The sequence below is a fragment of the Mesoplodon mirus genome (assembly GCF_964341445.2).
Source record: "Mesoplodon mirus genome assembly, chromosome: 1".
NCBI classification, from domain to species: Eukaryota; Metazoa; Chordata; class Mammalia; order Artiodactyla; family Ziphiidae; genus Mesoplodon; species Mesoplodon mirus.
This window is the reverse complement of record NC_138976.1, coordinates 7245870-7366386: the sequence shown is the minus strand read 5'-3', so window position 1 is coordinate 7366386 and position 120517 is coordinate 7245870. Positions and strand designations below refer to the sequence as shown.

The 120517-nt window shown below is 51.7% G+C and overlaps 7 protein-coding genes across 11 annotated transcripts; 4 read left to right on the top strand and 3 right to left on the bottom strand.

Moving 5' to 3' along the window:
• The first annotated feature begins 23117 nt into the window (after positions 1–23117).
• Positions 23118–30031, top strand: SET (SET nuclear proto-oncogene). The gene is made up of 8 exons (XM_082612211.1): positions 23118–23560; positions 25109–25166; positions 25833–25975; positions 26316–26419; positions 26517–26630; positions 27467–27637; positions 27741–27887; positions 29127–30031. The coding sequence occupies exons 1-8, from the start codon at positions 23488–23490 to the stop codon at positions 29148–29150; spliced, it is 834 nt and encodes a 277-aa protein (XP_082468337.1). The 5' UTR covers positions 23118–23487; the 3' UTR covers positions 29151–30031.
• A 3942-nt stretch (positions 30032–33973) lies between these two features.
• Positions 33974–45677, top strand: PKN3 (protein kinase N3). The gene is made up of 22 exons (XM_082629268.1): positions 33974–34354; positions 36355–36595; positions 36792–36937; positions 37584–37695; positions 37769–37896; positions 38102–38285; positions 39727–39873; positions 39957–40066; positions 40176–40319; positions 40739–40814; positions 40898–41066; positions 41248–41350; positions 41467–41534; positions 41863–41926; positions 42072–42163; positions 42729–42905; positions 43609–43671; positions 43811–43887; positions 44327–44469; positions 44558–44665; positions 44974–45054; positions 45164–45677. The coding sequence occupies exons 1-22, from the start codon at positions 34331–34333 to the stop codon at positions 45374–45376; spliced, it is 2670 nt and encodes an 889-aa protein (XP_082485394.1). The 5' UTR covers positions 33974–34330; the 3' UTR covers positions 45377–45677.
• Positions 45678–45796: 119 nt separating this feature from the next.
• On the bottom strand, positions 45797–49016 carry ZDHHC12 (zDHHC palmitoyltransferase 12). 3 transcript variants are annotated; one of them, XM_082629365.1, is made up of 5 exons: positions 48809–49016; positions 47219–47355; positions 46777–46854; positions 46422–46610; positions 45797–46247 (listed from the first exon to the last, which is right to left on the bottom strand). In XM_082629365.1, exons 1-5 carry the CDS (start codon positions 48906–48908, stop codon positions 45960–45962), a joined length of 792 nt encoding a protein of 263 aa, XP_082485491.1. In that variant the 5' UTR covers positions 48909–49016; the 3' UTR covers positions 45797–45959. The 3 variants fall into 3 exon arrangements, with proteins under 3 accessions (XP_082485491.1, XP_082485489.1, XP_082485490.1); XM_082629363.1 differs by having other exon boundaries at positions 46444–46610; positions 48809–48997; XM_082629364.1 differs by having other exon boundaries at positions 46444–46610; positions 47219–47383; positions 48809–48901.
• Positions 49017–51481: 2465 nt separating this feature from the next.
• On the bottom strand, positions 51482–80794 carry ZER1 (zyg-11 related cell cycle regulator). 3 transcript variants are annotated; one of them, XM_082614632.1, is made up of 17 exons: positions 80450–80792; positions 80118–80310; positions 68475–68726; positions 67024–67174; positions 66363–66799; positions 65875–66051; positions 64486–64600; positions 64192–64338; positions 63688–63861; positions 60035–60250; positions 59103–59144; positions 58817–58936; positions 58012–58127; positions 57476–57664; positions 56200–56297; positions 54469–54571; positions 51482–53227 (listed from the first exon to the last, which is right to left on the bottom strand). In XM_082614632.1, the coding sequence occupies exons 3-17, from the start codon at positions 68630–68632 to the stop codon at positions 53170–53172; spliced, it is 2301 nt and encodes a 766-aa protein (XP_082470758.1). In that variant the 5' UTR covers positions 68633–68726; positions 80118–80310; positions 80450–80792; the 3' UTR covers positions 51482–53169. The 3 variants fall into 3 exon arrangements, with proteins under 3 accessions (XP_082470758.1, XP_082470759.1, XP_082470757.1); XM_082614633.1 differs by lacking the exon at positions 80118–80310 and having other exon boundaries at positions 63694–63861; positions 80450–80794; XM_082614631.1 differs by lacking the exon at positions 80118–80310.
• Positions 80795–88027: 7233 nt separating this feature from the next.
• On the top strand, positions 88028–103697 carry TBC1D13 (TBC1 domain family member 13). The gene is made up of 12 exons (XM_082624322.1): positions 88028–88191; positions 89304–89377; positions 90997–91037; positions 91642–91703; positions 91858–91957; positions 92824–92906; positions 94696–94855; positions 97939–98149; positions 98656–98819; positions 99758–99918; positions 100099–100156; positions 101038–103697. The coding sequence occupies exons 1-12, from the start codon at positions 88169–88171 to the stop codon at positions 101101–101103; spliced, it is 1203 nt and encodes a 400-aa protein (XP_082480448.1). The 5' UTR covers positions 88028–88168; the 3' UTR covers positions 101104–103697.
• A 1095-nt stretch (positions 103698–104792) lies between these two features.
• Positions 104793–108294, top strand: ENDOG (endonuclease G; the record flags this gene model as incomplete). Its single annotated transcript, XM_082614706.1, has 3 exons — positions 104793–105485; positions 106676–106785; positions 108012–108294. Exons 1-3 carry the CDS (start codon positions 104973–104975, stop codon positions 108292–108294), a joined length of 906 nt encoding a protein of 301 aa, XP_082470832.1. The 5' UTR covers positions 104793–104972.
• Positions 108295–108409: 115 nt separating this feature from the next.
• Positions 108410–117489, bottom strand: SPOUT1 (SPOUT domain containing methyltransferase 1; the record flags this gene model as incomplete). Its single annotated transcript, XM_082614692.1, is given in 13 exon segments — positions 108410–108460; positions 108462–108518; positions 109451–109598; positions 109760–109862; positions 110348–110446; positions 110544–110616; positions 112065–112195; positions 112410–112459; positions 112561–112650; positions 112885–113044; positions 114521–114646; positions 114962–115007; positions 115623–117489. Coding segments are annotated over 13 exon segments (1170 nt in total). The 5' UTR covers positions 115659–117489.
• Between the last annotated feature and the right edge of the window lie 3028 nt (positions 117490–120517).

The following is a 120517-nucleotide window of genomic DNA, read 5'->3' as shown; positions in this document are numbered from 1 at the left end:
GAGGGCGGGAGGCTGTGGCCGCGGCGGGCTGGAGTTGTGGGGCCTCGGGGTGCAGAGCTGGCGCAGCAGCCGAGAGCTCCAGTTGGCGACCACCTCTAAGCCAAGTGCTCGCCGTCTGATCCTCAGTTTCTGCCACAATAGAATGGCGGTTTTAAATACCCATATGCGGATCCAGTGTGGTTGAGTAGTTGGAAGGCCCAAATGAGGTCGAATGTAGAAAAATGCTTGTTAAACCGAAGTTAAAGGCCCGAACAACTACCAATTACTGAGTATCTACCGTGTGTCAGGTAGAACCCAGAGCTTTCTGTATGTTGATCTTAATAATCCTTAAAATAACTCTATGAGGAATCAGCTGTTACATATCACTTGAGGGTGCTGATTGTCTGAAAAATAACTGCCCCAGATCACCCATAAAGCCTGCATCACATTTGCCCAACACTCCCCGGAAAGCTGCTTGGCCCCAAGGCCCTGTTCTGAGCCTCTTGGCAAGAGTACTCTGGCCAGGTCATCTGGGCCGCTTTCCTCCTATCCCTGAACTCTCAGAGGGATGGAAGCCTGCCCAATCAGAGGCCCCTCTGTACCCACGACTGAGTCCTCATTGGGACCCTGTTCCAGCCAAGGCCATGAGGACGAATTAGATTAGCAACACTGGAAAGAATGGAATGCAATAGAAATTTCTTCCTAGAAAGAAAGTGGAACCAAACAAAATTCTCCTGGTGAGGCCCTCTTAACACTAGAAACATTTGCAAACATCACCAAAGATTCCAAAAATCACATTCAAAAAGAAGCTCAATGGGCCTTTCCTGGTGGTGCAGCGGTTAAGGCTCCACACTCCCAATGCAGGGGGCCCGGGTTCCATCCCTGGCCAGGGAACTAGATCCCACGTGCATGCTGCAACTAAGAGTTTGCATGCCACAACTAAAGAGCCGGTGAGCTGCAACTAAGGAGACGGCCTGCTGCAGCTAAGACCCAGCACAACCAAATAAATAAATAAATAAATGAAAACATCTTCCCAGCAATCAATAAAAAACGTTAAAAAAAAAAAAAAAAAGAAGCTCAAGGCTGTGGGCATCGGGAGGCCTGGATATGAAGCCTGACCAGTGCTATGTCCTCTTTAATAGGCTTGGTACCTCTCTGGGCCTTGGTTTCCTAGCTGTAAAAATGAGGCTAATAAGACCTGCTTCACCTGAGTAAGGAAGGAGACTATTTCAAGAAGAGAAGGGTGGGGCTTCCCTGGTGGCACAGTGGTTAAGAATCCGCCTGCCAATGCAAGGGACACGGGTTCAAGCCCTGGCCCGGGTAGATCCCACATGCCACGGAGCAACTAAGCCCATGCGCCACAACTACTGAGCCCACGTTCCACAACTACTGAAGCCTGCACGCCTAGAGCCCATGCTCCGCAACAAAGAGAAGCCACGACAATGAGAAGCCTGCACACTGCAATGAAGAGAAGCCCCGGCTCACCGCAACTAGAGAAGGCCCGTGCACAGCAACGGAGAACCAACACAGCCAAAAATAAAATAAATTTAAAAAAAAATTTTTAAAGAAGAAGAGAAGGGTGGCCCACGGTATTAAATGTCCCAAACAATTGCACGAGAGTAGTGGGAACAAAAGCCAGCCTGAAGAGGGTTTAGGAGGGAAAGGAGGAAGTAGAGAAAGTAATGGATAGTATTGGGAAGCTCAACATAGGAAGTAAGTGTGAGTGTAAATTGGTAAAACTTAATTGGAGGGTAATTTTACCTTAAAGTGTGCCTCCTCTTTAATCCAGAAATCCTACTTCTGGGAATTTTTCCTGAATCAACATCTGATTCACACAGACATTGAGACCCAAGGATATTCAGCAGCTATTCATTTATGATAGTATTACTATGATAATAGCAAGATCCTGCAGTCAGCCTAAATTTCCAAGCAAAGTCATGGCACACAACAGGTATTCACTAAATATTTGAGAAAGAATGGACAGTAAGCCTTTGGTTGAGTAATTATGGTACATGGTATAGAATCTCAGGTGGCCATTAAGAGTGTTGTTATTTGCTAAAGTTTTTATAAAATGCAATTTATACACATTGTATCCTGTTTTTATAACAATATATGTTTCTAACAAAACCTAGGGGTATAGATCCAAATATGGATAACAGATGCCTCTGGGTAATTTAAGTTTTTCTCTCTTTGTAGGGTTCAAGTTTTATGTGGTTTATTTATGAAAAGAAAGGAGGGAATGAATGAACAGACAAATGCTTAGCGTGCTGGAGAGAGTATTATACCTTGGGTGGACAGGACAGTTGGGGAAACATTTCTAGGGTAGGAGAGTCTTGAGCAGGCATATGTGCCAGAAAGGAGGAGGCTGAAAGGGTGAGCAGGACTCACTAGAGGAGGAAGGGGAGGAGGAGAACGAGCGGTTGGGCAGCAAGTGGCCCTGTGGTGTTGCTCCAGCCCTCTTTTTTCCCATCCTGAAGCCTCAGGCACTCTGGCCATTCCCTGTTACCCTGACAGCAATTCAAACTCCTCCACCTGACCTCTGGCTTCCATGTACTTTCCCTCTACCTGGAGCACTCCTCCCTGCTCTCCTGTTTACTACGAAACCAGATCCCAAGCCCATTGTTGGCTCTCAGGGGACTGAGTTTCTCTTCTCTGGAGCACTCCTCAAAATTGTAATTTAGTAACAAGATAGTATTGCCTGTCTTTGCCCCAGTGGGTCAGCTCCTCCAACATGGGGAACACAGCTGTCCCCAGAGCCCAGCACTGTGCCTGGCACACAGTAAAGACTAATTGAATGAATGTCTAGCCATCAGTAAGAACAGTTTCTAGCCTTATACGTAGGACAGAGCCCCACTCACTTTTTTTTCTGGCTTCGCCATGTGCTTGTGGAATCTTAGTTCCCCAACCAGGGATCAAACCCGGGCCCTCAGCAGCAAAAACCTGGAGTCCTAACCACTGGACTGCCAGGGAATTCCTGAGGACAGAGCCCCTTTTAAATCTCAACTGGGCCTCACCCTGCCTACCTGGTCATTTCCAGGAAGACTCCTGCTTCCTACCTCTACTTCTTGCTGCAAAAAAGTTCAGTCAATATGTGTTCAGAGAATGTTCAAATGCATTCAAGGAGACAAAGAGTCAAAAAAGAAGACATCCCCATTTTAAAACCCTGGTGGCCATTCTTTCAGGAACATTCAGTTCTATTTAGTAAAACAACTCAACTTCTGAATGTCTCTACCATGCTCCAAGGATGAAACAATTATATAAGAATAACACCTCCTAGAGTATGGAGTTCTCAATATGTGCTAAGCACTTTGCATGAATCCTCACAACATCCTGATAGGTCAGGTATTATTACAACTCATTTCACAGATGTGGGAAAGAGCGAAGGCTGAGAGACCTTTGTGACTTGCCCACGCTCATACATAGCTGGTGAGGTGGAGGTTGGACCAAAACCCAGAATTGCCTGATTCCAAAGACCATGCTCCTTTCTTTAAATCATTCCATGCTTCAATTTTCTTACTTATAAAATTAGGTTGCTAGGCCTATCCCATTGGGTTGAAACAGGACTGAATGAGTTAATACTTGGAAAGCAAGCACACAAAGCGGTACATAGTACGTTATCAGTACTTATCAGTACTTCTTAATTATTAACATTATTATTACCTCCAAGCCATAAGGGATCAGCAAGACCACACAAAGGGAGGCTGGGCCTTAAAGGATGGGAAAGATTAATCCTAAGTTACAGGGTAGGTTCTCAGCACGCACACACACACACACACACACACACACACACACACACACACACGACTGGCCATCTAAATAAGTGCAGTCTTCTCCCAGGTTGACACCAATTATGGACTAGGCATTGTGATAGGTTCTGGGAACTATGATGGTTCCCGCCCTCAACAAGCTTACAGTTGCACGAGAGAGTCAGTCACAAAACCCTGCCTCAGCGATGGCCAGGGAGGTGTGGCCAGCAGAGGGCCCTCTGCAGTTGCGGATCGGGCCTCAGGAAGGAGAGGGCTTCTAAGCTGAGGTCTGAAGAAAAAGAAGTCAGCCTGGCAAGGACAACCTGAAGATGAAAAATAGGAGTAGGAAGAGGGGGAGAGTCTTCCAAGTAGAAGGAAGAACTCTGCGAAGAAGTCCCCAAAGCAACAGCGAACCTGGTGCCTTGATGCTGCATGTGAACAGGGGCCAGACCAGGGAGATGCTAAAGGGACATGGAGCTTGGACTTTATCACTAGATCACCAGGAAGCCAGTGATGGGTTTTCAGCAAGGGAGTGACTTGACTGGATTTATGTATTTTAAGAAGATGCCTGGATGTAGAGTGGAGAATGGATTGTGAACAGCTAGATTCCCTTAGCCCAGGACAGCCCCGCTAATTCAGTATCTCTAAGTGGGCTCTGGGATTTCCCTCGTCATTCTTTTGTGCTCTGAGGTTTAAGAGACACTTACTTACTCAAGAGGAATCCCAGAACTATTTAGAGTAAAGGCAGTATCAGTGAAATAAGAGCCGCTCAGAAGAGGAAAATCCCATGGAGTTCTGGGCAGTAGGCATTACCTCAAAGTCACATAGGCAGGCTTCCCAGCTCAGCCCTGGGAGGCCTTTACCAGCCCAGTAATGGCTTCATTCATTCATTCACTCATTCGTTCATTTATTCAGCAAATGATTATCCTACACCCCCTACGTGTCAGACACCGTGCTCAGGAGCAGCCGACACCACCAAGCAGTTCTGTTCTCTTGGAATTTACACTCTGAGCCTTGACACATAAGTAGTTACAGGGTAAAAAGGCTTGGAAGAAGCCTAGGGTCATTACTACTGGGGAGATGGAGAGTGGGGTGGGAAGGCTGTGGCGATAAAAGGCCCAACTCCATGCCTCTCACGTGGAAGAGCACAAATAACTATTTTATTCAACAAATACTAATGGAATGCTTACTATAAGTCAAAGACTAGAAGAAAAACAAAGCAGGGGAAGGGAACAGAGAAGGATAAGGGTACATCTGGGAAAAACTATTTTATCTAGGGCAGACAAGAAAGACCTCTAGGAGGAGGTGACATTTGAGAAGTCAATTCAATCCCTCCAGGCCTCAAGATTCCCTCTTGGCCTGCCCACTTTCTGCCTCGCGGCCTTTGCTTCCACCCAGCACAGGCCCCATCCCTCCCCCACCCGGAAAGGCCCCTGCTCAAAGGTGGACTAAGACAAAGGCTTAATAAACTTATTAAAACAGCTTTGTCAGAGCTGGAGTCTGAGAGCGGGAAGGAAGGGAAGGACAATGGGGTACAACTCCCGCCCCTTCCCCAACCGGGAGCCCAGGATGATAAGTCCTCCCGGCACTCACAAGCATTGCTGTAGCTTCAGCCCCAGCCTTGAGCAGCCATCCGTCCACTCACGGTCAAACAAGGCCTCGGTTTTTCTTCGGACCTCCTGTGTGTGAGTCCCCACACTTAGCCGGGTTACTAGAATGTCATGGAGGGGAGTTTGGCATCTGGCATTAGGGTTTCAAATCTTGGCTTATTCTGTAGTCCTTGTGTGACTTTGTACCCTTCCTGTCCCTCTCTGAGCCTCACTTTCCTTGGCCTGGAATGTTTGTCTCCCAGCCTTGCAAGGTGCTGGCTCCTTTTTTTTTTTAATTTTTTTTTTAAATTTGGCGGTGCCGCATGGCTTGCAGGATCTTAGTTCCCCGACCAGGGATCAAACCCAGGCCCACGGCAGAGAAAGCACTGAGTCCTAACCACTGGACTGCCAGGGAATTCCCTCCTTTTTATTTTTTAAGTCTGAGGCAAGATTTTTCTTCTTAGACCAACCTTCCCTGAAGACTTGATTGAAAGAGGCTTTCCTTGTTATTCTCCATTGCAACCCTGTTTGGCTGCCTTTTTGGCAGCCTTCTTAACTTGGTATTACACACTCACTGCTTGTTTCCTGCTGTGCAGTGTGTGTCTCCTCACTCTACCATGCGCTGGGACCATTGTCTCCTTGGCTTCAAGCTTACCTGTGCCAGGCCAGTGCTCACCCACAGTAGGTAGGTCACCAATAAATATGTGCCCACCTTGAGTGAACACATCAAGTGGGATGATTACAATACTTGCCACACCTGGTCATTGTGAAAATTCAGTGCATCTGGCACCTGAAAGAGCTTAATAAAATGCAGCCATAATTAACGTACCTGTTCTGTGCATGCTCTTGTGTGGCCTCTGTAGGGCCACACCAGGGGCTGGTGTGGCCCTACAGAGGGAGAGTGGAGGTAAAGCAAGTGGATATTCACGATTCCAAGTGTTACAGTCCCCATTATACAGATTACAAACAAACAACTGAGGTTCAGAAAGGGAGAATGATTTGCCACGCAGCTGAGTGTATATATGTCTTTTGTTTTTAGGAAGCAAACTGGCTTAATACACGAAGAGGAACTTCAATCAGTTACCTTGTAAGGTTATGATATATATAATTATTCTGGGGCTATAGTTTATTTATTTGTATCCTTTTAAAAATAAATTTATTTATTTTCTTTATTTATTTTTGGCTGTATTGGGTCTTCATTGCTGCTCATAGGCTTTCTCTAGTTGTGGTGAGCAGGGGCTACTCTTTGTTGCAGCGTGCAGACTTCTCATTGCCGTGACTTCTCTTGTTGCAGAGCACAGGCTCTAGGCGTGCGGGCTTCAGCAGTTGTGGTTCACGGGCTCAGCAGTTGTGGCGCACGGGCTTAGTTGCTCCACGGCATGTGGGATCTTCCTGGACCAGGGCTCGAACCCGTGTCCCCTGCGCTGGCAGGCGGATTCTTAACCACTGTGCCACCAGGGAAGTCCCTATTTGTATTCTTTTTTTTTTTTTTTACATCTTTATTGGAGTATAATTGCTTTACAATGGTGTGTTAGTTTCTGCCCTATTTGTATTCTTTTTAATTTTTTATTTTATTTTATTTTATTTTATTTTATTTATTTATTTGCGGTACGCGGGCCTCTCACTGCTGTGGCCTCTCCCGTTGCGGAGCACAGGCTCCGGACGCGCAGGCTCAGCGGCCATGGCTCACGGGCCCAGCCGCTCCGCGGCATGTGGGATCTTCCCGGACCGGGGCACGAACCCGTGTCCCCTGCATCGGCAGGCAGACTCTCCACCACTGCGCCACCAGGGAAGCCCCTATTTTATTTTATTTTATTGGCAGCGCAGCAAGGTATGCAGGATCTTAGTCCCCTGACCACGGATCGAACCCGCGCCCCCTGCAGTGGAAGCATGGAGTCTTAACCACTGGACAGCCAGGGAAGTCCTGGGGCTATAGTTTAATTCTGTGTGATAACTTCTTCTGGAACAATCATTTTAGTCTGAGAAATGCCCGAGAAATTTCCTAAAACTGAAGAATAATGAAAGAAGTCAGGCTCACTACATATTAAGAAACAGATAAAGTAAAGCCAGATGTAAAAGATGACATATTGTATGATTCCATTTATATGAAATGTCCAGAAAAGACAAATTTATAGAGACACAAAGTAGATTAGTGGTTGCCTGGGGCTGGGGGTGGGAATGAGCATAAAGTTTCTTTTTGGGGTGATGAAAATGTTCTAAAATCAGATTGTGGTGATGGTTATACAGCTTTGTAAATTTACCAAGAATCATTGAACCTTATTCTGCAAATGAGTGAAATATACGGCATGTAAATTACACCTAAATGAAGCTGTTAAAAAAAGAGAGAGAGATGGGCTTCCCTGGTGGCGCAGTGGTTAAGAATCCGCCTGCCAATGCAGGGGACATGGGTTCGAGCCCTGGTCCGGGGAGATACCATATGCCGCAGAGCTACTGAGCCCATGCGCCACAACTACTGAGCCCGCGCACCTAGAGTCCATGCTCTGCAGCAAGAGAAGCCACCGCAATGAGAAGCCTGCACACCACAATGAAGAGTAGCCCCTGCTCTCTGCAACTAGAGAAAGCCCACGTGCAGCAACAAAGACCCAATGCAGCCAAAAATAAATAAAAATAAATAAATTTTTTAAAAAAGTTGAAGTCTTAAAAGAAAGAGAAAATAGTCCAAGTAAAATAATAATATAGGATGTGGAATTGACACTGGGATAATCATAGATATCAATTCAACTGAACAGCAAGTCCAGAAACAGACTTAAGTATATATACATATATTTTTAATAAATTTATTTATTTATTTTTGGCTGAGTTGGGTCTTTCTTGCCGCGCGGGCTTTCTCTAGTTGTGGTGAGCGGGGACTACTCTTCGTTGCGGTGTGTGGGCTTCTCATTACGGTGGCTTCTCTTGTTGCAGAGCGCGGGCTCTAGGTGTGCCAGCTTCAGTAGCTGAGGCTCACGAGCTCTAGAGCACAGGCTCAGTAGTTGTGGCACACAGGCTTAGTTGCTCCGTGGCATGTGGTATCTTCCTGGACCAGGGCTCAAACCCATGTCCCCTGCATTGTCAGGCGGATTCTTCACCGCTGTGCCACCAGGGAAGCCCAAGTATATTCTTTAATGTATATCAAAAGTGACATTTTAGAGCGGAATAGAATACTTAAATTGCTCAATAAACGGTGTTGCCCTCAAAATCCCTGCAAGCACACACACTCCATTAGTCTATGAGATTTGAATGATGGAGCCATATCGTTTTCATTTCTGCAACCGTAAGGCCTAGCTCAGTGCCTGACAACATATGATATCCACTCCACAAAAGGCTGAGCTTTCAATTCCTTGCAATTTTCAAAGTCTCAGACAAGGGAATTATCATCTTTTAAAGGGAAAATCCTGGGACTTCCTTGGTGGTCCAGTGGCTAAGACTCCGCGCTCCCATTGCAGGGGGTGTTCAGTCCCTGGTCAGGGAACTAGATCCCACATGCTGCAACTAAAAGGTCCTACGTGCCGCAACTAAGACCCGGAGCAGCCAAATAAATAAATATATTTTTTTAAAAAAGAAAAGATTGAGAGCCTTGCTTACATCAAAATAAAATACTTTAGTGAGTCTCAAAAACAAATTAAAAACCACTAAAAATACAATGCAAAGCAAATAACCTAGAGAAAATATTTTGCAATATGTAAAAAAGAGGCTTATATGCCTAATATATAAAATACACTTATAAATTAATGAAGAAAAGAGATACATCATAACAGGAAATTGGGCAAATTGATATGAATGGGCTATTTACAAAAGAAGAAATGCCATTGTCAAGAAGCATAAGAAAAATTGTTCTGATGCAAATCAAAACTACAATGAGGGGACTTCCCTTGTGGTCCAATGGTAAAGAATTCACCTTACAATGCAGGGGACACGGGTTCGATCCCTGGTCAGGGAAGTAAGATCCCACATGCTGTGGGGCAACTAAGCCCACATGCCACAACTACTAAGTTCACACGCCACAACTACAAAGCCCACGTGCCCTGGAGCCTGCATGCCACAACTAGAGAGAAGCCCGCATGCTGCAATGAAAAGCCTATGCACTGCAATGAAAGATCCTGCATGCCTCAACAAAGATCCTGCATGCCACAACTAAGACCCGACCCAGCCAAAAATAAAAATAAAATAAATAAATGATAAATAAATCTTAAAAAAAAAAACTGCAATGAGGTACCACCTCACATGAGTCAGAATGGCCATCATTAAAGTCTACAAATAACGGGACTTCTCTGGTGGTCCAGTGGCTAAGACTCGGCGCTCCCAGTGCAGGGGGCCCAGGTTCGATCCCTGGTCAGGGAACTAGATCCCACATGCCGCAACTAAAGATCCCGCACGCCCCACATGCCGCAAATAAGACCTGCGCAGTCAACCCAACTTAAAAAAAAAGTCTACAAATAACAAATACTGGAGAGGGCATGGAGAAAAAGGAACCCTCCCACACTGTTAGCAGGAATGTAGATTGGTGCAGCCACTGTGGAAAGCAGTATGGGGAGTCCTCAAAAAACTAAAAGTAGAGTTGCTATATGATCCAGCAATCCCACTCCTGGTTATGTATCTGGACAAAACTGTAACTTGAAAAGATATATGCACCCCGATGTTCACATCAGCACTATTTACAATAGCCAAGACATGGAAGCAACCTAAATGTCCATCGATAGATGAATGGATAAAGAAGATGTGGTATATATATACAATGGAATACTACCCAACCATAAAAAAAAATGGAATAATGCCATTTGTATCAACCTGGATGGACCTAGAGATTATCATACTAAGTGAAGTAAGTCAGAAAGAGAAAGACAGATATCATATAATATCACTTATATGTGGCATCTAAAATATGACACAGGAAATTTCCTGGTAGTCCCAGTGGTTAGGACTTGGCGATTTCACTGCCAGGGTGTGGGGGGTGTGTGTACAGGGCCAGGTTCGATCCCTGGTCAGGGAAATAAGTTCCTGTAAGCCATTCAGCAAGCCAGAAAGTAAAAACTAGTTAATTAATAATTAAAAATAAATAAAATAAAACATGACACAAATGAACTTATTTATGAAACAGACTCACAGACATAGAGAACAGACTTGTGGTTGCCAAGGGGGAGGGAGGGTGGAGGAGGAATGGATTGGGAATTTGGGATTAGAGATGCAAACTGTTACATACATAATGGATAAACAGCAAGGTCCTACTGCATAACACAGGGAACTATATTCAATATCCTGTAATAAACCATAATAAAAAAGAATATAGGACTTCCCTGGTGGGGCAGTGGTTAAGAATCCGCCTGCCAATGCAGGGGACACGGGTTCGAGCCCTGGTCCGAGAAGATCCCACATGCTGCGGAGCAACTAAGCCCGCGAGCCACAACTACTGAGCCCATGTGCCACAACTACTGAAGCCCACAAGCCTAGAGCCCGTGCTCTGCAACAAGAGCAGCCACTGCAATGAGAAGCCCGCGCACCGCAACAAAGAGTAGCCCCCACTTGCCGCTACTAGAGAAAGCCTGCGCGCAGCAACGAAGACCCAATGCAGCCAAAAATAAAATAAATAAATTTATTTAAAATATATATATATAGGGACTTCTTTGGAGGTCCAGTGGTTAAGACTCCACGCTTCCGCTGAAGGGGGCACAGGTTCGATCCTGATTCCAGGTGCCATGTGATGCGGCCAAAAAAAATCCCCCCCAAACGAGTATATATACATACATATATATGTATGTACATATATATGTATGTATATATATGTATATGTATAACTCAATCACTTTGCTGTATATCAGAAACTAATACAACATTGTAAATCAACTGTACTTCAATAAAGAATAAATCAAAAAAAGAAAAAGAAAAGAAAAACTGTTTTTCTGAGATAAAATTTTCCACCTACTGAATCTGAACTTCAGAGAATAAGGCAGGGTTCAGTGAAATACACACAAACACTGCAGGAGAGCAGCTGGACAATTGGGCAACATGTTACAAACCCTTAATATTTTACATACTTTCCCACTAAACAATTTCAGTTCTAGGAATGTATTCTAAGGAAATAATCATATGTGTCAAGATTTAGTTGTGATTTATCACAACATTGCTTATAATAACAAAATAGTAGGAACATCTTTAATTTCTATTGTCAAGTTTTGGTTAAATAAATTATAGCACATTTACGCAACAGAAAACAGTATAATAATGAAAAATGTTGTCACAGGAGTACATATAATGGCATGAAAAGATGTTAAAGAAAAATCATTAACGGAAAAAATTAGACTAAAAACCAGCTTTGTACAATAATCCTGTTTAAACTGCACACAAATACATATTAAAGGACATATATGTTTTGTTAGTAGTTCCTACCTCTTTTTTTTTTTTTCAGGTACAACTTTTTTATTATTTTTGTTTTGTTTTGTTTTGAAATCAGTAAAAGAAACTGGGTCCTAGAAGCTGCAGTGATCTAAGCAGCAGCAAGTTTGTGCATTCATCCTTTTGTTTTTGTTTAAATACGTTTAAATTATCACACTGCTGGCACACCTCATTTGCATGAAATTCTGTACCAGATATACTAATTGTGGTAAAGTTACCCCCCCATCCCAGGGGGGGAAAAAAACTACCCTGGAAGATAATTTTTACTGAAATCTAACCAAACTTCATTAAGCAGACTGTGACAAGATTATAAATGATATGAAAAATAACATTTGGCCATCAACTTAAAGAATTGGTTTGCCTATACAAATTTTTGTAATTTTTAATATATTCTACCATCATATGGTCCTCAGAATTAAAGCATAATGAACAGAAAAGAAAAGGAAAAAGAATGCAACTGAGTCCTAAGGCAGAACATCTTGCCAGAAGTAATGAAGGTAGAGTACATACTAAGTATCAAGTGCAGAATTTCATGGGGCCAACAAGGTAACCGTCTATATTTTTCACTTACGCAGGCAAAGTGAGTTTTGCAATTACCAGTTGCATTAAATGCACCAAATAAAGCTCCTAAAATTGATACTATAAGGCGCCACCTTAAGTTTTCCAGGCTGCAACTGTGCATAATTTTAAAATGGTTTTCTTTTTTTTTTTTTTTTTTTTGCAGTACGCGGGCCTCACTGCTGTGGCCTCTCTCGTTGCGGAGCACAGGCTCTGGACGCACAGGCTCAGTGGCCATGGCTTATGGGCCCAGCCGCTCCGCGGCACGTGGGATCTTCCCGGACCAGGGCACGAACCCGCGTCCCCTGCATCGGCAGGTGGACTCTCAACCACTGCGCCACCAGGGAAGCCCTAAAGTGGTTTTCTTAAATTTATTTATTTTTTTAAACATAACACGAGGAAGGTGTTAAAACTGGTGTAATAGCTCAATAGAATAAGTATTCCAGATTTTGGGAGGGATGAAGAGGGAGATATTCAGAACCCTTCACCAGAATCCCCCAACTTGATCATAGTGGATTAATGATGTGCTTTGTGGATGTGGTTAGTCAATGACACCAGCTTGACGGATCTTTCTTTCGGCACCAAATCCCACTGAGTTATCTAGTCCCCTTGGCTGACGACGAACCGTTAGGCAAGGAGCACTGGCATCATCCAGGGTGATGTTCTTCAAGCGACTGAACAACCTATCAGGTCGTGGAGCTGCAACAGCCCTGGGGCCCTCGCAGACTCGCCAAACATTACAAGCACTGCACTTGCCAGTGCGCTGATTAAAACTCACTGAGAATTCCACCTCATCTCCTGCCTGTAGCTCAATGCCGTCCTGAACTTCTTTCACATGGGAAAAGAGCTTCTTGCTGTCTCCTACTTCATAGTTAACAAAGCCAAACTGATCTTTCACACACTCCACTGTGGCCCTACACAGAGGTGTGATGTTGTAGGCCATAGTCTGTGCATTTTGGCCCAGGACACACTACTGGAACTTGACGCTCTCCCCTTTCTGCAGGCAATCCCCTTTGTTGGCCATCCCAACTATGCCAAATGGATAGACCTCACCTTTCATATCCACTTCATCCATGATCTCAATCATTCCTTGGTACTCAGTCTGTGTTGGATCGACACTCCTCAAGGGGCGAATAGCAGCTCCTATCTCTTGATGGTGGGATACCGGTGTCACTTTTTTTAAAGACTATTATTAATTTTTTTTTTTTTTTTTTTTTTGGCCATGCCACGCAGCCTGCAGGATCTTAGTTCCCTGACCAGGGATCGAACCGGCCGCCCCCCTTCCCCCTCCCCCACCCCCACCCCATCCTCCCCTTCCCCTAGTCCCCACCCCGGACAGTGAAAGTGCTGAGTCCTAACCATTGGACCACCAGGGAATTCCTTATTATTAACTTTTTAATAAGTACCAAGGAGCCAGAGAACAGTGTGAGGGCAATGAAAGAGGTACCACACGACCCTCAGGCCCTGGCACCCATTTAAGACAAGAAACGCAGAATGTGGGATCTTAGTTCCCTGACCAGGGACTGAGCCCATGCCCCCTGCTTTGGAAGCACAGTCTTAGCCACTGGACACCCAAGGGAGTCCAGAAAGACACCGGTTTGAATCCTGAGTCTTCTATTCCTATCCTTTTGATTTTTGGACAAGATTCTCTGGCTGTCAATTTTTCATTTGGTTTGATTCTCCCATCTGTAAAATAAGGACATAATACTGTCCTGGAAAGGTTGATGGGAGGGTTTAAAAGGATAATGCTATTGAAATCCTCTCATACAGCTACGGGTGTTTGGGATGTTTTGGAAAATTCTGGTTCCCAGAGAGAGCCTGGCCTCAGGGTTATGGAACGTCATGATCCTGTCAACTTTTGGGTGGGGTGGAGGGAGGTCATTTGCCTTGCCTCCACCTTGTCTGCAGCCAGTTCTGGAATGAAGCAGAGTTGCACAGTTGCCTGGTAACACCTCTGGGAATCCAGGAAGTTCAACTTTTGGAAGTTGTGGAGGAAAGGAAAGGTGGGGTCTTGCATGTTTGAATTTAAGCTGACATGTACCAAGTGGGTGGCTGTTCTTATGTGATGTAAGTGATTCTAAGTACTAGAGCTCAGGTAATCTTTGTTTTGTTTTAATGTAATATATACACAGGTTCAAAATTCAAAATGTACAACAGGGTGAAGAGTGAAAGATCTCCCTGTATCCCTGTCCTTTCATTTCTCACCACCCAGTCCCCTCCCCAGGGGTGGCTGGGTTATCACCTTCACAGGAGTCCTTTAAGAGCTGTGTTACAAGTATACAGGCAAATAAGTGAACATGTATTTTTTTTTCTACCCTCCCTTTTACACAAATGGTAACATACTACCTGCTTAATAGGACCTTGCTTATTTCACTTCACCATGGCTCTTGTTCCCTATTTGATTTAATGGTTGCAGCTCATTCTACTGTATAGGTTATACCCTTTGGTTACCCAAAGCCCAAAGAAGTTGTTAGGTTGTTTCCAAGCTTTCACTTTCATGATGTTGCAGTGAATTGCCTTGCATAGGTGCCACCTCATTTATCTGTAGAATAAAAAATAGAAGGAGAATTTCTGGGTCAAGGCTGTGTACTTTTGCACTTTTGATGGTTAAACTGCCCTCCAAAGGGGCTGTATTCATTTAAGGTGCCTTCTCCCAGGTAGGCTGTTTTTAACTTTTGGATCTCAGGTTGGTGGGTAATAAAAGGGAATCTCAAGGTAATTGGAATTTGTATGGGTCTCATGAAGCTCCTTTTGCTACTCCTCACTGACCCCCTTCTCCTTTGTTTCTAGGAACTGAGCTGGTGCAGCATCCTGTCAGTACACTCCCTTCTGGCTGCTACAAGCAAGGGATTTGGGGTTTGCCCCTCAGCTTCCAGAAGTGTCCTTTGCTGATACTCCCAGAAATCTGTAGCTAGGGCGTCTGTCCTCTCTTCCTGCATACATCCTGTTTCTTTTCCACTGCTTTGGCCATCCAGCCACCTATTCTGTGCTTTGGGGTTTAGCTGACTCCCAGTTTCATCAGAAGAGAGTTTTTGTTTTTGTTTTCCATGCTGTTGTTTTGGACAGTTTCTTTGGTAAAAACAGGAGAAAGATGACTCTTTGTCCTTAATTGAAAATCCTGAAACAAAGAGGCAGGTATTATTATCATCCATTTTACAGGTGTAAACACTGACACTTAGGCTGGCTAGAAAGTGCATCCCTGTGATAAAATGACCCCAGAACTGGGGCTCCAGTTTTAACTCAGTTATTCTCCTCATGACCTTAGGTAAATCACTTCTTTCAGGTCTCAGCTTGCCTAGCTGTGAAACCAAAATGTCTTAGAAGAAGCCCAAAGTCCCCCAGAAGCTGTCAGAGAATGGAGGGATGGAAGGGAGTAAGAGATGTTGGTGGTGCTCGGTCTTCCTCCAGAAAGAGCTCAGCTTTTTATCAGTATTGACATCACTGACTTATGCCTTAGATTTATTTTAAGAGGGTAATTAATGGAAAGAAAACAAACAGAAAAAAAAAGGAAAATCATTGCACTATCTCAGAGGTTGTAAACTCATGGTTCATAGGCTGAAAGTGGCCTGATGACATGCTTTACTTGGTCCACAAAGTATGTTTTAAAATGTTTAATTAGGCTTCCCTGGTGGCACAGTGGTTGAGGGTCCACCTGCCGATGCGGGGGACGCGGGTTCGTGCCCTGGTCCAGGAGGATCCCACGTGCCGCGGAGCGGCAAGGCCCGTGGGCCATGGCCGCTGAGCCTGCGCGTCCGGAGCCTGTGCTCCGCAATGGAAGAGGCCACAACAGTGAGGGGCCCGTGTAATGCAAAAAAAAAAAAAGTTTAATTAGTTGCTAACTCTTTTTTTTTTTTGGCTGTGTTGGGTCTTCATTGCTGTGCATGGGCTTTCTCTAGTTGCAGTGAGCGGGGTCTGCTCTTTGTGGCAGTGTGTGAGCTTCTCATTGCAGTGGCTTCTCTTGTTGCAGAGCATGGGCTCTAGGCACACGGGCTTCAGTAGTTATGACATGCGGGCTCTAGAGCACAGGCTCAGTAGTTGTGGCACACGGGCTTAGTTGCTCCGCGGCATGTGGGATCTTCCCGGCCCAGGGCTCAAACCCATGTTTGGCATGCGCAGGCGGATTCTTAACCACTGCGCCACCAGGGAAGCCCTAGTTGCTAACTTTTAAAAATCCAGAGATTTCATATAAAAATGTATATCTCTGGGACTTCCCTGGTGGTCCAGTGTGTAGGACTCCGCGTTCCCAATACAGGGGCTCCGGGTTCAATCCCTTGTCGGGAAAGTAGATCCCGCACGCATGTCACAACTAAGAGTTTGCATGCCGCAGCTAAGAAGTCCACCTGTCACAACTAGCATGCCACAACTAAGACCTGGTGCAGCCAAAAAAAAAGATTGAAAACAAAATGTATATCTCTGGCTGTTCTTTAGAAGAATCAAAGATATGGCAGCTTGGGGTTCACAAACCAAACACACTGGTGTAGCAAACCCCAGATCCAGAAACTGGGCATCACCAGAAAGGATTAAGGCCCTTAATCCCACCTCAGATGATGTCCCTCCCGAGGGCAAAGGTAACCACACTCCAGACTTCTAACAGCATAGATCAGTTTTGTCTGTTTCTGTAATTTAAGTGCAATCACACAGCCTGTCCTATTTTGTGTCTTGTGTCTTTCACTCAACATTATGTTTGTAGGCTGCATTCACATGATGACACATAGCTGTAGTTCATTTGTTTTCATCGTTTTATCATGTTCCGTTGTATAAATATCTCACAACCTATTTATTCGGCTGTTGGTAGACATCTGTATTGTTTCCAGATTTTGGCTAGTATGAATCTCACTGCTATGGACATTCTTGTACACATTTATCACACATATTGGCGCACACAGGTACGCATTTCTGCTGAGCATGTGGGCGGGAGTAGAACTGCTGGGTAAGAGTAACTCAGCCCAGGCTCTGCTTTGATAGAGCCGGCACATGTTTTCCAGAGCGGTTATACCAACCTACCTTCCTCCAGCTGTTGTGAATTCCAGTTGCTTGCCTTACTCATAGTTGTTACCTGACAGGCATTGGGTTTTGGGACCCCCAGACAACATGCCTTCTACAGGTTCTTCAAACTCTTCACCTTCTAATCGTACCTGAAATGAGAGAAGAATGAACGGCTGTCCCAAGTCCTCTCAAGGGTACCTGCTTTTCCTCTTGCTTTCTAATACTTGACTGGGATTCCTTTATTTTATTTTAAAATATTTATTTATTTATTTGGCTGCGCTGGGTCTTAGTTTCAGGATCTTCATTGCAGCACACAGGATCTTTAGTTGTGACATGCAGGATCTTTTAGTTGCGGCATGTGGGATCTAGTTCCCTGACCAGGGATCGAACCCAGGTTCCCTGCATTGGGAGCGTAGAGCCTTAGCCACTGGACCACCAGGGAAGTCCCAGATTCCTGTATTTTAACATTCATTTATCCCTCCAAGCTGAGACGTGGAGGTTGGGAAGGAGTTAGCCAGACAAGGCGGTGGGAGTGGGGAGACTGAAGAATGTTCCAGGCTGAGGTGAGACAAGAGCACGTTTAAATCTTCTAGGAGGCCAGAGGAAAAAAAGAAGAGTACAGTTCTCAATGTGGGCAGTGCTGCCTACAGAGAATATTTGAGACAGGACTGGGGGATGGGCCACTGGTGCTTCAAGTCAAGACCAGGAGGGTCCCGGAAAGCACAGAACTGCTCCCCGCCAAAGGAAAACACCTCCCTCCCCTCCACCCCCACCCCACTGCCGAGAAAGCCCTTAGAGAGAAAAGCAAAGAGCAAGTAAAAGAAGTTGATCTTGATTGGAGGGTGGGTAGGAGGTTGAGGCTGGGGGAGGGGGAATGGGGTGTGTCCCACTGTCACGTAAATATCCCCTCCAGGCGGCTCCAGAGTATATTTAAACGTCTTGTCACCTGGGGCAGCCTTAGTTCTCAGAGCTCTCAGAGCTCCTGGTACGAACTTCTTCCCTTGGGTGGATTCTTGGCTTTTCTCCCAGCATGGCCCCCAAACACCAGTCTTCACTTCCACCTCAAGCAAAGAAACCGAAGAAACCGAGACGGACTCCTGCCTCCAGGCCAGAGGAAACGTCTGCGTCTCCGAACTTGCCAAAGGAAGGTATGTCCGGACACTACGTTTTATTGGAGATTTAAAGGATTTGCAAGGATTGACTTCTAGGTGATTTTTTCTTTTTTTTTTTTTTGCCCCACACTTTTTGAGATGACTGCCAATTCCCCTGAAGGGTTTTAAGCACGGGGTGCATGGATTAGGTGTATGTGAAGGAAGAACCAGAAGGGGTGAAAGTGGGGGGCCTGGAGCACGCGTGAGCTCGATCCTGGCGCCAACCCCACACCTACGCTCCCAGCCCCCAAACTCATTCCTTTTGTCTTGGTCAAGTGACACCAGTAGCCAGCCTGAGGCTGGTGGAAACACGGGTGACCCCTCTCCTCTCCTCCACGTGCCATCAGATCCCGGAGTCCTGGTGGTTCCTCAGCACCTCATATCCGTCCACCCGGAGTTATCCGCCCATAACTCTGGCCCGGATTACTGCCCCCCCCCTCTTGCTTCCGGCTTCCTCCTCCCTTCCAGCCAGAGCAAAGCCAATCATGTGACTCCCTGGCTTAAAACCCTTCCTAGCCTTCCCATTGCCCTCGAGGTACAGACTAAGAGACTTCCTGGGCGCTGCCCACCTGGTCCTTGCTGACATCTCCAGGTTCAGGCTCCCTCCGGCACCTTTAACCTCTCTTCTCCTCCTGGGGCTCCATTCTTTCACCTCGGGGCCTGGAAGCCTGTCTGTCCTCTGCCTGGATCGCTCTCCTCTCCCTACCTGTGCATGCCTACTCGTTCTGCAGCTTCCTGCTGAAAAGTCACTCCTTGCAGGTATTCTCCTTTGAGCGACAGCTGCTGTGTGTTAGGAGCCCCCTTCTGCCCTTGCAGGACCCAGAGTCACCCCAGCCTGGCCTGTACATTCTAATTGTTGGTTTCATGTCTGCTCCACCCCCCTTGGAGGTGAGGGCTGTGTTTTGCACACACACACAGCTTGGAGTTGAGCACAAAGTGCATTGTTCTGGTGATTAGGCCTCCCGGATAGATCGCGGGTGTGGTGGGGCCTTCGCGGCAGGGGGGCAGCTGGAGCGGGTGAGGGTGAGTTTGGATAGGTCCTGGAAGGCAGGACAGCATTGCCCCAGGAAGTGACAGCCAGCTGGCTCAGCATAGAGGGGAGGGGCTTGGAGTCCACGAATCTTCCTAATTTGCTCACTTGGCTGAGGTCCATGTTTGCTTGTGGAAGGAGCACTGGATGAGGAGCTCTCATTGCAGAGCTCCTGTGGGTCTGCTGGGTGATGTGGAAAGTCTAGGTTGAATGGGTCTCAGTCCAACCCCTTCCAAATGAGATGCAAAGACCTCCTGCCCAGCCGATGTCCCGATGTGGTAAAGCTGGACAGGGCTCGAAACCTGGCTGCATCCAGCTGTGTGACCTTTTTGGGAAAGTGACATAACCTGTGCTTCTTTCCTCTTCTGTAAAATGGGCTCAGTAGTATCTGTTGGGCTTCTATGGGCTCAACAGTATCTGTTAGGCTTGCTGTGAGGCTTAAGTGGAAGTGAAACACAAGACAGCAGTTGGCTCATGATCAGTGCTCTTGAAACGGATAGTAAACTCTTTCCCACTTGTGAGCAGCAAAATGTGGATGAGTCCTTCTGGTCGCCTTCTGTTTAGCTTCTTGGGAGAATTAACAGTACCAGAAGGGACTCAGGGTGCAACCACAGTCCCTCCAAGGTGGTTCATCCTGGGACACTGCTGCATTTTAGGGAATGCTAGCATCTCTGTTCCAGTCTTTAAGCTGTGGGATTCTCCTCCTTCAAAGGAAGCTGGGAAGGAGAAGAGAGAGGAATTCTGAGAGTGAGGTGAGAGGCCAAGGAGAGAATGCAGAGCTCCTAATGCAGGAGGGGAGAGAGACCACAGAGAATAATTCAGTGGGTGAATTCTCTCTTAGTGTGTCCATACCACTCCCTTGTTTACTGAAACTTGGCGTTTTTGCTTTCTCTTTCTCTTCCACTTCCTAGTGTGTGCTCCTTGAAGTCATCTTGAGAAGTGCTATGGGAAAGGTCTGGAAGAACAGGATGGTCCTAAGGGCTGGGGTGGGAGCCGTGAAGCCCACTGCCTAATCAGAAGGCATTAGAAAGCTCCCTGGAGCCCCTGCAGATACATGGGAAACACTGGTAGATCGGTCACTTAGGAGATGCTCTGGGTCACTGGTACCAACCGGTGAGCAGGCTTTGTTTTGTGTATGAAAGCAGCCTTCAGCACAGTGTTTTTCAGACCGTTTCATCCCATTTGTGGGTCATGAAATCATTTTAGTGGAGAGTGACCTGCATTTAAAGAAAATAGAAGATTAAGAGTCATCACACTCAGTGAGGGTAAGCATTGTTTTGTGTGTAGGTGTGTACTGGGTCCTAATGTCAAATGTACCCCTTACTGTAATTCATGTCAACAAAATGGAAAAACTCTGTCCTTAGGGCAGGAGCTTTGTTATCCATTAGACTTGGTCCTGCCACCTGTATCAAAAAAAGTTGAGTTTATCTGTGACATGAGGATATTAATACCTGTCTTGTATTTTGTGAGGACTGAAAGAGAAGGAAATGCGTGTATTTATCACAGCCTGTGGCCCATGCTACATGCTTCGGCAGTGCACTGGAGCCTGGTATTTTTGTTTGTTTGTTTTAAAAAAATTTTTTTAAATTTTATTTGTTTATTTTTGGCTGCACTGGATCTTCGTTGCTGCGCACAGGCTTTTCTCTAGTTGTGGCGAGCGGGAGCTACTCCTTGTTGCAGTGCATGGGCTTCTCATTGCGGTGGCTTCTCTTATTGCGCAGCACAGGTTCTAGGCACACGGGCTTCAGTAGTTGTGGCACACAGGCTCAGTAGTTGTGGCTCACGGGCTCTAGAGCACAGGCTCAGTAGTTGTGGTACACAGGCCTAGTTGCTCCGTAACATGTGGGATCTTCCCGGACCAGGGCTGGAACCCGTGTCCCTTAACCACTGCGCCACCAGGGACGTTGGAGCCTGGTATTTCGTTCCATCTCTGTTCAGTGACATCAAAGTGGTAGCAGGATATCTGCCATGGTGGGAGTATTTATACACCACTGAAATCAGCAAATGCTACAAATCAGGGTTTTTGGTGTGTTTTTTTCCCTTCTGGGAGCTGGTTGCCAAACATTTCCCAGCTTCTCATTGGTGCTAATAATTCTTCCCTTAGAAATCCTGTCCAAGGGCTTCCCTGGTGGTGCAGTGGTTGAGAGTCCGCCTGCCGATGCAGGGGACACAGGTTCGTGCCCGGTCCGGGAGGATCCCACGTGCTGCGGAGCGGCTGGGCCCGTGAGCCATGGCCGCTGAGCCTGCGCGTCCGGAGCCTGTGCTCCGCAACGGGAGAGGCCACAACAGTGAGAGGCCCGCGTACCGCCAAAAAAAAAAAAAATCCTGTCCAATTGGGATGGGTATGGATTGAGCTGGACTCAATTGAGAATAATAAGGTTTGGAGGAGAAAGATTAAATTCTGGGTTTTGGGGAAAGCCCCAAGAAGACATTTGTATTCTCTTCCCATGGACTGTCTGCCACTTAACATTTATCGATCACCCACCAATGGATTATCTTGAACATGAAAGACACTGCTTGAGCTTTAAGAACTGATAGTAAAAATGTGAGTCCTGGAAGGCAAATAATCCAACCCCTGGTTTTGGTTATAAACACCCAAGGAGAGATTTCAGACTTTGCGTGTCCATGTCTTGGGGCCCTGCAGGAGGGAATAGAGCAGTGAGTGGTACACTTGCATTACCTGGAAAGCATAGTTCAAACAGAAATGCCTCGGCCTTCCTGTTTCCAGACTTGGCTTCTAAAGCAGGCCTTATTCTCTGACGTAGCGAAATGAAATTAACGCAGCCGACACCATCTCGCAGTTGTGCGATGCAGGCGCAGTTGCTGGGACTGGCGCCTAGCACTCTGTACGGATTCTTGCAAGCTCCTTGAATTAGGCACTGAATTGGGTCAAAAGCACCCGCGGATGAATGTGGCACCTCCTTGCCTTCAGAGGACTTCCACTTTAGCGTGGCCCTGCTTAAACATCACCATTGACACAACGTTCTGTTTGTCAGCCTTTCTTGCATTTTGTAATTTCATAACAAATAGGCCCATAGAGGGAAAATGACTTGCCCAAGTGCACACAGCCTGCTGGGCAGAGCTTGGACTAAGAGGCAGGAAAAGGCCCTCCCTGTGAGTGGACTGGGCAGTTTCGGGCTTTGCAAAACAAGCCTGACTTCGAAGGCAGCTTCCCTCTCTGGGAAATAGGATGGAGGTGCCGCCTTCCTTCCCCCACGAGGAGAGGCGCCCCAGTAGTGTCCCAGAGTGCAGAACCCGGGGTGGATATATTTCTGGCCTCCAGTGTTCTGAAGCCAGGCTACTACGAGGCCTGCGCTTTCGGGGGGCTGCAGACACCCCTCTTCCCCGCGCCACCCGGCAGACAGGGGAAGCCGCTCCGCCACCACGTGACGCACCCGCCTGGGAGCCTGCGCACAGCCTGGCGAGGCCCCGCCCCTCGGGCCGCCGCGCGCCCGTAGCGCGCAAAAGTCCCGGGTCGGGCTGGAGAAGGGGAAAGCGGGGGAGGGGAGCGCGGCGCGGAGGGCAGTCCCAGTACGTCGCGGCGTTCCTTCCTCCCGCCTCTTCGCCAGGCCCTGTGTCTCCTCGCCGCGGCTCCGCCCCCTGGTCCTGGCGCCCCAGCCAATGGTGAGGCGGCGCGAGCCTCTCCGGCCGGAGGCGGGGCGTGCGCGCGGGGCCTGGCGCGCCTGCGCCCTGCCGCCCGCCCCTCGCCGCGAGGAGGAGGTGGAGGAGGAGGCGGCTCGGGGAGATCGAGCAGCGAGCTGGAGCGCGGAGCGTGAGTGAGGGAGCCGAGCTGCCTGCCCGCCCGCCGCCGCCTCCCCTCCGTAAGCAGGAGCCCGGGCCGGGGCCCGGCACGCAGCCCCAGCCCCTCCCTCGTCGTCAGGCCGCGAGGGCAGCGCTCGCGAGCCAGGGGGAGGGAAAGCGAGCGAGCGAGCGCCGGGAGGAGGCGGCCGGACCGAGCGAGCGCCCGCGCGTGTGGCGTGAGGGGAAGCCGCTGCCCGCCCCCTTCGCCTTCCCTTCTCTCCCCCTCCCCGCTCCCCCCCCGACCGCGGAGCAGCACCATGTCGGCGCCGGCGGCCAAAGTCAGTAAAAAGGAGCTCAACTCCAACCACGACGGGGCCGACGAGACCTCAGGTGAGGAGCAGGCGAGGCGGGGGCCGGCCCGCGCCGCCATCTTCGCCGCCCGCCCGGCCGCAGGCCGCCGGCGGGGCCCGGGGCGCGCGGGGGGCGCGGGGCGCCGGGCAGACGGGCCGGCGCGCGCCTCGGCGCCCTTTTTTGTGCGCGCGGGGCCGGGGCCGGGTGGCGCCGCGGCGGCGGACGGCGCTGCGAGGCGGGGGCGCCGCGGCCTGCTCGGCGCGGGCGGAGGAGACCCCCCCTTCCTCTCCCCCCTCCCTCGCTCTCCTCCCCCTCCCTCCCTCCCGAGAAGCCTCTCTTTATTGTGCTCCGCCATGATGCCTCGCTCCCATCAGCCGCCGTCGCCGCCACATGGTGCGGCCGGACGCGGCCCCGCGCCCGGGCCTCCGCGCGGCTCCCCCTTCGCGCCCGGCCCGCGGGCGGCGCCCCCGCACTCCCACCCGGAGGCCGGCCCCGGCGCGGCCCTCTGCCTCGAGCTGGGGCGGGGTGGGGGCGCGGGGAAGCACGCGGCCGCGCCGCGGCCCGGGCTGCTCGGAGGATGCTCTGGCTGGCCCCGGGCAGCCCCCACGTGGGGTGGCCACCTCTTCGCGGCAGCGCGCTGAGAAATCTGGCGCGGCGACCGGGGTGTCGGAGGGTCTTTACAATGGCTCGGAGCAAACCGACTGACCTTTTCCGTGAAGGCTTTCTCGGCAGGGGGGCTGCACCACCCGGGCTGGTTGCCGGAAATGAACCGCGCGATCTGGCCCCTTCACGCCCACTTAGCTTTGTAGGTTTTGCGGTCTTTACCGGACAAAAGGGTACCTTTCCCGTAGCACACCCCCTTTTCCTCCTCTCCGTTCTTTGGCCCATAGTTTCTGACTGCATGCTTGCTCCCTGTAAGTGTGCTCCAAAGTCGTGCGGGGCCGCCTCTGAGATCAGCCCGCCTGAAATTGGGTTGGAGGGGCGAGAAAGGTCGGATTCGAATCCGGGGGTTCATATTCTTAGAAGGTAAAGTCGAGTGTTTACGGTGGTGAGGTAGTTCCCAGGGCCTTCCCTGTCTTTGTAGGCGTGTCTGATGTCTTAATAGTAATCGATACTGAGGAATATTTTCAACTTCGTGTAAAAGGGGATTCCACCATGGAGATAGGTGGTGTCCTAATTTTTGTTATTGTCACGGGTTAGTTTCCGTATTCTAGTTAATAGCTGGTGCTACTCTATTGCAGGCTTATAATGTGATTTTTTTTTTTAGAGAACTTAAGGATCTCTGAATAGCGTTTATTATCATTATAGGAACTTTAATTGGTATTGTAATAGAACTCGTAAAAGCGTGACAGTCAAACATTTTGACTAGTCTAACAGCATGATTTGTGATAGTCTTTTAATTGAAAAGTAATTTGTCAACTATACACATGAACACGTGGAAAGCATGCCTTGTAGTAGTAGGCAAGTTTTTTTTTTTTAACAGCTTTATTGATATAATTCACATCACAGACTGTTAACATCGGGAAGGAAAACCAGTTAAATTTATTTTCAAATTAGTATTGAGTCTCATGCACCTTTTTCTTGCAGAAAAAGAACAGCAAGAAGCAATTGAACATATTGATGAAGTACAAAATGAAATAGACAGGTAAAGTTTTTCTCAATTTGCTTTGAAGTTTTCTGACATTCATCTTATGGTTTGGTAATCATTGAAACTATGGCCAAATACATCTGTATCTACTGGCCAAGTGGAGATGATTATAACTTAGTTGGAAATATCAATATGAGGATTCAGTGTTATTTTTTATTTTTCTGTGAAACATTTTACAGTCACCAAAAAGTTTCTGATTAAAGTACATTGACCTTGTAAAGACAGGGTTTGCTTTCATAGGCTACAAGTTGTCTGAGTTGCATTGTGTGGACTTGGATAGTTTAGTATTATGGCATCAGTGTTGCTCTGACTTGCCTTATAACTTTGTTACTTCATTGGCAGCTTTTTTTTTTCTTTTTCTTGATCTGCCTGAGGGAAACAATTGAAGTTGGCCTGGTACAGAGTAGATAGATATACAGTGTTACCAAAATGCTGTTTGGGCACCTTAAGAACTGTCAGTTATCTAGTACCTGTTGGTAAAGCTGATCGAATTGCCATCTCAATTTTGACTTGGGTCTCTGGCTACAAAAATCTAGGTGATTTGGTTATTATAAGTGTGTACTTTGCATTGTTCTAAAGCTAACAAGAGTAAATATTCTGTAATCTCAGCAATTTTTGTATTTAAGTACCGTCCTTGTCAACGTGTCTTTTCATTTGCTTCAGACTTAATGAACAAGCCAGTGAGGAGATTTTGAAAGTAGAACAGAAATATAACAAACTCCGCCAACCATTTTTTCAGAAGAGGTCGGAATTGATCGCCAAAATCCCAAATTTTTGGGTAACAACATTTGTTAACCATCCACAAGGTATGTTGTGGCAAAGCATTATTAAAAAGGGTGTGGGATGTCCACTTGTTAAAGAGTGGAGGGACCTTGGCTGAGGACCTGGTCCACCATGTTGATTACATGCAGAGGTTGAAACAGGGAGAGGCTTGCAATTCATGCTTTCTGTTTAGAAGAGATCCTATTCCAACTTGGGATTCTGTTTAATTACTTGATAAAAGAAAGTGACAGCTCTGACACTGAGCCATTTGGTTTTCAGTTTATAATGGACTTATGAAACCAAATTTGGGAAATTTTAAAAGGGATTGCTTGAGTTGTTTGTTAATGTTTGTTTAATAATCATTTGGCCTATTTGCTGATCTAGTGTCTGCACTGCTTGGGGAGGAGGATGAAGAGGCGCTGCATTATTTGACAAGAGTCGAAGTGACAGAATTTGAAGATATTAAATCAGGTTACAGAATAGATTTTGTGAGTATCAGTAACTTGTTTGTCACTATGGAAATTAACTTGAGTATTGGTTAGAAGGGCTGTTTTGTATTGATTTCTAATTCTCTGTTTATTGTAGTATTTTGATGAAAACCCTTACTTTGAAAATAAAGTTCTCTCCAAAGAATTTCATCTGAATGAGAGTGGTGATCCATCTTCAAAGTCCACTGAAATCAAATGGAAATCCGGAAAGGTATTTGAGGGATTGTTGGGCATTGATATTTTCTCTAGTTTGATCTAGTTGAACCGTTTAATTAAATATTTGGTGTTTTCGTGATGTGTTAAATGCAGATCCTTAAAATATAAAAATGTCTATTTTGTTAAAGCCAAATACAGTAGCTTGTGGTCTTATAAATTATAGAGCAAGTTTTTGTTGAGATGGACTAAATCATTTTGGTTTCTACATTGGTGACTTGCAGTTTCCCAAAACCTATTTCTGTCTGCGTTGGGTCTTCGTTGCTGCGCGCGGGCTTTCTCTAGTTGCGGCGAGTGGGGGCTACTCTTCGTTGCGGTGCGCGGGCTTCTCATTGCGGTGGCTTCTCGTTGCAGAGCGCGGGCTCCGTAGTTGTGGCACATGGGCTTAGTTGCTCCGCAGCCTGTGGGGTCTTGCCAGCCCAGGGCTCGAACCCGTGTCCCCTGCATTGGCAGGCGGATTCTTAACCACTGTGCCACCAGGGAGGCCCTCTCTGTGTTTAAGTAGTAAATATATTTTAAATTATACTGTGTTAAGATACTGGTTGTTGAAGTGGAACTAATTTTATTAAAAAAAAAAGAAAAAGCCAAGTCTAGATGGTAACTTTCAAGAAAAGCTTGACATACAAATTTGACGGCGTTCTTTGTAGACCTAAAATTCTTGGGCTTCTCTTTCTCTTTATTAGCTGTACTTTTTGTAACTTTTTTAGATAAGAATAACAGTGTAGATAATGTAACATCCATTTTTTGCTCTGCTTTTGGGTTAAAACCTTCTTTAAATTATAGGTATTTAAGATGTAGTGAGCCTATGTCAAAAGTTCTTCCATCTTCATTTAGGATTTGACAAAACGTTCAAGTCAAACTCAGAATAAAGCCAGCAGGAAGAGACAGCATGAGGAACCAGAAAGCTTCTTCACCTGGTTTACTGATCATTCTGATGCAGGTGCAGATGAGTTAGGAGAGGTCATCAAAGATGATATTTGGCCAAATCCATTACAGTACTACTTGGTGAGTTGAGAGTGTTCTTTTATTCAAGGTTGCACTTGTTTCATTTGTTTGAAAATGAGTTCTTGAGGTAACTCTTGTTTTTTGTGTGTGTTTTTTTCCCTAGGTTCCGGACATGGATGATGAGGAAGGGGAGGGAGAAGAAGATGATGATGATGATGAAGAGGAAGAAGGATTGGAAGATATTGATGAAGAAGGGGATGAGGACGAAGGTGAAGAAGATGAAGATGATGATGAGGGGGAGGAAGGAGAGGTAAAAAGATTTGGTTAAATCCAAAAAGAAAATCTTCCAAGAATTCACCACGTTACTTTGGAGATTATTTATATTGTATAGTGGAACGGACTCAACAAATTGTGGGAAGACTTGTAGAAAAGATAGGCTGTTTTGTCCAAGGTTGAAGGAAATTTTGATAAGCTCATTGTATCGATGATTCAATTAGTTCTGCTTTTGTGGTTAGCACTTATAACTGTTCAATTATGTCATTCCCTAGCCAGTACTTAATGAAAGTGCTGTGGACATGCAGCTGCTCAATTTTCTGAGAAATCTCCCAAATAACAAAAATACGCATGCTTTGGACAAACTATAAAATTCTGACAATCATATTGGGATAGAGTGGGTTTTGGTTTGTATTACTTGGTCTGAAAGATGTCTGATTTGGTTACTTCCGAAAAGTTAATTTGTCTGAAACATCACTGGGTCTTTCGATCAAGAATCAGATTGGGATGCAGATTGGGGAGCTCCCTGGTGGTCCAGTGGTTAGGACTCGGGCGCTTTCCCTGCTGGGTCCCAGGTCCTGTCCCTGGTCGGGGAACTAAAATTCTGTAAGCTGCGTTGCCCGGGGTAAAAAAAAAAAAAAAAGGAATTGATGAAGACTGATGTATAGTTTGACTTTCGTATCTGTGGGTTCCCATTCTTCAGATTCAACCAACAGATCTTTTAATTCCAGAAAGTTCCAAAAAGCAGAATTTGAATTTGCCAAGTGCTGGCGACTATTTACATTGTATTCACAACTATTTACATTGTATTGGTTATTATAAGTAATCTGAGGCAATTTTAAAAGTATATGGGAGGATGTGGGTAGGTTGCATGCAAGTACTGTGCTATTTAAGGGACTTGAGCATCCTGAGGATTTTTTTTAATTTTTAAAAATTTATATGTCTTTATCTGTCTATTTATTGGCCATGCTGAGCGGCATGCGGGATCTTAGCTCCCCCACCAGGGATGAAACCTGTACTCCCTATAGTGGGCATGGAGTCTTAACCACTAGACTTGCCAGGGAGGTCACCCCCCCCCCCCAAATGAGGATTTTTGTATGTGGAGGGGGTTCTGAACCATCCTTCGCACATACCAAGGGACCACGGTAGAGGTTCATAAAATTAATTTCCCTTGGCATGTCATGTTCTGTGGAGTCCATCATGGTCCATATGAATATTGGGGACTGACCTTAGAATTAACCCTAAAGATTGACTGCCTGCTTTTTTTTTCTTACAGGAAGATGAAGGAGAAGACGACTAATGGAACACTGATGGATTCCGACCTTCCTTTTTTAATTTTCTCCAGTCCCTGGGAGCAAGTTGCAGTCTTTTTTTTTTTTTTTTTTTTTTTCTCCTTCTCCTCTTGTGCTCAGTTGCCCTGTTTTTGAGGTGTCTTTTCTCCTTTATACCATGGCTCACAACTTATTTTGGGGGGAAATACCTTGAGCAGAATTCAGTGGGAAAAGAATCTCTACCCCTTTCTGTTCCAAATTCATTTTTATCCCTTCCTGTCTCAACAAAAACTTTATGGAATCAACACCACCATGCTCTGTGGGAAAAAAGAAAAACCTTCTGCTCCCTTAGCTCTGCTGGAAGCTGGAGGGTGCTAGGCCCCTGTGTAGTAGTGCATAGAATTCTAGCTTTTTTCCTCCTTTCTCTGTATATTGGGCTCAGAGATTACACTGTGTCTCTATGTGAATATGGACAGTTAGCATTTACCAACATGTATCTGTCTACTTTCTCTTGTTTAAAAAAAGAAAAAAAAAACTTAAAAAAATGGGGTTATAGAAGGTCAGCAAAGGGTGGGTTTGAGATGTTTGGGTGGGTTAAGTGGGCATTTTGACAACATGGCTTCTCCTTTGGCATGTTTAATTGTGATGTTTAACGGACATCCTTGCAGTTTAAGATGACACTTTTAAAATAAATTCTCTCCTAATGATGACTTGAGCCCTGCCACTCGATGGGAGAATCAGCAGAACCTGTAGGGTCTTATTTGCAATTGACATTCTCTATTGTAATTTTGTTCCTGTTTATTTTTAAATTTTTCTTTTTGTTTCACTGGAAAGGAAAGATGATGCTCAGTTTTAAACGTTAAAAGTGTACAAGTTGCTTTGTTACAATAAAACTAAATGTGTACACAAAGGATTTGATGCTTTTCTCTCAGAACAGATATACTTAATAGGACTTTCCAAGTTTGACTTGTATAATGTTACTGTCAAACTTTGTCACCTTAACTTCGTATTTTTTGATATGCACTTTGCAGGATGACCTCAGGGTTATGTTGATTGAGTAAAGGGATTTGAATCAATGTATTAATATCTCCATAGCTGGGAACCCATCATGGGTACAATTTGTCATCAGTTTCTGAAATTTTTCACATCATTTGGGATATCAGATTGCTGAAAACTCAGTTCTGAATATGTTGTACCCTTGATTTGTATCTCAAATTGGCATTTCAAAATATGGGCTTTTCTTTACCTGGATATAATAGTGCCTGCCACCACCATCAGACAGACCTGGTGCCCTACTGCCGAGTTAATACACAGGACGGTTGTTGGCATGTCTTCACTGGCACTGTAAAATGTGGCCGAGAAGACAGGCTTGCAGAGTAAGAAGTCCGTATTGGTGGTAAGAAACTCAGGAGTACTTTCGTCTCAAAGTACCAGCTCTTTTAGCATATAGCTCTCAAATGAGACCTGTCTGTGTGAATCTGGGGGAGATGATGGACTCTGCTCTGTCTGCTAAATGCCATTGTGCATAAATCACATTTTGAGAAGCTACCTAATGCATAAGCTTTTTAATGCTGTAAAATATAGTAGCTAAAATTAAATGCCACTTAGCTTTTTCAGAGATGAATTAATGGACCGCCTGGTCAAATTCAAAGCTTTTTGATGTATAAAAACTTTATAAATGGAACTATTCCATCAATAGGCAAAGTGTAACGAAAACCTGTCTAGATGGATAGTATGTAATTTCTGCACAGGTCTCTGTAGCAAATACATCACTGTATACTGGTCAGGAATCTTGCTCCAATAAAGGAACATAAAGATTTTTTTGGCTGGGGTCATTCTCCTTGTTTTACAGAGAAATGTTACTACTTGCTTTTGGATTTAGATGATAAGCTAGTTTTTTTTTGCTTTGTTTTTGTTTTTTGGTCTTGTTATTTCCGTCCGTAGTGACTGGGAAATGGGGAGAGCTGTGGTTCAGATCATAGTTAATCTACATGGAAAGGTATGTTCGGAAGTCAGGGACAAATTACTGTTACTTGGAATGTAGTAGATTCGTGAGGGGATTCTGTATTTTGGTTTTGAAGTCAGCATTTAAGGGACTTTTCACTACGGAAAAAAAACAAGTCACTTGAAGTAATACTCATGAAGTAAGCCTGTGATTTTTGTTTCACAGAGTGATAGCTTACCAAAACTGGTTTTTAATGTGCTGGTGAGGTCATGCCACTGTTAGGTTATTTAATCAAACTACAATGTTTATTTTGGGGAATGTGGTCAAAAGATAGGAGCCCCTAAAGGTAATTTCTTCCCAGTTATTGAGACAACCCTTTAGCTTCCACTGTGCCCGTAAATCTGAAGGAGTGCTAGGCTGTGAGAAGGCAGAAGGGGCAAACTTAGTGTACTGGAAGATGGCTACAAAGTAGTGTGCTTTGTTTGCAACTGCAAGAGTTATTGGGCTGGCCCTTAGGCGAGTATGTTTTGGGGAGTGCCAGGTGAATGGCTCAAAGCGCCTTTGGTACAAGGACATCTAAAAAGAAAAGAGCAAATAGTGGCTGTTCAGGTCGTTTCTCTCGGGACATCCTCTTCCAAAGCTGTGCCATACTCTGCTTACAAGGGGAACTTAACTGCATGAATTGGGGCAGAGAGGACAGTAGCTTGTAATGTGTCTTTACATTTAATTTAAAAACTTTTATGGAATGCTCCGCAATCGAGGTTGTCTCTCCAGTGATGTACTGATGTTTTAAGACTTGAGTCTGTGCTCTCTGACTTCCATGACAGGCCCTTACTATTTCAACCAATGCTGGCTCTAAAATGTAGAGTTTAAATGTCAGTGGAGTACCTGAATGTCTTGTTGGGCTGACATTTGTTTGACATCTGGCCTGCTTCACCTGCGTTAGCTGTTTGGGTGCTGAAAAGTAGGAGCCTTTTAGTTGATGGATTCTTGGGAGTTTGGGGGCTTCAGAGGACTGTATAATTGTGTTTGTATTAATTTGGTAATCTTTATCATTGTTTTATAACAACTGGTTTCATGGTTTCACTTGGTCCCATAAACACAAATTTGTTTTTTCTGCCTTTTTTGTTATATTTTGCTATAAACCCTTTCTGGCTATTGTAAGAATGGGATTCTGTTGCAAAAAATGAAGACTTTCAGGATTTCATTTAATGAAGACTTAACAGGTTTTATTTTTAATGGGTCTGAGGGGAAAGGGCCTGCAGTTTTGTGATGAGAACAAGAACGGGGAGGACTTTTAAAGTGGAGGGTGTGTTACAACTTGATTAGTGACATTGCATACTCAGATACTACCCAAGGGAGGCAAATCTAAATGTAGATGGATTGATGTCTGCAGTACCAAGAAGGAAAAAAAAAGTATAGAAAGGGGTAAATGTTTCTTTATGTAGCCTGCTGGGGCAGTTCCTTTCAGGTTGATGTTACACAACTTTAATAGCTCGTTAGCCAGAGTTCGTTTGGGCTATTCACTACCCACTGGGTGTTAAATGTGAACTTCAATTTTCCTAAGAATTACAATTTTATGAAGCACCATCACCATCAGACATGTAAGATGCAGCTATCTTGTCAGACTCATCCATCATCCCAGGGCTATAGGTTTGTCCAGCCTGGGGTTCATTAGGAAAGGTGGATGTATTCTATTTCTGAACCCCTTTCCCTTAGTGGCCACTGAGACAGTGAAACACTTCACAGCAAACTTAAAAATCATTGTTCTTCTACATAATTCAGCTTTCTGACTGGAGGATTGGATAAATGAGCCTCAAGATGGGAACTAGATACCCTCCTGAAAGGTAGAGCTTTGCTCGTTTGATGTTTTCTTTCTGAAACCCGTGACCTACAGTCAGAAGCTGGTAGTCTTTTTACCTCAGTTATTTGTTAACATTTGGCTAAGGGCACCTCGATAACCCCTACTTAAAGGAACCTACCATGTGCCTGGCTAGCTTGCTTACTAGCTGTTAAATGTCTAACCTTCGATAATTCTGATTTGTATATATGTAAATGTCGCACTTGGCTCTGATTATGAAGTCGGCATGTCCCCCAGTGAACCAAGTCTCCTTTGCATATGTTCATGTCACTTGGTTGATTTCCCATTGCAGGACAATCCCAGGATTGCCATGTTTTGCCGATTTCACTTTCCAGTCCACTGTGAAGGAGGTGATAGAGCAAAGTGGAACTGACATGGTTTCCTCCAATAAAAGCACTGGAGGGCACCTCTTCCAAGTCAGCAAATAAGCCACCTTCAGTGTTTGAGCCTTACTCACTTCCGACCCCTTGGACAAGGCTCCTTCCAGTAAAGTCCTGGCACAAAATGCTGGTGAGCACAGGATAACAGGAATTGCCTAACCAACCCTAGACTAGGCAGTAAAGAACCAGGGTCCCCTACATACCTAAGCCATTGCAAGAAACGCCTAGCGCAGGCTAGTTTCCTGAAATGGTGGCTTTTTCTCAAGGTTTAAATGTGTATTCTGTTTAGATGAGCCCTTTAGGGCAAAGGCTGAGCAGCTCTGGCTGAACCAGAAAGCACCAGTCTAGTCAAGTGATGGGGCCGGGGTCCTGAGGGATTTTGTATTCGTTTGTAATTTGGGTAAGGCTTTATTGTTTTCCCACGCATACATTCTTACAGTGATTACAGACAGGGCCAAGGCTCCTTGGGGGGCGACAGGTATTTTACACCAGTTACATGGGAGAGGAAGTGACTCCGGGCGGGAGCCAGGTCGCGGCGGGGTTCCGAGGAAGTGGCTGACCCGGCCCAGAGAGGACAGGCCACACAGGCATTGCCCCGCGGCCGGCAGGCGGCGCTGTCCCCACCCGGGCCCGCCCCTCTGGGCGCGCGCCCCGGCAGCTGGAGAACTCCGGCCTGGGAAATGTCCTTTTCTGCCCTTGTATCGCGGGGCGGGGGTCAGTGTCTCAAGGAGCGGGAACCGCGGCCTCAGATGAGGGTCACTGGGCTTCAAATCCCTCAGAACATCGTATCCGGGGGAGGCGCCGCGGCCTCTGGGTCAGGAGCCGGGCTCGATCCCTTGCGGCCGAGAGGCGGCGCTGATCCCAGGTCCCACGAGGGCCAAAGGACCTCGGGAGGGGGCGCCCGATCCCGCGACTCCGGCGCCGCTTCCCGGGAAGTTTCAAGTTTGAAAGCCCTGGCGGAGGGGCCGGGGCTTCCGGAACCGGAGTGGTCGAGAGGAGGGGCCGAGCTGCTCGAGCGGCGCCATGGAAGAGGGGGCGCCGCAGCAGGTGAACGGCGCCCGGAGGGGACGGGCCTCGGGCGCGGGCCGGGGGGTGGGGGGAGCCTCATTCACCGCCCCGGGCTCCGGCCGCGTCCCCAGCCCCTCCCCGTGTCCCCTCCCAGCCCTTGCCCTGCGCCCCCCTACACCTTCGCAGGGCAGACCTGAGCACTGGGGGTAAGTCGTTCCTGCCTCCTGGAAACGTCCCCAAATCGCCTCCAAGTGAATCAGAGCCTCCAGTCAGGCCTGCCCATGAGCACGTTTGAGTCCGCAGTCAGGGCCACCAGGGTGGGCCCCAAAGTTTCCTAAAATCTGTTCTTCCAGGTAGCACTCTAAGGCCGATGTGCATCCGCTGCGAAAGCAAAGGGGGGCCGTGCAGGCACCTAGGGACGGGTCCTGGGAGGGGAGAAGAATGTGTGCGGCAGGCGGAGGGTGCCACTCCCTCGCGGTCGTGGGGTCCTTCCCAGAGCACACAGGCAGGCGGGGAGTGGGGACCCCAGAGGGAGGGGCCTACCCAGTTCCCGGGGGAACCCTCGGTTGCACAGGGTTCCAGACCAAATGGCGAGGGGGCGGGGTTCCTGCCGGAGCTGGCAATAGGTTCGCGTGGGACCGAGGCTGTGTGTCTTATTGGGGGGTGAGGAGAGGTGGGGTACTAGCCCAGAGCAAATGGGTGTGGGGACGTTTGTGTACAAGATAGCGCCCTAGCCGCGGAGCCGAAAGGGAGAGGTGTGTGGTGCGCACTTGGCAGGATTCCAGCCCGGAGCAGGCAAGACCATGGGCTCTGGTCAAGGGTGAAGTGTTCCCCACAAGACTCCTAGAGTGCCCCCATCCCTTGGGCAACTTTCAGGACTGCGTCTGTCCCCTCCCTCCCCCTTCCTCCGGAGGTCCCTCTGCCTGTTCCAGCCGTGGCTTGTACACATTTTCCGATTTCCTGTTAACCTCCGCCCAGCAGCGGCAGCTGGGTGACTCAGGACCCCGGTGCCGGGCCCCCAGCTCCGTGGGATCTTTGTTTGCTCAGGCCTTTGGCTCTGGCCCTCTGGCCTAGGGCCCTCAAAGGATTTCCTGAGCCCCGCCCCTGCCCTCTGACAGACGGGCCAGAGGGCCAGCGGAGGCCTGGGGTGGGGGTCCCTGAGGCTCCACTGGGCTCAGGAGATGGAGAGCCGAGAGGTAAGGTGAGGGCTCTGAGGCAATCCTGGGTTGGGGGCATCATGGGTTACCCTGGGCTGAGGTCAGCAGCGGCACCCGTTGGTTTGAAATGGCCTCTGGGAAGGAGCTTTTCCTCTTTCTTGCTCTCGCTTGGGGTGAAGCCGTGAGAGAGCCTTCTAATTCCTCCCAGGAGCTGAGCTGGGAGTGGGCCCCTGGAGACCTCCTCAACCCCTCTGTGCCTCTGCTTTGCCAGCTGGGGTGTCAGAAGATCAGGGGAACAGCCCTAGGTTCCACTCAGGCCACAGGCTGCCCTGTCTGCGTGACCTTGGTTGGGGGGGCCCTTCTAAGTGCTGAGCTTCTTTTCTGGTCCCCAGACCTTAGCCTGGATCCCAGACTGAGAGCAGCCTGATGTAAGCGTGACCGGCAGGGAGAGGCTGGGGCCCAAGAGATGATGGTGCATCTCCTTCCCTGTGTTGTGGCCTTGGGCAAATTACTTAACCTCTCTGTGTCTCAGTTTCCTCATCTATAAAATGGGGAAAATAACTACACCTACCTCATGGGGTTGCTGTCAGGATCAACAAGTTAATGTCTGCACAGTTCTTAGAACAGAACACCATGTAAACATTAACAATTGTTTTCCCCTTACTCTTCTCTCTGATGGCACAGGACAGGAGCATGGGCTGGATAAATAGCCTTGGGGTTTCCATCTGGCTTAGGGATGCTATCTCTAAACTCATAGATGCTTCCCAAACCGTGTGTGTCAGTCCTGGGTGCCGGCCACACCTGCCTCCCTCCCCCTCCGCCTGTGATGAGCTGAGGCCGTGGAGGTGGGGACTGAGGGGACTAAGGCCTCTGCCTTTCCAGCCCGGGGCGGGCCAGTGGCCCCCAGGGGATGAGAAAGAGGCGATCCGCCGGGCCATCCAGAAGGAGCTGAAAATCAAGGAGGGTGTGGAGAACCTGCGGCGGGTAGCCACCGACCGCCGCCACCTGGGCCACGTGCAGCAGCTGCTGCGGTCCTCCAACCGCCGCCTGGAGCAGCTGCACGGGGAGCTGCGGGAGCTGCATGCCCGCATCCTGCTGCCCGGCCCCGGGCCTGGCCCGGCTGGTGAGTGAGGAATCTGAGCAGGCCCCTCGGGACAGCAGGCGGCAGGCTGACCCAGCTCCTTGGCCTTGGCCCTGACCTCTCTCAGAGCCTCCTCTTGTAGCCCCTGCCCGGGAGGGGTGGGGAGGAGAGAGCTAGGCCATGAGGGGCTCTCGGCTCTGGGGGAGGGGTTCATGAGCCCCACGGTCCTTGCACACAGAACCTGCGGCCTCAGGACCTTGGCCGCTGGCAGAGCAGCCAAGGGCCCGACACCTGGAGGCTCTACAGAAGCAGCTGCAGGTAGAGCTGAAGGTCAAGCAGGGAGCCGAGAATATGACCCACACGTATGCCAGTGGCACCCCCAAGGTAAGGCCCCTGGGATCTGAGGGGAAGAGATTTGGCTCTCAGATTATTAGAGAAGGTGGTGATCCAGACCCTATTCTTTTTTTTTTTTTTTTGAATTTTTGAATTTTTTTATACAGCAGTTTCTTATTAGTTATCTCTTTTATACGTATTAGTGTATATATGTCAATCCCAATCTCCCAATTCATCCCACCACCAGCTCCTATTCTGATATGGAAATGCAACCCAGCCATTGACCCTGTAAGAGAGACAGTCTTACCCTTAGTCTGACGGGGGAGGCAGAACCCTAAATCTCAGCTTGGTGGGAAAGGCATGGCTTGAACCCCTCGTCTAACAGAGAAGGCAAAACGCCAGTCTAATGGGGAATCTCAGCCCAACTCCCAACCTGTCCCAACTCCCAGCATGATGTGGAGGCTCACCCTGATCTAATAAGGCAGGCTTGACCTTAGCCCTCCCTTGTCTAGTCTGATGGGGGAGGTCTGCTCCAGACCTAGTCTAAAAAGGGAGGCTTGGCTGTAGTATCTGGCCTACTGAGAGAGGCTTAGCTTCAATCCTGGACTGATGGGGGAGGCTTGCTCCAGTCCCTGGTCTGACCAGGGAGGCTCTGGCCTAGTCCTGGCCTGAGGGGGCATATGTCACAACCCCATAGGAGAGGAAGCTTCTGGCAGCCGCCCAGCAGATGCTACAGGACAGCCAGCTGAAGGTGGCCCTGCTACGAATGAAGATCAGCAGCCTGGAGGCCAGCGGGTCCCCTGAGCCAGGTGAGGCCTTGAGAAGTGGGGATGGGCAGAACGGAGCAGGACATGGGCCTGAGGGCTGACCCCCTCCTCCCAGGACCGGAGCTGCTGGTGGAGGAGCTGCGGCACCGGCTACGCATCGAGGCTGCCGTGGCCGAGGGTGCCAAGAACGTGGTGAAGCTGCTTGGTAGCCGGCGAACGCAGGACCGCAAGGTGCTAGCCGAGGTCAGATCATGGTCCCCTCCCATTGCTGCTCCTCTCTGAGTGGTATCACCCTCTGCAGTGGCGGAAGACACCGCTGGACTGGCTGTGAGGGGTGGCAGTGAGGAAACAGGAGGCATATTCCTGTCTAGACCTCATCCAGGGTGTCTCCAGGTGGCCTGAGCCACTGCCCCCGCCGTTACCCCATGGCCCTATATCCCTTCTGCAGGCTCAGGCCCAGCTCCAGGAGTCCTCCCAGAAACTGGACCTCCTGCGGCTGGCCTTGGAGCAGCTGCTGGAGGGACTGCCTCCTGCCCACCCTTTGCGTGGCAGAGTGGCCCGGGAGCTGCGGACGGCTGTGTCCGGGAACCCCCAGCCTTCGGGGACACTCGTGAAGCCCACCGCCATGACAGGTACCCGGGAGTCCCTCTTACTTCAGAGCTCTCCTTCCCTTCCAGGAAGGAGCCTGAAACACAGTGGGGAAGAATCTTGGAGAAGACTTCCAATCCTGGCCTCACCATCCCCTAGCTGTGTGACCTTGTGCAACTGACATCCCCTCTCCAGACCTCAGTTTTTCACTCTGTCAAATGGGGGTGATAACAGCACCTATTTCATAGGGTTGCTGCGAAAATTCAGTGAGTTTTTGCATGTGAAGTGCTCAGCACCGTGTGGGCACAGAGATTGCTCAGTTGGTGAAGCTATTATTTAAGTGAGGAACCATGTGAGTGCTTAAAGTGCCAGCGTTAGGGAGCTCATAGCCCTGGAGGCCTTGATACCCAGTCCTGGGCAGTTTGGACTGTTGGAAAGTTCTTCCTTATCCCAAGCTGGATCTGCCTTCAAATAATCTAACAGTGTCAATTCTGGAAGCCCTGAGCTTCCCACCTGGGACACGGTGCCAACTAGAGAGCCCAGCCCCTGCCAACACAGAGCTGATGCAGGGTAGACGGGCCCCATCCCACTGTGAGCAGAGCTGAGAAGGGGACGTACAGCGGCTGGATGGGCCCCCTCACCTGGCCCTTGGGGAATCAAGGAATGCTTCCTGGAGGGGGTGGCATCTGAGCTTGGCCTCGAAGGGCTTATGTGAGTTAGCCAAGTAGACAAGTTGGGGAAGGTGGGGGTAAGGGCTTGTTAAATGGCTTAAATTCAGGTACTTGGGGCCACCCCACATCCTGTCTTCTGGCTGAATACCCATATTCCTCCAATCATTCTTCCTAAGATGATCTTCCCACCCTGGGCACTGCCTTGGTTTATGAGGTCTCTCAGAGTATAAACCCCAGGCCCAGACTCCCTAAATGGTGCTCTTAGGCCCAGTGTATATCCTCAAGGGCGGCCAGAGTCCCACTGCTTCCTCTACCCTTTGAGGGACACATCTCTAATGACCCTAAAATGGATCTGCTTGGTTGGCAAAACACACTTGTACCCATTGCAGGAGGTAGGGCTGAGCTGGCCCTCCTTTCCGCTGTACAGATGGGGAAACAGGCTCAGGGAAGAGGTGGGACAGGTCCGCCAGCCAGGCCTCCTGCTCCTCCCCGGGCTCTCATCCCTACCACGGCGCTGTTCCTAGGCCCTGAGCCCTGAGCAGTGTGTCACCATGCGCTGTGGTCCCGTGCAACCTGGCTGAGGTCTGAGTCTCACTCCTCTGCCTGTGTGTCCCTGCTTCTTCCAACATGCAGAGAGTGTGCAGGAGGGGAGGACCAGTTGGCCGGCCCCAAGGGTGGCAGGTGGCTGCCGAGGCCTAATGTGGGCATGGTCTGGGTTTAGCTATACCTCCAGGAGAAGGTAGCATTCCTGGGGTCCCAGGGGCCCATTGGAGGATGGCACCTGATAATGGCCCCCCACCATGCTCCCTGACAGGGACGCTGCAGGTCCACCTCCTGGGCTGTGAGCAGCTGCTGACAGCTGTGCCTGGACGTTCCCCCGTGGCCGCACTGGCCGGGAGCCCCTCCCAGGGCTGGCTTTGGAGCAGGGCCAAGCAGCAGCGTGGTGGAGGCGAACTGGCCAGTGAGTAGGGGGCATGGGAAGCTGGGGAGCAGCGAAGGACCCCCGCTCCCGGCCTGCCCTGAACCCCGGCTCTGGCCCCACAGGTGAGGTGTTGGCCGTGCTGAAGGTGGACAATCGCATTGTGGGCCAGACGGGCTGGGGGCCTGTGGCCAAGCAGTCCTGGGACCAGACCTTTGTTGTCCCCCTGGAGCGGGTGAGGCTGCCTTGTGTGGACAGGGGTGACCGTGGGCCGCGGGGTGGAAGGCCGGCCAGGCAGTGGCTCGTGCCACGCTCTACCCCTCAACCTGGCCTCCCCGCTGTAGGCCCGAGAGCTGGAGATTGGAGTGCACTGGCGAGACTGGCGGCAGCTGTGCGGCGTGGCCTTCCTGAGGCTGGAGGACTTCCTGGACAATGCCTGTCACCAGCTCTCCCTCAGCCTGGTGCCGCAGGGGCTGCTCTTTGCCCAGGTGCCCACTGGCCCCTGCCCTCTGACCTCGTGGGCCCCTGGCTCCGTTAGAGCAAAGAAGGACCTTTAAGACCATGCTCTGCACCCACACGTAAGAGTGGACATTGAGGCCCCGAGGGAGGAGATCTAGAGGAAGGAAGGATTCCCAGCCCCTCTCTGAGGACTTCATGGGAGCCTAGTGGCCTGCATCCTTGTCCTGACTGCCCTGCCGCGTGTGTGACTCCGGACCACCTCTCTTCTCCGGGCCTCGGTTCCCCCACTGGTACCAATGAGGATGTTGTTGGATCCATCTCTCTGAGTCCTTCTGGCTCTTGCGTCTGTTGACATGGGCTCAGGCTGGGAGCCTGGAGGCTGAGGACGTGCCCGTGGCAGGTGGGGTGGGAGGGGACTGGTCTTCAGCCCTGCCCCCTGCCCCCACAGGTGACCTTCTGTGACCCTGTCATTGAGAGAAGGCCCCGTCTGCAGAGGCAGAAGCGCATTTTCTCAAAACGCAGAGGTGTGGAGTGGAGAAGGCTGGCTGGTAGGCAGCAGGGCTGGGACCCTCAGGAGACCCCGGGACTGAGCCCCCTTTTGCCCCAGGTCAGGACTTCCTGAGGGCTTCCCAGATGAACCTCAGCATGGCGGCCTGGGGGCGCCTGGTCATGAGCCTCCTGCCCCCCTGCAGCTCCCCAAGCACCATCAGCCCCCCGAAAGGGTGCTCCCAGACCCCAGCCACACCCGGGGGGGCCGCCGACCCTGCCTCGCCCAGGTGAGGAGCCTCGCCCCAGGCTGCCTGCTTCTCTGTGGAGTCACCTCACTCCAGGTGCAGACAGCGCCTGGCCCCGTTGCTCGCCCCCTGACCCGTCTCTCTGTCTCACACGGCTGTGGGTCCACCCCCCGCCCCATTCCACCCGCCTGTGCCCGGTTGTGTGTCTGCTTCCTCCCCACAGTAATTTCCCGCCCAAGAAGACCCCTTTGCGAGAAGAGATCCAATCCCCACCCAAGCCACCGCGCCTCTACCTGCCCCAGGAGCCGACCCCCGAGGAGATGCCGGTGAGCTGAGCGGCGGCAGGGCTGGTCATGCTGGGGGCTGTCTGGGTGGGGACGGCAGGGCTGGAGGGAAAAAGGAGAGGAAGCCCCCTCTGCCCTGAGCCCCTCTGCCCTCACAGAGCACCAAACGCCCCCACATGGAGCCCAGGACTCGACTCGAGCCATCTCTGCCAGCCTCCGCCACCAGGTACCCCTGGCAGGCTCACCTTGGCGTTTGAGAGAGACAGCTGTCCACTCACTTGGGCGTTTGCGTGTCAGGTGTTCTCACATCGCCCCGAGCTCTCGGCTTGCTCTCAGGTTCTCACTTGCGGAGCCCACGTTACTGAGCTCCGCCTGCATGCCAGACCCCAGGAAATGGCAGTCCTAGGCGCTCCCACCCGGCCTCTCCAGCCCCTGCCCCTCTTGCCCCACAGGTGGGGACAGCCCAGGACCAGGCGTGGAGGGAGGGTTTGGAGTGGCCCTTGGCGGAGCCCCAGACCTTGTCCCAGGGGCTTCCTGTACCCTCTCTCTTGCAGGAAACCCCCCCGGCTTCAGGACTTCCGCTGCTTGGCCGTGCTGGGCCGGGGCCACTTCGGGAAGGTAGTGGGCTCAGGAGGTGCAGTGGAGGCGGGTGGGCAGGCCCCCACACGTTAGCTAGGGGGACTCTGGAGTCTGTGGGGCAGTGGGTGGGGGAAGTAGACTCCTGTACTGCCCACCTGGAGCCCAATCTCTCTCTGGTCCCCAGGTCCTCCTGGTCCAGTTCAAGGGGACAGGTCAATACTATGCCATCAAAGCGCTGAAGAAGCAGGAGGTGCTGAGCCGGGACGAGATAGAGAGGTGTGTGCTGAGGCCAGGGGGTTCCCGGCATCCGGGCACGTGGAGGGTACCCAGGATGGCAGGCCCGGGCTGGTGGCCCCGGAAGGCAGCCGAATGCTACTGGGGCTTGTAAGAGGTGACCCTGTGGGGCCAGCCAGGCCTGGGCTCTCTTGTTAGCAACTGCAGTTGTTAACTGTGTGCCCTTGGGCAGGTCCCCTCTTTTATGCACCTCAGTTTCCTCATCTGTGAAATGGGAACAGGGTGGTTGTACATGTTCAAGACCTATGTGAGGGACTTCCCTGGTGGTCCAGTGGTTAAGACTCAGCGCTTCCACTGCAGGGGGTGCTGGTTCCATCCCTGGTCGGGGAACTGAGGTCCTGCCTGTCACACAGCATGGCCAAAAAGAAAAAAAAAGACCTATGTGAGCTCCTGATACATATGAACCGTCACTCTAGCTGCCTGGCACTTTGACTTAAGAGCCAGTGACCCAGGGGTGTTGTGTGGGTGACAGGGCATAGTCAGGGGAGGTTTTCATTCCCTTTTGGGTTCCCTCCTTCCCCCTAAAACCCACGCCCTCCTCTTGCAGCCTGTACTGCGAGAAGCGAATCCTGGAGGCTGTGGGCCACGTGGGGCACCCCTTCCTACTCTCCCTCCTTGCCTGCTTCCACACCGCCAGCCACGCCTGCTTCGTGACTGAGTTTGTGCCCGGTGGCGACCTCATGATGCAGATCCATGAGGACGTCTTCCCTGAGCCCCAGGCCCGGTGGGTTCCCATCTCTCCTGTATGCCTCTTCCAGCAAGCCTTCCCTGCTTCCCTGTACCTGGCGACGCCTACATCCTGCTTCCTCCGGGGTGCCCATCAGCAGAAGAGCATGGAGTCAGGGAGGCCTTGGTTCAAATCCTGGTTATTAACCCTCACAGCATTTGTGACCTCAGACCTCAGTTTATATAGCTGTGAATTGGGCTAATGATAACTATTTCATAGGCTTGTTGCATGGATGAACGTAACATTTAGAAATTGCCGAGCACAGGGACTGGTGAGCAGTTGAGTGACCGACAGCTGGTGTTGTTATTTCTTGCCCAGCAGAGTGTGGGCTCTGGAACCTGGATTCACATATCAGCTCGGCCACTAGCTGTGCGACCCTGAGTGGGTCATTTACTGGGAGTCTCAGATCCTCATTTGAAAAATAGGCATGATGGGTATCCACAGCAGGCTGCTGGGAGGATGCCAGGATAGGCGTGAGGATACTCGGTGTCATCCCTGGCACAATCTCAGAGCCCAGAAAGGGCAGGCTGTTATCTGGAGGAGCTCCACGCCTGCTACACATGAGGCTACTCCCAGTCTCTCACCCACACCTGACTCTGGCAGGGACATCTGGGGTCCCCAGGCCATGGGCATCCTGGTGCCTCCCTGCCCTGTCCCCCACATTCCTGGGCCTGAACTCCCCCCTGCACCAACCCTCCAGGTTCTACCTGGCCTGTGTGGTCCTGGGGCTGCAGTTCTTACATGAGCAGAAGATCATTTACAGGTAACTTGCCCCCGAGATGCTGGGGGAGTGGGCGAGGGGGCAGGTGCTACCCTCCTCCTGGGCTGCTCTGGGGTGGGGCCGCTGTTCCCTGGGCCTCAGCGCTTCTTAGCCCCTTTGATCTGCCCCGCCTTGCCCTCAGAGACCTGAAGTTGGATAATCTTCTGCTGGATGCCCAGGGTTTCCTGAAGATCGCAGACTTTGGGCTCTGTAAGGAAGGTGGGTGCCTCCTGTCCAGGATCCCGTGTCTTTCAGCCGTGCTCACTTAGCCCAGGCCAGCAGGGTGGTGGGCAAGTGGCAGCTCCCAGGAAATCTGCCTCCCAGCCCTCATTCCAGGGACTAGCTGGACATATTGGCTCGTCCTTCCCAGCCCTAAAAGCTCTAAAAGAGCCCCTTGCCCTTGGCCAGAGGGAGTTCCTGGGCTGGGAGAGAGCACTGGGTTCTGCTTTCTGCATGACCCTGGCACATGAGCTTGTCTGAGACTCAGATTCCTCATCAATCAAGTGGCATGAAAACCGTTCCCACCTCCAAGGGTATGGGGCAGGGCTCGGCACAGGTTCAGTACCTGGGGTCATAAGGGTGAGTGCTTGATTCTTACAGCTAGAGGTTCTTGTGGATGACACACCATGCTGGCATCAGTGTGGATGTTGGTTTGCAGGGATCGGCTTTGGGGACCGGACGAGCACCTTCTGTGGCACCCCGGAGTTCCTGGCCCCTGAGGTGCTGACCCAGGAGGCCTATACGCGGGCTGTGGACTGGTGGGGGCTGGGCGTGCTGCTCTACGAGATGCTGGTGGGCGAGGTGAGCGCTGGACGGGGTGCTGCTGGGGCCTCCAGGTCAGGTGGGGGTGGGGGTGGCCCACGTACCCTGATGAGCCCCATCCCTGCAGTGCCCGTTTCCAGGGGACACCGAGGAGGAGGTGTTTGATTGCATCGTCAATGCAGAGGCCCCATACCCGCGCTTTCTGTCGGTGCAAGGGCTTGAGCTCATTCAGAAGGTAATCGCAGGGACTTCCCCGGTGGTCCAGTGGTTAAGACTCTGCACTTCCACTGCAGGGGGCGCGGGTTTGACCCCTGGTCGGGGAAACTAAAATCCCGCAAGCTGCGTGGTGCGTCCCCCAAAAAACAAAACAACAAAACAAACTCTTTAAAAAAAAAAAAAAAATGAAGGTAATCACTGCAGGGTTCAGGGCTGGGCCGACAGCTGCTCGTGGCTCGGGGATCCCTACCCCAGAGGCTGGAGACGGGGAGGCGGGCAGTGCCTGGGGCCCGAGCGCCCTGAATGAGCACCTGTCCTCTCCCCCAGCTCCTCCAGAAGTGCCCCGAGAAGCGCCTGGGGGCAGGGGAGCGGGATGCTGAGGAGATCAAGACACAGCCTTTCTTCAGGGTGAGTGGCCAGGGCCGCAGTGGTCCAGGAGCCTGGCACAGTGGGAGGCATCGAGGGCCCGCGGGGCTGCCGCTCCCGTCGTCTGAGGCACCTCTACCCTTGCCCCCAGACCACCGACTGGAAGGCCCTGCTCGCCCGAGCCGTCCAGCCCCCATTTGTGCCCACCCTCTGCGGCCCCACAGACCTGCGCTACTTCGAGGGCGAGTTCACGGGGCTGCCGCCTGCCCTGACGCCACCTGATGCCCGCAGCCCCCTCACTGCCCGCCAACAGGCTGCCTTCCGGGACTTCGACTTTGTGTCCCAGCGATTCCTGGAGCCCTGAGGGCCTCCCGGGCTCTCTACCCCCCGCCCCCCAGACGGTTGGAGCCTCTGCTTGCCCACCTTTCTGCTCGCCTGGGTGCCCTGGTATTGATGAGCCCTTGGGACTCAAGGTGGCGGCCATGGGCTGCTGTCGTGGGCTTTGCTCAGTCACCGGGCAAAGTGCTGCCTCCCCTCCCTTCTCCCGACCACCTCTCCCCTGCCCGCTGCGAGACCTGGACCCGAAAGGGTGGCACAGCGAGCAGTTTGGTTTGTTTTTTGAATACTTGACTTGCTTTATGGATTATTAAATTTATAAAACTGTGCACTGGAGGCAGCCTGGCTTGGGGTGGGGAGGGTGGAAGTCTCCACAACCCAGGTCCTTGGTGCCCGAGCCCCCCATGGGTCCTCTTCCTCCTCTTCTGCCTTTGAGGCAGGGTTCTGTCCTTCAGCTCCACTCTGAGGCCTAGGAAGAGTGGGCAACCGTGAGGAGGTCCAGGCCCTCAGAGGGCTGACGCCCCCGGGTGCAGCCCCTCTGGTTTTCAGGCACAAGATGGTGGCCCGGCCTCTAGCAACCCTAAACATCCTGGCTACTGCCTTCCTCCTCCTCAGCCCAGAGGGTCTCCCAGGATCCCGAGGGCCATCCACAGAAGAAGTGGGCCAGGTTGCGGGTCAGGCCGCGGTCGAAGGGGTTGCCGGGGCTCTGGCGGAGGTAGGCGATGCGGTGCGAGGAGATGAACTCCCAGGTGGTGGTGTTGCTGGCCACCAGGTAGAGGTGCGAGGCCAAGAGCAGGCTGGCCACTAGGGAGAAGAGCGACAGCAGCAGGAAGGTGGCAAACAGGAGCCCACTGGACCGCAGCCAGAGCCCCCAAGGCCGGAAGAAGCGGAGGCCAGACCTGCAGGGAAGGAGGGGGACAGGGACCCAGAGCTGGCGGGTGTGTGTGTGTGTGGCAGCTTTGCCCCAGGGACCCCAGGTGGGCCGGCCATTTGGGAGAGGGTCCGAGGCCCCTGAAGAGGGAGCCTGGCTCTCTCCACACCTGGCGGGTGCCTGCTGCCTGCCCCCCACACACCCAGGGCGCTGGGGGAACCCACCGTGCCAGGTACAGGCCCCACAGAAGCACCACCAGCTGCAGCGCCAGGTAGGCCACGAAGAGTGGGTGGTTGCGCTCCCCCACGCAGTTCCCCATCCAGGGGCAGTGGTGGTCGTATCGGCGGACACAGCGACGGCACTCACGGCAGTGATGGGCCCGCAGGGGTTGCTGTGGGCACACAGGGAGCCAGGCCTCAACACCGGCTCCCTTCTGGACCCAACGATGTGGGTGGGAGGCCAGGGCTGGCATCTGGGAGGCCTTCCTGGAGGAGGGATGAGGCCAAGGAGTCTCAGTCTTGCCCGACCCCTCCCACGGAGGTCCCTGTATCACCCACCAGCACCATGCAGTATCTGCAGCGCCGAAGAGGGATGGCCTGAGGAACCATGGCTGTCTGCTCTTCCTTGGCCTCCTCCTGAAAATGGGGGGGGCACAGTATGAGATGGGGTTCCCTTGGGAGGCAGAGGGCACAGGTGGGTAGCTCCCTTGGGGGCCAGCTTAACTCTGGGTGTGCACATTTGGGGATCCAGCCCCTGTGTAATGGAGGTGGTACAGTGGGGCAGAGTGCCCTGGACTGCGAGGCCGTGTGACCTTTGCCAGTTACTTCCCCTCTCTGGGTCTTGGCAATTTCCTCATTGTAGGATGGGGCTCTAGGTCTGGCAAGACGATTCCCTGGGGTTCCCTAGGAAAGCCCTCAGCACAGGGTATAGCATGAGATTATTAATGGGGCCTTGAGTTCCCTGTTGGGTGGGGAGGAGATGTCTGGGAGCCCTGGTTACCTGGGGCTGGGGCAGGACATTCACGTATCCCGGGTCCATGAGTGACACAGCCAGGTAAAGCAGCAAGGAGCCCAGTACCAAGAGCAGGAAGGTGAGGGGCAGGAGCAGCTCCCCCTGCTCTTCCCACTGCCGCAGCGCTGGAGAGGCCAGAGGGGGAGAGTGAGGCTGCGGTGACAGAATAGGAGGGTGCAGGTGAGGGGTGCAGCTGGAGGTGGGAAGTGTGTCCCTGGCGGAGGGAAGGCCTGGAGATGGAGTTTGATGAATGGTCAGGTGTGGCCACTGCATAGGGTGCAGGAGGGGAAAGTTCACGTTCAGCAAAAAAAAAAAAAAAAAAAAAGAAGCAGTTCATCTACACTCTCTCTGGAGCGCAATAGGGAACCATGGAAGGTTATAGGGTCAGATACGTTTCTGAAAGCCCTCTTACCGCTAGAGAAAAGATGGATCAGAGGGGAGGCTTATCTGGGACACGGAGCGGAGCGTGTTTTGGACAAGGGCACTGGCAGGAAGGGTGGAGAAGAGGGGATGGACAGGGGGGTAAGGAGGCTGATGGGGCCAGACTTGGCTGGATGTGGGGGAGAGGGAGGAGGGGTCTGGCTCTGAGATGTGGAGAGGCTGGCCAGGTCCAAGATGCCCAAGAGACAGAGGAGGGCAGGGTCGGCAGGCTGGCTGGGATGCTGCAGAGGGACAACAGGGGAGCCCAGGCCAGGAAGGGTCCAGCCCATGGAGGTGACTGAAGGATTTTGGGAGGCGGGGGGCTGAAAAGCGAGGGGCAGGAGACAGCCAGATAGCCGAGTGTGGCCAACTCTGGTGCCCCTTGACTGTAAAAGGGAGCGGAGAAGGAAGGGGGGTTGCACTGGGGAGGTTCTTTCTGATGGGGAGACTGAGCAGGTTTTTAGGCTAAGGGGCAGAGGCAGTGGAGGAGACTTGAGGTCCTGGGAGGAAAGTGAGAACGCCCCCGGTCCAGGGGTTTATGCTGGAGCAAGGAGGGATGAGGAGTGGGGGCTGTGATGGTGGTAGTGAGGGAGGGTGAAAACTTGTGCTGGAGGTGGCCACGGAGGTGGCCTGTGGTGGGTAAGGAGGGGGAAGGGTGGAAGGGGGTTGATGGGATGAATGAATGCTACCAGGGCGAGAATCAAGGATGAGGACGTGAGGGACAGGCTGCTCCCCTATGTGGTGTTCTCTTGCCTGAGGCTGGGGAGCCTGGACTTGGGCAGCTAGTGGCCACAGGGCTGGGCGGGATGCCAGTCCTTCATCTAGTTGATCCTCGGAATCTTGGGAGTCAATTCCTGGGAAGGGTCGGGCGGGTCCCAGGATCAGGGGAGATGGGGGCTCGAGTCGGTCGTCGGATCTGGTGGGCACCGGGTGGGTCCTGGGACAGGGTATCTGGCGGGGACCAGGAAGATTCTGGAATTAATTAGGGATCAGCTGGGTATTAGGCAGAAAGCAGGTGGCTCTTGGAATGAGAGATGGGGAGGAGACTGGGTGAATCCCAGGATCTCTTGGGCTTCGGCAAGGGACTCAGTGAGACCCAAACATCTAGGGAATCACGCGGGATCGGGAGGGTCCAGGGTCGCGCGGGGTCCGGCTCACCGGTATCATGCAGGAAGAGCACCAGCGTGATCCCCCAGGTCAGCACGGTGTGCCCGGTCCGCACCAGGACCCCAGGACTGAGGAGCGCCCACGGCGCCATGGCCTCTGCCCGGGGCCCCACCCGGAAGAAGCGCTCAGAGGGGCGGGCCCTCCGAGGGAGAGGGCCCACCGCCACCCGGGGATTGGAGGAGACAGGCTGTGGGCGGGGCCGAATTGGCTCACGGAGACTGCCTATTGGACGGCAGCTGCGGCCGAGTAGGCCCTCGAGCCCACAGGTGCCTGAAGAGGCTGAGGGCGGGGCCGGCGCGCGCGCAGCCGGTAACTCCCCCAACCCCACCCGCCACCAGCCAGGTAACTTTCGAAAGCCGGGGAGCCGTCGGGAGCTTCCACCCAGCCCCACTGGGGTTCCACCACCAGCCCCAGGGCCACAGCCTCACGCATACGTACAGCTTCCTGGACGCTTCAAAGATCCAGGTGTTGTGACTTCAGGTTGCAGAATTGTGCGCGGTTCGGAGATGTGATGACTGAGGCCTCGAGAGGGGCAGGACTCGCCCAAGGTTGCTCCGTGGTGATACCCTTACCTCCTTCTATTCATTTTCAGATATTGCAGATGGGATGAGAGCAGAGTGGAGGTACGTGGTGCAGATTCTGGCTATGAGGGGCCCAACTTGGGTCAGAGTCAGAAATCCCAGCACTGCCTCTTCCTACCTGTATGAGTTCGGGCAAGTTACTGAACCACTGCGAGCTCTGTTTTCTGTCTATGTAATGGAGATGATAACAGTACCCCCCTGCTGAGGTGGTTGGAGGACTGAATAATGGAAATAGAGTGTCTAGCACAGGACTGTGCTGTCTCCCCAGCTCTAAGCCAGCACCTACACCCTTCAGCCTTGCCCAACCCAGGGCTTCAGGCCAGGGAAGTCCCAGGGCAGCTTTGATTTGTACAGAGGTGACTGGGTATTTTAAAGGGAGAATGAGGGAGTTGAGATGGGGAAGGGCAGGGGCTTGAAGAGACTCAGAGCAGTGAAAAATTACAAACAGTGGGTCAGGGTAAATGCTGATGAGGCCAGCTGTGTCTGCTATCTGGCAATAATTGAAGTTCAGCTTCTATCCTCCCACAGAGACTGGGAGACAGAGGCCTGATCCTTCCTGATGATTACATTTTAAAGGGATGGCTATCAGGTCCTTGAGAAAGACACTCCTGAGTTGTAGGAGGTACAAATACACCTCAGAGGGACAGAGAAAGCATTCACAATTGTAAGCCCTTTTTAGTAAATGCTCTAAGAAAGGGTGGTCAGGGGCCTGTGATCAGGTGTTGGTTAAAAACAGTAAATTCTTTTGGCAGCCTGGAGCTTTCTCAGGCAGGCACTTTAAGGGGGGACTAGGGTCATCCTAGGGATGTGACCTTGAGCTGTTAGAAGCTATGTTAGTGTTTAAGTCTTTTAATGTCAGAGGTGGGAGTGAACGAAATCACTTGCGCTGAAGTCTGTAGTTTTTTGGGGTTTTTTTTGCGGTACGCGGGCCTCTCACAGTTGTGGCCTCTCCCGTTGCGGAGCACAGGCTCTGGACGCGCAGGCTCAGCAGCCATGGCTCACGGGCCCAGCCGCTCCGCGGCATGTGGGATCCTCCCGGACCGGGGCATGAACCCGTGTCCCCTGCATTGGCAGGCGGACTCTCAACCACTGCGCCACCAGGGAAGCCCTGAAGTCTGTAGTTTTTATAGGCCAAGGTTGAGGCCTAGCGGAGAAGAGGGCTTGGAGCCTGGCTACAGTTTGGTCTAGGAGAGGACCTTTGTCACTGGGCACTGGGGACACACCACCTGGCACGTTTGGGAATGGTTCCATTTGATCTGGGACCAGCACCTAGACTGTTCTTCGGGGAACAGCTCTCCCTCATTGGTTGCAGCCTCAGTAGTACTTCAGGGGCACGGAAGTCACTGCTGATAGTTACACTAGGACAACGAGTGTAAACCAGGACCATCCTGGGCCAAAGCTGAGTCATCTCAGGATTTGGCCCCGGCTCCTTCATCCCCTCCTGCTGGCGCCCTCGCCCTCCGCTCTGCTGCAGCCACGTGGGCTGCTTCGTGGTTCTCCCTGCGAGGTCTTCTCTTGGCAGGGCCCTCTGCCTAGGACACCTTTTCCCTGGACCCCTACAGCCAGGCCTGGCAGCCCGGTCTTTCTGCTGGATTCAGCTCGCATGTCTCCGCTTGTGAGACGCCTCCCCTGCCCAGGATACCACGCTGTCCCTTATCTGCACGTATGCTCTTCCCTCTCCCTAAAGGGCTGTGGCCCAGCTAACTCCAGTCTGCCCTGCACACTCCCACCGGCCCACAGGAGGGGCCTGCTCTGTGCTCCCTTCTCCCTGCTCCTCACACACTGGGTCCTAATCTCGTATTTAACATCTGTCTCTACCATCAGACAGCCATTCTGGGTGGGGGCCCTGTTGGTCTGTTGCCAGCTGTACCCTCAGTGTCTGGGCACAGGGGTGTGGAGAGACTGCAGAGGAAAAACAGGTGCTCCACCCCGATCTGCCACCTGTCCCCAGTCTGCAGTTGACCTTGACCCTCTGGGCTGGGCACACAAACTGACCCAACGCACCCTCACTCAAGGCCCACTGCCTGAGCCAGCCCAGGGCCCTCTCCAGACCTCATCCCTTCCACAAAAAAAGACACTGCTCCACTTTGCACAAAAATGTATTTCTGTGACATCCCGAAGTACAGACATTTACCCAGGCCCCAGGTGGTAAAGCAATGCAATGTGAGCTCTGCCCGGGGCCTGGCTCAGGCCACGTGAGCATGGAAGGGAGGGGCAGATGTGGGCCATCTGCTAAGCTGAGGGACACAGGGCAGCTGGCCCTTCCCATGGCTGGGAGGGAAAGACCCCAGAGGAGAAAGGCCAGGTGCCTCTCCCCTGGGCTGCTCATCCAGACTGCTCTGTCTGCAGGCAGAAACACCAGGAGAATCCAAAAACAGGCCCAGGGAAGGAGGAGGAAAGAAAAGCCACCCTCCAAGGGCTACCTGCAGAGTCAGCTCTGTTCCCCAGCCCCTCGTTCCAGAGGGGCCTCCTCACCGCCGTCTGTGCCATGAGAAGCAATTCGGAGTGACATCAAGGGAGGACCACAAGATATTTCAAGATAAGTTTGTGTCTCACACTTCTCTGAAACACAGCACGGAGGTTTCCGAGGGAAAGCCTGGGGTCAGAATGGGAGGGGCGCGGGAAGGGCCCCGGAGGGCTGGGCAGGGCCTCTGCAGGACGTGCCAAATGCTGGTCTGGAGGTGTCTGCCTGTTGCCACCCGGAAAGGCTGGCTTGGGGACCTCCTGCCTGTGAGAGAGGTGTGGGGTCCTCTGGGCAGCGGGGCAGGCAGGGGCGAGTGAGGCAGGCTCAGTTCTGCTGGTGGGGTGCCTGGGCACCGTGGGTGCTGCGGGCAGATGAGGGGTAGGGGGTGAGGGGGGAAAAGCCCCTGGCCCCAGGAGGTGCTGGCTTCCAGGGTTGGGAGCAGGTTCTGGATATGTTTGGCAGAAGGGGCAGTGGAATCTGCCCGAATTCTGACCAGCCCTGGGCTGGGGCCTTCGACAGCCTGGGACCTGGTGGGAGACTAGGAGGCAGCCTCCATAGCAGCGTGGCCTCAGGCAGGCCTGGCCAGAGGGCAGCAGAGCCGCTGTGAGCTCCACTCCTCCACGGCCCTCTGGGGCTGGGACTGCCTGGACCTAGGCAGGTACGACTTACTTGCTCGCCCCAGAGGCCCACAGCCGGGAGCACCAAGGCATTTGGGAGACCCAGTGGGGTTAGTTGTAATCTCCAAACCCCATCAGCTGCACCCAGGAACCTAGAGGGCGTTCCCAGGCTTTGGTGGCTGGGTTAGGGTCTTGGAGTGGGCTATCAAAAGCCCATTGCCTCTCCTAACAGGAAGGGAGGCCAAGGTCAGAGATTACAGGGCGAGGGCTGGACACTCACAATGTTAGAGGCATTTAGTCTGGCAGGGGTAGGAGTGAGTGTGGCAGCGATGAAGGCTTTGAGTTGGGGCTTGAGAATGGCCAAGGAAGCTGCGAGGACTCAGGGAGTGTTTCTTTTGTTTTTGTACAGAAATCATACACACAAAACTTCACACTTCCTAACCAAAAAAAAATAACATATATATATATATATTATATATATATATATACATATACATATATATATATATAAAATATATATATATATATCTCACTAATGTTAAGGAAAAGCGTCGGTTGTGCAAAAGTCCCCCTGTGTCCCTTCATCCAGTGGGAGGCTCCCCGGGTGGGGATCTGCCAGCTGGGCTGCTTGAGAGCGCTTCCTCCCGGCCTTGTGGTCCAGAGCAGTGGTGGCCATGGGGGCGGAGGCCTCTATCTGGACGTGTCCATGTTCTCCTCTTTAAAGTTACTGCAGTGCTCAATCACCTTGCTGGAGACAATGGGAGAAAGAGGATTGGAGGGTGGGCCCAGCCCCTCCCAGCTGATCAGGCTGCTGGATTTGTTAGCCAACGTTAACCATGATGCTGACACTGAATGAGATGAAGTGTACAAAGTGGCGGGCAGAGTGGCCAGCATGTGCGGGGTACCCAGGAAATGGTACTTGTGGCCACGAATACCATCAGCCCCACGTGCTCCCCTCCTACTTCCCCAGGCCCCCTTTCCCACCTCTCAGTGCCTGGGCATCTATGGTTAGGGGCTTCCCTGAATCAGCTCAGGCCTGACCTCCAAAACCTTCTGGTCCTTTTTTTTTGTGTGTGCGGTACGCGGGCCTCTCACTTTTGTGGCCTCTCCCGTTGCGGAGCACAGGCTCCGGACGCGCAGGCTCAGCGGCCATGGCTCACGGGCTCAGCCGCTCTGCGGCATGTGGGATCTTCCCAGACCGGGGCACGAACCCGTGTCCCCTGCATCGGCAGGCGGACTCTCAACCACTGGGCCACCCGGGAAGCCCAAGCACTGCCTTTTGCCGACAATAACTGCAGAAACAGCCAGTGAGTAGTTGTCTGGGGAGCCTCTGAGCTCCAGGCCCCTCCCCCATGATACTCTTTATTCTGCGCTGTGTTTAGAACTGGGGTAAACGTAACTGTTCTCAATGCATCCTGGAGAAAGCAAGGTCGTTACTGCTGATTGTGACACGTAGCCTCTCTGAGGGTCTCTCTTGTGCACTGATGGGTGTGAGATCCCGGTAGGTGGTATTTTAGACCCGGTAGTGAAAACGACACAGCAGCGGAAGGCCTTGATGGCTCTGCCGTGTCCGGGACCTTCACATTCAGAAACTCATATGCATTCTGCCTGATCCCTAGAATGTATTTTACCATACTGTGTCCTCTCTTTAGTTGGAATGTCTTTGGCCAAAAATAATGACAAGTTCTGACCTGACTTGCTAACGCCCAGGGATGAGAGGATGGGATTTTCTGGGAATAAAAGAAAATAAAGCTTACAAATGAGGGCAATGATGCTCCATTCAGAGCTTGATCATCCAGTTTCCGGCCACACTGTGGCCAAAATGACACTCAGGGAGGCCCCAGCTGGACGTCAGTACGCTGTCCACCTCCTCACTCAGCTCCGAGTTGCCCCTGGGAATTTCAGCCATTCCTAACCACGAGAGGGCCTGGCTGTGTCCCTCGCTCCCCCAAGTCTAGGCTCCAAGCAGAAACACTGCCAGTCTCTCACCGGGCCATTTCCTTGGTCTCCTGCCGCGCGGTTGCCATCTTTATCATGTCCCTCAGGAGGGGCATCCCACCTTCTTTGATCAGCAGGGGGCAGTACTTGTCCGCTGTGGATAGGGACAGACAGCAGGTGATCAGGGTGGGATTTCTATCAGCCTGTTGCCCAGAAACCCACCCTTGCTGTAAGAACTGCTCTCCCAGAAGGCGGGATGAAGACTTGGCCCTGAGTGAGGGCACTGCTGCAACCGGCCATGAGCCATGTTTGCCCAGCCCTGGGGCCCAAGTTCCTGAGGCCACCTGGGGGAAGCAAGGGGTGAACCCCTTGGAAAAGGCTCTTCCCTTCTTTGCCTCACAGTGGCATTCCCCACCCCCCCAAATGTCACCCAAACCAGCACCTTCTACTCTCTGAGAAGTTTTTGTAAAAATAGAGCTTCCTAAGCACTGCCCTTGGGTATCCTGATTCAACAGATCCAGGAACCTGTTTATTTGTACTTTTAACAAAATATTTCCAGCCAGGATGGAACCACCAGGCCTACCTATTGGGTGGCTTCATGGTTCACTCCAACAAAGAACATTCTAGGGCTTAGTATCCAGGGCTATACACTCCACGGAGAACACGGGCATTTCAATGGCCCTCCAGCAGCTCTATGTCGTAGGAGCTATTTTTATCATCTCCATTTAATGATGAAAGAGCTGAGCTTCAGAGAGATGAAGTAATCCACTCAAAGTCACTCTAGAATCTTGTCTGAGGGAGTCCGGGCTCAGGGCTCTTCCTCTGTGCTACACTGCCTCTTTGAGATAAGGTGCTACTTTTTAGGAAGACTAACTTCAAGGAATATTAAAAAATTGGCATATGCTTACTGAACAGCTGGGATATGCCAAAGCACTCTTCCAAACACTTTACATGTCTTATTTCACAGCAATCCTATGCGGAAAGTACTATTACTATCCCATTTTAAAGATGAGGCAAATGAGGCATGGAGAGGTTGAGAAACCTGCTCAAAGTAACACAGGCAGTCTTCCCCCAGGGCCTGCACTCTTATTCACTCTGCCAGTAGCAGGTCTGAGCAGTATCCAGGCACCAGGGCTCAGCACTTTCTGCTGGTTCTCTTTTCACATCAATCTTATGAGGTGTTATTATCCCCATTTTACAGAGGAGAAAACTGAGGCCCAGAGAAGTTAAATAACCTGCATGAGATCACATAACCAGTAAAGGAGAGAACTAGGGGTCAAACCTGGTCTGCAGTCAAAGGCTCTTGGTGCTGCACCCTCTTTTTCCTCTCCCCCAAAGCCACTGCACAGAGGACAGTTCAGGCTCTTCTAAGAGAGGGTGGGAGTCTCTCTGAGGAAATGAGTGAGACTTGTTTTCAAGTTCTCTCCTGTTCTCTCGGACGTCTGTTTCCTCGGGGGTTAGTTCTTGGTTTGGGTTGGTCTTACCCTGCCTTACAGAAGGCATGGAGATTTTTGACTATTCACTTGTATGGAAGCAGGAAACATTAAGAAAGCTGTCTGGGATCTCTGGATGGGCCGGCTCATCTGCCAGGCCTGCTTCTGCCGATGAGGCAGGGGCCAGCCATTATGCTGGGCGTCCCACCAATGCCAGAAAGCGGAGGGCTGGGTGCTGAGACGCAGACACTGACACCAGCTCTCATAGTACTTGCACCTGGATTATCACCTCCCTGAGGGCAAATCTGCTTTCAGCCGATGAGTGAACAAAGGGTTAGTGGGTACTCACGGTAGACAGACACCAGGTTGTACAGGGCCCAGGTGGCCCAATGCTGGCTGACAGGTGAGATGCCCTGGGGAAGGAGGCGAAGAATTGGCTCAAATGACCTATAGGAAGAAAAATCAAGGTCACTTTTTTTTTTTTTTTTTTTTTTTTTTGTCGCCCCGTGCGGCTTAAGGGATCTCGGTTTCCTGACCAGGGACTGAAGCCAGGACATGGCAGTGAAAGCCTGGAGTCCTAACCACTAGGCCACCAGGGAACTCCCTCAAGATCACTTTTGATGCCGGGCTTTGTGGGGGGAGGTGCACTGTCTCTTGTTGGGGGTTTGTCCTCACTGAAGAGTCCTGTGGACAAATGATGGGCAGGCCAGTAGGATGGAGGGGACAGGGGGGCACCCGGCCCTTCAGGCTCCACAAAGAGAGCGCCCTGGTGAGAGAGATCATGAGCACGAGGGAGGGAGGAGGAACACAGATCAGGTGGTGCAGAAACTGGGGACCATGGCAGGGAGGAGAGCCCCAGCCTGGGAGGTGGGGGACGAAGGACCCTGGGAAGCAGAAGAGATTGACTACACTTCCCATAATGGCCTTCTACTACACGTCATCTGGAGTCATGGTCCAAAAGCCTGAAAAATGCATGTGCAACCTCCACCCCCTCCCCGGGCCAGTGATTCCACTTCAGCTCTCCTCTGAAATGCCAGTAATTGGAGTGTCGGCAAAGCCACGAGCATGAGCCTGTTCCTCCCAACGTGGGTTTTCAACTTCAATGTCCATCAATACAAGATGGCCCAGGTGCACAGAGAAAGTGACTCAGTCATAAAACGATGAGGGAGACCCATAGCTGCGGCTGGAAATTCACTCATGATATAGCAAGACTTGATGCCAGCTGGACTGGAGGTAAATAAATCTGTGCACAGAAAACTGCTGGAAAGGGAGATGCCAGAATGTTAGGGGGGGATGCTCTTTCAGGGAATGAATGGTTTCCGTTTTGTTTCCTGTTGCGTGTCTGTATTTTCTCCTTTTTTTTTTTCCACAACTGGACATGTATCAAATGTTTGTAAACAACAGGCTTTGGGTACACACAGGTGTCGATGTGAGGAAACAGGCACCAAACTGTAGAGGTGAGGTGTGCGTGTTTACATGCTGGCTACGTGGACTACAGCTCGGTTAGTAACACCTGACACAGGACTAGGAGAAAGGCAAGTAGCTCTCACCAGACCTTGTTGGGAAGGCGCATCCCGTCCTAGCACTTACCCCACATCCACGTCCCACGCCTCCCCACTCCGCACCTGTAATTGATATTTCTCCGTGAGTTGATGTCCCAGCTCTGGATGGCTGCCCACATGCGCTCCTCCACCTCCTCCCGCTGGGGTTCACAGATGCCCCAGGCCTCAGGGCCATCAAACATGATGTGGGAGAGGACGCCACAGGCATTGTAGGAAACCTCAATCCCATCGGCCTTGCTCTCCAGCAGGTTGCTGCCAAGAAGAGAGAAGAATGGAGTCCTGATCCCCAAGTCCCTCTTCAGATACCAGCTGCTGGACCCCAACTAAAAGACCAGATGCCAGAGGTACTATTGATTTCTTTATCACTTATCATCCGTACCCAGATGCCTTCTAAAGGGGATATAAGGTTGCTTAAGGTAAGATACAGCTACAACAGGACCATTTATGGAGGGTTGAAAGAATAAGAAACTGCATCATAGAGTGAAGGCGGCATTCCTAACAGAAATCTAGGCTAACAGCAGTTGCTGCAACTGAGTACTGACTAGAGCTCTGAGCATCCTGGCAGCCAAGGCAAAAAGGAAAAGAAGAGAAGTACCAACCTGAAGACACTGATGAACTGGGAAGTCATTAGCTGGGGCCGTAGCTCCTTCACCTCTGCCACATTCCCCAAGAGTCCTAGCATATTCCGATGCAGCTCCTGCTTCTCTGGGAACTCCTGGCAAAATGAGAGCCATTGGGGGTCATATCAATGAGTACTTAATTAGTGTCTGATATTGGTCACCTAGAAGCTTTATGAGCATCTGTCTGGCCATTTCTACTAGACAAAGCAGCGGGGGTGTGTGTGTGCAATCTGCTGCTCTCCTACCTTCCAGTACACCTAGGACAGTGCCGGGTACACACTACAAGGGATTAAAGTGGTAGAGCTCCCTGCCACAAAATCAAAGGCTGAGTGGAGATCTGACCTATAAAATTATGAATGGGACAAACATGATTCTATTTACCAAAGCTCAAAATATTAGTCTAAGGGAATCCTTTTGGAAACTAGAGCAAGACAATCAAGGATGAGTTTTAGGATGAACAGACCATCCTACTGGACAGAATTCTGTCTGGCTGATATCTCAGTGGACCCCAGCCAGACCTGGAGAGCCTGAGAAATCAAGCTGAGAAGGACGGGGCTGAGTTCTCCCTTGGAGGGAGGGCTCTAAGAGAGCGCCCAGCCAGGCCGTCGGGGTCAGGGAAGCCCTCTGGGGCTCCTTCCTGTTAGCAGCAAATCCTGGGCTGGTGGGCCTGTGAGTTGATCCCCATTGCCCTCCCATGGGAACCACGGGGAGAGGGGTTGCTGGGGGACCTGGGGACAGAAGAGCGGCCAAGTGGGGTCAAGGAGGCTTCTGGAGAGGGTGCTACCTTCAGGCAGTCCAGGAAGAGCTTCATGCCATTGAAGTTAAGGAACATCTCGCAGTTGTCGGGAGTCTCGTCCGTAATGTTCCACAGGGCGCTCCAGGAGAACTCCATCACCTGGTCACACTGAAGCGGGGACAGGGCTCAGCACACGTTCACCTGGATGGGCCCGCAGGCTCCTGGCACCCGGTGACAGGGTCCCCTAACACAATGTGGACACCCCCCCAGGGGCAAGCCAGTCCCTTCTCAGGCTAGGGGAGGGGCAGGGTGGCTCCATGAAGACTCAACTTACTATCTTGTCCAGCAGCTTCTTCTGAATCAGCTTCAGCATGGTCTGTGGGCAGAGAAGAGAACTTGCTGGGGGGGCCAGGGCTTCAAGAGCTACCATGTCCCCCAAGAACCAAGATGGAGGGAAGAGTCAGCAATTCTATTCCTGTTAATACATGCTGACGAGACCAGATCTGCCTCTCTATTTGGGAGGCTGTTGGGAGAAGTGCCACCCGCGGACCTGATACTTGGCTTCAGGACGCCTGGGTGCTAGTCCTGGCTTGACCCTGACCCCACGTGGCTGTGGGCATGGCCCTCCTGCTCTGTGGGTTTCAGCCTCCCCAGCGATAAATGAAAGGAGAAGACTGGATGTGCCTTCCTTTCTTCAGCAAATATTTATTAACTCCCCACTGTGCACCAGGCCCTGTGCTAGGAAGTGCTGGGGACGGGATGATGGAAGGAACAAGCATGACATCTCTCCCTACGGAGCTCACGCCCAGTGGGGAGGCTGATGTTACACAGATAGGCCCTCAGATATTTATTTAATCCCATTTGGGAAGACATAAGAGGGGCACCTGGTCTGAGGAGGCAGGAGTGACTTGTACAGTGGGACCCAACAGGGGAGTGGAGGGGCTGGGAGAGGATGACAGAGTGTTCTCTAGGTGGAGGAAATCTACGGCTCATCAGCAACTTTCACCGTTAGGAAATTCTTCCTTTGGAAGTAGTTGGGGGTTTTTTTGGGTTTTTTTTGGCCGTTCCACGCGGCACATGGGATCTTAGTTCCCTGGACCAGGGATCGAACCCGCAGCCCCTGCATTGGAAGCTCAGAGTCTTAACCGCTGGACCGCCAGGGAAGTCCCAGGAAATTCTTCCTTTGGTCCAGCCTAAATACTCCCTTTTGGCAGTGGGGCTGTGGGGGACGGGGGGAGAGGCAGCCCCCACTGTGCGCGCACGCACCACAACAAAGCCCATCTTGCCCACGGCCTCCTTGTGGTCGTTGTCCACCTGGCAGACCAGGGCGTTGCACAGGTGCACGGCGATGCGCTGGATCGACTCGTCCTGCCGCGTGGGGTTGAGGATGCTGAGCAGGAGCTCGTTGACTCGGCGGTACTGGAACTCCAGCTCCTCAGGGATGCTGAAGTTGCAGAGGGTCAGGCAGCAGTTCCGCTGGACCTGGGTGGGGCCGGGAGACAAGCGGAGCACAGTCAGGGTCAGACTTGGGAGCTGGACTTGAGGGGCTCTCTAGAGGTGTGAGATCATCCAGAGCTGTGGTGGTCCACGAAGGCTGTCTGGAAGAGGAGACTATGAGGTTTTCGGTTTTTTTAAAAATATTTTTTAAAAACGTGAACTGTAATATACAGAAGAGTGCATAAAACACAAATGTATAGTTCTGCAAATAATTATAAAGCAAACAAGCTTTTCAACAACCATGTAAACACCATTTGGGTCACGAAACAACATTGCCAGCACCCAGAAGTCCCCATATATCCCTTCCTGGTCATAAGCCCCTCTCCCTACGAGAGAGCCCCATCCCCGCCTTTCACCTGAAAGATTCTCTACCATCTTGTGGCTTTTTTTCCCAGCCACAGGTTTGCAAGATCGACCATCTTGTTGTACGTAGCTGAAATGCATTTTTGTTTTTCATCTGCAGTGCAGACTTCCAATTCATTTATGCAGGTGCACTGCTAGCGGATGTTCGGGTGGACTTCAGTGTTCGGCTGCTTCACACAATGGCCTGTACGTGCGTCCTGGTGTCCATGTGTGTGGGCTCCTCTAGGGCACCCACGCGTGCGGTGGGGTGTCTAGGTCACAAGGTGTGCACATCTTCAACTTTACCAGGTAACACCAGACTGTTTCCAAGGTGGCTGTACCAGGTTATACTCCCACCAGAAGCACAGAAAAGGTCCAGTGGCTCCATATCCTCAATTACTCCTTGTGTTGTCTGTGGGTTTCTTTCTTTCTTTCTTTTACAGTATTCTCAGTGCATTTTCCTCATAATTTCCTTCCATCCTTTCTCGTTAGATACTGGAAGTTCACCATACTTCATTACTGATATAAACTAGAGGATATCCTAATCCTCTAATTAACGTGCTAACCCTTGTTAACTCTGTCCTTTTTTTCCCCCACAATATACATATATTTTGTAATTTGAGAAAAAAAATGTATTTTAAATCATAAAAGCAGTACTTACTATAAAAATTTCAAAAAATACTACCTGAGCAGAAAGTTATAAAGTCCCCCACTTAATTCTTCAGAAGTAATTGCCATTAAAAGTTTGATGCGGGACTTCCCTGGTGGCGCAGTGGTTAAGGAGCCGCCCGCCAATGTAGGGGACACGGGTTCAAGCCCTGGTCCGGGAAGATCCCACATGCCGCGGAGCAACTAAGCCCGTGTGCCACGACTACTGAGCCTGTGCTCTAGAGCCCGCGAGCCACAACTGCTGAGCCCACGTGCCACAACTACTGAAGCCCACACACCTAGAGCCCGTGTTCCGCAGCAAGAGAAGCCAACGCAATGAGAAGCCCACGCACCACAACGAAGAGTAGCCCCTGCTCGCCGCAACTAGAGAAAGCCCGCGCACAGCAACGAAGACCCAATGCAGCAAAAAATATTAAAAGAAAAAAAAGTCTGATGCACAACCTTCTAGATTTTTCTACCACGGAAATACAAATGTATACTTGGGGCAGGGGAGAGGCAAAAGAAGGTTTTATCCATATTGGTCCAAAACTTCTCTTCACTTATCAACATGCAGGGCCATCCCTCTTTCCATGTTAGGATGTACAGATTTACCATCACATCCCATGATGTGGGTAGATCTTACGTTAATCTTTCAGGTCCAGGCCCCTATTGCTAAAACATTTTGGTTGCCTCTGACTTCTTATTTAATCAAAAAGGGAGGATGTACATGTATCTTTTTCCTCTAAGAACATTTCTAACTGTGGAATTTACGCCAAAAGATAAATGCATTCACAGTTTTGGCAGGTTCTGCAAGTTGCCCTGTGAAGAGGTTGTTCAGGTCACACCTCACCAGGGGAAAGTGCGAGTGTGTTCTTCCCCTGACCTTTGTCAACAGACGTCATGAATCTCTCGAGTCAAAAAGTGATTATCGGGCTTCCCTGGTGGCACAGTGGTTGAGAATCTGCCTGCCAATGCAGGAGACACGGGTTCGGGCCCTGGTCTGGGAGGATCCCACATGCCGCGGAGCAGCTACGCCCGTGAGCCACAACTACTGAGCCTGCGCGTCTGGAGCTTGTGCTCCACAACAAGAGAGGCTGCGACAGTGAGAGGCCTGCTCACCGTGATGAAGAGTGGCCCCTGCTTGCCACAACTAGAGAAAGCCCTCGCACAGAAACGAAGACCCAACACAGCCAAAAAGAAAGAAAGAAATAATCAATTAATTAAAAAGAAAAAAGTGATTATCTTGTTACTTGAATTTCTATTTCTTTGAAAGAGTTTATGAATTTGCGAGTCTTCAACTAGCATTCTTTTCTCGTTAAAAAAAAAAAAGGCAAGCCTTTTACTTGATTATAAAATCAATCTCAATGCAGGAAGAACTGTGGCTCTAAAGTCTGGAGTTGGCAGGTAGTGGGAAAGGGGGCCTTCTCATCCCTGCAGAGGCTATATCCCCACCAGAGCCTTTCTGGAGGGCAATCCAAGAACACGTACCAAATGCTTTAAAAATACACAAACCCACTGCTCCAGCCATTCTCCGTTTAGACGTGTCTCATGAGGAGCATCAATTACTTGTATTCAGCAAAGCCTTATTTGAAATAGCAAAACATGAAAAGCAGCCTACATGTTCAACCATGGGGCTGACTCAGTAAGTACAGCCTGTGTATTCGGGGGAGCCCCGACCTGCTGCCCCGGGGGGAGGAGAGATGGGATTGGAACTTTCACTTTCTAGTTAGTGCATTTTCGATTACTTGAATTTGTTTTCTAAGCATTCGGTATCTCACTTTTGTAATCAGAAAAGAAACAATGCTTTTAAAATTTTGTTGTCAAATGTCTTGTTGATATGGGAGATGTTCACATTTACAAGACGCTGTTGAAATGAAAATCCAGGTTATACAACAGTACACACAGAATGGTCCCATTTACTAAATAAATATGCACAGACTAAAAGCCAGAACAGTAGATATCCAATGTTAATCTTGGCTCTCTGTGTGCTGGGATTATGGGTGTTTTCTTTTTTTTTTCTTTGATACCTGTAATTTTTCTCCAGTAAAAATTCTGATTACTTTTATCATAAAAGCAGTTATTGAAAAAAATACCCACCTCAGCAGGGTGTCACTGGGCAGAAGGGCTAAGGAGTTAGCACGAGCAAAGGCCCAGAGTCAGGAGGACAGGGCCCCTGGGGGAGGGTGGCAGTGGGTGATGGACTGGCCGGGTGGGGCCAGGTCCCAGGGCCCTGAATGCCAGGTCCCAGAGTCTGGCAGTGATGCTGCGGGAAAGGGGGGTTGGGGTGGGGGGCGGTACAGAGCCAGGAGAGAAAGGGTGAGAGCAAGCATGGCACCGGGAGGGCTCTGCAAGCCTGCTGGCAAGGCTGGGACACACAGGGTGAGCAGGAAGTGGGGCGTCTGGGTCAGAGCAGGCAGCGGGTAGGGGCTCACCGTCACCTCCTGGTAGGATTCCATGCCATTCAGCACCACCTGGATGACCTGCCGGCGCAGCTTGATGCTCTGCTCTGAGCGATACTCGGAATTGGTCAGGTAGAAGAGGGCTGCGCTGCCTGTCACTTGAATGTTCTTGTCATACTTGTGGCACTTGAGGGCCGTGATGACCAGCTGTATGAAGACAGAGTACGGGCCGGGGTTGGCCAGGCCTGTCCAAGTTGCGTGGGGATGGGCCTGGGGCTGTGAGAGGGGCTTGGACGGTCTTCTGGGGCAGGGCTCAGGCTGATCCTGCTCCCTGAGGGCAGAAGTAGGGGTTGGGGAGCAGAAACTGGGGCAGGCTGCAGTCCTCGGACAAGGCCAGTGCTGGGGCAAGTCAGGCACCGCGAAGCGGGGCTGGGGTTTGGGAGGCGGGACGGCCAGTGTCCTGGGGAAGAGGAGGGGTGTAGAGGAGGGAGGGTGGGAACGGACCGGAGCCCGAGGGCCCCCAGGGTCGGGACTGACCTTCAGGGCCCGCAGAAGCTGGTTGCAGCGTTCAATGCGTGCGATGTCGAAAAGCAGGTTGATGGCCCGTGAGGTGATCTCCGGCCTGTGCTCCGTGTAGGCCTCGATGGCATTCAGCACCTGTTCCTCATTTTTGTCACCACTCACCTGGAGATGGAGCATGATCAGAACATCCCAGAAGAGGCCAAGCGGTGGGATGCCCGATCCCAGTGCCGCCATCTCTAGGCCCAGGGCAGACCCCTCCTTCCCTCCTCCCGGGGCGCCCTGGTCCTCCCCTCCCCTTCCCCCTCTCACTTTGTAGGCCGGAATGTGCGTGAGGCGGCACAGGGAGGTCTCGAAGAGCCCAAGGAACTGCAGTGGCCTCTTCAGAGCCCGGAACGGCATGATGCTGCTCTTGGAAGGCTCGATGCTGAGGGAAGACGGTGTTGGGGTGAGTGGCCTGGGGCCCGGGGCTGCCCTGGGTCAGCACAAACAAGGGCCTCTCCCTGGGGGGTGGTGAGGCATTTCCTTGGGGCCCTCTGCTAGGCTCTCCGGCCTTGTCTATTTGGTTTTTGTTTTTTTTTTTTGGCTGTGTTGGGTCTTTGTTGCTGAGCACAGGCTTTCTCCAGCTGTGGCAAGCAGGGGTTACTCTTTGTTGCAGTGCACGGGCTTCTCACTGGGGTGGCTTCTCCTGTTGTGGAGCATGGGCTCCAGGCATGTGGGCTTCAGTAGTTGTGGCACGTGGGCTCAGGAGTTGCGGCACGCAGGCTCGGTAGTTGTGGCACGTGGGCTCATGAGTTGCAGCACGCGGGCTCAGCAGTTGTGGCACACGGGCTCAGTAGGTGCGGCACGCAGGCCCAGCAGTTGTGGCGCACGGGCTTAGTTGCTCCACGGCACGTGGGGTCTTCCCGGACCAGGGCTCGAACCCGTGTCCCCTGCATTGGCAGGAGGATTCTTATCCACTGTGCTACCAGGGAAGCAGAGAAGTCCCTTTTTTTTTTTTAAAGGCAGGGGACGGACATAGACCCCACCTCTTGATGGGAGGGTGACAAGGTCACACTGTAGAGAACATGTGGGACAGGAGATACTGTTGCAGCCATCTCTGGAGAATCCTATCTGCCATTCTAGTGAGGATGTGTCACCTTTAGGTTCCCCCAACAGTCATGAAGGGACATGCCCATCAACCAAACCCCACTCCATTCCGGTCGGGGAGAGGGTTTACGGCCAGTGACAGCTGGATGGGTTTGAATCAGCTCTCTCCTCCAAACAACGAACCTGGGGACCAGCCTGTCTGCCGCAACACCTAATGAGTGGCGGGTATGCTGGCCTTACCTTAATACCACCACACCAGCTCCGGCCCGTCTGGGCACCGTAATCTCCCAGTCACTCCCCGTGCAGTACCTCCAGCCTTTGCACATGCTGTTTCCTCTGCTAGAACACCCTTCCTCTGGCAAACTCAGAATGAACTTTCTGCACAGCCTGGGTACCATTCCTCCTCCTCCCTCCTTCCTGACCCTCAGGGCAACCCCAGAGCCCTGTGCAGCCCTAATAATGACCCGTCTGTCCCCACTAGCTCACACAGACTCGGGAGGGTCTGATTTGTTTTTTTCTGTCCAGCATCCAGGACAGCACTTGACAGAGGGGCACTTGGTCAATGCCTGTTGAATGATACCCTGCTAACAAACATGGCAGGTGGGTCCCCACCTGGTCTGTCCTGCATCCTCGTCCATCTTAGAGATGCTGCAGTTCTCCAGGATCATGTGGCCAGAGATGTCCAGGGACATCAGGTTCCCCAGCTTCTGCACAAAGAGGCTCAGCACCTTGCGAGTCAGCTTGAACTTGTAGTAGCTGGAGAGGCGGTCTCGGGAGATGTCCAGGTGTCTGAAGATTGGAGTTGGGGGCACAGGTCAGGAGCTGGACACAGACTGGGGCTGCCTCGTAGACCCCTGCTGTTTCAGTCCATGGCAGGGGAGGGCCCATCCCTGTTACAACCACTCCAGGGCGTTCTGGGAAAAAACGTGCTGGGACCCAGGTGCCCTTAACAGCCCCGGTCAGACCAAAACAGTGGGTTTAAGGAATGGGACTGTCTCTTCTATCCCCACCTTCTGCCTGCCCGGGGGCTCAGGAAACTTCTGGGACTGACAATCCCCACCTCCCCACCCGACCCTGCGAGCTCTGGGCTCACAGCTCACCGCAGCTTGTGCAACTGGACAATGACACGGATGTGGTCGTCCGACAGGTCCATGTTGTAGAGCACAAGGGATACCAGGCTGTCTTTCCACTGGGTTAGGAAGGCCGCGTCACTCGTCTGGATGCCCGAGAGGTCCAAGGCGGCCAGCGAGTTGAGCGGCCGCAGCAGGGACTCCACGGGGACCCCATCAATCATGCGGCCCAGGTTGAGGAAGCGCAGGCGGCTGAAGCCCTCGAAGGTGAAGTCCTTGACCAGCACCTGACAGGTGGGGTTGACGAGGCACTCGTCTTCACAGCCCCCCGGGTTCTCCTCCTCGTAGAAGATGTTCGCGCAGCCGAACAGGCTCAGGGACACCAGGGTGTGGCTGAAGCTCCTCAGCGTCTGCAGGCTCTTGGCGGACAGCTTCTCGCAGTTGGTCAGGTACAGCTCCACCAGGTCCTGGCGGCGGGCACAGCCCCATTATCACCTCTGCACCCACACTCCAGCCTAGGCCTGGCCCTGGGCCACACGTGGGGCTTGGGGAGGGGGTCTGCACAAGGGGGAGAGCCCTGGAGGCGCCTCAGGATTCCTGGGCTGGAGGTGACTGGTCCTGCCCCAACTCCACCTGACCGTCTCAGGGTGGCCTCCCCTGGCCATGCCCGTGCCTGGTGACCAGGTCTCACCTGCTTGCGAATGGCTTCCAGGTCCTGGTCCTGCACCAGGTCCTCGCGGAGGTGGATTCGGGTGAGGCGGGTGCTGCGGGGGTCCGAGAAGAGGCTGAAGAAGCTCTCGTGCGGCTCAAAGTTGCAGGCGGCATTGACCAGCTCCACATACCTGGGAGGGAAGGAAGCCTGGCTCAGGGGAGGGACCCTCATGCTCCCTTCAAGGCCCAGCACAAGCCCTCCCCTTCCTCTGAAGCCTTCCCTGATCACCCCGGCAGCAACCTCCATCTCCTCCTCCTCCTCCTCTTCCTCACAGCACCTGGTTGGATCCTGACTACCCTACAGATGAGACTAAGGGTGACCCCAGGAACCAGGAGTCCAAAGGTAGACCAGCTGGTGATAAAGGGGCCCCTATCAATGGCGAATCCCAAGCTCTTCCCCGCCAAACTGTAGATGCTTCTATAACAAACATACACGTCCACACTCCCCATCTTCTTTAAGCCAGCTTCTGACTCCTTGATCAGCCCTTCCCAGAACCCTGTCCAACAGGAAGACTGAGCCGAGGGGTTTGGAGTTCCCAGCTGGGTACAGAGCTCGGTAAAACTCTGTTGAGATACCAGCAGATGCTGGTCTGGTGGAAAAGGCTGTGGAGTCATACACCACCCTGGCTTGGCTGTTCACTACCTGGGCAACTTCACACGAGTAACTGCAATTCCCCAGACCTCAGTTCCTTCATCTGTAAAATGGACACAACTCTGCTCTGCAGTGTCCAATATAGTGCCTGACCCACATTAGATGCTCAGAACATTTTTACAAGTTGGGCTCTCAGGTCACACACAGGTTCCCACTTTTATATGCAACTGTCTGATCTAACAATTTCCCTCTGGGCATCTGGACCGAACCTCCAGCAGTCAGGCCTGTATATCATCCTTCTAGGAGCCTCTATTAGTGGGGAGTCCGTTGGAGAAGCCACATAGAGATTTTCTGAATGATCTGATCCCTGCTCAGGGGTTCATTATTCTGGCACTGGTGCACAAATATGTATGTATTCAGGTTCACACACAGACGTGTGTTCACAGGCACAGGTGCATCGTGTGTATGCACACGTGTGTGCACACACACACAAATACACACACAGGACAGCATATAACTCCTTCATTTATATTATAGGAGAGGTTTCTACACCCTCTCATAGGTGTAATGCATACCTGCAGTTTTACACTCAAACCTACCCTGTGCTGCAGAAGCCCACGTGTGTGCAAACACATTCCTTCACGTGCACCCCCCTCCACACACGTACCAACATGCACAATTACAACTTTACAGTTATGGAGGGGCCAGTGTTCTCTTGCACCCACGGATACCCATGTGTGTGCATATCCCCACGGGGGGGGCACACACAATGCTCCCAATCTCTCCGCACACACTCATGCTGAGGCTCAGGCCCCTGCCCCAGCCCCACGCCTGCTCACTCATTGACGAGCCGGTCACAGATCTCGCTGGGCAGGAAGATGTCTGGATGGAGCCGCAGATTCTCCTTGTCCAGCAGGTAGCCTAAGGTGCCATCCAGGTTGCGCAGGCAGAAGTCAGTGCAGAGGGCCATCAGGGACTCAGGGGTGTCTGACGCCATGCTGGGAGCAGACAGGTAGGCCACTCTGGGACAGGGGCCCCCAGGGGCAATGGTGACTCCCTGACACTCACAGGATCATTAGCTGAGCCACGGCCTGGGGAACGGGAAAGAAGCTAAGTGAGCCATGCATAAGGGCCAGAACTACCAGCTGTCCTATGTCCACTCTCTAGTAGAAAAACTGAGGCCCCTGGATGGCACATACAAATTAGCAGCTTAGCAGGGTCAGGGCCCAGGACTCCTGATCCCTCCCTTCCCTGCCCTGCTGTGCTACCACCTACGTGTGATTTGACCTGCAAAGAACAGGGGGCGTAGTCTGAGCATTTCCATGACCTCCCAATGTCTGTGGGCAGATGTATGTGTTGGGGACCCAGTGCTTGGGTGGGGATTACAGGGGCTTTTTTTTTTTTTTTGGCCGCACCACACAGCTTGTGGGATCTTAGTTCCCTGACCAGGGATTGGACCCGGGCCACGGCAGTGAAAGCGCCGAGTCCTGACCACTGGACCGTCAGGGAACTCCCTACAGGGTCTTTCGTTAACAGCTAAATTGTGGTGTCCGTTGCTGTGTGTGTGTGTGTGTGTCTGTGTCTGTGTATACAGCTGTCACTGTTTGAACGCTTAGTATGTGCCAGGGCTTTAAAGACACGTCATCAGTGAATCTCACTGTATATGATTAAGAATGAAGGCTCCTCACGAGAGCAATGAAAATATACTTCCACATATAAGTTGTACATAGTGTTATTATCCATAATAGTCAAAATGGAAACAATTCAAATGCCCAACAACTGATAAACGGATAGACAAAAACATGGTAGAGCCATGTAATGGAATCTTATTTAGCAATAACAGGAATGAAGTACTGTCACACGCTACAACACTGCACCTCAAAAACGTTATGCAAGGGCTTCCCAGGTGGCGCAGTGGTTGAGAGTCCGCCTGCCGATGCAGGGGACACGGGTTCGTGCCCCGGTCCGGGAAGATCCCACATGCCGCGGAGCGGCCGGGCCCGTGAGCCATGGCCGCTGAGCCTGCGCGTCTGGAGCCTGTGCTCCGCAACGGGAGAGGCCACAACAGTGAGAGGCCCGCGTGCCGCAAAAAAAAAAAAAAAAGAAAAAAAGAAAAACGTTATGCTAAGTGAAAGAAACCAGTCACAAAAGGCCACATATTTTATGATTCCATTTGTATGAAATGTTTAGCCAGAACAGGCAAACCTACAGAGACAGAAGTAGATTAGTGGTTGCCTGGGGCTAAGAGGTTGTGGGGGGACGGTGGGGATGGGGAGTGACTGCTAATGGCTGTGAGTTTCTTTTTGGGGGGAAGAAAATGTTCTAAAATTGACGGTGGTGATGGTTGCACAACTTTGTGAATATCCCCGAAACCCAGTGAATTGTCTACTTTAAATAGATGAACTGTATGGCATAGGAATTACAGCTCAATAAAACTGTTATTAAAAAAGTAAGGTCTTGGGCTTCCCTGGTGGCGCAGTGGTTAAGAATCCGCCTGCCAATGCAAGGGACATGGGTTCGAGCCCTGGCCTGGGAAGATCCCACACGCTGCGGAGCAACTAAGCCCGTGCACTACAACTACTGAGCCTGAACTCTAGAGCCCGCAAGCCACAACTACTGAGCCCACGTGCCACAACTACTGAAGCCCGTGCGCCTAGAGCCCGTGCTCCACAATGAAAAGCCACAACAATGAGAAGCCTGCGCACCACAACAAAGAGTAGCCCCCACTCACCACAACTAAAGAAAGCTTGTACACAGCAACGAAGACCCAACACAGCCATAAATAAATAAATAAATTCATTTATTTTTTAAAGAAAGTAAGGTCTTGGGACTTCCCTGGTGGTCCAATGGTTAAGACTCCATGCTCCCAATGCTGGGGGCCTGGATTCGATCCCTGGTCAGGGAACTAGATCCCGCATGCTGCAACTAAAGATCCCACATGAGGCAATGAAGATCCCGTGTGCTGCAAATCAGACCCAGCACAGCCAAATAAATAAATTAATTAAAAAAAAGTAAGCTCTCATCAGACAGAGAAACACAAATACTGTATGATATCACTTACATGTGGAATCTAAAAAATAGAACTAGTGAATATAACAAAAAGGAAACAGACTCACAGAAATAGAGAACAAACTAGTGGTTACCAGTGGGGAGAGGGAACGGGGAGGGGCAAGACAGGGGTAGGGGAGTAAGAGGTACAAACTATCATGTATAAAATAAATAGTCTATAAGGATATGTTGTACAACATAGGGAATACAGCCAATATTTTATAGTAACTATAAATGAAGTGTAACCTTTAAAATTGTGAATCAGTATGTTGTACACCTGTAACATATAATATTGTAGATAAACTATACCTCAATAAAAAAAAAGTGAAGTCTCCTACTACTTCATGACCTTGAGATAGGTAAAGATTTCTTAAGTAGGACTCATAAGGGAAAAGTGATAAACTGATACGCGCTGAAGTGAAGAACCTTCGTTCATATACACACAAAAGTTAATTTGACATGGACCACAGACCTGTACGTGAAAGGTAAAACAATAGGTTTCTAGAAGAAAACATAGGAGTATATCTTTATGATTTTAGAGTAGGCAATAATTTCTTAAATAGATCACAAAAAAACCATAGAGAGAAACTGATAAATTGGACTGCCTCAAAATTTAATATTCTCTTCATCAAAAGGTACCATTAAGAAAGAGAAAAGGCAAGGGGACCTTCCTGGTGGCACAGTGGTTAAGAATCCGCCTGCCAGTCCAGGGGACATGGGTTCGAGCCCTGGTCTGGGAAGACCTCACATGCCACGGAGCACCTAAGCCTGTGTGCCACAACTACTGAGCCTGTGCCCTAGAGCCCGCGAGCCACAACTACTGAGCCCACGTGCCACAGCTACTGAAGACCATGCACCTAGAGCCCAGACTCCACAACAAGAGAAGCCACCGCAATGAGAAGCCCGCACACCGCAACGAAGAGTAGCCCCCGCTTGCCGCAACTGGGCAACGAAGACCCAACGCAGCCAAAAATAAATAAATAAGTAAATAAATTTATAAAAATAGAAAAAAAAAGAAAGAGAAAAGGCAAGCCACAAACTAGAAGACGTTTCCAATAATATATCCAACAAAAGGCTTGTACTCAGAATATATAAAGAACTTCTACAGATCAGGACATAGCATCCAGTTAAAAAATAGGCAAAGGACTTGAACAGGCATTTCATAAAGGATAAAGAAATGGACAATAAACGTAAAGGAAAGGAAAACCATAATGAGATACCATTTTGCACCCACCAGAAAGGCTCCATTGGAAACAACGGTAATACAGGCAACACCGAGCTTGAGTTATAGTGAAGCTATGGAACGAAGGGAAGTTACCTGGTGGGAGTGTGAATTGGTGTGAACTGGGAGTGTAACTGGAATATTGTGTGACACTATCTACTAAAGCTGAACAAACACATATGTTCAGTGTTCAGCAGCTCCACTACCAGATATACACCCATCAGCAATGCATATACATGTTCACGAAAAGACACAGACAAAATGTCCACAGCAGCGCTATTCCTAATAGAACAGAACCTAAATGTCCACTGACATGAGAATGAATGTCACGGTCCACTCACTGATGGAACACTACACAGAAGTGAGAATGTACCACCTCACAACAGCTTGGACGGACCTCACAACATCTAGTGAAAGGAGCCAAACGCAAAAGAGTGTATACTCATATACTGAATGAATCCATTTATGTTTTACTCCCTTAAGTTAAAAAACAGGAAAATCTGGGACTTCCCAGTGGTCCAGTGGTTAGGACTGCACGTTCCACTGCAGGGGGCATGGGTTCGATCCCTGGTTAAGGAACTAAGATCCTGTATGCCGGGTGGCACGGCAAAAAAAACAAACAAACAAAAAACAGGAAAATCTAATCTGTGGTGGCAGAAGTCAGGACTGCGGTTACTTTGGGGGTTTGGTTCAGAGCTAAGAAGCTTCTAGTCCCTTATCTGAGTGCTGGGCATACAGGCGTGTGCACTTTGTGAATATTCAGGGAGCTGTATATTATGACGTGTGCACTTTAAAAAATGTATATTGCGATTCAACAAAAAGTTAAGAAAATGGCCTGGACACCAAAGAGGTCCACGTTTAAAAGGAATTCGGGGTTCAGCTAAGTAACGATCTAACTGACTATGCATCCTCAGCTACAAAAAGTGGCTAGGAGAGAATGAAAACTGAACCTTCACATTCAAGTTGAGTGAACAAGATAGAAAACAATCCACCATTTGTAGACCTGAGGACAGTCAGGAGTTAGTCCCAAACCATTTTCCTATGAGAGTTTACATCACAAAGGGGAAAAAATAGGCAAAATGAATCTATGGTGTTAGAAGTAAGGGTGGTGATTACCTTTGCAGGGAGGCAGTAATTAGAAAGTGGCAGGGGGGCCTCTGGGAGGGCTGGGACAGGTGTGTACACCTGTGGAAATTCATCAAACCGTCTGCTCATGCTTTGTGGTCCTTTCCTTATCTATATTATCCTTCAATAGCTATTGCTTTTTTTTCTTTTAAGTGAAGGCTCTAGGTTAGACAGATCTATGTTTCAATCCAGTTCCACAATTCACGGGTATATTACTTAACCTCTCTGGACCTCAGTTTCCTCACCTGGAAAATGGGGACAACAATCCCCACTTCACAGGGCTGTTGGGAAAATGCCTCATCTCAAGCTTGAGATGACTCAGTGCGCAACAAATGGTGGTTATGAGCCCACCTTACAGATGAGGAAACTCAAGCTCAGAGAGAGGGGCTACTCTGTCCAAACTGGCATGTGAACCTCATCTCTTGGAGGGTTATGCAGGAGTTCAGTTTGCCCCTGGCTTCTTGGAGCCTCCTAGTCCACATATGAGCCTTCCAGGCTGCTCAGGAAACCGAGTGGGCAGCCACAGAACGCTGTGCCCTTTGCAATGGCCAGTTCTAAATGCTGGCAGCACCACTCACTGGTGACCGTGCTCTAAGAGCTCTGGAGCCAGGCCAACCCAGCTCCAATTCTCAGCCCTGCTGCTTAAGAGCCGGTGAACTTGGGCAAGTGTCTTCACCTCTGTGCCTCAGTTTCTTCTCTAAAATAGAGAACACTGTGTGCAGATGGACACGGAACAATACAGAAAGGGCTTAGCGTGGTGCCTGGCACATAGTAACCGCTCACTAAAAGGCAGCTTTCACCATCATCATCCCTTTCTCCTACCTCACCTGCCCTGGGCCCTAGAGCAAGGTCTGTTCCTGCCCAGCTCCAGGCCCTTGCTTCTCAGGCCTGGGTCTCCTGCCACGAGGCCCACTGTGCCAGCTGCCCCAGTGGTGCCATGACACCCTCGAGGAAAAGCACAAGAAACAGGCTGCCTGGACCCTGGGCATGGCCTCCCTTTGCCTGTACTCACTTTCAGATCTTGACCCAGAAGGAGCACCGCTGGCAGGGATACGCGCCCTGCTGGAAACTGCCAAGTCCAATCTCTTCGAGCACTCACCCAGGGCTTCCAGAAGTGGGACCAGCTCTGCGGCCTACTCACCACCCCCTGACCCCTTACTCCCGCTGAACTGGCCTCCTTCGTTGTACTGGCAATAGGCCAGAGGCACAAGGTCACCTTTGGACCTTTGGTCATACACTTTCTGTTCTAAATACTGCTCCTAACCCCCCAAACACATTCATGTCCCTCTTCCAGGAAGCATCTCCCAACCACTCCAGCCCACACTACCTTTGGACTCTCCTCTTGACTCAACTGATGTCTATGCACCCTCAGGCTTTAGTGTCACTTCCTCCAGGAAGCCTTCCCTGACCCGCCAGGGTGCTCTTGCTGTGTGCCCCCACAGGCCCTACCATAACAACGAACATTTAGGACTGATGCTGTTTTAATTATCCAGCTTCCCTGCCAGACAGCCTGCTGCACGAGGGCAGGAACCGGGCTGTCTCCTCTGACATCATCCCTGTACTTAGCCCAGGGTTACTGTCTATTGAGCACAAGGGTGAGCGAAACCAGACAAGGTCTTTGCCCTCGTGGAGCACACTGGCTCTGGAGCGAGACAGATCTCCACCTAAGAAGCACACAAACCCATGCCATGTAACTGGGCCCAGTGCTCTGAAGGAGAGGGTGGGACCTGGGACTCTGGGTGCCTGTGCCAGGGAACCTGCCCTGGACTGGGGAGTCAGGGCAGGCGTCCTTGGAAGTGACATTTCAGCAGCGACCCAAAAGATGAGTCATAGTTCACTCCGGTGGCGGGGAGAGAAGGGAAAGGCATTCCAGGAAGAAGGATAAGATGCTCACAGGCTGAAAGGGCAGAGGGTGTGGGACACTGGCACCATGGGCCCAATACCACGACTATTGGCTGAACAAGGGGCTGCACACTCCGTGTGGGCCTGACACGTTGTAGGGTTGCAGCACATGCAGGGAACCTGGGAGGCGAGGCGTGCTCTCAGATTCCCCCTGCCCACCATGCCCAGGACAGTGCTGGGCACCCAGTGGCCACAGTGGAACCCTCACCACTCTGGATGAGACAGCCGCCAGGGGCTTTGCCCTTTCTGCAGGATGAGCCCAGTCACCCAGGTAGCCACTCTGCCCTAACTGCTCCCCAGGTGGAAGAAACACCACCTTGTCAGCCGCCAAGATCACCAAAAGCCTCCAAAAGATAACCCGGGCAGATGGCACAGATCTGCTAACCACCTTTTCGCAGTGCTGACCCCGCTGCAGGGGGCTGACGTGAGCTGGAGGAGGAAGGAGCCATCTGTCTTGGCACCAAGGCTGGAGGCCTGGGGGCCGGAGCACCCTGCCACTTGGGCCCCTTCCAGCTACAGCCTGGCACCGGCCAGAGGTGGCCATCTCTACCCACCCCATGCCCAGCCCCTAGGGTTTCTCATTCTTGTGGCAGGCACCAGCCATCTGGGATTCTGGCAACGGGAGATGGAGGGAACTCTGATTATGACAGAAGAGCACACAGTAAGAAGAACCCTGTGTCTTTCTCCATCCCATCTCTTGCCTGGATCCACCATGAGCTATGACATCCTTGCGGGTGGGGAGCAGTGGAGAGCGAATAGCAGCAACCTCCAAGTTGGTTGCTTCCAGTCTGAGCTCCTTAAGGGGTTTGTTTCATATAGTCTCTAACTTAACCAACAGACAACATTGCCTAGGATCCTGTGCTTGCGGCTAATTCATCATTTATATAACAATCTGCCTAACGACCCCTCCCCCAGCCCACAAGCTCCAGGAGGACAAGAACACTTTCCGCTCCCAGACTCCTGGAGCCTCAGGGCCCGGCCTGTACCTGGCAGGTAACAGAATAAAGGTTTGTTCCTGCCTGAGCTATCACACTAAACAACCGTGAGGTAGAGACTGTTACCCCATTTTCTGACGAAGACACTGAGGCTTGTCTAAAATCACACAACTAGGGACTTCCCTGGTGGCCCAGTGGTTAAGAATCCACCTGCCAATGCAGGGGACACGGGTTCGAGCCCTGGTCTGGGAAGATCCCACATGCCACAGAACAACTAAGCCCATGCGCCACAACTGCTGAGCCTGTGCCCTAGAGCCCACGAGCCACAACTACTGAGCCCGCGTGCCACAACTACTGAAGCCCGCGTGCCTAGAGCCCGTGCTCCGCAACAAAAGAAGCCACCGCAATGAGAAGCCTACACACTGCAACGAAAAGTAGCCCTTACTCGCCGCAACTAGAGCAAGCCCGCGCTCAGCAGTGAAGACCCAACACAGCCAAAAATAAATAAATAAATAAAACCACACAACTAACAAGAGTGGGACACAATCCAAACCTAAACCAAACCCGTGCTTCTCACCAAACCATCCAGTCTTCTGTCCATCCAATGTCGGGGGAAGAGAATGTGAGGCCCAGAGGAGGGAGCATGGGACCCCACCAGTGTCCTGACCCCCAGCCTCTCTGTTGGCTGAGGGAGCCAGAAGCTCTGAGCCTTGGAGCGGCACCCACCCTGTGAAATATTAACCCAGGAGCTGGGGGGAAAACCCAAACAAATATCCTATTTACAGAGGCTGGAAGCTTTCCAGGAGGGAGTGGATCACAGGCCAGATATTGGGGGTGGGAGGCTGATGTGAAGGGAGCCAAGGCAAGTGCCAGGGGCCCCCTGGGGGCAGGGGTGCAGTTGAGGATCTGAGGGCATCCCAGGGGGTCACTGACCTGCACAGACTAATCTGCAGGGTGGGTTACCTTAGGAAGATATGAGGGGGGAATGTGCATCACCCCTCACTGGTGCCACTTGGAGGCAGAGGGCCTTGGGGATACCTGGGTTCCAGGCTGGCAGTCAAACAGTGATCACAGGCATACTGAGCCCCGTATTCCAAGGACTCTGCTAAGTACTCCACGTGCATTAACTCACTTAATTCTCCCAACAACTACACGAGGCAGGAGTTATAATCGACAACTTACAGATGAGGCAGCTGAGACTCAGTGGTGACATGACCAGCCACAGACTATGTCTATGTACAAGGGCCTATATGTACACATCAGTATGTATACATGTATTCGTTAGTTTGAGACCCAGAATTCTGAGCTTTCCATGCATGTTTTCATTGAAGCCACAAATAACCTATAAGGACATACTATTTTGTTTTCCAGATGAAGAAACTATGGTTCAAATATGTGCAACGATGTGCCCAAGTCCCCCAGTAAGTGCCTGGCTCTCTCCACCATTATGCTATGGGCAGGAACTGTTTCTCCAAGCCTCAGGTCTCCCTTCTGCGGCATGAGCCTTTGCCTGCTTACAACCTGGAGGGTCCTGGGCACTAAGCATAGATGATCGGGCATCACCGGTAACTAGTGTACAGGCATATATCATTTTTTGACCACAGGACTAGAAGCTTCCTGAGGACGAGACCTAGTGTGACCCACGGGGTCTCCATGACACAGTGAGTGCATGACTGGTTGGTTGCGGGTGAAGGAGCCTCAGCTCCATGAGGTCCCCAGGCAATATTTACCAGCCTCAATATTCATCAGGGTCCTTATCTGTCAATGGGTTGCAAACCTACCACATGGGGTTGCTGAGCAGATGCCATGAAATAATGGCAAGAAGGTGGTAAGCAATAATTATGGAGTGATTTCCTAAGAATAATGCTTGGAGAGATCCTTCTGCTCATTTCTGAAGCTGGAAAATCAGCTTCAGTGATTGAACCAGATACAGGATGTTTGTCTCAAAGTAAATGATCCAACAGGGGTCTCTGAACTCGCATTTCGGGGGTCAAGAACAGCAGAGGTACTGAAGCCTTCTGTACAAAAATAAGTCGCAGAATCCTGGTGGTGCTAATGATAACAAGAACTGTTTTTAACCTTTGTAGAGAGCTTTAGAATGCACCGAGTTCTTTCATCCTCCCAGTAGCCTTCAGTTAGTGTAGAGATAGGAAAACTGAGCCACACACAGGGGATAGGACTTGCCCAAGTTCACACAGTGAACCATAGCAGAGCCGGCCCTGAACCCAGCTCCCCAGATGACTAGTCCGCGCTTCTACCCACAACAACCGGCTCCAGCACCCTGGCTCTCAGCGTTGGTGTGTTCTGACTTTTCATTTTCAAATCCTCTGGCCCAGCTGCCCTGCTCAGCTTATGACCCAGGCCTGATGACATAGTCCAGGCTTGGGGGTTGAGGAGAAAGAGCAACCATTGTTCCACTCCCTATAAGGCATGCTGCAAAATCTCAGCCTCTGCTGGGCACATCTAGGATCAACAGTCTCCAGCAAATCCGCCACATACAACCCAACCACACAAATAGAGCCAACATATACTGCCCTTCCCAACCCGTCTCCATGTCATGTTTATTTCAACACCATCATTTAGCCTATATTATATAACAGAATAGGGATTTGCTTGCTCTTTTAAAAAAAAAAAAAAAGCCCCCATAACCTTCCACTGGTGTGAAAAAAGACAGGACCAAGCCACCATGACAGTGATGTGCAACCACTGTTCCCACTGAGGGGTGACAGCAAGTTTCCACTTTGTCTCCCCCACTGTTCTCCAAAATTCTACTAGTTCAGGGAGGCAGCCAACAGCTGGTGACATCATCAGCTGGTGCTAAAAAGAAAGGCTTTGAGGTAGACACATGCAAATATTTCCTCACCATTGTCATTGCCATCGGCATACCTGCAATGTCCTGAGGATTTAATATGTGCTAAATAATGCACTAAGCGCTTCAGTGCATGACCTCTCATTTAGCCCAACAACCCTATTTTACAGATGAGGACGTTGAGGTGGGAAAAGGTGAGTTGAAAGTGAAACTGACTGCTGGCTACTATAGCTCTGTGGGTGGTACTTGACTTGGCTGCTTGACTTGCCCAAATTCTCAAAACCAAAAAGCAAGTGGCATGACCAGATTTAACTACAGTGTTCTATGGCTGTCCTTTTAAAACGTATTCCATCAGTGGCCATTATAAAGGTGGAGAAAGGGTACTTACAATGCCAGGCCAGAGCACAATGTTCATTTGTCATCTAGAACATATTTTCTCTGAACACCAGACACTTCAAATTAATACAGTTCTGAAAGGGTGCCCCATTAGACACCCTGTGACCCTGCATCACATGAACAGCCCCTGATATCCTCCCCACCAACATCTGGCCCCTACTCTTCTCTGACTTCCTTGTCAACCACTCTTCCTCTCCTTCACTCTGCTCCAGCCCTACTGTCCTTCTGCTGTTGTTTAAAAATCATCAGATATACTACCTCAGGACCTTTGCGCTTGCTGCATGGCTTGCTCCCTCCCTCCCTTCAGGTCTTTGCTCAGATATCACCTTATTAGAGCCCTTCTCTGACCACCCTCTATAAAAAGGCCAACCCCACTCTCTGGCCCTTACTGTGGCCCTTCCTGCTATATTTTTCTCCACCCTACATATATTTTTCTCCACCTTACATATATTTCTGATTTGCTGAATGAACTAGTGAACTGAAACAGAGAGACCCCCTCACCACTGGCAACCACCTCCTGCCCTAAGTACACTCTCCTGTGACCCTTTTCAAAGCTGTCCTCAATGCTCATTCTAACCAGTTTGAACCCTGAAGAGAAACATTCTGTGGGAAAGATCATATGGGGTGATTCCTCCATGGAGGCATCAGGCATTCCCCCTCTGATTTAAAAATCAAATGTGCTGACAGGCACAAAGACTGGAAGTCTTGGACTTCTTGGGCCAAAAAGCAGCCAAGTCAAGTTCCACCCACAGAGCTATAGCAGCCAGCAGTCAGTTTCACTTTCAACTCACCTATCAGGCTCCCTTGGCCCTCAGGTTTGCTACCACCCCATCCCTTTGCCACCCTGTTGGATTTCCCCGCGCCTTGTCATCCCTGAGCTTTCAAGCACTGCTTTGGGGAAACTTAAGCTCATCCAACAGGTAGGAGGGGCAGAGGCCGCCTCTTTCAGCCCTGCATCTATCCCCCATTTTGTAGGGGCATGCGACAGGGCGTCATTTTCTTTCTGGAGGAAGGGTGCTCACTTTTAAAGGCATGTTTCTCAGACCTGGCAGCAGGGGTAGAGAAGGGAGTCCTCCCACCACTGGCCGAGATGGACCTTTGCAAATGGTTGCAGCGGCGATGGTGAGGCACCGGAGGCAAGAAGGGAAGGGGGGAGGACGCAGAGATATCCTTTGGCCCCGGGAGCGGACGGGATGCTTCCTCGGCGAGGAGGAGCGGAGAATGCGGCCCGGGAGATGCTGGGGAGGCATGGAATTTAGTCAGGCTAGGGCCGGGGTCTGCGGAAGACGAGGGTCGGAGGGGTGGAGCTTGGGATTCCAGGGACAGGAGCCCGGGGCGGGATGGGGGTCGCGCCGGGGGGGACTCCGTGGCCATTACCTTGCCCTTAGGGCGGCGGGCGGGGCTGAGGGACGCCGGGTGCTGGCTCCGGGGCCCGGCCCCTCCCCCGATCCGGCTCCTAAGGCTCGCAGCCTGCAGCTGCCGCCGCCTCCGCTGTCAACAAACCCGGGGAGCGTCACTTCCGGGGCCGCCCCTTAGCAACAGCTAACGGGGTCCCCCGACTGGTCCCGCGGCGAACGAGGGCGGCAGCGGCCGAAGGTTCCGGAGCCCCTCGGCGGCTCCCCTCCGGGACACCGGCTGGGTCTGCGGGTGGAGGAGGGAGCGGTTGGTCCTCACCGCAGTCCTCAGCGCGCTTCTCACGGGCTCTCGCTGGGCTGGGGGGGCTGGGGAGGACCCGCTCGGTGACACCGGCTTCCGGGCCCGCTCTGGCTTGTGGTTTCCCGGAGTCCAGGGAATGGTTAAGGGTGGACTGACTCCACCTTCCTCGTCAGCACGGACATGCCTCCAGCGCCAGCCCCTACATCCAGCGCCCTATTGAACATCTATCCCTGGCTTTTCCGCAGGTAGCTCGCACCCACGCGTCCAAAAGCGGTCACCATTTTCCCCCCGAAACGCGCTGCTACTTCTCCAGCTAGTTAATGCGCCCTCCAGGCAACTCGGCTGTCACCTGGGAAATGAGTCGGCCTTGGCCCCTGCGTTTCCCTCAGCTCTTCTTCCAGTCGCCAAGTCCTAAGGATCTCTCAAACCAGCCCCTCCCCTCCTCCGCCTGTAGTGTCCGACTCTGTCCACCATCATTTCTCCTCTGGATTTCTGCAACAGCCTCCTAACAGAACTCCTGGCTCCCTCCCCTCGTTCTCTCCACAGTTCGACAGTGAATTTTCCAAAACCAATAAATCTGATCAGAGCACCCCGCTGCTTATAACCCTTAAGGTAGACAAGGATGATCTGTCCCCTGTCTCTCTCCCCACCCTCTTCCCTTATTTGCCCCCCCCACGCTTTCATTCTCCAATTCAGACAGTTTAAAGCAATTTTGGTTCTTTTAATGATCCTCTTCTCTTCCATAGGCTCAAATAATTTCTTCCCTACTAAACTTTTCTTGCTCCCGTCTATATCCAGCACACACTCCTCGTCCTTCTGGTCTCAGTTTAGATGCTATTTTCTTGAGGAACCCTTTCTTGACACGACCCTCCTAATAACTACTTTTGTGGATGTTTTCGTTCTGCACAGTATCTTTTAGTCTTTGACTATGTGTAAGCATGTTTGTACAATTTCGAATCCTTTGAAAAGTCTTTTGATTTTGAATTCTCAAAATAAGATGTGCTTGTTTAAATAAAAAATCTAAACAATACAAAAATATATGGTGGAAAAAATGAAAAGTCCCATTCAAACCCTAACCCAACCCCAATTTCATTCCCTTCCCCAGAGGGGACCACTCTTTAACAGTTTGGTGAGTATCCCCTTAGTCCTTTAAAAATATGCATGCATATGTAAGAGCTAAAACTATAAAATTCTTAGGAGAAAATAAAGGCATAAGTCTTTGTGATTTAGGGTTAGGCAATGGTTTCTTAGATATGACACCAAAAGCGTAAGCACAAGAGGAAAAAATAGACAAACTGGATTTCATCAAAATTAAAAACTTTTGTGCTTCAAAGGGCACCATCAAGAAAGTGGAAACACAACTCACAGAATGGGAGAAGATATTTGCAAATCACATATCTGGTAAATAACTAGTAATCCAGACTATATAAAGAATTTATGACTAAATAATAAAAAGACAAGTAACCTAATGTAAAATAGGCAAAAGAGCTGACTAGACATTTCTCCAAAGAAGATATGCAAATGGCCAAGAAGCACACGAAAAGATACTCAACATCATTAGTCATCAGGGAAATGTAAATCAAAACCTCAAAGAGGGCTTCCCTGGTGGCGCAGTGGTTGAGAGTCTGCCTGCTGATGCAGGGGACATGGGTTCGTGCCCCGGTCCGGGAGGATCCTGCGGAGCAGCTGGGCCCGTGAGCCATGCTCCTCAGCGGGAGAGGCCACGGCAGTGAGAGGCCCGCGTAACGCAGAAAAAAAAAGAAGTGAACATTTTAAAATAGATCATAGATCTAAATGTAGAACCTAAAACTATAAAACATGTAGGAGAAAATCTTTGTGATATCAGAGTATGTAAAAGTTTGAAGGATATGACATCAAAGGGAGTGTGGACTTTATCAAAATTAGGAACTAATGCTCTTTGAAAAAAAAAAACTGTTAAGAGTATATAATGGCAAGCCACAAACCACAAGAAAATATCTGCAAATCATATATTTTAAAAAGACATACCACCTCATACCCATTAAAATGACTATGATCATAAAAATAGAAAATAACAAGTGTTGGTGAAGATGTGGAGAAATTGAAACACTATGCACTGTTGGTGAAAATGTAAATGGGTATAGCCATTATGGAAAATAGTATGGCAGTTTCTCAAAAAATTAAGAATAGGATTGCCATATGGTCCAGCAATTCACCTTCTGCGTATATACCCAAAAGCATTGAAAACAGGGTCTTGAAGAGATATTTGTATACCCATGTTCATAGCAGCATTATTTGCAATAGCCCAAAAGTGGAAGCAACCCAAGTGTCCATTGATGGATGAATGGATAAACAAAACATTAAGTATTATTCAGCCTTAAAAAAGAAGGAAATTCTGACTCATGCGGAAACATGGATGAACCTTGAGGACATTATACTAAATGAAATAAGCCAGTCACAAAAAAAAGATAAATACTGTATTATCTCATTTATGTGAGATACTTAGAGTAGTCAAATTCATAGGGACAGAAAGTAGAATGGAGGTTGCTAGAGGCTTGGGGAGGGAGAATGGGAAGCTGTTTAGTGGGTGTAGAGTTTCAATTTTGCAGGATGAAAAGAGTTCTGGATATTAGATGCACAGCAATGTGAATGCTGTGCCACTGAATTGTATAATTAGAAGTGGTTAGGATGGTAAATTTTATGTTATGTTCATTTTGCCACAGTTAAACTAAAAAAGATGTGCATCCAGAAAAATCTAAAGAATTCCCAAAACTCAATTTCAATAAGAAAATAAGCAATTCAATAAAAAAAAGGGAAATAGATTTGAACAGATAACTTCCCCAAAGAAGATATATAGATGGCAAACACATGAAAAGATGCTCAATGTGATTAGTCTTTTTTTTTTGGCTGCGTAGAGTGTGTTAGTAGCCGTGCCTGGGCTTCTCTCTAGTTGAGGTGTGCCGGCTTCTCCCTAGTCATGGCGCGCGGGCTTAGTTGCCCCATGGCATGTAGGATCGTAGTTCTGCGACCTGGTATTGAACCTGTGTCCCCTGAATTGGAAGGCGGATTCTTTTTTTTTTTTTTTTGCGGTACGCGGGCCTCTCACTGTTGTGGCCTCTCCCGTTGTGGAGCACAGGCTCCGGACGCGCAGGCTCAGCGGCCATGGCTCACGGGCCCAGCCACTCCACGGCATGTGGGATCTTCCCGTACCAGGGCACGAACCTGTGTCCCCTGCATCGGCAGGCGGACTCTCAACCACTGCATCACCAGGGAAGCCCGGAAGGCGGATTCTTTACCCCTGGACCAGCGGGGAAGTCCCTGTGATTAGTCTTTAAGGAAACGCATATTAGAACAACAATAAAATACCACTACAGACCTACTAGAATGTGTAAAATATAAAGGACCGACCACACTAAGTATTGGTGAGGGCATAGTACAACAGAAACATTCATACACTTCTGGTGTGGGTGTAAAATGATACAACCATTTTGGAAAATGGTTTAGCAGTTTGAAATTTTTAAATTCATCCAGCCATTCCACTCCAAGAGAGAAGAAAATATATGTACATATAAAGACTTGAGCATGAATGTTCATAGCAGCTTTAGGTGTAATAGCCAAAAAATGGAAACAACCCAAATGTTCAACCTAGATGAGTGGATAAACTATGGTTGATTCATAGTTGAATGTTGTGCTGATACATGCTACAACATGTACAAATCTTAGAATAAGTATGCTTAGTGAAAGGAGCCAGATAAAAAAAATCAACAATTCTAGAAAACGCAAACTAATCTATAGCAACAGAAAGCAGGCCAGTGGTTGCCTGGGTATGGAGGTGGGGTGAGATGTACAAAAAGAGGAAGAAGGGAAGAGATACAAAAGAGGAGGAGGAATTCTGGGGGCAATGGATGTGTTTATTATTTTAATTGTGGTTTCATAGCTACATACATGTCTAAACCTATAAAAGTGTACACTTTAAATACGTGTAGTTTATGCAACATCAATTATATCCAAAAGTTGGTAAAATTGTATTAAAATGAAACCAGCGGAATTCCCTGGCGGTCCAGGGGTTAGGACTCCAAGCTTTCACTGCTGAGGGCCCGAGTTCGATCCTTGATTGGGGAACTAAGATCCCGCCGCAAGCCGAGCAGCACAGCCAAAAAAAAAAAAAAAGAAGAAGAAGAAAACAGAAACCACTGGGGAGAACCTATAATATTTCAATATAAAAAGTTTAGGGCTTCCTTGGTGGCGCAGTGGTGGAGAGTCCGCCTGCCGATGCAGGGGACGCGGGTTCGTGCCCCGGTCCGGGAGGATCCCACATGCCGTGGAGCGGCTGGGCCCATGAGCCATGGCCACTGAGCCTGCGCGTCCGGAGCCTGTGCTCCGCAATGGGAGAGGCCACAGCGGTGAGAGGCCCGCGTACCGCAAAAAAAAAAAAAAAAAAAAAATTTTATTAGTGCTTGTCAAATTGCTCTGTGAAAAGTCTGTACAGGTTAACTCTCTTTAAAGCTGTTTGAGAGAGGTCTGTTTCTCTACAACCTAGTGATGGTGGGTGCAATAAATACTGATGACTTTTCCCAGACCAAGAGGCACAATATGGTTGTTCAATTCATATTCCTCTGAGTATCAGTCCAATTTATTGTTATTTCAGGTTCTAGCAAGACATTTTTATTTCTTTTTTTAAAAAATAAATCTATTTATTTGTTTTTGGCTGCGTTGGGTCTTCGTTGCTGCACGCAGGCTTTCTCTAGTTGTGACGAGCGGGGGCTACTCTTCGTTGCGGTGCGCAGGCTTCTCATTGCAGTGGCTTCTCTTGTGTAGCACAGACTCTAGGCGCACAGGCTTCAGTAGTTGTGGCACACGGGCTCAGTAGTTGTGGTGCCCAGGCTTAGTTGCTCCGCTGCATGTGGAATCTTCCTGGACCAGGGCTCGAACCCGTGTCCCCTGTATTGACAGGCGGCTTCTTAACCACTGCGCCACCAGGGAAGTCCCATTTCTTCTTTGAAGTGCCTGCTTATAAGCTTTGCTGTCTTACCTCCTTCAGGTGTTTGCTTAGACATCACCTCAGAGCAGTTTTCCTGACCCCCTATGTAAAATTGCAGCCCCTCCCGCTGCCCACTCCTGTTTTATTTTCCCCTGTCGGAATTTATCACCATCTGATGTACCATTTAGTTTACTTATTTACCTTATTTAACATCTAACTCCCCTCACTAAAACGTCAATGCTTCGAAGGCAGAGGTTTTTGTCTTTTATTCACTACTAAATTCCCAATACCTAGGACATACCTGGCACGTCATAGGCACTCAATACATTTCTTGAATGACTGAATGCTTTTTTTTTTCCCTTGGGGTGTTTGTCTTTTTCTTGTTGATTTAAGAACCCTCTATACATTAGGGAGATTAACCCTTTATCATAAAGGGTACATATATTTTCCCCTGTTGATGCTTGTCTTTTCCTTTACCATTTAGAGACTGAAAATTTTAGGTAGTCATATATCTGTCTTATATTTCATGGCTTCTGGGCCTTATGTCTTCCTTCTCCAAGATTCTAAACATTTTTCTATATATTTTTCCTTCTAATCCCATAGGTTTTTTCCCTTGCAGAGCTTTCATTCATTCAGAATTTACTTTCCTGTCAGATGTCAGGTAAGAACAGACCTTTATTTTTTTCCGAATGATAGCCAACTGTCTTTTTTTCTTTCCTTTTTTTTTTTTGTCTTTTTTTCTTAACACGTTGTTTGTGTTTTTCCCTGTCTTCCTAGTCAATCTTTCAAAGGGCTGGTGGTATTTTTTTTTTAACCTGGAAAAAATTCCTGTCCTGTTGTGCAATAAGTCAACATTTATTCATTTCTTATATTTCATGCAAAGGAACATAATTTTTGTATTCTGCAGAAACATTTAGCACAGTACCTAGCACACAGTGGGAGCAGAAATTGTGGGATGAGTGAATAAAGGAACAGGTGTCCCTGTGCTTGCTCCATGGAGTAGTGAAATTCTGGTGGGCAGCAGCTGAGAGCTGGAGGGGGGTTTGAGATTATACAGTCCAGTGATAAACTTTTCACTGATCTGTGGAGAAATTTAAAAAATAAGGACAAGAGTTCCCTGGTGGTGCAGTGGTTGAGAATCCGCCTACCAATGCAGGGGACACTGGTTTGAGCCCTGGTCCGGGAAGATCCCACGTGCTGCGGAGCAACTAAGCCCGTGTGCCACAACTACTGAGACTGCACTCCAGAGCCCGTGAGCCACAACTACTGAGCCTATATGCTGCAACTACTGAAGCCCACGCTCCTAGACCCCGTGCTCTGCAACAAAAGAAAGCACTGCAATGAAGAGTAGCTCCCGCTTGCCACAGCTAAAAAGCCCGCGCGCAGCAACAAAGACCCAACACAGCCAAAAATAAGTAAATAAATTTATTTTTAAAAAAAATCTGCCTGCCAATGCAGGGGACAAGCGTTTGATCCCCGATCTGGGAAGATCCCACATGCCGCGGAGCAACAAAGCCCGTGCGCCACAACTACTGAGCCTGCGCTCTAGAGCCCGCGAGCAACAACTGCTGAAGCCTGCACGCCACAACTACTGAGGCCGAGCACCTAGAGCGTGTGCTCCACGAAAGGAGAAGCCACTGCAAGGAGAAGCCTGGGCACTGCAACAAAGAGCAGCCCAGCTGGCTGAGTGCAGCAATGAAGACCCAACGCAGCCAAACATAAAATAAATAAAATTTCCCTTCTCAAAAAAAAAATAAGGACAATTATGCACATATGCACATATAGGTGTAGAGAAAAATCATTGTGAGGCTGCCAACTGTTTTTTCTTGGGAAGGATCCTGAAATTTTGGCTTTCCTTTTCTATTGTCCTGATATGATGATAAATTTCATGTTCATGAAATCCAAAAGTCAAGGAAACACTGAACTGTAGTCCTGCTCTTCCACCCAATGTTTACTGAACCATCTGCTCTGTGCAGTCACAGCTATAGGCGTCGAGGGTTCAGCAGTGAAAAGACCAGCCGGAAGGCCTTGTATAGTTTAGTAGGGAAGGTCTACATCCCTGAAACGATAACTCAATAGCTTATTGCAGGTGAGGAACGTGTAAGGAAGAGGACAAGGTGACAGGTATACTGCCTAGATGGAAGCTGAGGCCCAGGAAAGCTCAAGGAATAGACTTGGGGAGCACAGACTGCGCGGTCACCTGCGCGACCTCAAACTTAGAGCACTAGGTCCGCGAGCCTCGTAGGTGGGGGAGCGGAGGCGGGGCCGTGTTCCCGGCGTTCTCTTGCCCCGCCCACCCCGCCGCGCCGCCAGACGGCAGAGCGGAGAAGGGGTGGCACGTGAACGGGGCGGGGCGGAGCAGAACGCGCGCGCCTGAGGCTGAGTTTCCGGTCGGAAGCCTTTGCCCAGCGCCCCGCGTCCCTGAGGGGCGGCGGCGCTGGCGGCGGCGGCGGCAGCGGGGGGATCCGGAAGTCAACACCATGTCGAGTCTGCACAAGAGCCGGTAAGGGGCCACTGGGGCAGACCAGCCAGGCCGCTCCTGGCCAGGTTGCCCCTTCTGACCTGCGGAGGGGGCGCGCGGATGCGGCCGTGAACCGAGACACCCCCCCCCCGCCCCTGGCAGAAGGTTTTGGGCCCCCACTTTCCAACCTCTTTGCTGTGGGCCTGAGGGGGGCACGGAGCGTGGACACCTCTCCTGCCCCTCGGTGTCACCCCTTTTCTCTCTTTCTGTCTCTTCCTCACCCTGGATCCCTTCCCCTGGTGTCTTCCTCTTCCAGGGCCTCGATGCCCGATCTCACCCCCACCTCCTGTCCTTTTTTCCCTTGTTAACCCTTTGCCCCAGTACCCTAGTCTATCCAGATGCTCCCCGTCCCACGTGTCCTTTTCTTACTAGAAATGCTAGAAAACCTGGATTCTCCAGTTTGTTCTCTCCTCAGGCCAAATCCTGCAGCGTTGGCTAATTTTGCTCACTCTTCAGTTTTCCTCCAGGACTTTTTTTTTTTTTAATTTTATTTTATTTACTTTTTATACATCAGGTTCTTATTAGTTATCTATTTTATATATTAGTGTATATATGTCAATCCCAATCTCCCAATTCATCCCCCTCCCGCCACTTTCCCCCCTTGGTGCAGGACTTGTTTTTTAAACCTTTTGTCCTTGCCTTCGGGCAGGCCCAGAGGTCTTCTAATGGTTATATATTTGAGCTTGGAATGCTGATTACACAGGTCCTTGTCTACAGATCAAATTACTCCTGATTCCTAGGGTTTTTTGAGTTCAGATAGCAGCAGTGTGTTGGGCCTGGCCAGCAGGAAGTGCCTTATAAATGCCAGCTCACTGAATATTAGAATGTGTCTAATTTCATGGTGCTCATTTGAGAACCTCTAGACAAGAATATCTCTACATTTCTGGGCTTAGAGGAAAAAGTGATCTCTGGTTCTCCAAAGCTGCCTTTGGCCAGGTTTTGCTTGAGCTTTGCCATCTTTATGTCCCGAAGGGGAGGGAGGAACAGGTTGGAGACTGGTGGTGTAAGGGAGCTGGGGGCTTTAGGAGTGGTCGCTAAGCCTGTCATCTTGGGGTTTGGTTGTGCTTCATTTGCCTCCCCCTCCCTCCTTCTAGGATTGCAGATTTCCAGGATGTCCTGAAGGAGCCCACGATTGCCTTGGAAAAGCTTCAGGAACTCAGTTTTAGTGGTAAGAGGCAGCTCTCCGTCTCCAGGGTTTTCCTAGAGCAGCGTTGTGACTAAGATGGAGGGGGAGGTGCCCAAGGCCACACCTGGCCAGTTCTGGGGGCCAGCCTGCCTTTTGGGGCCATCTCCAGCTTCTGTGGAGCTGAACAAACCAGTAACTACCCTGAGCTTGGAGGGGGTTCCTGGAGCAGTGGCGGCCACAGTTAGCATGCCTGTAGGCCTTAGACAGGGTGCTTATTGGCCTATAAATGATGCTGATTGCTTCCTGACAGTAACTGGAGGGCAGAGGGGAGACTTTGTGAGCCGAGGTCAGGTCTTTCCTCATTCCTCAGCAAGCTTCCTGTCTTGTAGAATTTGGTTAGCTGCAGAGTGGTTCCTGCTTCTATCCCTGGCTTAGGATCAAAGCCAACTCAGGCAACAGTGAACTTTGGTTAATGGTAAGATTCCAGCCTTGAGACACTCACTTGAAGGAGCTGAACCCCAGCAGCTTTTGACTTTGCCCTCCGTGGCCTGTTAACTTCTCAGCACAGAGGCTTTTGCTTGTCTTTAAAAATACCCCAAGGTGTTCTGGGTAGCTTCTTGTGACTGCTCTGCCCTTGTAACTTTGTCAGCAAGTAATGCTTGAGTTGCCCCCTTCATCCTCATGCAGATTCTGAGGTGGGGGCATTAACTCCTGTTCACGGTACGGGGGAGATGGTAGCAACAGCTGCTTTAGCGAGGTTCATGACAGTATTTCAGGAGAAGTTTGTCTTTCTGTTCAGGAATGATATTTAGGCCCTGAAGATCTTTTTTTTATTATTATTTTTTAACATCTTTATTGGAGTATAATTGCTTTACAGTGGTGTGTTAGTTTCTGCTTTATAACATGGCCCTGAAGATCTTGAGGGGTTTTGGCATCTGTGCTGAGCTGAAGAATCTGCCAGGCCCCAGGGGATGCAGCCTGCTGAGTTGGGCTCTAGAGTCAGACAGACCTTTGTGTGAGTCCTTGATTTCTCTGTCTTTACAGATGAGTTTCTTTATCTGTAAGATGGGGACAATGATGCTGATCTTGCCTACTTACTAGGGCTATAATGAGGATTAAGTGAAACAATGTCTGTAAAGCCCAAAACACTTAGCATTCATAGCTTTGTTTATATTCCACAGATAGTTATGGACTACCTGTTGTGGGCCATGCCCTGGGCTAGGTACTGGGACTGTAAGACAAATTTGGTCCTCGTCTTTCTGGGGCTTACCCAGTAGTAGGGGTTAAAGATGTTAAATAAATATACAAATTACATTATACGATCCCATTTGTGGTGGATGTTGTGAAGAAGAAGTGATGGAGCTATTATTTATGTCAAGGGACCTGACTTTGTTTGGGAAGAGATGGTGGTTGGTAAAGGCTGCTCTGAGGAAGAAATATCAAGGGTGAGAAGGTGTTATCCTCAAAAGAACATTCCAGACGGGCCACGGAGAGAGAGTACACACAGGATTAGCATCTAGTCTAGTGATCTTTCTGGCAGAAAACCATCCTTGAAGAAGTAGTTCTTGCCCACTCCATTCCCTGCCGACTGGCTCCGAGGTGGAGGACTGGGGGGTTCTGGGACTCTGCAGGGGCGTGACCTTTGCCTGCTATGTCCACAGGCATCCCCTGTGAGGGCGGACTGCGGTGCCTCTGCTGGAAGGTGGGTGTGCCTGGGGTGGAGCTTCTGCTCTGCTGAGAGTCCCTGGGTTCCTGCATGGGCTGCCCCCACCCCTGGCCCCTTCCTCCTGTTCTCTGTCTTTCCTTGCTTGTCCCAGGAAGCTTTTCTGGGAAGTTCTGGGTTTTCTGTTTCTCTTGGCGTCCCCTCCAGGATCCCCTTGGGGATGGAACACTTTGTAATGCCAGCGAAGCCCTCTGCTTCCTGGTCCAGACAGCTCAGTGGAAGTGATGCTTATTGGGACAAAAAAAGGCTGCGCTTCGCCTAAAGCCTTTCGCTGAGGTGGGAGCAGAACCCCGGTGTCCTGGTTTCCAACCCCTTTGAGCACAGAGTGTTATTATCGTTTGGAAGAGTTTGTGTGAGGAAATGCAGTAGAAAGGTCTGGTTCAGGATGAAGGTGGGGGAAGCCAGTGGGGAGAAAAGGGGAGGCTGCCCCCAGCCCATGCCTGTGTTCCTGGGTTTTATTTTGCCCATCTTGCTGTCTCCGGGCTTTATCAGACATTTTCTTTGAGGCCTCTCAGCCTCCATCTACTTCCGGGGTTGGGCTGGGGGAGTCGCCAGAGCTTTGCTCTTCTCTCTCTCTCTGCAGATTCTCTTGAACTACCTCCCCTTGGAGAGAGCGTCATGGACCTCCATCCTGGCCAAGCAGAGGTGAGACCCTGACAAAGGGGGATGATGGGAGGCCCTTTGTATCAGACAGAGCAGGTGGTGTGAGCCCGGCCCACTTCCTGTTGCTGCTGCTGCGCTCTGGGCTCCCTGGGTGAGACCTTTGGGGACCATCCCTCTCCCTTCTTCTCTCCTACAGGGAGCTGTATTCTCAGTTCCTGAGGGAAATGATCATCCAGCCTGGCATCGCCAAGGCCAACATGGGTGTGTCGAGGGAGGATGTGACCTTTGAGGACCACGTGAGTGGGGTCCGCAGTGGGGACCGAGGCTGCAGAGTGGGGAGAGGTGTGGGCTTTGGAGTGGACTAGGTGCCTCATGCCAGAGGCCAGGTGCAGCTGGTCTTGGTCCCCTCTGGCCCTCCCGGTACCTCATTTCTGCTTGTAGCTGCTCAGCCCCCGAAGGCTGTTGTCTCTCCCTGTTCTCCACAGGCTCTGGGCCCAGTCGGGACCGTAAGCAATGACTGGGGTCACAGGAGCGTGCGCGTGCAGCACTGAGCCAGATCCTCCACGTGCATTGTCTGCTTTCCTCCTCACTCCCCTTCCTCGAGGAAGGTTCTGTGATATTATAGTTGAAGGGAGTCAGAGCAGGGCCGGTGGGAGGATAAACTGGCTTTGTGTGGCCTGGAGGAAGCCTCATTCCAGCCACAAATACCGAGCTCCTCCCTGGTGCTTTGCAGTCGGGAGATGGAGATGGGTTGGACCCAGGCCGATCCTCCAAGGACTGGAATTGGCAACTCAAAGTAGTAATGAGTTAGATTCGAAGAGACCTAATGATACAATATTCATTCATTCAGCAGGCAAGCGTTTAGTGAGCACCTGTTACATGCAGCATTCTAGAGCTACAGACAGGAAAGACAGAGTCCTTGCTGTGCAGGGAAGTACTCAGAGCGGAGTACGGGGCTCGGCTGCCGGGTGTGGAGTATGATTGTGCTTTGGGAGGCTGCACAAGGCCTGTGCTGCCCCCCAGCTAGCTCACGGGCTGTCTCAGCCACAGCTGGGTCTCTGGTGGGAATGGTGGCTCGGAGGCACTGCTCAGGCCCCCAGACTGGTATCTGTCCCTGGGCTTCTAGCCGGCCAAGGACAGAGCAGCTCATTTTCCCTGACAGCCACTCAACCCTAACCCCGACAGCCGATGGAACACGTACTTCAAGGACAACGAGGTGCTGCTGCAGATCGACAAAGATGTCCGGTGAGCAGGGCGCTGGGCGCTGGGCGCTGGGAGCCGGCCCCTGGGGCTTCTGTGGGATTTCCAGTCCTTCTGCCCTGTCCCTTCCCAGCCCAGGCCCGCAGGGGCGTGTTTGAGGAACTGCTGGTGAGTTGTCCTGGTAGCTGAGTCCAGGCCCTAGTGATAGCAGGCCTGGGGTGGGGCCGGTGGTACGGTGAGTGCCCTGAGTGCCCGGCTCTCCTCTCTCCCTGCCTTAGTTTCAGTTGTAGCCCTGGTGTCTGTGGATTCATCTCTTCCTTCCTTCAGCAAATATTGAGGCCCCGCTACATGGCAGGCTCAACGGCAGGCTGGGCGTTGACCACGGAATAGACAGACATGGCCCCTCTCCTTAAGGAGCCTAGAAGCTGGCAGGGAGGACGGGAAGACGGATGTTCAACAAAACAGACCTTCCGTGTCACTGAAGTTTGTGGAGAATGCTCTAAAGGCAGAGTTCAGGGTGCTTCAGGGCACCCTGAGGTCGGGAAGCCTCGCCTGAGGTGGCAGCTGAGATGGGAGGAGCAGGCACCCTGGGGCAGGAGGGAGGGGAGGGGAGGGCCGTGTGGTGCTGGGCCAGGAGCTGCCGTGGGAGGCCCTGCGAGCCTGCAGAGCTTGGCTGTCCGAGGAGCAGTGCAAAGGCCTGTGTGCCTGCGGCCACCCTGGAGGCAAGCAGGGGTCAGACCATCGCTCCATCCCAGGGATGTGGGGCAGGCGTGCAAAGGTTTTAAGTACAGGAGCAACAGGGTCAGAAGTGTGTTTTTTTTTAAACTGTGAGCTACGCTGTGTGCATGTGCGTGCCATTTCTCTTGGTAGAGAAGTGTGGAGACGCCGGCTGTGCTGTCCTGTTGGGTGGGCGAGTCTGGCAGCGGGTGACTCTCCCACAGGGCTGGGTGAGGGGCCGGCAGGCCTGTCTGCAGTGGACCCAGTGGTTAGAGCTTGGGTTCTGAGTCTGCCCGCCTGCTTTCAGTTCTGCCTTCACCGTTTGTAGCTGTGTTTCCAGCCCCTCACCCCCTGGGGCTGCTCCTCTCCTGTGCTCATTGTGCCTGCAGTGGGACCCCAGCCCTGGGCGGCTCAGCCAGGGGGCAGAACGGGCTCTTGCCTCCTTTCTTCTCAGGCTGGAGCCTCTACTCGCCAGGTGTTTAATAGCCCCATTTAAGTCAGGAACCACGTCTTGAACCCAGCTCTGGGGAAACAGGTTCTTACCCTGGTGGTGATTGTAGCACGTTGTTCAGTGTTTCTAGAGGGCAAGTTTGCAATGTGCTCTGTATAAGATCTTTGGAAAATGTGCGTGTACTGCAGTACATATATTTTAAAAACTTGATCACGATCTAGAGCCTGTCTCCCAACTTGCTTTTTTCTCTTGCTCTGTCTTGAGCATCTCCTATGTCAGCTGTGTAATATTCTGTTGTATAATGTGTAACTTAACAAAACCTCTTTTACCATTTTAAGCCACAATGCAGTTGATACGTTTGTACATATGAGGTATTTTTGACATGGAAAGACGTTTGTTTTAAGAAGAGTTAAGACCCTAAGGACACTTAAAAATACATATGCGTGTGTGTGTGTGTGTCTATTTGCAAATACACGTAAGATATATGGGTATGTATACATATACCATGACTATATTGCTTTTGAAATAAAATGTTATTAATTAAAACACACACACACACACATACAAGAGGCTTGGAGGATGCTGGGGCATCTGGCAGCAGGGTGCTGGTGGGATGCCTAAAAATTCCATGCTGAGTAACAGTCCTCCCCTGTTCCCTCTTGACAGAAGGCTGTGCCCAGACATATCCTTCTTCCAGAGGGCCACCGAGTACCCCTGCCTCCTCATCCTGGATCCGCAGAATGAGTTCGAGACCCTTCGTAAGCGGGTGGAACAGACGACACTGAAATCCCAGACGGTGGCCCGGAACCGGAGCGGGGTCACAAATGTGAGAGGCAACCTGGCAGCCCCAGGGATGCCCGTGATGGCCTTTTCCTTCCTGCTTCTCTTGGACTAGTGGCCACAGGCCACCAGACCCCTGACCGTCTGCCCCGAGAATTACCCAAAGCAGCCTTGGTCCTGCCCAGTCCCCCTCCAGGCTCTCTCTGAAAGTCAGGCATCGAAGGCTGGTGTAATGGGTGTGGGGGAGGGCCCTGCTGTGCAGTGAAGGAGCCACACTTCTGGTCTGTGGTGTAGACGGCACTTGGAAAAGTAACTACCAGTGTGATGAGAAAGTGCGGTGGGAACAGTGATGGGGGGAGCCCACCTGGTCTGGGCATCAGGGAAGACTTCCCTGAGGAAGTGACATTTAAGCTGAGGCTCCAAGGATGAAGAGGAAAGAGACTTCCAGGTGGAGAGGATGGCATGTGTGGACGTCCTCAGGCCGGAGAGAGCTGGGTGTGTTCAAGGAAGGGAGTCCAGCATGAGGTGGGGTGGGGCGGGGTCGGTGGGGGGGTCAGGGGGGAGGGCTGCTGGAGGATGCTGGAGAGGTGAGTGGTGGTGAGGCCAGCGGGGCCTTTATCCTGAGGGCTGGGGACCCCTGCTCCATTCTAAGAGCAGGGATGTGATTTAAGTCTGCCTTTATGCAAGATTTGACTGGCGGGGGCAGGAATGGAGGTGGAGAGGCTGCCTGGGAGGCAGCTGAGGTGTCCAGGCAAGGGTGGGTGGGGCTGGGGGCTGGTGTGAGAGACCTAGGAGAAAAGAATGATAGGTGTTGTGTTGGCCAGGTGATGCTGAGTGTTTGAACCTCAGTCTTCTAGCAGATTCCTGTGATTCTGAGAAGCTGCTTATAGCTAAACAAGTATGTTGTCTTGTTCCTTAATTTACACCTCCTCCTTTGGCACCTGGAGCTTTGACTTGTTCCTCAAAAATTTTCGCTGTCTTCCAACAATGGAAAAATCCTCTGGAACCTCCAACAAGCTAAGCTCATTTCTCCCAAGTGGAGTGACCGATCAGGGCTTTGTGTTTCTAGGAGAGTAGCCGTTTTCCACCACAGGGGTGACGGGGCCGTTCTGGCTGATCCCCGGGTTCCACGTGCTGGGTGTGTCAGGAGGTGCCAAATGCTTGGCTAAATGGCCCCGTGGCTGGCTAGGTTGGTGGCCCTCCTGCTTGGCTGCTGATGTCTGGCTGCATGGCAAGATGGGGACCCGGCTTCTGTCATTCATTTTACTACAGTAATTGGTGGCTGAGAACGGATTTTAGGTTTGGACCTGGTCCTGGTGATAGAGAACCGGACCGCAAGCTCCATCGCTAGACCTCTGGACCAGTGGCTGGGCAGTTTGAGTTTAAGCGGACTGTTTGACCCTGGACAACTAACACCAGACTCACCTTCCTGGGCCTCCGCCTCTTCTTCTGTAAACTGGGTGTAATCATTTCCGCCCTGTCTGGCTTTTGAATTGCCCAGAGGGTGAAATGAGGTCATGGCTGTGCAGATTCTTGGAAAGCAGTGGGCACTCTCTGAGACCTGGACCTCGGGTTCTAGAGTGAGCTGGCCTGGGCTCACTTTAATGCGAGATGTCTGATGAGTGGCCTAACATTTCTGAGCCTCAGTTTCCTCATCTTGAAAATGATGTTGAGAGAGTATCCTGGGCTGTTCAGGGCATTAAACAGGAAGGCTTGTGGAGCTCTGTTTTGCAATAGAACACTCTGGGTAAACATTAGTGAAGTGTGTGTCTGTGTGCACATGTACACGCATGTATATGTGTATACACGTGTATATATAGTGGAAAAGGGAGTTTCCTGTTTCCAGGACCCTGGGCTTCCAGGGCAGCCTCATGCTCTGTCCCTGCGTGGGTGTACCTGTGGCTCTCACACAGGTAACCCCAGGCACCTGAGCCTTTACAAAGCTCCCAGGGGATCCTGATGTTGGGGACCTGTGCTCCGTTGCATGAGTTTTCAGCGGGGATCATCACCTCTTTGTTCATCTCCCAACTTTTTCTTATGAAAATTTTGAAACATTCAGAAAAGTTGAAAGAAGAGTACAATGCACACCCATATACTTTCCACCTAAATTCAACAGTTGTTAACCTTTGGCCATGTTTGTGTGTGTGTCATATAGACAGACGTCCTGACCCTTTACGTCCAAGTACTTCAGCAGGCATCCCGTGAGAATAAGGGCATCCTCCTCACCATTGTCTCATCTACGGAGATTAGCGGTAATCCGTAATGAGACCTCACACCCAGTCCGGGATCGGGTGTCCTCAGTCGTACTAAGAATATTTTCGTCGTTTTAAATCCAGACCAGCACCTCTTCAGGGTTTATGCGTTGCATTAGGATGTTACGTTTCTTTAGTGTCTTCATCTGGCTTCACTCCCTGCTGCTCAACATTTGGCTTTTTTTTTTTTTTTTTTTTTTTTTTTGCGGTATGCGGGCCTCTCACTGTTGTGGCCTCTCCCGTTGCGGAGCACAGGCTCCGGATGCGCAGGCCCAGCGGCCATGGCTCACGGGCCCAGCCGCTCCGCGGCATATGGGATCCTCCCAGACCGGGGCACGAACCCGTATCCCCTGCATCGGCAGGCGGACTCTCAACCACTGCGCCACCAGGGAGGCCCCCAACATTTGGCTTTTTGAAGAGTCTTAACCAGTTGTCTGTTTTTGATATATTTTTATATTTTTTAAGTTTTTTTTAAATTGAAGTATAACTTACAATAAATGCATAAATCTTAGGTATACAACTAGATGAACTTTTTCTTATGTATACACCCATGTAACTGCCAACCAGATCAAGACATGGAACATTCCCATCATCCAGAAAGTTCCCTCATGCCCCTTCCTAGTCAGTACGCCTTCCCTCAGAGGTAAGCACTATTCCTGACCTTTATCACCATAAGTTAGATTGCAGTCCATCTGGCTTGCAGAATGTCGCACATTCTGGATTTGTCTGCTTGTTCCCAGTGGTGGTGGACGCGTTCCTCTGTGCCCTGGGTTGTCCATGAGATGGAAGCTAGGTGTTGGCTTGAGGGTGAACGTAACCAGTGAGAACATACTGTCGGTAGTGCCACCCTCCTTAACGGGCTGCTTTTCTCCCCCAGATGAGTTCCCCGCACAAGAACGCGGCACCCTCATCCGTGAACGAGTATCAGGTGCTGCCCAACGGCTGTGAGGCCCACTGGGAGGTGGTGGAGCGGATTTTGTTCATCTACGCCAAGCTCAACCCTGGCATCGCTTACGTGCAGGGCATGAATGAGATCGTGGGGCCCCTGTACTACACCTTTGCCACCGACCCCAACAGCGAGTGGAAGGGTAGATAAACGGGCTCCAGGCTAATGGGCTTTATTGTATCAAGCTGTGAAGCTCACTTCCCTCTTTTGGGCCTCCATTTTCTGTCAGATAATGGGGCTGGCCTGGATCATATCTGAGATCTTTTCTGGCTTGAACTTTCTAGAATGTTAGATGTTTACTGATCTCTTGCTATCTGTAACTGAATTTCTGGTAGAGGAGATGAGCTGTATATACAGGAAGCTGAACGATAGAAAGGATTTAGGAAAATCATGATTTGAAAAAATGTCAGCAGAAGAGCACGTAATCAGTCGCTTAGCTCGTGTACAGCATTGTCAGGTGTGAGAAGAAAGAAGTGATGTCCTTAGTCTGGGGGTGGCCACGGACAGAGGAGGGGCGCAGCCTGACCAAGGCGGGGTGACTTGGTGAGGCTCAGAGGGGAGGGGGTCTCACGTAACTGAGCGGTGGGGTGGGACACGGGAGGGTGCCAGTTCTCTCACGGCTGCCCTCACCCTGCCCGTCTCTTCCAGAGCACGCTGAGGCGGACACCTTTTTCTGCTTCACCAACCTCATGGCTGAGATCCGGGACAACTTCATCAAGAGCCTTGACGACTCACAGTGTGGCATCACCTACAAGATGGAAAAGGTGTACTCCACCCTGAAGGATAAGGACATGGAACTCTACCTGAAACTGGTGAGGACCCCCAGCACCACACGGGCCAGGGCAGACAGAAAGGGGCGGAGGACGGCAGGCTCCTGAGCACCCCAGGCCCAGGATGAGGACTGGCTTGAGTCTGGGGATTGGAAGTGGCTGCTGCTGCCAGGGAGTGCTGAGCCAGGTACCGAGGCGGGGCCGGGGGACCTGGGCAGCAGGTGGTGGGAGCCTAGCGGGCTGGGGGTGGGGGAGGTGGATACAGTGCCCCGTGTGCCGGGTGCGGTGCAGGGCCTCTACTGTGTGTTGTTAGTTCAGCCTGTTAGTCCTCCAAGAAAGGAAGTATGAACTTCATTTTTAAAAAGTAGTGGAGTGGCATTCCATGTTTATTTCAGGAAACAGTTCAGTAAAAGGGATATTTACTTATAAACAAAACAAGTTCCATGAACAAGATATATATAAACAATTCTTTTTAAACAAATGTGGACTCATGTCTTGCTGTTTTGTAACACGTTTTTTCGGTCAGTAGTAGTCACTGGCTGACCAGAGGACTCGTCTCCATTGGGAATAATTGCCTTGCAGGGTTGCTGTATGGAGTAAATAAGTGAGATATTTACCATGTTAAGCACAAGGCCAGACACGTAATGAGTGCCCAATAATGGTTTCTCTGTCCATAAATCCAAAGTTGGAGTCTGTGTAGTGTATTTATTAATCTAAGGAGCTAATATAAAAGTTTGGGTATCTGGCTTCTCTCACAAAACATCAGATGATCTGACAGCATTGGCTGGCAGCGAGCCGGAGCTGCTCTCTTCACTGAGCGAGGCTCCCTGGGCAGCCCCGTGCCATCGCCGCCTCAGTGTGCCTGGCGCTCACGCCTGGCCTGCTGCTTATATGAGTTCATGTCTAATAGGTTGCATGGTGTTCCGTGGCAACCAGCCAACATGGATTCTTGCACCCACCCTGCACCTCTGTCTCCCCAGCAAGAGCAGAACATCAAGCCCCAGTTCTTTGCCTTCCGCTGGCTGACACTGCTGCTGTCCCAGGAGTTTTTGCTGCCCGATGTCATCCGGATCTGGGACTCCCTGTTTGCCGACAACAGCCGCTTTGACTTCCTCCTTCTGGTCTGCTGCGCCATGCTCATGTGAGTGTGGCCGCGAGCAGGGGGTGGGCAGGGCCTGCTCTTGGGGGGCTGGTGAGAGCTTCTGGGATTCTCAGGCGAGCATCAAACCAAACTTGCTGCGGGTGCGGTGGGGCGGCAGGCGGCAGGCCTGCACTCAGAGTGGCCCAGGGGCCCAGCGCTTTTGTTGCTTGTTTTTCTTAGACTGATCCGGGAGCACTTGCTGGAAGGAGACTTTACCATAAACATGCGGCTCCTGCAGGTAATGCAGTTTGGAGGGGCAGGCTCAGTCTTTAGCCATGATACAGACACTTCGCAGGCGGCCGCCCCATGCCAGCTGCTGTGACAGGCTGCGTCAAGATCAGGAGAGGGTAGCAGGGCTTGAGAGTCTGAGGCAGATCTGTGTTTGGATCTGGCTTTGCCACTGACCTTGAGTGTGGTGTGGCCTTGAGTGAATGACTTGGCTTCTCTGAACCAAGCTGGTTCAGAGAAGCCAAGTCATTCACTCAAGGCTGCAACTTATTACCCAGTATGTGGTAATAATGCCCGTTGGTAATCGTGCTCAGACCGGGGGAAGGAAAGTGTGGGCCTTAGTGGTTAAGAACATGGGCTTGAGAGTCAGATGATTTTGGTTCTCCCGTGCTAGTCATGTGACCTAAGCTAAGTGGCAACCTCTCTAGGCCTTAATTTCTTTGCCAACGCCTGGCCTGGGGTTGGTTTTCAATAACTTCATTGACTAGATCTGTAAAACGGGCAGATTCACAGTAAGCCCTCATCGGGCTGTTGAGGTGACCCGGTGAGCTAGTACATGGACAGTGTCCAGCCCTGTTCCAGGCTCATTGTCAGTGGAGGTCAGGGTTCCATGGCAGGAGTGGGGAGAGGTGAAGCAGGCGGCCCTTGTCCTAGGGGAGGGGCTGTGACACCTTTTGGGTGGTGACTGGTTGGGTTGGTTAAGTTTCTGCTGCAGTGGGTGTAGTATAGCTCCGGGCAAGGTTTGGGCAGCCTGGGGCTATCCTGTGCTCCCTATCCATTAGGCCCGGGGTCCAGCATGGTGGCGGGTCTACTGGAGAGGGCCGGGGGCAGCAGAGGTGGTGAAGGGTGAGCTGAACTCTCAAGCATACTGTCGGCCTTTCCCCTGCCCAGGATTACCCCATCACAGACGTCTGCCAGATCCTACAGAAAGCCAAGGAACTCCAAGACTCACAGTAGCCTGGTGGCAAGAGGCCCAGGTTTGGGAGTGAAGCCACCGCCGACCCCTGTGCCCTGGCTTCTGGGACGTGCAGGAGCCCGTGGGGTCCCAGCCAGCGGGGCCGCTGCAGGATCAGCCCGCTCCAGGCCTCTCACCCCGGCCGCTCCCATGGGGGCCCACTGTGCCCTGCTCCTTCCCCACTCCACCCCTTCAACCCTGGACCCTTCGCCCAGGCTGCTGAGCAGGGCAGGAGCTTGTGAGGTGCTGTCCCGGGGCTGGGGCAGATGCGGGCCCTGGGGGCGGGCAGGGGCCCCTCCCTGCCTCTGCTCTGCTGCTCTCTTCCTGCTCTCCTGCTCCGTCTTCTGGCTGGTCGGGGAGGTGCTTGGCAAATGAGCCAGAAACCACTTCTGGAGGTTGGTGCTCGGCCTTCTCCACAGGGAAGGTGACACCGTGAAGGAGCTAAGAGGCTGCCAGGCCCAGGTCTCACCCTCTGTCTCTTTGCCACGGGGTGTGTGTGTGGTGTGTGGTGTGGTGTGTGTGTGTGTGTGTGTGTGTGTGTGTGTGTGTGTGTGTGTGTAGTTGTGGGTTGCTGCGTATGTCTTTTAATCCCCCTCGCGTGCGCTTCTCTTCCGTCTGTGTGTGTTTCCATGTGTATGGAGGGAGGTGACTCCCTCTTGGTCTTTGCTTCTCCTTGTCTGTCTCTGCCTCCGTCTCCCTCTCTCTCCTTCCACCTCTTTCACTGAGGGTGTGTGGCTCTCACTCTGGCCGCCCCCCTCTCCGTTGCTCGCTCTCTCCCCTCTCTTTGGGCCGCCTTATCCCCAGCCTCTCCCCCACCCTCCTTGCTATGCCCAAGGACCCTGGAGACAGAATGAAGAGTCAGGCTCAGCCAGGCTCCTGGAGGTCAGCCCTGACCTTTGCAGCCTGTTCCCATCTCCCAGCTCTAGGCTCCCAGGGCCCCCAGTCCACAGTGCCTCACTCGAGGGCCCTGAACCCTTGCCCCACTGCAGGATTCTTGGAAACCCAGAGTTGTTGAGAATTAATAGCCCATGAAGCTTTGAGCCTCACCCACCTGCCCAGGGAGGGAGGGGGAAGGAGAGGGAGAGCTGGGTCTTCCAGAGGTTCCCCCAAAGGTCCTTCTCTCCCAAAAGAAAAAGGACATTAAGGTTGGGATCCAGGTGCTTCTGAGATGTAGTCATTCCCATGGCTTCCAGGTGCCGGCCCAGGGCAGGCGAGTCCCATAAAGGGCAGTGGGATCAAAGGGAGCCTCTCTGGGCCAGGCGTGGCCAAGCTCAAAGGCCTGGGTCCTGTCAGGGCCAGAAGAGCCATGTCTCCCTCAGGCAGGGGAGCTGAAGGAGGTGCAGGCCCTTCTCCGGTCACCTGCTCGGGCTGCTCCCAGGATGTGGGGCACATGCGTACTGAGTAGGAGCAGCCGGCTCCTCCCACGCTGGGCTGTGGGACTAGTGGGCCTATTCTGACCAAGACCCTCCCTCCTTTTGTGAGGAGGCAGCTGGTTTGCATCTGGAAGGTTGGGTAATGTAGCACGTAGCACGGGTCCTCTTCATCTCCCCAGGCTGGCCAGCAGGGACCCTCAGGCCCCCCGGAAACTTCCTTAGCCTGACAGCCAGGACTTGTGGCTATGGGCCGGGGACAGCTTCCTCAAGGAGGCGCCTTTCCGGGCTGTCCCTTGGATGCTTCTAGGACTCCATACACTTGCCTTTTTCCTCCTCCTCTCCCAGCACAGTATTTGGGAGATTTTTACTATTTATTCAGACTCCTGGTTATTTATTGCAGATTGGCAAGTGCTTGATTTGGGGATGAAGGGTAGGGCTGGAATGGTGGAAACCAGCTGGAGTCATGGTCTTCCTGACCTTCCAAAGTCAGTCAACATCCCCTCCGCCTGCCTCTGGGACCTTCCTGGTTTTCCAGCAGGTCCTGGCTGGGAGGGCCCTGAGCTCTGTAATAGAACTGGGTGTAAGGGAGACAAGAGAGTTGGTATCCTTGCCAGCCTCCAAGACACCGGCATGGGCTGCTTCCCAGCAGCCTGGCTCACCCTCTTCCCAGAACTTGTTGGGTTGGTTAAGTTACTGCTGCGGTGGGTGTAGTATGCAGTGGTTCAGTCACAACTTGATCCCTTCACAGCCTGTCGCTTGGGCCACAGCCTGGGTCCCAGCAGACACTGCCCAGGACACCTGATCCATTGCCTCTTCCCTGTCCCTCTGCCTTCCCTCCTGGGACCATACTAGAATCACTGCATCTCATTTGCCTCAGTGGCAGACGTGGGTCCAGTGCCCTCTCCTTGACCTTGTGATGAAGGTCAAAAGAGCACAGGGACCACGTCCAAGTTAGACTGAGCTCGCCAATGGGAGGACCTGCCCTTGGCAATTCTCCCTCCCCAGACTCAAGGGAGGTCGCCAGAGAGCTAGAGACCCCGAGGCTTCCTGCTTGGGAAACTGCCCCCAGGACTTTGGACACTTAGAGAATGGGCTGTATGAATTCAGCAGGTCTCATTCCAAGGGTCAGAATGTTAGTCTGCTTTTGTTTTTTCATCTGTTTCGTTCTTTGAATCAATGCTGTTGATGACAAGTTGTCTTTAATAAATCATGTGTTCTTTGCAGTGGGCATTGGTTCTGTGAGGGGCTGAAACCTTCAAGTCTTCTGAGCAGGAAAAACGTTTGAGCAAAGATGGAGTCAGGAAGCTCTTAGAATGGTCAAAGGAAAAGGTTAGGAAATTGTTGGAAGAGCCTATTCAACTCTTCTTTAACAACTGCAATTTGCAGTTGTAGGGAGGAGAGAGTGTGCACTGGGGCAGAAGGTATTACTACATTATGATTTCATAGCAAGTTTTGTTTTGTTTTTTTTGCGGTACGCGGGCCTCTCACTGCTGTGGCCTCTCCCGTTGCTGAGCACAGGCTCCGGACGCACAGGCTCAGCGGCCATGGCTCACGGCCCAGCCGCTCCGCGGCATGTGGGATCTTCCCGGACCAGGGCTCGAACCTGCATCCCCTGCATTCGCAGGCAGATTCTCAACCACTGCGCCACCAGGGAAGCCGCAAGTTATTTTTTAGATTGAGAAAATTTTGGAATTCAACAAGTTGTTCACAGCCCACAATCTGGAGAAAATCACCGATAACATGTTGGTCTTTTCTTCGTTGATGTAATTACTATTATATAATTGTCATTTTCTTGATACAGAGTTTTGTGTATTGTCTTTCCCTTCACGATAGGTGGTTGAGCAAGTTGCTGTATGATTTTAAAATATTTTTATGGTCTAGATACTATTCTATCTAATGTGCTAAAAATGTCCGGAACCATTGCCTATTTCCGAATATATTTCTTATTCCCCGGCCTCTATTATAAGTAATACGGTGGGGAATCCTTGCATTCCTGATTTATTTCCCCAGCTCAGCCCTCTAAGTGATTTAGAAGGTATGAACCTTTTTAAGGCTTTGTGTGTGTGTGTGTGTGTGTGTGTCCGCTGCGGGGCTTGCGAGATCTTAATTGGCGGGGCGGGAGGATCCCTCGGTGGAGACCAAGGCGACCTGGCGGGGCGGAGCCGGTTCTGGGGGCAGCCAATTACAAACCGCGGCAGCGATGCCACGCCCACTCAGCGCCCAATCTTACAAGGGCAAAGGAAGGGCGCCGGGAGGTCCAGTTGGGCCGGTCCTGACCCCTACTGTTGGCCTTGAGAGTATAATAGTAATACTTTGGAGCGTTCGGGAGTGGAAGAGACTCGCGTTCCGCTGTCTCACGCCCCCACTGGGCGCTATCCTCGCGGTGGGCCCCGCAGGCCTGTGCGGCCCCTTTCAGAGCCTCCCGGTTCGGAGGCGTGAGGTCGAGGCTTTCCTTCCTCTCCGCGGACCGCTCTCCATCCGCGCTCCGGCCACAATCCATGGCCAAGCAGTTGCTTCGGGGCGGCTTGACCCTGGCGCTGGGCGCGGGGCTGGGTGCAGCCGCCGAGGGCTGGCGGCGGCGGCGGGCGGACGCACGGGCGGTGCCGGGGCTGCTGAGCCGGCTGCCCGTGCTGCCTGTGGCGGCGGCGGCCGGGCTTCCCGCCGTGCCCGGGGCTCCGACGGTCGGCAGCTCCGGCGAGTTGGCGAAGTACGGGCTGCCCGGGGTGGCGCAGCTCAAGAGCCGCGAGTCGTACATGCTGTGTTACGACCCGCGCACCCGCGGCGCGCTCTGGGTGGTCGAGCATCTGCGGCCTGAGAGTCTCCGCGGCGACGGCGACCGCCGCTCCTGCGACTTCCACGAGGACGACTCGGTGCATGCGTATCACCGCGCCACCAACGCCGACTACGGGGGCAGCGGCTTCGACCGCGGCCATCTCGCCGCCGCCGCCAACCACCGCTGGAGCCAGAAGGCCATGGACGACACCTTCTACCTGAGCAACATCGCGCCCCAGGTATCGCCTGCGCCCCCTTCCCCGGCGGCGGAAGGCGAGGCCACCGCTCTCCTCTGAGCCTCGATTTGCTCCTCTGCAGATGGGAAAGCTGCCGAGTGCGCGCTCTACGCCAGGCGCCTGGCTAAACACACCGCGCGCCGCAGGCGGAAGGGACGGAGCGGTGGGGCGCTGAGCACCCACTGTGCACTCTGATCTTAACCGAGGGCCCCCGGGCGCCTCCCTGATCTTCAGTTTCCTTGTCTGTAAAATGGGGATAAAACTGTTATCCACCTACCTCGTGCAGAGGCGCTGAGGAACTGAGGACACCATGCACGTAAAAGTACTGAGCACACTTTCTGGCCCACGGCAAGCATTCAGTAAATACCAGCTATAATGAGGGAAGTGATTCTCGGAGAGACAAAGTGACTGGCACAGTGTCACAGTGGGAGGAGACCCAGGCAGTCTGCCTAGAGGACCCTGAGCTTTCAGCCATTGTCCTACCCTGCCTTCCTTCCAGGGGTAAAAGGAAGGATAGCTGCACGCAGTGGCTGTTAGTAGCAGTCTCTGTGCGCCTGGACTAGCCGCCCTACCTCTAGCCCCGTTCCCACCAGGGCCTGACACCCACTTGGAGACGGATGTCAGGCTCTGAGTGAGGCTTGTGAGGTCCCAGCCTCTCTGACCTGACTGTGCTCACCCAGGAGCACAGTCCCCTACCCATTTGACTAGACGCTGTGCTGAGGACTGGAGAGCTCAAGTGGTGGAGTCAGGAGCAGATTCCTGACCTTCCCCGCTGAGCTCTGCATGCGGTTCAGACTAGGAAAAGGAAAGGAGAGATGGTTGGGAGAGCTGGTCTTCCCACGAGCCCCTGGGGGCAGGGGGCAGGCCTGTTTCTCTCTGGGAGGTTTGCTCCTTTCCTTCGTATGGCTCTTTGGAGCTGAGAAACAGTTTTGAGACCTGGGATGCTAGTTCTCCCACTCTAGCTGGACGAAAGTAGCACCTCCCTGAGCTCTATCCGGGCCCCACCCTCGTGACTATGTAGGCTAAGTGACTCTCCTTCCATGAACCTGTTTCCTCCGCCTGCTTGTTCCCACCCCCCCAACCCCCGCTGGAACTTTCTGGCTCCATGCCAGTGCCAGCCCCTCAGGGCCTGGGGCAGCCCTCTGACTGCAAGTGTCCCAGCCAGTCTCACTGAAGCCCACTTCTCCTGGCAGGTGCCCCACCTCAACCAGAATGCCTGGAACAACCTGGAAAAGTACAGCCGCAACCTGACCCGCACCTACCAAAATGTCTATGTCTGCACGGGGCCCCTCTTCCTGCCCAGGTAAGGCTAGAGCTGGGGGGCCTGGGGACACCAGCACCTACCAGTCATCCCGTCCAGGCTCCCCCCAGGCTCTGTGTCCACACCGCCAGGTCCCCACTCATCTGGTTTCTTGGCAAGTCTGTCCGTTCCCTGTCTCGGGCCCCCTAGTTCTACTCCCCAGAGACCTTTGGAGTACCCACCTAGACATCTCCTCTGCCCGCGGGCACCAGGCCCTGAGTCTGCCCTGTTCCTCTCTCCTGTGTCATCTCTTTTCATGTCCACCTGACTCTGTGTTCTGCTTGTGTAGAAACCCTTGCACTAGGCTCTCATCTTCGGTCTCCCCTGCTTGGAGCAGCCTTCCCCTATGCTTCCCCTGGAGCCAGGTTTGAACTCCATCTCCCTGACCCTGAGCCTTTACTCTTGTCCCTCTGCAGCCCGGCCTCCCAGGTAGAAGGGACTGAGCTCTTCTGAGCTTGCTTGGTGATTTTTCTAGCCTGCTGAGGACTGGGATGAGTGAGGCTAGAGGTTGTGGCCAAACAGCTGGCTCTGCCTGGGATGGAATCCAGGCCCCGTCACCTCGTTTCTGGGTGCTGTGGGCAAATGAACTCAACATCCTCTCCTGTAAAATGGGGATAATACCCATTAGCTACCACGTGGTTGTTTAAGGGACAAAGCGGGATGGTGGATGTCACCGTAGTAAGGGCTCAGCACGGGCCTGCTGAGGCGCTGGCTGGGACACTGATGTATTTTAATTAGCAAGTGCCTCCTCTGGCCTGCTGAAATGGAGCGGACGCCGTGGAGGCTTAGCCTGAAGTCATCCATCCAGTGCTCGGGGCACCTGCTCTGCCCTAGGCCCTGTGCTGGTGCTGGGAATTCCGCTGCCACAGCCCTGCCCATTTGGTGCCCACCCTCCACAGGGAGAGACAGACAGTAATCAAGGGTCCACACGGATGAATGTGAATGAAGGCCTGATTCTTTCTGCAGCGTTTATTGCCACCACCCACTCTGCCTGACCCAGTGTTGGACATGAAGAAAACAGGGGAGGAGTGAGTCTCTACCCTGCAGGGAGCTCCCAGCCTCCTGGGGGAGCCAAGCAGGGCAAAGAAGCCTCATGTGGAGGGGTGGTCCTGCAGGTTGACACAAGCTGGAGGTTGGGTCAGGGAAGGCTTCCTGGAGGCGGTGGCCTTGGGTCTGCCCAAGCCCCCCAGGAGCCCTAAAAGGCCATGTGTGCCTGGGTCTGCCCACAGGACGGAGGCTGATGGGAAGTCCTATGTGAAGTACCAGGTAATTGGCAAGAACCGCGTGGCGGTGCCCACCCACTTCTTCAAAGTGCTGATCCTGGAGGCAGCCGGCGGGCAGATCGAACTCCGCTCCTATGTGCTGCCCAACGCGCCTGTGGATGAGGCAGTCCCGCTGGAGCGCTTCCTGGTGCCCATCGAGAGCATCGAGCGGGCCTCGGGGCTGCTGTTTGTGCCAAATATCCTGGCACGGACAGGCAGCCTTAAGGCCATCACTGCAGGCAGCACGTAAGGGCAGCCCCAGCCAGACTGGGGGGTCGGGGGGACTGGGTCGAATTAAAGGTGTTTGTTTTTAGAGACACGTCTTAGGTGTGTCTGTCCCAGGTGACCCGTGGGAACCTCTGGCTTCACCACTGCTTCTGTGCCATCTTGGGCCCGACAGAACCTTCAGCTGGGCCGGGCACCCGCGTGGGTGAGGCCAGGCTGCAGGGCAGCCAGGGAGATGAGGATGGCTTCCTGGAAGAGAAGCGCAGCAACAGGCTGGGGCCTGGGAGGCTAGCAGGTGCCCCACTGCCCAGGACCCAGCCCCTTGGGGTATGCTGCCCTCAGCAGGGCCTGGGGGGGGGGGTTGTGAAGCACAGGCCCAGCTTCATCCTGCAGATCTGTCACTGGCCAGGAAAGGGCCTCACCTCTCAGCTTCTCAGTATCCCCCTCTGTAAAATGGGGATGATAGTAATAGCTGCCTCCCAGCGTCGGGGAGGGGGAGGGGGAAGTTACGGGCAGGAGGGTCCTCTGTACAGGTGTCAGAAGGGTGGGAGCAGGGATTCCTGCTGGGAGGCTGTGGCTGGCAAGCGTGCGACACCTGGCCCTGGTAGGGCTCTCAGGGACAGGTAGACTGAGGCTGTCCACCTGTTTGGTCACCACCCTTTGAGACCAGTGGAAGCAGTGGCACCTTCCCCCAGGAAGTGCCCACAGGTACAGCGTTCTGTGCTGCCCTCAGAAGTGGCTGCCCAGGTGGAAAGCTCTCAGAGCTGGTCGCATCCTGTCCCCCGTGGGACGGAGGTGCCAGAGAGGAGGGCTGCCCTGCCCACCAGGGTCAGACACAGGGAAGTGGAACACGGCTCGTATAGCTAAGGGAACAGGCCTAGAGCAGGGATGGGTGGGGGTCTCCTGGGTCAGCCAGGTGCTCCTGGAGGAGCTGGATGGGCACCAGCACCCAGGATTCCCAACTCCCAGCTCACTCTCAACTTGTCCCTGCTGCAGTTCTGCTGTGGTGAGAGGCCAAAGGGGGCGAGGAGGCCTAGAGGAGGCTGGCTCAGGGCAGCCCTGGGCAGAGTGGGGGACAGGGAGAGGGTTGCAATGCCCCCCTTTGGACGGACCCCGAGGCTCCGGCCCCTGCTGGTGGTGAGCAGGCTGGGCCTGGAGGTCGGGGAGGCGGGCGGGCTCACCTCGGTGCGGATGGTGCGGCTGCCCTGGTTGGGGCAAGTGTTGACGTACCGATCGAAGAGGACACTGGGCTCAGCCACCTCTAGGTTGGGGTCAGCATCCACTCCAGCTTCCAGCCCTTGGAGGCCCCCAAACACCACGAGGGCGTGCCTGGCGCCCACAGGAGGGGGGTCACTGACTGCCCATCAAGGCCCACTGAGTGCAGCCCCCAGGGCTCTCAGCCCCCCATATGCGCAGGGGCCCGGTCCGTAGAGCTCTGCCCCCACCAGTCCTGTCCCCTGCTCCGTTCCTTCTCCCCTGGCTGGACCCACCTGAAGTTGGGAAGCTGGGCGGAGGCCACGTCTGAGCCTCGCTCTGATGTCCCAATGGTCAGGTCATAGCCGTCCTGGAAGGGGGCCTCAGCAAACACAGCACCTGGGGGGGAGGCCAGCTCACTGGGGACTCTGTTCCCCACAAGCCACTGCCACTTGGCTGCGCGTGCGTGTTGGGGGGCGTGGTTTAGGTAAGAGAGCCACGGCCAGGCCCCTCACTCTTGCTGGGAAGTCAGCGATGGAACAGGCAGAGACCGTGCGTGTACCAGCTTGGGGAGACAAAGCAGAGGGTGGGGAGGAAGGAGCTCCAAAAGCAAGTAGTGGACCTCTGACTTATCTGGCTCTTTTGCCCCCATTCCCAACCCCATGGCAGACATTATTAAAGATGCTTTTCCTCAGAAGTCCTTAAAAGCATTCCAGGCAGTGCACTCAAGGAGACCAAGGCCCAGAGAAGAAAAGGCACTTGCCCAAGTCACACGGCAAGTGAGTAGGGTTAGGACCCCGGTCTGACTTTTGGGTCAAGCAAGGCTCTCTGTGGCCTCCCAGAGAGAGAGGACGGATATTCACAGGAGGAAGCTCTGTCCTTACTGAGGCAGGAGGCCAGGCGGACCGTGTAGCCCCAGTAGAGACCAGCTTTGGTGCGAGGGTCCTGTGACGACACGACTTTTCCACGGTAGGTCTTGCTTTCTGGAGGGGAAGCAGACAGGCTGTGAAGACGGGGCACGGGGACAAGAAAGTGGCTCCGAGCCCGCAGGATGGCCAGGCTGGGGACGCTTTAGGGTACCTGGGAGCTGCTGCTGGTTCAGCCGCACTGTCACCCGGAGTCCAGGCTCCAAGTGCTTGTCGATCTTCACCTCCTGGGAAGAAGCCAGAAGAAAATGGTGCTGTTCCCCGCAGGAGAGCGGGGGTCACTGCTCTCCCAGACACGGGGGCACCTCAGGGGTCCAGGTCACCCTTCGAGCCCCGCTCCCCAGCACCTGGGCCAGACCTGCTCACAGAGACCATTCTTTTTTATTATTAATTAATTAATTAATTAATTTTGGCTGCGTTGGGTCTTTGTTGCTGCGCACGGGCTTTCTCTAGTTGTAGCGAGCCGGGGCTACTCTTCGTTGCGGTTCACGGGCTTCTCATTGCAGTGGCTTCTCTGGTTGTGGAGCACGGGCTCTAGGCGCGCGGGCTTCAGTAGTTGTGGCGCTCAGGCTCAGTAGTTGTGGCTCTTGGGGGTCTAGAGCTCAGGCTCAGTAGTTGTGGCACACGGGCTTAGTTGCTCCGCGGCATGTAGGATCTTCCTGGAGCAGGGCTCGAACCCGTGTCCCCTGCATTGGCAGGTGGATTCTTAACCACTGCGCCACCAGGGAAGTCCAAGAGACCATTCTTGCAAAACGACTACTGCAAGACACTGGTCCAGGCCTGGCACAGAGTAGGAAGTATTTCATGAGTAGATGAAATCCCAGTTTCTTGCATTTTGGTGGCTATGCCACTTACTAGCTATAGCAGTTTGAGTGGTCACTTAACCCCTCTGAGCCTTAGTGTCCTAATCTGTCAAACAGAAGATGTTCCATAAATAATAGCTATTGTTACACCGCACAGGGCCTGGCATGAAGTAAATGCTGACTACATGGGAGCCTGTGAGGAAGGACACTTGATGTTTGTGTTTTGTCCCAATTTTAGTCCCCCCCACCCCCCTCACTGCATGGCTTGTGGAATCTCAGTTACCTGACCAGGGATTGGACCCACGCCCTCGGCAGTGAAAGCGTGGAGTCCCAATCACTGGACTATGAGGGAATTCCCTTGTCCCAGTTTTGAATTCAGGATGGGACACTTTCTCTTTTGAGGGCTTCACATTCATTTCTCCCTTCATCTGGGTCTGGGTCATCCTGTTCCGTTTTTAGCCAGTTATCTCAGATCTGTTCTTTTTGAGGGGAGGGGATCCTCATCTGTTTAAATGTTTCTGCCTCCTTCTCTAGGAGACTTAGGATTAAGAGGCGGCAAATGAATGCTCCGATCCCCGGCTTGGCAGCACCCTGGAACAGCCCCAGAGGCATTGTGAACTTGATTTTCCCGGGTTTCGTTTTGGTTTGTTTTTCGTATAAGGACTATCTTGTTGATTTGATTTTTCTAAAACAGTAAATTTTGCTCCTGGCTTTATCTGTTGAGCCCCATTTTAGGCACTTCTCTGGCCCAAATCTGCATCAATGGGGGACTGGCAGGCAGAGATGCCTGGGGCCAGGGCTCCCCACCCATGTGCCCTCCGTAGCCAGGGTGTGTCTGGGAAACGTGTCTCGACCCACCCTCCAATTCCTACCTTCTTCATGCCACAGTTGACAAAGGAGCCCTGGCCCGGCCGGGTGGGCCGGTCCACCACGACGCCCTCTCGGAACTCGGATTCCTCATCCTGACGCATGTGGTGAGGGCTGTCCAAGGGATTTAGGAGCCCTGTGGTTGGGGAGGGCCAGGAAGATTCTGGGAGGTGCAGAGGCACGCGGAGGGGTGGAAGGTAAGGCTGGGAACCCGGGTTCAGGTTCCAGCTCTGCCAACCACCAGCCACAGGCCTTGCCCTGCCTGGGCTCGCTTTCCCAACTGTACTATGATTTCTCAGGGTCTGGGGGATGATCCATGGGAAATGCGGTTCAGGCTCCCCCAGCCTTACCTGCAAACTGTAGATCCTGATGCTTGGGGAAGAATGCTTTTCTTAGGTACCTAGGAAAGGACGCAGATCTCAGGGAGGCCACCTCCCATCCGACCTGCACCGGGACCACCCCTCCCACATGCTCTGGCAAGTCTGTCCTTCACGCCCTTACTGTGGACACTCCAGGTACTGCAGGATCCGGGCCAGCTGCACGCAGGCCTGCCCCTTCTTGCCGACTCCCCTGAATTCCCCCTCCACAGTCCTGGAGAGAGAAAGATAGGGCTCAAGCCCACCGGGTTTCCTTCAAGAGCTCCTCCCCCCAGTAGGACCTCTGCAGCGCCCCTGCTTTGCAACTCGACCCGCCAGGGTTACAATGGGGGCATTCAGACAGGATTCTCAGCCCAGGCAAGTAGGCAGGGAAAAAAGGGAAGCCCAGCCAATCCTGGCAGCCCCTCCCTTCTCCCTGAGCCCCGGGACCCGCCGGATGGCCCCTCACTTGGCATCTTGGCCCTCTTCATCAAACACCACAATCTCATCCACGCAGAAGATGGTGCAGGCTCTAGCAATCTGGCCGGCCAGGTAGGTGCGAAGCTCGGGCGACTGTGCGTTGTCCAGGATGGAGCCCGGAAGGGCCACGCTCAGGGTGTAGTGCCGCCCTGGGCACGACAGGGGTGTTTATGGTCAGCCAGAGAGGCCAGGGCCACCCTCCCCTCCTTTGCTCTAATCCCAGGGCCCAGAGTTAGAGAATTTTCCTACTGTGAGGAATTTTGAGCTAAGCAGCAGAGATCCGACTCCCCTCTCTGGGCCTCAATCTCCCCAGGACGAAAATGGACTCAGACGTCTCCAGGACTCCCGTAAGAAGGGCATAGCACTGGGCAAGGCAAGGGAGCGGTTAGAAGAACTGACCTATACTCATGTCCTCTGCCCGCCACTGCCTCAGTTCTCCAGGCGTCAAATAGGGATGATAATGAGTCAATATTTATTCTTAGTGCCTTTTATATGTGCACATTTAACCAGTAACCCTAGGAAAGTAGGTACTACCATGATCCCAATTGAGAGGTGGGGAACCTTCAGCCCACAGAGGTCAAAGATGTGACCCAAGGTCACACAAAAGGAAGGACAGCTGGCTTCAGAGGGACCACCACACTTTCCCTCCCAGAGTCGTCCAAAGGGAGCCACAGGAGATAAAGGGCTTTCCCGGTGTCAGATAGCTGACATGCTCAGTTTCTGTCCCCACTGTCACCATCATCGCTGGTAACCACTGGGCTTACAGGGTACAATATGGCCCCCTGACCCTCCAGAACTTTGGGTCTGGCCGAGGAGGAAAGATACAACTTGTTAGGGTAGATCCAAATGTACGAACACGGAAGGACATCCAGGACACAATGTGGGATGAGAAAACACAGCTCCAGACGTGCGTGGATGAAGCAGTCTCACTTCTGTAAAACTGTATCTAGACACCTCCCTACCTGTATATAAGTGGGTGTTCACATAGCTGGAGAAACGTTAACTGCAATGTTTGCTGGATTTCTCCTTTCTTTATCGTTTTCTGTATTGTTTGGGGAGTTTTGAGCATGTATTATTTAATGAGAAAAAAGAGACATCCTTATTATGAAATCAAAATAATTAAATGAAAAGTGGAATTAAAGCACACAGTGATCAATAAAAAAGTAAAAAATTAACTGTCGGGGGCTTCCCTGGTGGTGCAGTGGTTGAGAGTCTGCCTGCCGATGCAGGGGACACAGGTTCGTGCCCCGGTCCGGGAAGATCCCACATGCCGTGGAGCAACTAGGCCCGTGAGCCATGGTTGCTGAGCCTGCGCGTCCGGAGCCTGTGCTCCGCAATGGGAGAGGCCACAACAGTGAGAGGCCCGCATACCGCCAAAAAAAAATAAATTAATTAATTGTCATTACAATGATGAGGTTCTAGAGGCATAAAGTGATGATATATGATGCTTACCCTCCACAGAATCGAAATCTACCTAGGTAGGAAGTTAGGACTCCGTTTTCTGGGTCCCTCCCATTCTCTGAGCCTCATTTTCTCCATCAGAACAAGATGTCTGGACCCACTGGCCCCTAAGGGCCCCTCCAGCTATAGCATTCTCTGCCCTACCCAGGACCCAGCTTGCTCACCCTGGTCCTCCCTCTGGGCAGCTGCCTCCTCCTCCTGCTGTCGCTTTGCCTGTTCCTCCTGCACTCGCTGCCGCTCCAGTTTTTTCATCATCTTGAGATCCTTCCACTTCTTTTTCTCCTCTTTTTCTGGATAAGAGGACATCCCGATTGGTGGAGGGAAGAGGGACTTGGCGGTGAGGAGGACTTGGAGCAGTCCAGGAGGTGATGTCCTCTCAGTAGGGTCAGCCTGGGCTCTCCAGTGCTGCTGAGACGGCAGCCAAAGGAGCCTCCCAGGGCTTCTGGCCCCTTCCTCCCCATTTTGGGTACTGTGGGACCTAGAGGGGACAAATCTGGTGGCGTTTCCCCAAGATTCAGCTGTGCACTGATGGAGTGGCCTTGGGGAGAGGTGAGCACAGACGCTCAGCTCCCCATCTGAGCCCACCGCCCCGGTCCCTTACTTACTCTGTTGCTTCCATTTTCGCCACTCCACCCTCTGGCCATGTTCACCCTGGAGTAGGGGTGGGAGGAGATATAGGAGTGAGGCTGAATGGTCACACCTGAGAGGAGGTCCCACTTGCTGCTCCACAGCTGTCCCCTCTCTTTAAATGGGGGTGGTGAGGGAACCCTCCCCCCCCCCCGCCACACTCCTGCTGCCCAGAGAGAGCGTCAGGAGGGCAGGGACCTGTCGTACCCCCAGTGCCTGAGACCACACCTGGCACACAGTAAGCATTCAATAAATTGTTTAATGAGTTCCCACTGGAGAGAAGAGGAAACAGGTTCAGGGGGACAGGACCTGCCCACTGTCGCCCTGGTGTCAGAAGAGATACGCCACGAAAGGGCTCGGGATTCCGAGCCGGGTCCGGTCTTCTGAATCCGGGCCCCGGGCAATGAGTTACCCAACGCAATCCCGGCTCTGACTCGAACCCCGGCTCCCACCTCCGGTTCTCATCTGGACAGGGGTGCTTGAGGCCATGAGCATGCGGCACCTCGGGGACTCGGGCCGCGGAGCAGCGACGAGCAGGGAGCTAGAGGTACGGCCAGGCCCCGCCACGGGCCCCCAAGCGGCTCTTTCTCTTGCCTCCACCCCGCGCCCTGCCGCGGGATCCCACATCCCTCCACCTACCGGGCCACAGGGCCGCTTCCTCCCGCGCTCCGCCATGTTCCTCGCACACCGTCGGCCCCGCCCAGCCAATCAGACTCACCCCTTCCGCCAACACCTCCTCCGAGCCGTCCAATCGGAGAGCCAATGGCGTGCGAGGGCGCGGCCTATGCGCGGGGCTGAGGGAGCGTGTGGGCCTAGGACTGGCTCCTGGGGGCGGGCTCCCGGGGGTGGGCGGGGCTCATCGCAGGCCTGGGTGTCCAAAGGCGCACGGTATCGGGTTCTCTCCTGAACCCTTGGACGATAGGAGAGCTACCCTCTCTCCTCCCGTCGGGCGCGAAACTCAAACCTCAGCTTGGTTTTACACATGGGGACCCTGAGGCACAGAGCTGGAGTGTGATTCAGAGCTGGCAATAATTTAATCCAATTATTTTATAGATTCGTTCATTTACTCTCTTTTAATTATCAGACTTTACTTTTTTAGAGCAGATTTAGGTTTACCGAAAATTGAACAGATAGTACAGAGTTCCCACATAACCCCCACTCAGTTTCTGTTGTTCACATGTGTTAATGTGTACATTTGTTATAGCTGATGAACCAATATTGATGCATTGTTCATAGTTTACATTAGGGTTCACTCTTTGTGTTGTACATTCTAAGAGTTTTGACAAATGCATAACGTCATATATCTACCATTACAGTATCATACAAAATTGATTCACTGCCCGAAAAATCCTCTGTGCTCCACCTACCTCCCCCACCCCTCGAGCCCCTGGTAACCACGGGGACCCTGATCATTTTTACTGTCCCTATAGTTTTGCCTTTTCCAGAATGTCATATAGTTGGAATCAGACAGTATGCAGCCTTTTCAGACTCCCTTCTTTCACTAAGCAACATGCATTTAAAGTTCCTCTAAAGTAGGAGATAGATGGGCCCCTGGGCTGGACAGCTGGGGTTTGTCAAGTGGAGTAACACTGAAGCTCTGTTCTCACCCAAACGCTCCTAGGACAAAGCTAGTGGCAGAAGCTGAGCTCTGCTGAAGTAAAGAGATAAGATGACCACTCCTGAGGTCAAGGAAGACTTCCCTGTCTGGACATGTGCAGGAAGGCTCCTTGAGGGTCAAAAAGGGAGGGGGCACCACCCCATAAGTGTGGACATACACCCACAGGCCTCTGCGGTGGAATCCATCTTAGCAAAAAGTTGCACACGCAGCTTGGGGAGGGTCCTAGGACCAGTCATGTGTGAAAAAAGAAAGGAGATAATTGGCCAAAGGTAAACAAAGACCAGGAAGAACTGTCCTATATAAGTGATTTAAATCACCTCTTTACTCCGCTCCTCCTCATTAGAAAGGATGCCCACACCCTTTCTCTCTGGGTATTTCTGCCTAGCTTCGACTTCAATAAATCAACTGTTTCTCTGTGTGCTCTCCCATACTGCTGTGTCTCTAATAATAAACGTTGTACCTGTTTTTTACAGTTTTTGCCTCCTTGAAACATTCTTGCTCTCAAATGGGGGAAAGAGCCAGGGCCACTTTGCTTCTAGCCTCTAGCCCCTGGTGCTCTAGTGGCTAGGATTCCTGGTTTTCATCCGGGCTACGCAGGTTCAATTCCTGGGCAGGGAACTAAGATCTCACTGCTGTCTCTCCGAGATCACCTCCATATCTTCTAATGTCTTGATAGCTCATTTCTTTTTCTTTTTTTAATAGTAGGTTGAAGATATAATTTTTTTTTTTTTTTTTTTTTTTTTTTGCTGTACGCGGGCCTCTCACTGTTGTGGCCTCTCCCGTTGCGGAGCACAGGCTCCGGACGCACAGGCTCAGCGGCCATGGCTCACGGGCCCAGCCGCTCCGCGGCATATGGGATCCTCCCAGACCGGGGCACGAACCCGTATCCCCTGCATCGGCAGGCGGACTCTCAACCACTGCGCCACCAGGGAGGCCCTGAAGATATAATTTTTAAAAATTTATTTATATTTATTCATTTATTTGGTTGCGCCAGGTCTTAGTTGCGGCTCGCCGGCTCCTTAGTTGTGTCATGCGAACTCTTAGTTGCAACATGCATGTGGGATCTAGTTCCCTGAGCAGGGATTGAATCCGCGCCCCCTGCATTGGGAGTATGGAGTCTTAACCACTCCACCACCAGGGAAGTCCCCGATAACTCATTTCTTTTTACTGCCGGATACTATTCGTTGTATGGATATGCCACTGTGTGTCTATCCATTCACCTTTTGAAGGACATTTGGTTGCTTCCAGTATTTGGCAATTATGAATAAAACTGCTGTAAATATTCATGTGCAGGTTTTTGTGTGGACATGAATTTTCAGCTCATTTGGGTAAATAGTTGGAAGTCTGATTGCTGGATCCAACAGTAAAACTATGTTTAGCTTTGTAAGAAATTGCCAAATTGGGAATTCCCTGGTGGTCCAGTGGCTAAGACTCCTCGCTCCCAATGCAGGGGGCCCGGGTTCAATTCCTGGTCAGGGAACTAGATCCCATATGCTGCAATTAAGAGTTTGCATGCCGCAACTAAAAGATCCCACACGGGCTTCCCTGGTGGCGCAGTGGTTGAGAGTCTGCCTGCCGATGCAGGAGACTCGGGTTCGTGCCCTGGTCTGGGAAGATCCCACATGCCGTGGAGCGGCTGAGCCCGTGAGCCATGGCCGCTGAGCCTGCGCGTCCGGAGCCTGTGCTCCGCAATGGGAGAGGCCACAGCAGTAAGAGGCCCGTGTACCGCAAAAAAAAAAAAAAAAAAAAGATCCCACACGTGGCAACAAAGATCCTGTGTGCCATGACTAACATCCGGCGCAGCCAAATAAATAAATAAATAAATAAAAAAGAAATTGCCAAACTGTCTTCCAAAGTGGTTATACCATTTTGCATTCCTACCAGCAAGGAATGAGATACACTTTCTTTTTTAAATAATAAATTTGAGTCAGTATTCATTCAGTCAACAAATATTTATCAAGCAGATCCTATTTTGAGGCTGGAACTCCCTGTGCTAACCGCCAGGGACACAATGGTAGGGAAAGCAGATACGGATCTGGAGTTTACAACCTAGTAGAGGAGAGATTAATTTCTAATTCAAAGTGTGTGTTAACATTACAGGGGTTGTGTTTATTTCATCATTCCCCGCTCTCCCCTATCTGAATGAAAGGCAAAGTCATTTATGCATCTCAGGTTGGCTGAGGTTACTCAGTCGAAGACCTGGAACCTCTGTAGAGTCACAGATTTGAGTTATGGGCAGATTCTGGATTGGTTCATGAGACATGAAACCTTTGGTCAGGGTGGTTCTGTCCAAGAAATCTATGGGTTTACCCCACTGAGGACTTTCTTATCATCAGGCTATGTGTAGTATGGCAAAGGGGCTCCAACCCCGAGCCTCAGAGGTGTTATTTTGTTTCACAATCTTGACTTTGGAACAGTGATAGTAATACAAAGTCATAGTTTGGAAAGGAAGAAGTGTCCTGGGACTTCCCTGGTGGTCCAGTGGTTAAGACTCTGCACTTCCAATGCAGGGGGTGCAGGTTTGATCCCTGGTCCGGGAACTAAGATCCCATATGCTGCCTGGCCAAAAAATAAATAAATAAATAAATAATTTTAAGAATTAAAAAAAAAAGGTAAGTGTCCTGTCCTAACACCAAGTATGTTCCAAACAGCAATTCTCTGACACCAAGTGGGTGTCCTACACTTCAATTAAATTCTGACAAGGTGGCACAGACCTCATAGGTTAAGGGATCAGCCCCACAAGACTGTCTCCCACTTCAGATGTCAGCAGCAAGTGGGGTCACCAGCCACCCACACTTCTGCCAGGCCGACTACCAATTCCGGCATTTCCATGCCCACTCCCCAGATTCAATAATTTGCTGAAACAATTCACAGCCCTCAGGAAAGTGCTATACTTACTACTCGAGTTTCATTAGAGAAGATAACAACCCAGGAACAGCCAGATGGAAGAGGTACATAGACTAAGGTCTTGGGAGAGGGGGGTGCAGAGATTCCATGCCCTCTCCGGATGGGCCACCCTACCAGCTCATCGATGTGTTCACCAACCCAGAAGGTCCTTGAGCCTCAGCGATTCAGGGTTTTTATGTGGGATTTTATTACATATGCACACCTGATTAAATCATTAGCCATGTGACTGAACTCAATGTCCAGTCCCTTTTCCCTCCCTGAGGTCTGGGTTTGAGGCTGAAAGTTCTGAGCATCTAATCACATGGTTGAAGGGGTTCATTCTGAATAACAAAAGACACTACTATCACTCATGAAATTACAAGGGGTTTAGGAGCTCTGTGCCAGGAACCATGGACAAAGACCAAATATATTGTATTATACTATATGTTCCCATCAGCTCCCCCAATTAAATATGTGATATGAGCAAAACCCATGAGCTTGCTATGCAAATGCAACTTCAAGACAATTCCCCAGCACCACCTTCCAGATGATTTCAGGAGTTGCGTTGCTTTCCAGTGGGAGGCCCACCCCTGGGATCAAATCTCATTTCTACCTTTTACCAGCTGGATGGCCTCAGGTAAGTCCCCTCACCTCCAAAGCGGTTTCCTCACCTGTGAAATGGAGGCAGTAACTCCTGTCTCAGAGGGTCCTTTAATGAGATGGTGCACATCCAAGTGCCCGGCATGCAGGGGTGAGCAATAAATGTTAGGGGAAACATTCCTTTCCCCTTCTGTCTAATTATGTAATCCCTGGCAATCCTGGCCTGGACTCTGATCCCTGTGGGGTGTGACTGTCCGCGTCTTCCCTGTTAGACACTCAACTGAGGCCTCCATCACACACACACTCACACACACACACACACACACACTCACACACCACCACAACCACCACCAAACGGTAACACATACCATCTGAGCCCCTAGGCCTGGTTTCACCATTAACTAACTGGGTGGCCTCAGACAAGGTCCAA

Coding starts and splice junctions, on each gene's coding strand:
- TBC1D13 (XM_082624322.1), top strand. CDS start 88,169: ATGTCGAGTCTGCACAAGAGCCG. Junction 92,907..94,695: donor CAGATCGACAAAGATGTCCG/GTGAGCAGGGCG, acceptor CCCTCTTGACAG/AAGGCTGTGCCCAGACATAT. Junction 98,150..98,655: donor CCCCAACAGCGAGTGGAAGG/GTAGATAAACGG, acceptor CGTCTCTTCCAG/AGCACGCTGAGGCGGACACC.
- PKN3 (XM_082629268.1), top strand. CDS start 34,331: ATGGAAGAGGGGGCGCCGCAGCAG. Junction 34,355..36,354: donor AAGAGGGGGCGCCGCAGCAG/GTGAACGGCGCC, acceptor CTGCCTTTCCAG/CCCGGGGCGGGCCAGTGGCC. Junction 44,470..44,557: donor ACGAGATGCTGGTGGGCGAG/GTGAGCGCTGGA, acceptor CCATCCCTGCAG/TGCCCGTTTCCAGGGGACAC.
- SET (XM_082612211.1), top strand. CDS start 23,488: ATGTCGGCGCCGGCGGCCAAAGTCAGTAAAAAGGAGCTCAACTCCAAC. Junction 25,167..25,832: donor GTACAAAATGAAATAGACAG/GTAAAGTTTTTC, acceptor CATTTGCTTCAG/ACTTAATGAACAAGCCAGTG. Junction 26,420..26,516: donor CAGGTTACAGAATAGATTTT/GTGAGTATCAGT, acceptor TGTTTATTGTAG/TATTTTGATGAAAACCCTTA.
- ZER1 (XM_082614632.1), bottom strand. CDS start 68,632: ATGGCGTCAGACACCCCTGAGTCCCTGATGGCCCTCTGCACTGACTTC. Junction 66,800..67,023: donor TGGAAGCCATTCGCAAGCAG/GTGAGACCTGGT, acceptor GCCCGCCGCCAG/GACCTGGTGGAGCTGTACCT. Junction 66,052..66,362: donor GTCCAGTTGCACAAGCTGCG/GTGAGCTGTGAG, acceptor TCCAATCTTCAG/ACACCTGGACATCTCCCGAG.
- ZDHHC12 (XM_082629363.1), bottom strand. CDS start 48,908: ATGGCGCCGTGGGCGCTCCTCAGTCCTGGGGTCCTGGTGCGGACCGGG. Junction 46,855..47,218: donor ATGTCCTGCCCCAGCCCCAG/GTAACCAGGGCT, acceptor CCCCATTTTCAG/GAGGAGGCCAAGGAAGAGCA. Junction 46,248..46,443: donor TGGGGCCTGTACCTGGCACG/GTGGGTTCCCCC, acceptor CCTTCCCTGCAG/GTCTGGCCTCCGCTTCTTCC.